This window comes from Gossypium hirsutum, chromosome D02 (genome assembly GCF_007990345.1).
Source record: "Gossypium hirsutum isolate 1008001.06 chromosome D02, Gossypium_hirsutum_v2.1, whole genome shotgun sequence".
Taxonomy (NCBI): domain Eukaryota; kingdom Viridiplantae; phylum Streptophyta; class Magnoliopsida; order Malvales; family Malvaceae; genus Gossypium; species Gossypium hirsutum.
In genome coordinates, this window is record NC_053438.1 from 42,998,020 (window position 1) to 43,142,198 (window position 144,179).

The 144,179-nt window shown below is 34.1% G+C and overlaps 2 protein-coding genes and 5 non-coding genes across 9 annotated transcripts; 5 read left to right on the top strand and 2 right to left on the bottom strand.

Moving 5' to 3' along the window:
• Positions 1–18,909: 18,909 nt before the first annotated feature.
• Positions 18,910–31,842, top strand: LOC107908477 (glutathione reductase, chloroplastic). Of its 3 annotated transcripts, XM_016835655.2 has the most exons (18): positions 18,910–19,183; positions 20,228–20,275; positions 21,826–21,988; positions 22,960–23,024; positions 23,112–23,181; positions 24,728–24,799; positions 24,899–25,102; positions 25,824–25,897; positions 25,981–26,064; positions 26,451–26,538; positions 26,634–26,715; positions 27,496–27,569; positions 28,111–28,218; positions 28,390–28,454; positions 28,779–28,892; positions 29,621–29,720; positions 30,493–30,546; positions 31,470–31,842. In XM_016835655.2, exons 3-18 carry the CDS (start codon positions 21,848–21,850, stop codon positions 31,563–31,565), a joined length of 1,491 nt encoding a protein of 496 aa, XP_016691144.2. In that variant the 5' UTR covers positions 18,910–19,183; positions 20,228–20,275; positions 21,826–21,847; the 3' UTR covers positions 31,566–31,842. The 3 variants fall into 3 exon arrangements, with proteins under 3 accessions (XP_016691144.2, XP_016691145.2, XP_016691146.2); XM_016835656.2 differs by lacking the exon at positions 20,228–20,275; XM_016835657.2 differs by lacking the exons at positions 18,910–19,183; positions 20,228–20,275 and adding an exon at positions 21,572–21,705.
• An 84-nt stretch (positions 31,843–31,926) lies between these two features.
• Positions 31,927–34,533, bottom strand: LOC107908478 (extensin). Its single transcript, XM_016835658.2, has 3 exons — positions 34,355–34,533; positions 32,911–33,807; positions 31,927–32,494 (listed from the first exon to the last, which is right to left on the bottom strand). Exons 1-3 carry the CDS (start codon positions 34,419–34,421, stop codon positions 32,460–32,462), a joined length of 999 nt encoding a protein of 332 aa, XP_016691147.2. The 5' UTR covers positions 34,422–34,533; the 3' UTR covers positions 31,927–32,459.
• Positions 34,534–62,395: 27,862 nt separating this feature from the next.
• LOC121215136 (small nucleolar RNA R71) lies at positions 62,396–62,501 on the bottom strand. Its single transcript, XR_005910865.1, has one exon. It is a non-coding gene; the product is annotated as a small nucleolar RNA R71 (small nucleolar RNA).
• A 13,534-nt stretch (positions 62,502–76,035) lies between these two features.
• Positions 76,036–76,142, top strand: LOC121215045 (small nucleolar RNA R71). Its single transcript, XR_005910781.1, has one exon. It is a non-coding gene; the product is annotated as a small nucleolar RNA R71 (small nucleolar RNA).
• A 20,905-nt stretch (positions 76,143–97,047) lies between these two features.
• Positions 97,048–97,154, top strand: LOC121215037 (small nucleolar RNA R71). Its single transcript, XR_005910773.1, has one exon. It is a non-coding gene; the product is annotated as a small nucleolar RNA R71 (small nucleolar RNA).
• Positions 97,155–102,870: 5,716 nt separating this feature from the next.
• Positions 102,871–102,977, top strand: LOC121215116 (small nucleolar RNA R71). Its single transcript, XR_005910848.1, has one exon. It is a non-coding gene; the product is annotated as a small nucleolar RNA R71 (small nucleolar RNA).
• Positions 102,978–106,738: 3,761 nt separating this feature from the next.
• Positions 106,739–106,845, top strand: LOC121215236 (small nucleolar RNA R71). The gene has a single exon (XR_005910965.1). It is a non-coding gene; the product is annotated as a small nucleolar RNA R71 (small nucleolar RNA).
• The last annotated feature ends 37,334 nt before the right edge of the window (positions 106,846–144,179 follow it).

Below are 144,179 nucleotides of genomic sequence, written 5' to 3' on the forward strand. Positions count from 1 at the left end.
AAATCCATTTCCCACCAAAATTTTACTCTCCCATTTATTTTTTCTCAAAATTTTACTCCCAAAAACCCTCAAAACCTTTTATTTTCCCCCAAAATTTTTACTCCCTCCCACTTTTCCCCTAAAACTTTTATTCCCTTCCCATCTCACCTCTCATCTATCCCAAACCCCCCTCCAATTTTTTTTTAATATTTTCCCTCCAAAATTTTACTCCCCCTATTTACTTTCCCTCAAACTTTTATTCCCAAAACCTTTTTATTTTTCCCCTAAACTTTTACTTCTCACCCTTTACTCTCAAATAAAAAATCAAAATTATCCAAAAAAAATCACTAAACATAAATAGTTATAATTTTATTTATATCTACTATTTATATTATTAAATTAAATTTCACATTTTATATTATTTATATTATTGAATTGTTAGGCATATTGAATATTTATATTAAAATTGAATTATTAATTATGCCATAAAATATTCGTGTTAAAATTTTATATTAGTATCAATTTCACATTTTATTTTTAAAATAACTTTTATTAAAAATCATATTTTTACATTTAATATATTTTTTAATTCTAAAATACATAGTGACAAGAATCTGAAGATAATTGAAACAACTAAGCAAGCAAAGAAGCTAACCAATATATAAAAAATTAATAAATAAATTATGAAGTGATGAAAGTTAAAAAAAAAATTTGATTAAGGTGGACAAATTTTATTACGATGGGTGACAATGGTTACAAGGACCCAAAATTATTTTTTAAAATTTAACTCGAACAAATATATTCGATTCGATTCGATTCGATTCGAATTCCATCTCACTCAACTCGATTCGAGAAAACTTCAAATAAAGTTAGTATGATAAAATGAGATTCGAAAACTCGATTAACTTGAAAATTTTCGATTCGATTCGATCGAATGCTCACCCCTACTCACACGAGCTATGAAATGGGCCTGCTTACACAAGTTGTGGGTCAGAATATAAGCTACACGGTGCTGCCCACACAAGATATGGAGAATCCGCAACAAATGCAGGACCTCAGCCATCGATAGGACATTCAAGACCAGCACCCGAAACATGAAATCCTTAATGACACATCATTTGTATCCTAAGAATTCTTAAGGTTCAACCAGGACTCAATATCCATCAATTCATCATAGCAGGAATACTTTTATATAGAGGTCCATTTATATTAAAACAACATAATAAACATTCAATTTAGCTAACATTAAAATGATCATAGTTCATACAAACTTACCTCGAAAACTAGGGTTAGAAGTAGAATCGAACTAATCCAAAGCTTCAGTTTTTTCTCGATTTAAGTCTGATTGTGGTTTATCTTGATCTAAATAAATAATTTCATTCAATTAGGTACTTCTAGAATTCAATACTTTGACTTTTCTCGATTTATGTAAAATTACAAAATTACCCTTAATACTTTGACTTTTCACAATTTAGTCCTTAAGCTCATAACTTAAAATCTAACCATTATAACCTTAATCCAACTTAACCAAAGTTACAAGGGACCTTGAAACAACCCATTATTACAAAAATTTCATAATAAAACCCATGAATTTATACTTTTAATAATCTAATCCCTAAATGTAATTTCACCAAAAATCACTTAACAAAACATGTTTATTTTACAATAAGGATTCATAATCTATTAACTAACATAAAAAATTCATTCAAAAATATCCATGGCAAGTCCCTTAACCTTTAACAGTTTCGTAAATTAACCCCCAGGCTAGTTAGATTAAGCTAAATCGCACTCAAAAACATAAAAGAAAAATCATTAAAAATGAGTTAAAAACACATACCATGCACTAGAATAAGCTTGGTCAAATAAAAAACTCAACAATGGAGTTCTTCTCCCCTTAAAATTGGTTAAGGATGAAAATAAAAGATGATCCATGCTTTAATTTCCTTTGTTTTAAGTTTAATTTATAAATTACCATTTTAACCTTTTAAAATAATTAAAATTTCATTAAAACCTTGTCCATAACTATCCACTAACTCATTAAATGGTATATTTACCATTCAAGTCCATTAATTTAAAATTCCATAGCCATTTACCCCTTTAACTAATAGAACTCAACTTTTTTGTCTTTTATAATTTAGTCCTTTTCACCTAATTAACCATTTAAACATCAAAATTTCTTAATGAAATTTTAATTCGACCTTAATATAATCCTGTAGACATTAAATAAATATTAAAATAATAACTCACTTGTCGAAATTGTGGTCCTGAAACTATTATTTCTGACATCACTAAAAATGGGCTATTACATTTTACAGGCAATATTATTGTTGAAATGAAAGGAGAATCTTGAATAAATCTATTGAGAAATATAAATATGGAATAAATTGGTCAAAATTGAAAGACGCAACTCAAGTAACAATTAAATTTGTGGAGTTTTTGGACCAGCAGTCCAAATATCTAAAGGTATAAAGCCAGTGAGGTTTATATTAAAATCCTTGAAGGATTTAGAATACCGGAAACATATTGAAATTATAAGAAAATTGTTCATTTATATGAATTTGAAATAATTGAACATATGTAGTAAATTTGACTTAGTCAATAGTGGTTGAAAGAGGATTATAAAATGATCTACTATTTGTATTTTTATAGAGAGATCCTGATTAAAGTTTGTTATGATTATTATTGAAATTCTTGAAGAGATCAAAATATATTTTTCCAAAATTTCCCCTTACTCATGACTTTCAAAAGAATGGTGATATAAATGATTAGCAAACACATTCAAATAGTCATTTGAAAAACTAGTATTCAAGATTGAATACGTAGAATATGAGAAAGTATGTGATATTTTCATGATGGGGAGTAAATACGCGTTGTACTATTTTTCCCTTAACCGAGGTTTTGTCCCATTGGGTTTTCCTGATAAGGTTTTTAATGAGGCAGCATATTATGCGTATTATACATATGTGTACTCTTTTCTATTCACTAGGAATTTTTTTTCTCAGGGTTTTTATCTTAGTAAGGTTTTAATGAGGCACATTATCTACTAATGGACATCTAAGGAGAAGTGTTATAAATATTTTATTAAGTGGATATCCATCAAGATGAAGATAAATTTTGATGTACTTTAAATTCTAATAATCATTAAAAGTAGATCTTACTTCATTTATATTTCTTATGCCTATAAATAGAGACTTTAGAGAAGCTTTGTAAATATTCCCATTGATCAATAAAATACGCTCTCTCTTTTACTATTTTATTCTTTATTCTTTGTCTTTTATTTTATAACAATAAGATTTAATTTTTTTCTTATTTAAAACTAATCCTTAATTTTTGGAATATTAAAAATTCTAACCCCTAATTTGGGATGTTACATGATCGGTTATTATTCAAAAAAAAATTATTTCTAAAATTAAAAAGTATTAGATATATATGATTTTTAATATTAAATATTAAAAAATAAAAATTATTTAAACTTTACTTTTAAAATTAAGAATTATTTTAAAATTTATTATAATCGTTTTATCTTTCAAATTTCCTTCCTCGTAATTAAAACATAGATTATATTAATAATATTACAAGTACATTATCTTCCAAAAATTTAAGTATATGTTTTTATTTGTTTATATCTTTTAAATATTATTTCATCAATAATTTTATTTAATAAGTTATTATTTAAATAATAACTATTTTATAAAACACATGGACAATTCATACATAGTACAGGATAGAAAACTAGTTAATTAATATATTTTATTGTAAAATATTATAAAATAAAAAAATAAGATAGAGAGTGAATAAATATTTATCAATATCGTGCTCTAATTTTTATTTATTTTATTTATTTATTGAATTAAATTTAAATTTTATATTAGTGTAATATAAGGACAATTATTTTAATTATATTTTTATAAAAATTATAACATAAATTTTAATTTTATTTATATTTTGGTAGGTTGCAAAATAAATTGGTAGGTTGGTTATTAAAGGATGGTCGCTCTCAACTTTATTACTTACTTTTTATTTTCCATCAACTATTTCTACAAATGAATATGAACCTCATTTTGCCATCTCATACTACTTAAATTATTATATTTAAAAGTATTTTTTCTATTATTTCTCTTGATTACGTCTTAATTCAATTGGTATGGACATTATTATTAATATAGATGCGTTGAAGAGCATTATCCTCCTATTTATGAGTTGATGAGGGGTTATAGATAATTTTAGGTATTGTGTTAAAAAGAATAGTTATGATCAGAACCTATAATGAGATTGTTAAAAATATATATTACCTTTTTCTTCTAAGTTCTCATAACACATTTTATACGTTTTTTTACTTAATTTGTTAAAAAAAATTAAATATGGACAGTAGCATAAAAAGGGAAAAATACAAAAAAGCCATTTTTTTAAATTTACCGAAATGGGCCCGATATTTTATTATTTACCGAAATGATCTCTTTTCCCCTAAATCGCGTCCAAGTCACCGCGAAGTAAGGGGACGTGTCAGCAAATCGCGGCCACGTCAGCGCGCTTTGCTGATGTGGCAATAAAGCACGTCCACGAAAGCGCAATTTGTGTGCATGACAGGAAATCGCGCTGACATGGCCGCAGTTTGTTGCCACGTAGCGCGCCCCTAGGGACGTGATTTGCCCGTTTTTCCCACATTAGGTTTTTGGATTTTAGGGTTTAAGGTTTAGAGTTTTTAGGATTTTTAGGGTTTTTGAGAAAAAAGTAAATAAATAAGGGATTAGGGTTTAGGGTTTCCTAATTAAATTAATTATAATTTATTCAAAATTGGATTACATTTCGTGTTTATGGGTTTTTAAGATAAAATCAAAGCAGGATGCTTTATCAGAAGGATTTCTGAAGTCGCGCCCACGTGTACGCGCTTTTGCTATAGTAGGTCCTGGAAAAATAATTTCGAGTTGACGTTTTTGAGCAAAGAGTATAAAAAATGCTCCAAGTAGGATACTTTATGAGAAGAATTTGTGAAATCGCGCCCTCGTGGACGTGCTTTTGCTACAGCAGGTCCTGGAAGAAATAGTTTCGAGTTGACGTTTCTGTGCAAATAGTTTAAAAAAATGCTTCAAGCAGGATGCTATTTGAGAAGAATTTGTGAAATTGCGCCCTCGTGGACGCACTTTTGCTACAGTAGGTCCTGGAAAAATAATTTTGAGTTGACGTTTCTGAGCAAATAGTACAAAAACGCTTCTAGCAGGATGCTATTTGAGAAGAATTTGTGAAATCACGCCCTCGTAGACGTGCTTTTGCTACAGTAGCATGTTTGGGCTGAGGCTATAAATGAGGCAGAAAATGTTCTTAGAATGTATAAGTTACAGTAAAAACAATTTAGAGAGGCTAAGAAGGATAGAGTTTCAAATATGAGTAAACGTATTAGTGTTGTTATCTACTATGATGGTGAGGTTTGTCACACCGAGAATGGTGTTGTTTTTTTGTCCGAGAATACGGTGCGACTGGTTTTTAACCAGAACATAGATTTGACAGAACTTCGTAAAAGAATTAGGCATAAAATTTTCGGAACGACGCCAATGAAAGTTCTGTCTGTTATCGATTTTGTTCTTCTGTTAATCCGGTGACATATGACTCGTTCGACATAAAAGGTGCTCGTAGCTTGGAGGCAATAGTGCAGACTCATCTTGCTAGTGGAGCACCTTATATTGAGTTATATGTACAATTGACATCGCCAAATGATGTACTTGCGACCGGTGTTCGAGATGTATACACGACCCCTGGCTGACACTCGGTTAGCGGGTTACAAAACACGGAATAGCCCATGTTTGGTAGCGGTGTAGAATGCACATCCCCTGCAAGACACTCTGTTGGTGGATGGGACATGTACGTCGATGGCTCGATGTTTGATGCTGGAAATACATACTGGGGAACGACATCAAGTTCTAGTGGTTGGCAATCTACATCCAATTGGGGATGTTATGAAATGCCCAGAAGAAAGGATGATGTACTCCCTACGATGTCAACTGGTGAGGGGACCTCGTATGCTGCAGATGATTGTGGGTTAGAAGATGACTCAGATGTGGATCTACCTCGAGAGCCCGGGCCCGATGGTGCAAAAGTTGGCTTATTTTCTGAACCGAAGCCTATTCCAACAGAACCTGAAGATGCTGAAAAGAGTTCAGATTAAGAAGAAAATTCACGATTCAGAACATACTCACCTCCAGCCCACATGCATAATGTCGATCTGTCTGTAGATGATACGTTAGAGTTTCTAGATCTACCACACCGGTTGCGTAATCGTACAAGTTCGGGGTTAGATTCGGGTGAATTTGAAGTTGGTAATCAGTTTACCAACAAGGATAGTTTTATTGGTGCTTTGAAACAATATAGCATCAAAAACGGTGTTAACTACCACGTCGTTAAATCCAAATCTGATAAGTTTGAGGTGAAGTGTGCGGTGCAAGACGACACATGTTCATGGAAAATCTACGCCTCCTTAAGGAAAAGGACAAGGTTGTGGGAGATTAAAAAGTACAAAGGTCCACATACATGTACTGCAAGTATAGTATTGACGGTTTTTTAATAATACTGTTATTATATAATATTGCATTATTTAATGTACTCCGTTTATAGGTGTTTCACAAGATCATCCCAAGATGGATTCAGCTATGTTAGCTAGCTTGATACTGCCCACAGTGAAAGCAGATCCCAGGACTTCAGTGCCGGTGTTAATTGTTAATATCCGTAGCCAAATAGGGTACACGCCCTCTTACCGCAAGGCTTGGATAGCTAAGCAAAAGGCATTGGAGAAGATGCATAGTGGGTGGGACACCTTATATAATGAAATATGGCAGTGGTGTCAGGTGCTAGAGAGATACGTCCCAGGTGCCATCACAGACCTTGAAACAGAACATGCGTACTACAACGACCGACTGCTACGTGGATGCCAAGTGTTCAAATACCTGTTTTGGACCTTTAAGCAATGCCGAGACGCATTTCCATACTGCAAGCCATTGGTACAAATTGACGGTACTTTTATGTTTGGTAGGTATACTCATCGGCTATTGCTTATAGTGACATAGGATGGCGGTGAGAGAATTCTTCTAATTGCATTTGCAATAACACCGGGGGAGTCGTCTGATAATTGGGATTTCTTTCTCTCTAGGTTAAGGAGGTATGTGTGCCCCCAACCTGATATCTGTGTTATTTTAGATCGGGGCACCGGTATACTAGCTGCATTTGATCGACAAGGAAGCTTATGGCAGCGCACACACCATCGATATTGCCTAAGGCACATTGCTTCCAACTACTACAGGCAATATCCATCTAAAAGCGAACGACGACAAGTGACCAACATTGATATTTAGTCTCTATCTGTGTTCTTTCGTTTGTCAATTTGAATTAGTTGTAAATGAAGAAGTGTTATGTAATATTCGCTATGAACTTATATTGGCAGGGTATGAAAAAATAAAGACTGTTTCCACGAGATGTTGGCAAATTTACATTCAATTAACAGAGAAGGCGTGGACTACCTTTGCAACATACGTTTCGAACAGTGGGCACAAGCATACGACGGCGGCCTACGATATGGTCATATGACCTCAAACCTGGCTGAATGCATAAATTTTGTTCTAAAAGGAATGTGCCATCTACCGATAACATCGGTTGTGCGAGAGACATATTTTCGTTTGGCGGCGCTATTTCCAAAGCGAGCAGCAAGTTATGCAGGCCAGATGCAGCGAGGCCATGTATGTTGCAGTAAGGTAGTTCAAGAAATTAACAAGGCCAAGGCGCGGGCGAACACTATGCACACAGTGTGTCACGATCGAGACAACTTATGGTTTCATGTGACAGAGTTTGACAGACCACACCAAGGTGTTGTTGGCAGGCAATATCGTGTACACTTGCAAAATAGGACTTGCGACTGTGGGATGTTTGATGCACTTCGTTATCCATGCGCTCATGTTATTGCAGCTTGTCAGAATCTCCGTCTGGATCCGATGAGCTATGTGGATGAAGTGTACAAACTAGAAAACATGTACAACGTTTGGAGACATGTTTTCCCACTGGTCCCAGATGAACGTAAGTGGCCGCCCGTATCTCTTACTCCTTTTAAGCTGTTATCGGATAGAGAATTGCGTCGCAAACCAAAGGGTCGACCTTGCTCGACTAGAATACGTAACAATATGGATATCCGAGAAATAGCCAGTCAACAGAAGTTGTGCAGATGGTGTAGGAATCCAGGCCATACAAGTCGATCATGCCCTAATCGCAATAGTTGAATGTAATTGTAAACAAATTATATTTTTTTCAATTATTAATTGTTAGTAAAATTATCAAATTATATCAAATTATTAATTATTAGTACCAGTCAAAACATATTTTCAAATCTAACATTATGTGAATGTAAAATTATTAATTGATAATTGTATTAATGGTTAGTAAAATTATCAAATTATATCAAATTATTAATTGTTAGTACCAGTCAAAACATTTTTTCAAATCTAACATTATGTGAATGTAAAATTATTAATTGATAATTGTATTAATGGTTAGTAAAATTATCAAATTATATCAAATTATTAATTGTTAGTGCCAGTCAAAACATTTTTTCAAATCTAACATTATGTGAATGTAAAATTATTAAGTGATAATTGTATTAATGGTTAGTAAAATTATCAAATTATATTTAAGTTAAGGGTTAGAGTTTTTAAGTTAAGGGTTAGTGTTTTAAAGTTAAGGGTTTAGGGTTTTTTATTTAAGGATTAGGGTTTAGGGGTTAGGGTTAGGGTTTTTAAGTTAAGGGTTTAGTGTTTTAAAGTCAATGGTTATGGTTTTTAAGTTAAGGGTTTAGGGTTTTTAGGTTAAGGGTTTAGGGTTTTTAAGTTAAAAGTTTAGGGTTTTTAAGTTAAGGGTTAGAGTTTTTAAGTTAAGGGTTAGGGTTTTTAAGTTAAGGGTTTAGGGTTTGTCAATTAAATTATGCATTTAATTATAATTTATAAATTTATAAATTTTTAATAAATTAGTTTAGGGTTTTTAAGTAATAACTCAAAAAAATTTCTATTTTATTACATCAAATAATATCAAAATATTCAAAATATTTGTACAAATAAATTAAAATACAAATCAATCTCCGTGCTCGTCGGATTCAGTGCCACATGGCGGCCGTCGACGGTTACGCACTGGATTCCTCCTTTGTCCAGCTTCCGGCGGCGGTTGTGGTTCCTCCGGTGGGGATTCTAGTTCTTCCAGTAGGGCATTTGGTTGTCGGAGTTGGGACGATAAGCAACCTTGATAGAATAGTGAATGTGGAGGTGTTTGCATCACCAACGGCGATGGTGTTTGAAACCCATACGGTGGTGGGGATTGGTAAAAAGAAGAGCTCCTCGACGGCCCCTCTTGCGATCCCTCGTGCGCCGCTAGCCTATACATCGGCGGTCCACTCGGCGTAACAGGAAATGGAGCTGAACAGGGCCATTGGCTCCAACCTGCCATAGGACTCGAAAAAGGAAACATATAAGGGTTAGGATACATAAAAGGGCTAGGAAACGCACCTGGCATCATCTGAAAAGGCTGTGCCGTGGGTATCATCGGTTGAACTGTTGGGTCGAGTGACTGTGTCGGTGCTCTCGTTGGGCCTGGTGATTGAATGGCCACTAATGATAGGCCGAGTGAATGTCTGGGCCTCGTTGAGGGGCCAGTGTCGTCTTCCTGTCGTCTTGGATTTAAAGGCCCGCGTATTTCCCTTTGGACACGTAATTGTCGCTGTCTCTCCTCTGCCAACAGTAAATACAGCTTGCCATGGATCCTAAACCATGGCATGTATTCCGACACGCACGCTAACTCCAGAACGATGATCGGTTCCATAGTAGGTATATACTCATACCGATCTTCTCACATTTTGATGTAGTGGGACCAGAATCTTGGCTAATCCGTATGCAGTTGCTGTAGGTCGATTTTGTGGTGATCATCAAACACCTCAGGTGCCACGAGAATCGGTTGTCTACATCCAAATTACCGTAACACTCTGTCTGACTGGTGCATCTCCACGGTCGCATAGCTGATCAACGCGACTTTCGCATGCCAAGCGTTTGGATTTTGTAAGAACTCATCCGGAATTACTGCCCAAATTGCCGGATCCTCGTATGGTGTCCATTGAAACTATATAAACATGATAGAAATATTAGTTATATACATAATACTAAATACTAAATACTAAATACCAATCGACTAGCGAATGATGGAAATATCAATTTTATTTAATGCTTACATGTGCTTCTGACTGTTGGTCTAATAGAAGCCGTATATCTTCAAGAGAGGTAGGTAATCGAGCATGACTTGCCGGATGATTCCACCTAATTAAATAAATTTTTAGCATACTTTTATTTTTAAAAATCTACATAATAATTGTAAAATCTAATATAAAATTTATCTCGTTATGAGTGGGAATGTATATGGGTAGTCCACTCGAAGACGGAGAAATGGAAAGCGAAACAGTGCCCATGACTGCAGTAGTGACAGGCAACCTCCGATTTTTACTTTAGTCGGTCACGTCGCCCCGCACATCTCCCGATATAATGTCGCCAAGACTGCAGACCCCCAACTCAATTCACCAGCTGCTCTAAAATCAACGAGTTTCAGTAGCCATCTTAGATGTACGCGGCTCCGTGACAAGTCCGGCATCAGATAACCTCCAATTATCTAAAGAATGTATGCCCGAGCATATCAGATTCTTTCTACTTAGGTTGAATCATCATCCGGATCCGGGAATGTGTCTCATAACCAGCCCATCTCGATCTTACCTCCGTCTATTTTCTCCGGAATAGCGCCCAAAAGCTCGTAGCACACCGCTCCCCAATCGCTAGATTGGGCAGACCCGGTGACTGGGTACCCGTCCACCGGCAATCCCAATTGTAGACTGACATCTTCCAACGTGATAGTGCACTCCCCACATAGAAAATGGAATGTGTGCGTCTCGGGTCTCCACCTCTCGATCAACGCACTGATAAGTTTCGGGTCCACCTTGCATCCCCGGCCTACCGTCGCCATGTGCCAAAAACTCGTTTCCCGCAGGTAGTTCTCTACCAACGGTGATGGAGGAGCATGCATATTCTGGATATTGCATTCCAATATCCAATCTACAGACTTTTATAACAAATAATAAATTAATAATTATCTAAAAATGCATAAATAAAAAAATCTTAAATAATATTTAATAATTAAATTTAACACTTACCATTTTTATTTGTTCGACGGATATGTGCTGCTTATCAAGACGAGTCAATTCTCCGGCCATTGCTGAAATCGTACAAATTTTTACGATTTAAAAAATAATTTAAAAAAATAATTTTTTTCAAAATTATTTAAAAATAGGGATTTAAGAGAAATTTAAGAGCAAATTGAGAGCAAATTGAGATTAAATATGGATTTCAGAGAAATTTGGAAGGAATTTGAGAGCAAATTGAGAGGAAATTTGAGAAAAGATTAGTTTGTGAAAAAAAAATAAGGGGATTTTTTTTACCGTTGGGGGGCAACGGTCAAAAAAATAACCGTTGCACTGTTCACGCACGGAGCAAATCGCGTCCCCAGGGGCGCGCTACGTGGCAACAAAGCGTGGCCACGTCAACGCGATTTCCTGACGTGCACACAAATCGCGCTTTCGTAGACGCGCTTTGTTGCCACGTCAGCAGAGCGCGCTGACGTGGCCGCAATTTGCTGACATGTCCCCTGACTTCGCGGTGACTTGGATGCGATTTAGGGGAAAAGGGTCCATTCCGGTAAATAATAAAATACCGGATTCATTTCGATAAATTTAAAAAAAAGTGACTTTTTTTGGTATTTTGCCCGCATAAAAATGCTTAATTTGTGAAACCACATTTTATTTTTCTTTTTTCTCCATATCTTGAAAGCACAGTTTCTAGATCTAGCAACTCGTTATTCGAATGAAAGAAAAAATTGTTGTTCATTTCTTTTAACACGAGAGTGATCGTAAAAACTAAAATAATTTTACATATTTTCATCATTATTTATATAATTAATATCTTAAATATTTATATAGATCATACATATTAAATTTATTAGAAAATTTTAAATTATTTGATTATATAAGAAAATTCAATTATTGAATATATATTAATATAAAGAATATTTTAAATTGATATGATCAAGATATTTGATCGGTTCGAAAATTTACAAGTATGACAAATACAATTATATTAATAAATTAACGGTTAAATTGTTAAAATATTAATTCTACAAATAATTACGAAAAGTTTGTGTTATAACTTATTGGGTAAACTACCTATTTAGTCGTCCAAATTTATTTGTATTTTTATTTTAGTCATTCATTTTGAAAATTTATTATTTTAGTCACTCTTGTTAGATAAATTGTCAATTTTAGTCACTCCTGTTAAATAAGTTGTCAATTTTAGTCACTCTATGGTTTAAATGGATTTGATCACCAAATGGAATGCTGACTTGGCCTGGTATAATAACAAAATTAGCCTTCAATATTTGCTTATTTTATTAATTTACTCTTGATTTTGAAAATAAACAAGAAATTTAACCTTTAATATTTACACATTATACCAATTTGGTCATGATTTTAGAAATTAAAAATTTTAAATTTAAATTTAAAAATTATTAAAATTTATAAATATATATAATACTCAGAAATTTAAAAAAAAAAATAGGCAATAACCCCTAAGCAATGCCATGAAATGTTTCCTCTTTCTCTCTCTCTCTCTTTTTCCTTTTTAAATTTTTTTATTGTGTGAATTTTGCTTCTTCATTTTTTACTTGTGGTTTTCCAAATTGTATTCGATGAGCAGAGATGCAAAAGTATTGCAAGAGAAATTGGTGAAGAAGGCAGCACAAGCAACGGCTGGAGGGAACCATCAGAGCAAAAAGTTGGGAAGTAAAAACAATAAATAACAGTGGAAAGATGGTGGGGGATGAGATGATTTTAGAATGCAAGGTAAAGAAAGTAGTGTTATTATGTTAATTGGATTGGGAAAATATCTTTGTCTTACATTTTAACCAAAAACACTTGGTGTGCATTTGTTTTAAGTAATTTGCGATAGAATTCGATTTTCTCTTTAGCAACATTATCTTATTAACTGCCTTTCAAATTCTAAAAATTCAATAATCCTCATTATTATTTTGATTCGAATAAATAATCCAAATTGACAATGAAAACTTAAATGAAAAAATAATCCATTTTTACAATGAACAATTAAAGTCAGACTTATATAAGCTCAAAATGATAAGCATCGAAAATATTTGAGCGAACGAGAAAGAAAAACTAGTGTTAATTGAGAAATATGAGAAGGAAAAGTGTGGACTTTGGGGGAAAGAAGGTGTAAAAATATATTAAATTTTAACAAATTTTAAATATATTTTTATATATTTTTACAAATTTTAATAATTTTTGAACTTTTATGAATTTTAATTTTTGAAATTTTAATTTATATTTTCTTAATTTTTAGAATCATGACCAAATTGGTATAATGTGTAAATGTATTTATTTTTTTCAAAATCAAGATTAAACTAATAAAATGGGTCAACATTGAAGGCTAATTTTGTATTATACCAGGCCACATTAACATTCTATTAGGTGATCAAAACCTATTTTAACGGTAGAGTGGCTAAATTGTCAACTTACCTAACGGGAGTGGCTAAAATTAACAACTTATCTAACAAGAGTGACTAAAATAACAAATTTTGTAAATGGGTGACCAAAATAGGAACATGGGTAAACTCGGGTGACTAAATAAGTAGTTTATCATAAATTTTAACAATTTTTAAATATATATTTTAAAATTTTTTGAGTATCTTATCTATTTTTATAAATTTTAATAATGTTTGAATTTTTATGTATTTTTAATTTTAATTTATACTTTCTTAATTTTTAGAATCGTGACCAAATTGATATATTGTGTAAATATTAAGGGTTAATTTTTTTTTTAAATCAGGATTAAATTTATAAAATGGGTAATTATTGAGGGCTAATTTTTTTATCATACCAGGCCACATCAATATTCCGTTTGATTATCAAATCCATTTTAATGGTAAAATGACTAAAATTGACTACTTATCTAATGGAAGTAACTAAAATTAACAACTTATCTACCATGAGTGACTAAAATAACAATTTTTTAAATAGGTAACCAAAATACCAAAATAGGAACGTGAGTAAACTTGGGTGACTAAATAAGTAATTTACCCTAACTTTTAAAATATATTCAAATAAGAAAACTTGGAAAATTATATTACCACAAAAAAAATAAAAAATATATAATTTTTAATTGGTTTGTTAATGTTATAAAATTTTACTTAATAAAAAATTTTAAAACAAAAACATATTAAATAATATAAGTAGGTTGATAACTATTTATCCCTTAATGCTGGACATTAAGCTATTTTTATATAAATCATCTATTTATTTTAAATTGAATTAACTTTTAATCTTACAATATTAAAATTACTTTATAGTCCATCATTCAACTTAAAATATATTTGTAAACAATGACCCATATTAACAACATTAATCAAATTAAATTTTTATTTATAAATATAATTAGAGTTAATTACATTTGTAGAAACGAGGGTTACTTGTTTGGCAAACCGAAACTGTGGCTAAAATGGTGCTTAAAATTGTGGTCACAGTTTTGACCACGAAACAAAAAGTGCAAAAACAATAAAAAGAATATCGAGATTGTTTACACAGTTCGACCTCAGTTTACGTCCGCAGGACTTTGCCCAGAGCAATGGTTAATTATCTTTCTCACAGTACAACTAATTATTTAAGTCCTAACACTGGTCTAACACTCACCAATTTAGTGACTTCACCATTGTACAAAGACTAGATCACTCTCCCATTAAGCTTCCCCCTCGAAAACTTAACTTTGCAACTTAAGAGACTCTCTTGATTGCTTAAAAAAAATAATGCACACACGTGTTCCTAACTTGAACAATTTTGTGCTCTATAAAACTTTCAAAGTCATGGTTACCCCTTAACCCAGGCAAAAGTTAAGTTTTTATAGTACTTAAATTTTGTTTATATAAGAATTACAATTTAATCACTTTTCTATATAGAAGGCTAAAAATCAGCATAATATAATACTTCCGTAAGAGTTTCGATTTAATCCAATGCCTTCAAAGATAGAAAGTGACTTTACTTGTTCTGCAAGTAACCAATCTTAATCCGTAAGAAACCAATCTTCAAGTCTTCAATTCATCTCAATTTGTCTTCATGCTTTCGACTTTACTCGTCCAATATCATAAAATAAATAGCCCAAAGCTTTTGTTCAAAAATCTGCCAACTCTTGAAATAGGCAAGTAAGATAATGAAATAGTGCCTGAAGATGTGACCATTGTTTGAGCCACAGAAGCAACTACGAAATTAACCTTACCTTTAAATGTGACAACAATCTCCCCCTTTAGCAATTTTTGAACAAAGAATATATAGGGAAAATAAAATCATCATAATTACATATTCTTCTCTTAAGTATCTCTCCCTTAATCAAACACTCTCATCTTTATTATCACAAAGAGAGCTATCCGGTGTTTTATGTATGAATACACTAAAGACAATAACATGATCCAAAACATACAAGGGTAAGAGTACAAGCTTGCTAGACTGAGTGAGCATTGGAGAAAAAGAATCATCATACCAAATTAATCGAGAATTGGAACTCTAAGTTTGTGGTTATTTTTGTACAAAAGATGATGTGGTTATGGTTGCACAAAAATCATCACACCACCATTACTACCTCTTTTTATTTAAGGATTGCAAAGGGATCATCGCATCTGTCTAGCCAAAATATCCAGCTTCATGGCCAATAGCTTGCTATTTTGAGCTTTGAGGTCCTTAATTTGCCTCTCATTGTTAGCAACCTCATTAGAAAGCAACTTGAGGAGCCTCTGATCAACAACAACTTATATGCTTGAGGAACCAAGAACTATGCCTACATTTGTGCCAATAGTTTCAGGCATTATTGTCTCTTAAGTAGGTGTTTCTTCCTCTTGCACATTCCCAGGGTCTAAGGGAGCATGTTTACCTTTTAGCCACTTGTGGGAGAACTTCAGCTCCAGAGGCATATTCTCATACTTTTCAGTAGCCTTGACAATTTTATCACTTTGCAAAAACAATATTTGAAATATGAGAGATGGATAAAGGAGACTGGGCTTACTGTAAACCTTCTCAGCATGTCGACATATTTCACTAAAGATCAAGTCTCCAATATCGAACTGGACCCCAATTCCCACATTCCTTAACAAGGTGGCCATATTCTTTGTCACATTGTGTCTCTGGCTATTGAGAAGCAATCCTCATAGCTATGGCATAAAGGGTAGCATATGTTGGTTCCAAAGTAGATAAGTGTAGTTCAACACCAACAGGATAGTTAAGGTGAACACCATTTGTAATATGTACAACAATTATGTCTTTAGATTCCCCAAACTTCACATCCTTAGTGCAAGGGTGGTGAAGCAAGTGTCTAATGTGTTAAGGTTAAACTATACCATCTTTCTCGTACATAAACTCGGTGATGTAACTTGTTGGTGGGGTTATTTATAGTTTGCAACAAGTTGGCATAGAACTCCAACACAATCTGCTTGACATAAAGCTAAACTAATTGAGCAGATATGAGAAGCTCATTCTTCCCCAGGATAGTGTTGATAGTAGGGTTACCAAAACTTTTCTCATGGATATTTTGCTCCATAATAATATTGTTCTTGGTCAAGGCAACATATCGTTTAGCACTTGCAGTGGTGATGTATAGCCTATCATAGGTTTGCAATAATGTATCTTCATATTGCTTTCTTTCTTTCTCAGAAAGCTTTCAAGGGTCTGCATCCCTTAAACTTTTAGTAGGCTGCTTGGAAGAGATTAGCATCAATACCAAGCTGGGGAGAAAAAAATGTATTATTCAATCAAATAGTGGAGGAATTGGGGTTACCTTGTACGATAAACTCCACTAGAAACTCCAAACATGATGTAAAAGAGTCAGAAGCAAGAGGGTTGATGAAAGCATGTTCAATTTTAGCAAAAACTAGGGTAATAACCTCTATTGGCTCAAAGGATTCTTCAAGGCTTGTTCTTTTCTGTCCTTTTGGTCTTTTGTACCATCAATAGCCTTCTCTTGGGCCACCTTAGATGGTTCATCTACTCCCGGGGCAGTCTATTTTATCTCATGGTAACCATTACATCTTCCTTCATGAAAAGTTAATTACTATCAAATAGTAATCAAATCATTCATCACAAAGACGAACGACCCATGACCATGTTTACTTTTCCTCTACCATGTAATGCCAATGAAAGGATATTATTTATCTATATCTTGAGCTATGAATTCTACTATTGTGAATGACACTACGTAATGCAGAAGTTGCATACCTAACGCACCAACATTTGATTCTTTATCTATTTGAACTCAGGCTTTTACTTACTTTAAAGTATATGAGTCACGTATGCATAGTTTGTCATCCACTTAAGATTAAGGTATGCCACACTATGGATGTCACAAGTGAATAAATCTATAAACGGATTCAAGATATATTCTCCTTGGGCCTCGTCCAATGTACTGTCAGTCCAGTCAATCACATCTATGTCTCTATCTTCTGAGAGTCATCCACTCCGATGCCCAAGACAAGACATCTCCCCAATTGGACTTGATAGATTACATATTAGTCTTTCAATCGATTTACTCATTTCTGATTAAACTAAGGACATGTCTAGGTTCGTCTACTAATATAAGTTGTCTTTTCATATTACGATCTGACCTAATACCCCTTAGTATTAGTTTAAACATTAGACAACCGGTGAGCCAATGTTTGCTTTTGTTTTACTTTGCATACAAAAACTACATGAAGACATTATACAAAGAGTATTAATGTAATTCATGAATTATTTTATTAACTAATTTGTTTGAAAAAATTACATGTTTACAAACGAATATACTATACTTAGGACACCAGATCCAACAATCACCTACTTGCCCTAGTGAAGTAGATGAGTCATGTTTTGCATTCTCATGCTATCTACGTATTTCTCAAACTCCTAGCTATTAGAGTATTGGTAAACGGGTTTGAAAGGTTGTCCTCAGATGCGACCTTAACTACATCTATGATTTCGTCTGCAACTGCCTTCCTTATAATGTGATACTTTCTACCAATCTTTTTGTAAAGCATAAAGCAACAGTCATCCTCATTTCAAACATTTGTTGTTAATCTCAATCTCTCCCTTTTTAGCAAAGATATCAAAAGAGCTCGCTCACACTAAGAGATCTCCATTTATCGAATTAAAATTTTCAACCAAAACTTACTTATTTATTCCATTTTGCTTTATAACATAATTTATAAGAAAAAGAAATACCTTCTCTCTTTGTTTCTATTTAGCATTATTAGTTTAACTATTATTTTACATATGTTTTAGAAATATTTTTATACCAATGAATCATATTATTATACTCGTTGGTGTAGGAGTATTTCAAATTTTAATCTTTTCATTGATTAATCTTTCTTTTCGTGTTTTCAGAGAACTTTGTTTTTGGGCGAAAGTCTCTCATAACTAAGCCCGCAATTTGAGAAAAGTTTAAGTAAAAAAAGTTTAACTACTAGATTGAGAAAAATTGTATAATTAAGGTGTAATTTGTAAATTAAGTCAACATTGTATAAAATAAAATTTTAAAAAATATTTTTATAATTTCATAATTAAGTTAATAGCAACTTAAAAAAGTGAAAATAATAATCCAAACAAATAGCAAAAGTATTTAACAGGCCCGCCCGAAATATGGGAGGGTTCGGGTAAAAATATAGGCCTGAAATATGGACTTAAGTAAAAAACGAGGCCCATTTAGAAAACGGACCGAGCCTCGGGCAAAAATTTTTTGGCCCGGGCCCGGCCCGACCTTGCCGAAAATAATATATATATATATATATTTTAAAACATTTCTTCCCCATTTCCCCCATTTCCCCGTTTCCCCTCTTCCAGAAATTCCTAGTGCCTGACTGCCCTCCTCCATTTTTTTCTCAACCTTCAACTCCGGCACCGATCCACTTCCAGTCCGGCACCGATCCACCTTCGGTCCTCCACGGCTCCACCCATTTCCCCCATTTCCTGTTTCCCTTCTTCCACAAATCCCTAACCCCTTGCCCGACTGCCCTCCTCCCTTTTTTCTCAACCTCCACCTCCGGTCCTCCACGGCTCCACTCATTTCCAGAATTAGAGGTTAGTTTTCTTTATTTCAAAATTCAAAGTTATATTAACAGTGTTAACCCTAGTTTATTCGGTTAAATTCTCATTAGACATTTAGTTAGTTTTCTTTATTTTTTCTTTCTTTGATCTTTACTATAAATATAAGTCTTAGACAATGATGTGAATACAAATGGGTTTACAGATTTGTTTCAAGGTTTATAGGTTATGGTCCTTTGATTTTTTGAAAGACTACAAAATCCATTTGTATTTTTGCACTGAAAGTAGCCTGTAGGCGTGAAAGTACGCAGTATTATCAACTAATGAACAACTAATGCCTTTTTTGCTGGTACTGTTATTAGATTGAAAACAATGCCTTACATAGCGACATATACTATTTTGCAACATAGCATATAGCCACATATTTTATTGGGTTATTGGGTTATATGAAGTTAATTATTTTTATCATATTTCATCCAAAACTATTAAACTGTAGTAATATGATTTGTTTTTGTTTTGCTTAAAGTTTAAACCAAAGGTTTGGAGGCATAATTAATATTTTTCATTCCTGTACTTTATAAACTTCCTCCTACAAAAGCACCTATTCCTATAGACCCTATTTCTTTTTGCATAAGAAAAGCAAAGGCTCCGTTTCCTTTTTATGAGAAATTGAAACAAAAATTGTAAATTATTATGAATTTATCTCTTTATATTTAAAAATACAAATTGTTCAAACTATTTTTAAAAAAATATGTAATGATGTTTGTATTGAAAGGAATAAAAATTGAGTTCAAAATTCAAAGTTCAAAGGCTTTGGAGATTAAGAGGATAATGTGTACACAGTTATATTCCTCCACTGATATTGAAATTTTCATTGTTGCTTATCCAATCATATTGGTAGAACTCATGTTGGTAGAACTCTAAAATAAAAAAAAAAAGAAGAAAAAGAATAAATGAATTAAAGGCACTGGACAGGGAGGTAGATAATAATGGTTTCCCATTCATTCAATAAGCCACGAAATGTCTGGTGTGGACTGTGGAGTCCCGTAATAATAATGTTTTTACTTTGTTTTATTGTAGAGACAAGCTATTGACTATTGAGGCAAAAAAAACAGCAGGCCCAAGCAGGTTGCTATCACACCCTTTCCTTCGAAACAATCAACCTTAGCGACTTTTCCTAAATGATGTGTGTTTTTTTAGTATTACTTAAAGACATGTGACAAGTTTGATCTTGTATCACAAGGCTAGCATAGTTAAATAACTAGTTTATTATATTGTGCAATATATGAGTTCGGTATTATACTATTTATCTTTTTATTCTTAGCGTCGATGGCATTATTAGGATAATTAAAAAATTCAAGTAAAGTTCTTGACATCATGATATGTGCAAGTACTAGGATTTGGACTAGTTCACCTTATGACCTTTTTTGATCACCTTTTGAATTTGAAATTGAGTCTTGGAGCTGGCGACCATGCTTGATTTCTGCAAATCTTGTTTGCAATATTGTTTTCATCCCTTTTATGGCTTTTATTAAATCAATTTGAGTTAATGCAATTTTGGATGAATTTGCTTGCTTCTTCTTCTGCTCAAAAGCTCTAATTTGTCTTGAAGTACTTCCAGGTTAATTTCTTTCTTTCTTTTGCTACTTCCTCTATGCGATTTGCTTTTATTTTCTATAAAGTTGTTAAAAAAACAATAGTAAATGGTGGACAACAGGTTCATTATTTATTAAGAATCAAAACTTAGAATGTAATACTAGATCAATTCTAACATAATTTTTATAGATAACATAATTAGTTTTAAGAAAAAAAAACTGGGTCAGGCCGGGGCGGGCCCGGGTTTCGTATTTTTCTCGGGCCGGGCCTAGACAAAACTCAGGCTCATATTTCGGGCTGGGCCAAGCCCGGGCCTAGGAAGCGGGATGAAAATTTTTTTGGGGCTCGGCCCAAACCCGACCCATGAACACCTCTATTCATAACCCGACCATCTTTATATCACTTCAGCTAAAAAAAAGCCATCTCTTTTTTCCTTTTTTTTTTACATATTTCTCCTTTCTCTTTCTTGAAAAAAAAAATTCTCCTCTCTTTTTCTCTCAAGTTTTTTAAAAAATTTAATTATGCCTCCATCCTTATACTCTTTCAACTTTTAAAATTTAATCTTCTTCATATTATTTTTTAAGAATTTAATTACTCTATTTATCTTAATTTTATTAAATTTGAATGTTTTGTATTTTAATATTTAAAGATCTGATTTAAAAATAAAATTTTAGTTGATAACACATATTTATATTTAGAAGAAGTATATCAAAAGTGTTCTCAATTAAATTTTAATTTTTAAATCAATGAGTAGATGGATTAAAATTTTAAAACTATAAGCAGAAGGATTAAATTTCGAAAATATGAAGAATATAGGGACTGATTGCATAATTAGACTTTAAATATATTTATGAAAAAAAGAAAAGAACTATGATTTAATTTTCTTTTTAAATTATTCTTCACTTCTAAAACCCTAAAGAATCAACTTTTCTTTTCCTCCAATCTCCATCACCACTCCTTAGGTAACCTTTCACTTCGAAAATCAATGTTTTCCTTTTTCATTTCAATGTTATTACATGGCGGCTTTCTGACCACTGGTTGGCACTTATATGACTTTGTTGTTGTTTTATTGGTGGATACAGTGTTTCCATTTCGAAGTGAATCATGGCGAGGAAGATGTTAGTTGATGAGGAAATGAACCAAACGAATCAAGAGGAGGCTTATTATGATTTCGACTTGTTTGTTATCGGTGCCGGGAGCGGTGGCGTTCGTGCTGCCAGATTCTCCGCTAACTATGGAGCTAAGGTTTCTCAAATTTCTAGCTTCTCTTACTTTAATCAAATCGAATTTGTTCAAAGTGATATCAATTTCTCAAAATCTGTTAGCTTGATAAATACTTATTTTAATGTATTAAATATGTTAATCGATTCTAAATGGGATGTTTTTGTGCGAATTGGGTGAACATATTCCTTAAATTAGCAACGGTGAAGAGTATAGCGTTTGAAGGAGGTTGTGTTTTGGGTTAGTGTGATAAATTGAATTGATATGAAGCGTATGCTGAAGTTTGAAGTAAAAAATATATAATAAAATGCGAAGAAAAAAAAGAAAGAAGGAAGTTATCATCATTACCTGTGTTTAATTGCTTCATTCTAAGCAATGGAAATGGAAAAAAAAATGTTAGGGTGTTTTTCTTCTATGTTATTGTATTTTGCTGGTGCTGTAGTAGTTGTTCAGCTTAATGGAAATCTTTTAATGGGATGGGTTAATTAGACCTAAAATTTTTTCTTTGTGTTTGCCAAAATATGGTACTGATATTTAAAAAAAAAAATGATTGCTATCTTCTTTACATTAAGATCTTTACTATTAAATTTGATCGCAAAACCATTTGTGCATTTTCATTTTTGCTGTGGTGAAGTGTTGGTCATTGGCTTCTTGCGCTTTTTCACATTGTTTTCTTGAATTTAGTTTGACTTTTTTATTTGTGTTCGCCAAAATATGGTACTGATATTTAAAAAAAAAAATGATTGCTGTCTTCTGTTACATTAAGATCTTTACTATTAAATTTGATTGCAAAACCATTTGTGCATTTTCATTTTTGCTGTGGTGAAGTGTTGGTCATTGGCTTCTTGCGCTTTTTCACGTTGTTTTCTTGAATATAGTTTGACTTTTTTATTGCTATTGTGTTTATTTTTCTTTTCGAATATATATACTTTTTGGCTTAAGAATTCAAATGTTATCTGTCTATATGTTTATTAATTAAATCAAATTTCATGTAGGTTGGGATTTGTGAGCTCCCATTTCATCCAATCAGTTCAGAAGTCATTGGAGGAGTTGGTGGGACGTAAGTTGATTATTTTGATAATGTAGATAGTTTTGCTTCATCTTTGCTATGCTTGCTTATCATTTTTGTCTCACATTTTGTTCATAGGTGTGTTATTCGTGGTTGTGTTCCCAAAAAGATTTTGGTCTATGGAGCGGCATTTGGAAGTGAACTTGAGGTGAGACTGTGATTTCAATTAGAATCATATTAGATGGAAAATCTCTAACTTAATTTATAGAAAATTTCTTATGTGCTTTGTTACAATCTTGACAAGATGTTGGCTTATAAATTTGTACAAGATTCAAGAATAGGAGGATATTTCTATAGTATCAGTCTATTCAATAATGTGTTTACTACCTTCTTATGCTATGGTTGGACTGTTGGGGCACATATAGCTATTTGCCCATTGCCATTCCAAAGTCATTAGAATTCTCATATACCTTCAGATTTGGCTTTATTTTGAGGGAAATAGGTAGCAAAGTAGGTTTGTTTCAGGCTATAAATAACCTCTCCATTAGGAATGATATCCATGCCCGCTTGAGAATTCTATTCTGGTTTAGCCTTCTATCCTTTGTTACCCAGGCTTGGCAGTTTGGGGTGCCGTACCTGTGTTGACATGATCCAACATGAGATACAGATCAGATCCAGCGAAAATTGGTGGATATGGCGGTGGGTGAGAACTGAGAAGAGAAGAAAATGCAAAAAAGGAAGAAGAAAAACCCAAGAAGGAAAGGAAAAAGAAACAAGAAGGGTACAGGGCGGTGGCACTCATCAGAAAGCTTTGGGGAGAGAAAGAACAAAATAAACCCTTGAAGAAGAGGCTATAATCAATTAAAAAAAAGATGAAGTTTTGATAAAAAAAGAAAATGGAAGTTTTGGAGAGAGAAAGAGAGCACGGCGGCAGCTTAGGAAAAGAAATTGAGAAGGGTCGGCTTAGGGTTAGAAAATGAAAAGGATATTTATCTTTTTTACTTTATTTTCATAAATTTTAAAGGAAAAAGAAAATCCAATGAAACCCTTTTCATGTGCTTTGCTATTCAGCCTCCATATACACACTTTTCAAAGATTTGTGATAATTCAAATTTGGTCCTTGGGAAAAGTTGGATTATAGAAAATACATACTAGAATGTCATTTATCAAATTTGGTCCAATTTTTGAAGGTGTCTGAGTACTTGTGTTTAAAATTTGGATTGTGTTCCTGCGTCTAAAATTTTGAGACTTGACGAGTACTTCACTTGGATCTTTACCCATGTCCGAAGTCCAGGTAATGACAATCTATTTCATATGGACTGTTTGTATTCATCATGCAAACCATATATAATTCAGGCTATAACCTCTCCCATAGGAATGATGTCCACGCGTGCTTAAGAATTCTATTCTGGTTTAGCCTTCTATTTGGAATGTTTGATAGTTCTCCATCCTGTTATTGCTCTAAGTTTTCTTTTTCTTTTTTTCTTTAAATCAATAAAGATGTGGTTGACAGAGATGACTATGCATTTGATATGGACTGTTGTTTATATTCATTATCCAAAAATTGTTATTATTATTTTTCGAATTTTCTAGTTCAGTTATTCCACCCTCCCCCTTTTTTTTTCTTCTCTTCTTTTCTGTTAGATTCTATTTTAAGCATGTATTCTGTTGTCTTTGGCATGAAGCAATCTGACATGTTTAGTTAACCAACTGCTAATGCTTGATAACTGAATTGTTTTTTGTTTTTTTTGTAGGATGCTCGGAATTATGGATGGGATTTGAATGAGAAACTTGATTTTAATTGGAAGAAGCTTCTACATAAAAAGGTTTATTATAGTATCCTTCAGTACCCTTTTATTTTTATTTAGTTATATATTTTAAATTTTCAGAAATTTTATTTTATTTTTTACCTCTTGAACTTGTAGACTGATGAAATAATCCGATTAAATGGAATTTACAAGCGGTTATTATCAAATGCTGGTGTTAAATTGTTTGAAGGGGAGGGAAAGATTGTAGGTCCAAATGAAGTTGAGGTGACACAACTGGATGGCACCAAATTGTCCTATTCAGCAAAGCATATACTAATTGCAACTGGCAGCAGGGCACACCGTCCTCCTATTCCTGGGCAGGTTTATACATTGATTCCCTTCTCGAATGATCAAAAAGTTTATGCATGTGCTGAATTTGGTATTTTATAAATACTATGTAGCTTTATGATGACATTAGCTTCTCATTTGTTGTACCAAATACTTATAACTGCCATACCATTGATTCAGGAATGAAATTTTATTTTAATTGCTTTTAAGCTATACCTTTTACTTGACTCAAATTACCTTGATGTTAATTTGGTTGCTACATATGGTATAGAGGCAATATTCAAACTTATGGAGTGAATTATGTAGCTTTAGAGGTAGCATGATTTAGAATAGTAGTGTGAATGTGACCTAATTATGATCTTTTGCTTCTTCTATCAAAATCACCAATTTTGTTTATATGTAAAATGGATGGCATGTGGTTGCAGGTATGCAGGTTTGGTTCATTACCTATTGACTTTTTCTTTTAAAGTGAGCTAATAAAGAGATTTCATATAATTATTCATGAACTTTAGCTTCTTGTTTTCACAAGCATTCTATTGTTACAGGGATATTGGATAAACTTTGGGCCAACCTTTTACTTTTTCTTGCTGGCTTCGTGTGCTTGATTGTTTTTTGTTTGTAACTAGTATTAGAATATGACCAAACTTAAAATATGGACAAAGTGCAAATGGTTACTAGATTTGATATGTTTCTAAAACATCACTGCTAGCGTTCCCATTTCTTGTTTCTTAATTCTCCCTGATTTATGTTTTAGGAGTTGGGCATAACTTCTGATGAAGCATTGAGTTTGGAGGACTTGCCTAAGCATGCTGTTGTATTTGGAGGAGGGTATGATAGATGTCCTATTTGCATGTTCATTCTTTTCATCTGCTCAGTTTGCTAACATCTGAAGATGATTTGTACTCATCCAGGTACATTGCTGTTGAGTTTGCATCAATATGGAGAGGGTTGGGCGCTAATGTCGACCTCTTTTTCAGAAAGGAGCTTCCTTTGAGGTTCTTATTCAGTCTGATTTTATCCATTACTGTCAGATTTTTGTGGTATTTCATAAGAACTTCCTGATCTTATCTAAGTTAATTTTATTTGATGTTTTTTACAAGTCCTATGGTGATTATAATTGTTTTAGATCTGTCCTCTTAAACTGTTTAGAAATTTCTGCTTCATACTTTATGTGTACCTCTGATGTTTTCACTGGCATTTCATTTGGAAGTTAAAAGTGTTCCAATCTGTTGTGGGCATTTGGTAGTTCTTTAAAATGATTTAAATATATTCATAAGAAAATTACCAAGACTGTTATGAAACGGGAAGAGATGGGCTTTAGGTTTATAACTGAGGGTGGGGACCAAGATTAGAAGTGGTAAGATATATGTCTATCCTGCAGAGGGTTTGATGATGAAATGAGGGCAGTGGTTGCTAGAAATCTGGAAGGAAGGGGAATTAATTTGCATCCACAGACGAATTTGACTGAGGTACTCAGTTTTTAAATTTTATTCAGTTTTTCTTTTATATTCCATCAATATTTGTTAGTTTATACTAATCTATTTTCTTATAACTGTGAATTCAGTTGATTAAAACAGATAATGGCATAAAAGTTACTACAGACCACGGTGAAGAGTTGATAGCAGATGTTGTACTCTTTGCCACAGGTGGTTGCAATCCCTTTCTAGACCCTGATAAAATTTTTTCTTACTTCCATATCCTTGTTTAGTTTATTCCATTTTATTTTTCTCTCAATCTCTTGTAGAATTCTATATTGATGTCTGAAAGACCTGCCTTTTTTATTTCTTGGATGAATGGCAATGACCATTACACCGTTTAGTTCCACAGGTGCCCATTTGTGATAACATTCTGCTTCTCACCCTTTTTGGGTTACTATCAGTTCTAAATGTTCAGAGACTGAATGTCTTCCTGCTTGCTTCATTTATTCAATTTGTCATAAAATTGTCATTAGCTCTTTCTCTCTCGCTCGCTCGTGTATATCCGTGATAAATGTTTATTTTATGGTCATTCAACATTGCCTTTATCTTGATGATTAAACTTGCATGCAATGTTAAATATTCAAAATATAGTAGTTCTCATATTTGTCTTAATCATTACTCTTTGAAAAATTTGAAAAGTAAATGCATTGAAATTGGTACTTTGAACCTTACTTATTTTGTATTTCTTTTAGATTTGTTAGTGAAATTTTGAATTACTCGCTACTAATTGGTGCAGTTCTATATAAGTACTTATTCATGCTTTTGAAGGTCCTGGTAATATTATTCAATGTCTTTTAAGATCTGAATCTTCTGCATTTGAACTTTCATATGTTTCACAAACTTGGTATACTGAGGGCCTGCTATTATCATTGAGAATATACTTCTTTTGGGAGATATTTTGACTTTGTTGTCAGTTGGAGTGTTGATTTTCTCTCCTGTTTATTACAGGCAGGTTACCAAACTCGAAGAGGTTGAATCTGGAAGCTGTAGGTGTGGAACTTGATAACACAGGAGCTGTGAAGGTTTTTTGTTAAGCCGTCTCTTATACATGTTTCTTATCAAATATTAGTAAATTATTTTCTTGAAATAAGTTGGCATCTGAATAATGTCAACTTGCATGCGTATGATTTTAATGCCACAAATCTGATGCTGTGTTTCTTTATTTCCTGTTTCTTTTGGATAATTTATTTTGACTTGTACCATGGAAGTATGGAATTTTACTCCCCGATAGGCTGATAGTGTTTAAGAAGGCATGCCTATAGAAAGAACTATGCATAGCTTCAGAGCTTATAATATGTAAAGCTAAAATGGCCTTCTCTAAGTGACATTGTTTGTGCTGCATTTCGTTTTATTTGTGCACCTTGTTCATTTTGTCCACATCTTTGATCTATATATAAAGATAACTTATTTTCCAATTTTCGTTCTGAATGGTTTGTTGGATATTTAGTTTACATAATTATGTTAATTACATTGTGTATGTTCTCCTATATTGCATGAAAATAACAGTGGCATGACCTAGTTGAATTTTTATTACACTAATGTCAATCTATCTTCATCTTGCAGGTGGATGAGTACTCACGTACTAGCATTCCTAGTATATGGGCTGTTGGTGACGTTACAAATCGGATGAACCTAACTCCTGTAGCCTTAATGGAAGGAACCTGCTTTGCGGCAAGTGTTCTGTCTGAAGCTCTTATATTTTACCTGTATCAAGCATGCTATTTTGCCCCCACTTAAGCAATCACATATGATTACTTGAGCAATCACATATGTTAAACTTTTTTTTAATGCAATGACATGTTTCTTCCCTTCTCTTTTTGTTTTCTGGGGAAATGCTTGCAGAAAACTGTTTTTGGTAAGGAACCTAGCAAACCAGACTACAGCCATGTACCTTGTGCTGTTTTTAGGTAATGAGATCTCTCTTTACATCATGCCTCTGGTGGTGGTTTTGTTGGTGTATGGATAGTTTAATTTAATCTACAGTATATCAATAAAAAATCATGTTTAAGTTTCTTACTTCTGAGGACCGTATGATTTAGAGTTGTTCTAGTTATTGGGTTTTTTATCCTTACTCGGAGCGCTGTTCAAATTTTCTGTTGAGTACCAGTACCACATTTACTGTTGGACCTATGCATTTATTATCTTTTCATATGGCTAGTGTCCATTTATCTTTTTACATTCCATTTTTCCTTTTAGTAAATTAATTGCTGTGCCCATTTGTTATTTTGCAGCATCCCTCCACTTTCTGTTGTTGGTCTCAGTGAAGAGCAGGCAATTGAGCAAGCAAATGGTGATGTTCTGGTTTTCACATCAACCTTCAATCCGATGAAGAACACTGTATCTGGGTATGATGATGACTTTGAGATGTTATTGCACAGAAATAAATAAATAAAAAGAGAAAATGTTAACCAGTACATAGTGGCATTGATTTCATTGTACTTGTAAAAAGAAAAGTGTAATTATTATATTGCTTCTTCTTGAATTCAGTAAGAGTAGCTCATTAAAAGTAATATTTTCCCTAAAATAGTAATTAAAAAATCCTTAACCAATAGCTAAAGGTGCCCGTTAATAAGAACCTATATAAAAATATGCAACCATCTTTGTGTTAGCCCCTCCTGCCTTTTCCTTTTTTCTGACAGTTTCATCTATCAATTAATTTGTATAACATATGGCTTCATTTGCATCTTTTACTAGATTGTGTTCTCAGGAATTGGTTTTACACTTGGAGACCTCATTTTTTAAGCAAGTTTGTTTTGTTGTTTTTTGGTTGCCCCCCCCCCTCTTTAATTTCTAGGATCAAAGTTTCATACTGACAGAAGTTTAAGGTAGTAAATTGAGAAGCTTGTACAATGTGGCTTTGGGATGCAATCTTATATTCTTTGTATAGTCATATTTGGGTTTCAAATCTTCTATTTTTCCTAATATAATGCATCTAATGTTTTTTGACACTAAGGAGGCTAGTGTTTCCTTTTGAAAAATATTAACAATATTTTCAATATTGTTCAATTCTTGTATGTACTATTAGTACTTTTTGTTCTTTGCAATCCATAAATTTCTCCTCTTCTGCTTCTAGACGGCAAGAAAAGACTGTTATGAAGTTAGTCGTTGATGCGGAGACTGATAAAGTACTCGGTGCATCTATGTGTGGTCCAGATGCACCTGAAATTATGCAGGTACTTTGTTTGTTGGTTCTTTTGAAGTACATACGTGTCTCCATTTGTCCGTATAAATTCTAATGCCTTGGTAATTTAAATAAAGATTATGGTAAGCAATATGAATTTAGTTGGTAATGTGGTCTGATTTTGCAAGTGAATAGGGTAAATTCTACATAGCCCTAAGAAAATTTAATTGGATTGAGATAGTACATTGTTTTACGATCAACATTTTCTTACATTGCCTTTTTTCCTTGATCGAAAATTCAAGTACTAGAGAATATTGAAAACTCTGATGCCAAAAGAGGATGATTTCTATGTCATCATGGACTTCCTAGAGAACTTGCGCCTTCTAGTAGAATGTAGATGCACCATCTTATGCTGCAATTATTGCTTGATCATATTAATGAGTATGATTCTTTTTTTATTTAAAAAATTTTCTTCCATTTGGAGGGTCATATCCTCGTATATCTATATTTGTGTTGGATGTGGATATTCAAAAAACAAAAAAAAGAAAGAAAAAAAGAAAAAAAAGGAGAGTCAATGAAATTGCTATTATTTTTCAAAATATTATGCAAATGGCAATGATTAGTTGTGCCCAATTTTGTGTGTGGTTTTGCCTTGCATAGGTTGCATAAGGTAGGTGAACTACACAGCAAAGTTATATGCCTGATGGCCTTGCTCATTGTTTTCTCTTGCAATAGGCTGCATTCAAGAATGAGGTGAACCACATTGCATATTATAGGCCAAATAATCATAGCTCTAATGTTTTCTTTTTGGTTTTTCATTTTAGGGCATTGCTGTTGCACTGAAGTGTGGAGCGACTAAAGCACAATTTGACAGCACAGTAAGTTGAACTCGTCTTCAAAACTAGTTTTCTGGTTTGACTTATGCACTCTAATACTATACTTTAGATTGATTTAACATCAAGCTGCATTTGCTATCTCAAACCAATTAGGTGAAGCTGTTTCTTTAGGCAGAGTAATTTTTTAGCTAGAGGCAATGAATAGCAAATAGTTAACCCGTAGATTGTCAATTATGTGTTTGCATGAGCAAAGATTTGACGTACTTCTCGTTATGATAATTATTTTGTCTGAAAATGCAAAGGTAGATGTTATAATCATTGGCTACACACTGTAGCTTTTCCAATATAATTAGTTTGCTTATTTATGGAGGACAAGATTTTGGAACATCGTTTTTTTTATTTCTTCAAGGATTTATCTGACCCTGGCCATCCGAGCTTATCCCGTTTGTGAAATTTCTTATACAATAAACCCATATAAAATAATACAATTGGGGCTAAGGAAAAAAGATATTAAGTAATTTTAATTTTCAATAAAATGATTAGATTATTCATTACTTTATAAAGAATTTTATGCTTAATTCTTATATTTGTATATTAATATTTTCTTTTAATAAAAAATACGTGGATAACTTATAAATGAGAAACACTAAACAGAGACAACAATTCATATTTACATTGAATTTTTGAAGTTAATGTGTCAAGTGTGTCGTGTTCATCGCCAAATTAAAGATGACGTTCAATTTGTTTATGTAAAAAGAAAGCGCTTATTTTGAGAAAGAGTTTAAATGAAAAGGTAAAAAATTGTTAAGTGAAAATTTGCTTGTATTTGTTAGGCTCTAAAGAAATGTTTAAAAAAAATTATTATGCACTAATAAAATTATTTTAATGCATTGATCCTAGTCAAGAGTGAGTTTATTAATGGGAATTTTCATTTATTGAGCAAGTTTTTGAACTCTTTTCCTCAGGTCGGCATACATCCTTCCGCTGCCGAGGAGTTTGTGACCATGCGATCTGTTTCACGGCGTATTACCTGTAGCGGGAAACCAAAGACAAATCTGTAGACAACATATCAAGGAAACTTGCAGTCCTGGTGATATAGAAGCAACATTTCTTATGATCATAGATATTTCAGAGAAAAGGTAATAGTTAATTGGTAAGGGTTATATTTGGTTTGATCTTTATTCACAATAAAAGGCTCATCTATCTTATTTTATGTTGTATTTGTTAAAAATAGTGGCCACCACCAATGTATTTTTACCTTTGTACCTTATCAGCGTACTGAAAAATTTGGATTAGCATCATTGAGTTCTGTAGTAATGAAAAGTTATTATTGGACTATGTTAACGGTTTAGTTACATTGTCTGTTCAATATTTTAGAATTTGTTTGTGTTTGAATGATCATATGTTTTTGTAGTTTTGTACTGAATATGCGTCGGATAGGCATTTCAAGGAAAAGAAATGAAGATTACGTATATTTTAACTCGAGTGGCTTTTTGCTGCTATACTAGGGGCCAAAATCCAAATGCCAGGATTACAATACAAACAATATATAATGGTTTGTATTTGATATACTGTGATTTAGATAATGTCAAGTTATTGAATTTTTTATTTTTAATGAAATAACATCGTTTGATTCATTTAACAGCATGGTTTTAATGAAGTAAATGAAAACATTTTCATGCTCTCCCATTTTATTGATCTCATGCAAATTTCAGGAGTTAGCAATACAATTTACAGTTCTCATGAAGGGAGAAGTGAGATCCAGTTTACACAGTACAATTTTCAGTTATAAGCCTTAGGAAGGAAAATAGAAAGAACCCTAAATCAACGGCCTCATAGAATCTTAACTATGTAACTTTTATAATTACAAAATTTATGTTGGGGAGTTTTAGTCATGGTAAATTTACATTGTTTATTGGAGAAAAGAAAGGAGATCATTCTTCTATCTTCACCAATCAATATTGGTACTCGAAATGGCAACCGTCGTAACCTGTTTTCACACGAAAGTTTAACACAAATTAATAGCCCATTTTATAACAATAGAAACTTTTCACCGGGTCTTGGCTTGACAAAATTCTGTAAGAGCATAAGATTTGAGTTTTTAGTAGTGTCAGATTGAATTGTAAATTTTTGGAGCCAAAACTTTTCAGTTTTGGGGACCAAAAGAATAAATTTTGCCAAACCAAGGTTGGCTAAGACCCTGCCTTCTCCTGAAAATCTTACTCAAAGGATACTCTGAATCGAGTCAGATAGTTTTTATGGGAAAATCTAATTGAAAGTTTCACTTAGATAAACTGTAATTATATCTTATGACTAGGCCAAGTCCGGAGCTTAATAAACCCTATTTAAAGGCGGCCTAAACCAAACCGGTCAGTTTCCATAGATAGATCTAATGGAGAAACTCACTTGGATCAACTGTGACAAGCATGGCTGTGCCACCAAACTCACACGTGCCACCAGCAATCTTGGTTTTCTGCCAATAGCTATTAAAAGCGTAGGAAGCATGTGCAAAGATGGTGTCAGGCTGAAAACATGGACCACTAGGTTGAATTGAATCACAATCCGCCCCGGATGCACATGCATAGTTCATTGCCTCTTGCATGATTGGGCCAGGCACTGATGGCTTAGCCACACACCATAATTGTGTGGTTGGAGCCCTATTGGGATGTGGTAGAACCGTTGGGGGTGGGTACACAATTGGCGGTAGAAACTCTGGTGGGCTTGGATTAAACCCAAATGGTGATGGAACATTATATGGCGGGCTCACAACAACGGTTGGTGGGCTCAGCTCGTAATAGGGTGGGCTCAATACCGGCCCCGATGGGCTTGGTATGTAACCTGTTGGTGTTGGTATTGCTTGTGGAGGGCTTGGAAAAATACTAGGTGGGTTCGGGACTATTCCAGGTGGGCCTGGAAAATTACTAGGTGGGTTCGGGACTATTCCGGGTGGGCCTGGAAATATAATCGGCGGGTTCGGAACTATTCCGGGTGGGCTTGGTGGTGGGCCAAGAGGAGGAAAGTTGTAAAAGGGAGAGGGTGGGGAAGGTGAGGTTCCAATTGGAGGTTCAGGGGTATTTGGAGGGTTAACACAGTAAGGATGTGAATTTTCAGGGGGCAAAGAATCAAATGGTGGCAAAGAAAATGGTGAGCTTACTCCGTAAGGTTGAGTATTTGATGTATCAGTGGGTTGTTCAATCACTAAACTCATAAGTTTACTCATTAGCTCTAAGTTCTTTGTGTGCTTTATGATTGAATTTCTTTGATGTTTTGGATCTTTGATATGTTCCATTGATTTTCTTGCATCTGCCCAATAAACAACTGTTAGATTTACATTTAATCATCCCAAAACATTTTTGCCCTTCCCCAATAATATATATCACCCTGAATAAATGAAAAGATTGCAAATGTTAGGGTTTAAAACAACTAAGCTTATAATACCAAAACTAGAACATAAACATGGCATGACTACTTAATGACTCACACTTATACAACAAAATAGAAATATTCGTTTACTGAGGAAGACATAAATTACATGATGCGAGTTTGTATATTCATTAGAGGCGAAGCAAACTAAATATACTCCATGCAACATTTGGACTGTCAAAAACTAAAACAATGGAATCCTTTACCACACTTCTAGTTCTAGGGGCAGGGCCTTGTCATAAGGGTAAAATATTAATATTATAAATCTTTTTAAAAATAATAACATTGTAGGTTAATCCAACGATATAATTACATTTAATTCTAAAAAAATTATAATTTTATTTTGACCCCTCTTTGGATTTGCCCTACTGACATGGTAAAAATGAGGAACTTAAATAAAACAATAATGTAGCAGAAATCAGCTTACCGCAATGCATGGAAAGAGTGGCCGCCATTGTTGAAAAGAGAAGGAACATGCAAAGCCTGTTTTCCATGATTCAATTTCAGCAATGCCAAATCACTCAAAGACTATTCAAAGAGCAGAAGACTGATAATTGAGACATATATAAAGGCAACCAAAGGAGACAACTGTGTATGTTGGCCATCAAAGATTTGATTCTTGAGTATCTACTTTTATTGTAACTCGGATGTAAATGACATATTTGTTTCGATTTGAAAAAAATTAACATTTAAATTTAATTTGTTTAATATTTTAAAATTTGACTCCAATGACTAGCGAGCACATTATTGAAAAATTTTAATTTTGAATTTAAGCTTGAAGCATAAATAATCGAATTTAGACCTGAGCATGAGAATTAAATCTTATTTTTTACTAATCGAGTGAATTCGAGTAGTTTGGTTTTTATCTTGAATCAAGTTTGAGTTTTTAAAGTTAAAACTTGAGGGATCTCGAATTTAGAATTAAACTCGAGCTTGGCTCGAGTTGATTATGTAAATGAGTACTCACTTTTGCTTAGAAATGTAAATATGAAGAATAATGTAAAGGGATTAAAAGGTGTAAAGGAAGTTGTTCACTTTGATTTAACTTAAACATTTCATGTTGTTGATGCAAAATTGGCATATATGCTTGCTTTCATATTGGGAAAAATCAAAGTGAAGGTTTTTGGTTGCGCTTTTGTCTTGCTTGCTTTCTACTCAAAGTTCTCACTTTCTCACAATTTTTATGATTTGAATCATCCTGAGAATTGGATTATGATGAGTTTGAAATATGAAAAATGAATAAATGATAATTTAATTGTATATATATATTTATATTTGAATGTAAATCCGAAAAAAATATAAAAAAGAATAAGTGCTTTTAAAAATTAAGAGTCCAAATGATATAACTAGAGAGTGATATTAATCAAAGATGAAGCTGAGATTTTGCCATTGGGAGGATTAAGCTTTGTGCAAAGCCTTTTTTTTTTGGGTATGTTGAACATATCCTGTTGGACCCTCTCTATAAAAGTCTTAACTAATTGGAATATTAGAATGAAAAAGGCAGTTTTACAACTGTTTTTTTTCCTCTTAGAAAGTTTTACGACTGGTGAGATCGTAAAAATGTGCCCTTTTGCTGCATATTTTAGCATCGATGTAACGTGTCATACTGAAGCATCAACATGATTATTTGCCCTTCTATATGGGCCATCACTTTGGGGTAAGTAGGGACCAAGCTAGTAACTTTACGCAAAGGGGCTTAAGATAAAATTTTTAAATTTTGGTTTAATTAATGTATCATTTATATATATTTTTCAGTTTATAAAGATTAAAAGTTCGTGATTGTTCCTCTCAATGATGTCATATTCAAAGTTCAAACTTGAATTTTTTGCTTGAGAGTAATGTATTTTATTATTTCACTCAATATTTTTTGATAAAATTACTTAAAAAAAACTTTAAATTAAAAAATTAATTATAAAAAAGGGTAAAAAATAAAAATTTTCTGATAGGCTAAAGGATTAAATATTAATTTATTGATATTTGAGAGGTGATAAAAATGAAATATATTCTTTTCATTAAGGGAAACTAAAACTCTTATTTCAACTTTTAAGATAAAATATCGAATATGACGAAATTATAATTAATCACTTTGAACATAAAACAATGTAAAATTTCAATGCCTCAAACTTGTTATGATTTGTGTTTGGACATAAAGATTAGAGAAGATATGCTTTTCTAATGTCATCATCTTCCATGAAAAGATAAAATGATAATCTCAGTGCTTCTACGAAAGAAGCAAATAAAAAATTTCAAAAAATATATTCTCTAATCTTGAAAGCCAAAAGAAAATTCAGCATAAACGTGAGGAGCATGGAGATGATATGGTGAGGTAGATAAAATTATCATTATAATAATAAGAAAGAACGACGGCATGAATTAATGCAAGGGTGCCTAAGTTGGAAGAATAAAAGTTTATAAAGCATTTGAGAAAGCAATAAAGTATGTGGAACAATGAGTTAGCTCCAGAATCAAACCACACAAAGAAGTAATAAATAAAGGATGGTGGATTAAGAAAGAATGTACTAAATCAGGGAAGAAGACTTTGCTTCTAGAATATTTGCCTCCCTATTCTTTAGGTCATCTTCACTTCTTTATACTAGATAGTGCTACCCATCAAAATAAATTCCTTGCCCTTGCATCATATAATCCTTGAGGATCATTGACTTGGTTTTCTTTCGTCGCCTCTTTGGTATATTCTTGGTGTCCTTCAGTGCCTTCTCGTGATGTACTATCTTCATTCATCACATTACTTGTCCTCAAGGTTCCAAGTGTTGGGTTATATCCACTTAAGCCTTGTATGATTTTTAGTGTAATAATATGAGGAAAATTTTTTTTATCTATTATATATGTATTGTAATAGTTAGATATTAAATAAAGAATAATTAGTACATTTTTAAACTTGAAATTAGAAATATAAGTAATAACTCTTATAAAAAATAAGACATTTTCAAAATAAGCGAAAAATTTTCCTACTCTTTGCTAAAAACAAGTCATAGGAGTAGCTAAATATTACCAATTGAATTACTTTATTGTTAACCCATATACTTTATTGTTATAAATCACTGTAATATTTTGAATTGATTGATTAAAATTTTCACATGTTTATTCATTATACTTTGTACGGATATTCTCATTGGTTTTGCATGAAATACAAATGGTTTAAGTAAATATTTACTCACTGATTATCTGAGGTTTAACTAACATTGAGTTGCATGATAAAGATTGTTCTGTAATATAGAAGAAAACTTATGTTAGAAGGTAGTCTAAAAAGTCCACGAGCTCATGATGAGAAAATGACTCATGTTAGGACTATTATGTTGTCTATATAAGTCTAATTAGGGAGATAACTTACCTTAGCTATCGGAGTAGGATTGACTCCTAAGATAGAGAGAAATGTGATTGTACAGGTTGACAATACATCGGACTGGATTCTAGATAAATCAATCTTAAATCCGTTTATAAATTAATTTTCTTGTGATGTGCATCATGTAATTTACCTTAATCTTGAGTAAGTCAATGACTATGTATACTTTGATGTATTGATAACAAGTGTATCTCAAAGTATTAAGCAAAAGGTTGGTATGTTGGTGATGCATGCTCTAGTGTCACAGGTCGTGGATCAAAACCTGTGACCATTGCGCCTTGAATGTCCCATGGAGGTCAACTGATTAAATGGGGCTCATTTGACCCACTTGAACTGACTCGATTCGTGGAACCCATGGAGAATCCCATCTACGTGAAGCCTTGGTAGCCTAGTGAAACACTCCAGCAAAACTAGAGTTATCAGGGTAACTAATGTAAATTCTAAGGGATAAAGATGTATAGAGTCTAAATCCTTTAGGAGTCTCATATTGTAGATAGGCACTAATATCATCTATTGATGTAATTCGATCTGTACCGTTGGATCTGGGGGAGCTCAACTGTAAATAAAGGCCTTTCCCCTCATTTGTATCCATTCTGTTGATAGTTAAAGAATATATTTGAGAGTATTTACTCAAACACTGTGTACATTACTTTCTTGTGGCATTTTCAATTATCTTGTTGCTTTTTTTTTTTGAGTTTGCTTCCTTTTTGTTTTTGGTGTTTTAGATAATTTTTATGAGAATTCTCACTTTGCGAGAGTTAGGTTGACTTAGGAAAATTTGAACCAAGAAATCAACTAGGGCTGCATAGATTGCGAGACTAAAGTTATAGCTGCGTGATAGTTGGTTTCAGAGCCAGTGTTCAAAGGTGCCGATTGAGATGTCGAAAGGAGTAGACGAGTAGGTTGAGCTTATGGAGACCTGTGGGAGGGGCAAAAAAGCTAACAACTTGAGGGATATGCTTTTAGCTTTGGATGGCAAGGTTGTCAAACTTGAGGGTTCCATGGATGATGTGAAAGAGACCCTTAAGGAAGTTGATGGGGCATACCATAGAGCTGAAATTGAGGCAAGATCAACTCAAGGAACAAATGAAAGAGTGATGCAAGCATGGACATGGACCCAACTCTTAATGTCAAGCAAATAGCTTGTGATCCAATTGAGCTGCCAATAGGGCCAATTACTCGTGCACGAGCTAAGAAGTTCAAAGAAGCTGTCACAGGTATCACTGATCGAGTTTGGGCAGAAGCTGTCATAGGACTAATTGATCAAGCTTGGATATGCACTCTATGCATCCCATGCAACGTGCTTCAAACAAAGTTTTAATTTCAGCTTGTTTAATTCGGCTGCTGGAAATAATGATTTCAATCCATTTTAGTTATTTTAGTTTGTGTCCTTAATTATGTCTTAGTTTAAACATCATTAATATATGTATTTAATTATGTCTTAGTTTAAACATCATTAATATATGTCTTTAATTATGTCTTATTTTGAACATCATTAATATGTGTTTTAATTAAGTGTCTTACATTCTGACATCATTAATGTTTGTCTAAGTTTATACAAATTAAATTGTGTTTAAACCTTTTTTAATGTTGCCTTTAAACAGTGTTTTAATGTGTACTAGGTTGTTCACATTGGCTGCTGCTAGAAAACTTCTTCTCAAGCTAAATACATGCACTTGGAGTTGCTAAATTTAATGCACCAATTCATGTGCATAGACAGTGGGAGCAAAAGGAGCTTAATGTGACCATTTGGTTCATGTTCATGTATGAGCTATATGTATGAATGTCCAAGGGGAAAGAATTCAGCAGTTAATGCGGCACAATGAATGGTAACATGCATGCACATCATGGAGGATGAATCTGCAAGATGCATGTAACTAGTTCACGAATCTACATGCCATTAAAGCGCCTATTTATGAGAATGCATGTTCCATGCAAGTGCATGAGCGATCTAAGAAGATGAATGATAGAGGGTTGCACGCAGACCAAGATCGAGTTGCCAAGTCACGAGAAAACTCCTACGAGGCTCTAAACGAACAGATCTGAAACGAAACAGAAATTAAAAGATTAGAACTTTGAATTTCCAGATCTAGAATAAAAATTCCCAAATCAACAAAGAATCAAATTGAGAATAGGAATAATTGTTAATAAAGGTTCTTAGGGAATCAAGAACATGTAATTGAACCCCAAGGAATACTCCAATTTGCCGAATTTGAAAAGAAAGACACAAACAGCAAGTTAAATTTCCCCAAAATTCCAGCAATCAAAACAACCCAAATCTGAAAAGAAGAAATCGGCAAGAACAAGGAATTTAGGGATTTTGAACGAATTTTGCTGCCAAGAACAAAAGGGGCAATCCGATCTTTAATAAAGAAGAGGGCGAATTAGATTTGGAATGCTTTGGAATGCCTTAAATGCAACAAGAACAGTAAACAAAGTGATTAAATAAAATTGACACAAGCAGAATTTAAAAGAAAAAATTGACAGCAAGAAATTAAAAGATAAGTCCTAAGAAGCCTTGAAATCCCGAAAGATTTCACAACTCCCTTCAAACGGCTCTAATCTCCCCTCCAAAGAATATCAATGGCAAGAAGAAGGCTGAAGATGGCTCCCACAATCAAAAGATTGTTAAAACAACTTCTAAAGAAAACTCAAGAGAGAATTCTTGGAGAAAAACTCCAGGAGAATTCTGCACTTAAACAAATCTGAAATTTTTAATATATTTGAGAAGTGAATAACAAGGTGGCCGGCCAAGCCTTTATATAGGTCTCTCAAGTGTTTTCCTAATCTAATTAGAAAACTAAAAATAAAAAACTCCTAATTATTTTAATATTTAAATGGAAATTCGGCCAAGGGCTTTTAATTGGGCCTCTTGGACTGAATATCTTAATAAAAATTTAAACTAAGCATTTAAAAAATAAAACTTTACAAATTGGGTCACTTTGACAATTTGGCCTGATTTTCAAGTAAGTATGGTTTGTCTTCTTGTTTGGGCTTGGAATCATCTTATTGGGCCTTGCCTTCAAGAACTTGGGCTTGTATTCCATCTTCTACCGAAATTGGTTCGTTGATGCTCGTAACTGAGATCCAATGCGCTTTGGCTACAAGATTTGGTTTCTTGGACCAAGATTTCCAAGATTTAAAATCTTGATTTTCTTGATTCTTGAAATCGCTCCAAACAGCAAGATTGGGTCAAGATTCAGTTTCTTGATTTTCTTGAAAAGAAGAAAGTAAATCTTGATTTTCTCTTTCTTTCATGTACGCATCTAAGGCCTTGCTAACAAACTCCTGAATGGTCCCATTTAGTTTGAAATGCATTTGTCAGGCCTTTGATCTCGTTATTGGGCCTTGTGGTAATTTGAGCCCATCACGTTCTTGGGCTTGGGTAGGGCCTTTGTGACTCGTATCATGCCCCTTTCCTCAAAAAGATTCGTCCTCGAATCTAAAAATTCAAATGGGGACAAGTCAGCCACATTAAAAGTAGAACTTACATTGTACTCACCAGGTAGATCAATTTTATAGGCATTGTCGTTGATCCGCTCGAGTACTTAGAAAGGCCCATTGCCCCTTGGGTCCAACTTGGTCTTTCTTTTTGTAGGAAATCGTTCTTTCCTCAAATGGACCCAAACCCAATCTCTGGGTTCTAGGACAACCTGCCCCTTGTTTGCTTTGTTGGTGTTGGCATCATTTGTTTTAGCTATTCGTTGCCTAGCCTTCTCATGTAAGGATTTCACCAACTCAGCTTTCTGTTCGCCATCTAAATTAACAGTGTGTTCAAGAGGTAATGGATCAAGTACTATTAGTGGGTTAAAACCATAAATAAGTTCAAATGGAGAATAACCCGTTGTAGAATGAATAGATCTATTATATGCAAATTCAACAAATGGTAGGCATTCTTCCCAATTTCTACTGTTCTTTCCCACAACAGATCGTAATAAAGTCCCTAAGATCCGATTAACTACTTCAGTTTGGCCATCAGTTTAGGGGTGACATGTAGTAGAATAAAGTAATTTAGTACCAAGCTTACCCCACAATACCTTCCAAAAGTGGCTAAGGAATTTGACATCTCTGTTAGAAACAATTGTTTTAGGGATGCCGTGAAGTCTTACCACCTCTTTAAAGAATAAGTCTGCCACATGTGTAGCATCATCTGTTTTGTGACAAGGAATAAAATGTGCCATATTTGAAAACCTATCAACAACAACAAATATACAATCTCTTCCTTTCTTAGTTCGAGGCAAACCTAAAATAAAATCCATGGATAAATCTACCCAAGGTGAAGTAGGAATCGGTAAAGGAGTGTAAAGGCCATGAGGCATTACCTTAGATTTTGCTTGTTTGCATGTAATGCACTTGGAACATACCTTTTTGACATCCTTCTTCATATGTCGCCAATGGAAGTGTTCTTGCAGTATGTCTAGTGTTTTGGCCACTTCAAAATGTCCCATTAAACCCCCACTATGGGCTTCATGAATCAATAAGTCTCTCATGGAACACTTTGGTATGCATAACCTGTTTATACGAAAAAGAAAGCCATCTACAACATAAAACTTTTCAAAAGTAGTATGTCCACAATTCTTATAAATATGGCCGAAATCAGCATCATCATCATATAACTCCTTAATATGTTCAAACCCTAAGACTTTAGCATTCAATGTAGTTATTAAAGCATATCGTTTAGACAAAGCATCGGCAACTACATTATCTTTACTTGTTTTATATTTTATCACATAAGGGAATGTTTCAATGAATTCTACCCATCAGGCATGCCGTTTACTCAACTTACCTTGTCCCTTTAACCATTTAAGGGATTCATGATCTGTGTGTATGACAAACTCATTAGGCAGCAAATAATGTTGCCATACTTGAAGTGCACGAACTAATGCCAATAGTTCTTTGTCATAAGTTGAGTAGTTTAATTGTGCACCATTTAATTTCTCACTAAAATAAGAAATTGGTGGCTTATCTTGCATTAAAACGACGCCAATTCCAATTCCTGAAGCATCACACTCAAGTTCAAAAGTATTTGTAAAATCAGGTAATTTAAGAAGAGGAGCAGAACATAACTTAGCTTTTAGGGTCTGAAAAGCCTTTTCTTGGGTTTCACCCCATTTGAAACCCACTGATTTCTTTATAACTTCTGTTAATGGGGTAGCAAAAGTAGAGGAATCTTTCACAAATCATCTATAAAAACTAGCTAAACCATGGAAAGATCTCACCTCAGTTACCAATTTAGTAGTTGGCCACTCCTTGATTGCCTTGACTTTGTCCTCATCGACATGAATGCCTTGAGCACTAACTATGAAACCTAAGAATATTAGTTTATCACAACAGAATGTGCATTTATCAAGGTTGGCAAATAATTTTTCAGCTCGCAGAATATCCAAAACGGTTCTAACATGGAAAATATGATCATCTAATGTCTTGGAGTAAATTAAAATATCATCAAAATAAACCACTATAAATTTACCCAAGTGAATCCTTAAAACATGATTCATTAATCTCATAAATGTACTAGGTGCATTAGTAAGGCCGAAAGGCATAACTAACCATTCATACAATCCAAATTTTGTTTTAAAGGCTGTTTTCCATTCATCCCCTTCCCTCATTCGAATTTGATGATAACCGCTTTTTAAATCAATTTTTGTAAACATAATTGAACCATGTAATTCATCAAGCATATCATCAAGTCTAGGAATTGGATGTCGATACTTTACCGTTATTTTGTTGATTGGGCAGCAATCAACACACATTCGATACGTACCATCTTTCTTTGGTACCAATAAGACAGGAATAGCACAAGGACTTAGGCTCTCACGAATGTACCCTTTTTCTAGTAATTCCTCAACTTGCCTTTGCAATTCCTTTGTCTCCTCGGGATTACATGTATAGGCTGGTCGATTAGGTATTGAAGCTCCGGGCACTAAGTCAATTTGATGTTCTATCCCTCGTAAAGGTGGTAAACCTTTAGAGGCCTCACTAAAAACATCCTCATAATCCTGCAAAAGAGACTGAAACACACGAGGCAAATTTTCGTTAATGTTAGAAAAAGATAAATAATTTTGCCTAAACCTCACAAGGATACAAGGCTGTTTATTGAGTAGGGCTCTCCTCACATCTTTTGTTGTTGCCAACATATTTTTTTCTCTCATTTTACCACTTGTGGATTCACTCACCTTTGGGCTTTTTAAAATTTGACTTTTTCCACTACTAGCCTCTTTTCTCTCTGTCTTTTGTACTTGTCCTTTCTCCCTTACCCCCTCACAAAATTTCATCATCTTCAATTGATCTTTATATACATCAGTGGGATTTAAAGGAGCAAAAGTGAATTTTCTACCTTTAAACACAAGGGAGTATCGATTAAGCTTACCTTGGTGTGTAACATCGCGATCAAATTGCCAAGGTCGTCCAAGGAGCAAGTGTGCCGCATGCATTGGGACCACATCACACCATACTTCATCCTCATAATTTCCGAGCTTAAAAGTGACCAAGGAATGTTTCGTAACTTTAACTTCGGAGCATTCATTAAGCCACTGAAGGTGATATGGCTTAAGGTGTTTGGTACAAGGAAACTTTAAAGAATCCACCAAATAGCTACTCACTACATTCGAGCAACTCCCACTATCAATAATGAGTGAATATAAGTTACCTTTAATAAAACACCGAGAATGGAAAATATTGGTCCTTTGGTTATCATCATCTTTCATTTGAATGTTAAGGGTTCGGCGAACTACAAGGCATTGAAAATCAGCAAAGTCCCCTTCTTTTGGTGGTTCAACCAACTCTTCGCCATTATCACTGTCATCCACAAGTTCTGGCATATCTGGATCTGTTTTATCAGAGTCGGAAGTGTACTCACCATTATCTTTCAGAAGAAGTAATCTCGTGTTAGGGCATTCCCTACTATAATGACCACGCCCTTTGCACTTAAAGCATTCAATTTCACGAGTCCTCTTCACACTCGAATCACCTAAATTGGGCTGCTTAAAAGGTGTTTGCGTTTTAACAGGAGCCCCTTTTTTCCAATCTGATTGCTTACTTCCATTACTCAAAGAAGACTTATTAGTAACAAAAGGTGATTTTGAACTCTTAAAATCAGAATTGGAATTGTTACCTCGGTAATATTGTGAAGTAGAGAAGGAACCAAACCTTTGTTCCTTTAGTTGTTGCTCGATCTCAATGGCTTTATGAACTGCTTCTTCCAAATCAATGTAAGTTTGTAGCCTCAATGTATTAGCTATTGGCCTGTTCAAACCATCAATAAATCGAACTATAGTTGTTTCCTCATCGTCCTCCACATTAGCTCTCTGAACGAGCATCTCCATCTCCTTAAAATATTCATCCACCGTCCTACTACCTTGAACAAGTCGTCTCAGCTTTGTTTTAATCTCTCTATAGTAGTGAGGTGGAATAAACCTTTTACGCATAATCTGTTTCAACTCCTCCCATGTCGAAATCTCACCTTCATAATTCCGATGACGATTCACCCCAAATTGAGTCCACCAACTTAATGCATAAACTGAAAATTCTAGCATTGCTAACGCTACATTTTCATCATCCGGACATTTATAATATCGAAACATAAGTTCAATCTTAGATTCCCATTCACAATAAGCTTCTGGATCATTCTTACCACGAAATTGGGGAATCGTGAACTTCAGTTTTGCCAAAGAGGGTTGCCCACGATCATGAAAATTAGCATCAGTTCTAGGGACACGTCGAGGACCGCGCCTATGAGCAGGAGGCTGGTTATCCATATCTTCTTTAATTGGCTCTCGATATTGAGGCTCTTGATTTAATCTCACCTCATTGATGGTAGCAGTCAAAGTTCGAAGTGCAGTAGCCTGTTCGTCTAACTGTTGTTGGAATTTTTTAAATGTGTCATAGACATCATTATGGTCATTATCACCTTGACCAACCTTAGACATTTTCAAAAACCTGCAAAATAAACACTCAACACTCAAAAATAAAAGTCAGCAAACCTCACCGTTAATCACTCAAAAAGAAAATTTAAATTCTCAATGAGGTAGAATTCAGTCTTATGAGTTCTTTAGTAGAGTTTATATCAACCAATTAGAGAGTGTATGAACCGAACTACCAAAGAATCCTAATTTGCACTAGGATGCCAAAACTGACGAGACACCAATTGATTCGTGTTACACCGAGGAAGAATTGTGCACACTTTAAAAATCCTACTAACACAAGAAACAATAAGGTGTTAGATAATGTAAAGGGAGAATAAAGGCAAACAAATGAAAAAGCTATAGCTAAGAATCAATAAAAATTGTTGAAACCAGAAATCTCGAAAAACTACGGAGTAACTTGACAACTTCGTTCGAGGTGTTCCTGATCTTCAAAAATCACGAAATTAAATCTGTAATATCCTTAAATATTTAATTTTTGATCTGGAAAGTTTGGGCATCAAAGTCAACCCGCTGAATCTTTTTTTAAAATTTTATTGGATTTCGTATTTTTCAATTTTTTTGACATTTTCGACTGAATTTTTTGCGGGAAATATTTTTTTATATTCAATCACAGTTCCAAAAATATGTATGTAAAATTTTATATCAATCGGACAATGTTTACCTAGTCAAATGAATTTTTTTTTAAAATTTTTTCTGGGTAAAACTGCTGTTTGTAGTTTAAAAAATAGAGATCAGTTTAGAAATCAACCAAGAACACCCAAAACGCCCAAAATTTGAGACCAAATGATAGAGGGTTGCAGGCGGACCAAGATCGAGTTGCCAAGTCACGAGAAAACTCCTACGAGGCTCTAAACAAACAGATTTGAAACGAAAAAGAAATTAAAAGATTAAAACTTTGAATTTCCAGATCTGGAATAAAAATCCCTAAATCAACAAAGAATCAAATTGAGAATAGGAATAATTGTTAATAAAGGTTCTTGGGGAATCAAGAACATGTAATTGAACCCCAGAGAATACTCCAATCTGCCGGATCTGAAAAGAAAGAGACAAACAGCAAGTTAAATTTCCCCAAAATTCCAGCAATCAAAACAACCCAAATCTGAAACGAAGAAATCGGCAGGAAGAAGGAATTTAGGAATTTTGAACGAATTTTGCTGCCAAGAACAAAAGGGGCGATCCGATCTTTAATAAAGAAGAGGGCGAATCAGATTTGGAATGCTTTGGAACGCCTTAAACGCAACAAGAACAGCAAACAAAGTGATTAAATAAAATCGACACAAGCAGAATTTAAAAGAAAAAATTGACAGCAAGAAATTAAAAGATAAGTCCTAAGAAGCCTTGAAATCCCGAAAGATTTCACAACTCCCTTCAAATGGCTCTAATCTCCCCTCCAAAGAATATCAGTGGCAAGAAGAAGGCTGAAGATGGCTCCCACAATCAAAAGATTGTTAAAACAACTTCTAAAGAAAACTCAAGAGAGAATTCTTGGAGAAAAACTCCAGGAGAATTCTGCACTTAAACAAATCTGAAATTTTTAATATATTTGAGAAGTGAATAACAAGGTGGCCGGCCAAGCCTTTATATAGGCCTCTCAAGTGTTTTCCTAATCTAATTAGAAAACTAAAAATAAAAAAACTCCTAATTATTTTAATATTTAAATGGAAATTCGGCCAAGGGCTTTTAATTGGGCCTCTTGGACTGAATATCTTCATAAAAATTTAAACTGAGTATTTAAAAAATAAAACTTTACAAATTGGGCCACTTTGACAATTTGGCCTGATTTTCAAGTAAGTATGGTTTATCTTCTTGTTTGGGCTTGGAATAATCTTATTGGGCCTTGCCTTCAAGAACTTGGGCTTGTATTCCATCTTCTACCGAAATTGGTTCATTAATGCTCGTAACAGAGATCCAATGCGCTTTGGCTGCAAGATTTGGTTTCTTGGACCAAGATTTCCAAGATTTGAAATCTTGATTTTCTTGATTCTTGAAATCGCTCCAAATAGCAAGATTGGGCCAAGATTCGGTTTCTTGATTTTCTTGAAAACAAGAAAGTGAATCTTGATTTTCTCTTTCTTTCATGTACACATCTAAGGCCTTGCTAACAAACTCCTGAATGGTCTAATTTAGTTTGGAACGCATTTGTCGAGCCTTTGATCTCGTTATTGGGCCTTGTGGTAATTTGAGCCCGTCACGATCTTGGGCTTGGGTTGGGCCTTTGTGACTCGTATCAATGAATGAGACTTTTGGTGATCATACAAGGAACTTGAAGCTTTCTTCTATGCTAAGAATTCATGTAAAACAAAGGGAGGAGGAATATGACTCTTCAAGTTAAAGTTCATTCATTAATATCATTCAATGAGGTGCATGAACGTCCAAATACATGCCAATACAAGGGATGAACGTCCATGAACCATCAAAGGGGAGTGAACAACCATTTATATGCATTTAAGGGAGTTCATGAACCAGTCAGTTCATTGTATGGTTTGTGTACATGAACTACATTAATGGCTGAATGTTGGCCATTCATCTTCTTTTATATTTTCCTATAAATAGTTGTTTTGTAAACATTTGTAGAGGAATACTTATGATGAATTTTATATTCTTGACTCAAATTGACTTATCAAGTTCATCTTGTGGCGTCAATCTGATTCCTTTGAACTTATCACTTTTAGGAAGTGTGGCGTTCACCTTTATACCAGTTGATTCCTATCTTATTATAGATAGTGGGTTATGATCTAGCTATCTTTTCCTATCCACCTTAAGTGTTGATATAAGATTTAGGTCAATATTGTCATATAGTATTGGTTCACTCTTCAACCTTAAACCGAACTTATCCTATCCATTTACTTACCAACAAAATATTCCTTTGTTTCAGCCAACTATTTTCGTTTTCAACCTTACCTAGAACTTAATTTGATACTTTTTAATTTTCGATCGAGAACATTCGCAACTCGTAATCAACCACGAATATGAGCTCACATCAAAGTGGCCCTTAGTGACAATATGGATTCGATGCAAGGGGTCTTCAATACCGTTGTGGATGAGCTGATTGAAAAGAACGATGCTCTCGAGGTTATGATGTTGTCCTTGAAGGAACAAATTGAGGAGCTCAAAGGGGAGCTCAATATTTACAAAGTTGCTTTGGGTATGGGGTGTTGGTTACAACACCCAAGCCAAAGGTAGATGTCTTGAAGTCGAAAGAGTTTAATGGGATGAGGTCCACAAAGGATGTGTGAAACTTTTTTTGGGGAATGAAGCAATACTTCCATGCCAAAGGTATCATGGATGGTGCTACTAAGGTAAATATTTCTACTATGTATTTTATTGATATTGCTTTGTTATGGTGGCGTCGTAGGTCCACAGATTAGAGACGAGGTGGTACTACTATTGAGACTTGGGAGGAGTTCCAGGGTGAATTTAAGGGGCAATTTTACCTAGAGTATATTGATGATGAGGCTCAGGCTAAGTTGCGTCAGCTTACGCAACAACACATAGTTAGGGAGTATGTAAATGAGTTAAGTGAGCTGATGCTCCAAATTTTCGATTTGGGTGAGAAGGATAAAATTTTCTCCTTTATAGATGGGCTAAAGTCATGGGCGAAGTAAAAGTTGCAACGTCAAGGAGTCAATGAACTTTCCAAAGCAATAGCCACAACGGAGTCCTTAATTGAGCTTGTTCCAAAGAAAAATGATCTAAATAGTTTGCAAACTTTATGCTTGTTTCTTTTAGCTATATATCCGGTAGGTTGCATCATGTAAATGCTCTATTCAATGATTGTTACATAGCCTGAGACACGGGCATGTGTCTCAGCCGTGTGAGTCACACGGCTTGGCCACATGGCTGTGTGACCCTTGTAGTGTAAATATTATAATTTTTTTATCAATGTTTCTAATGATCTTGATTTAGTTCCGAATTGTTTCTAAAGTGATTCTTAGGCCTTGAAGGCTCGATGAAGGGACGATATGCATGTTTATAAATGGATAATGTTATGTTTAATGAAATGTTTGAAAGTGAATTATTTTAGGTTACATTTATTTGGTAATACTCTATAACCCTATTTTGGGAACAGATACAAGTTAGAGTGTTACATTTAGTGGTATCAGAGCTATAGTTTAGTTAATTATTGGACTAATGTAGTAAAGTAAGGTTTAGTATATACATGCCACATATACCCTGTGATATGTGATGCTTTTGATCCTTTCTAACATTTTATTTCTTATATATCCAAGATGTCAGTTGAATCAAATCAAGCTATAGTTAATGAAGCTGAAAGTAATGTTCAAGCTTTGAATCCTGAAGTAAGCAATAGTGTGCCTATTCTACAACCCGTGTGTGATGAGATGAAAAATGTATTTCTTGGAATGATGAACTAATGGTTCAACAAATTTAAACAAGCCAATCTTGCAACTCCTCTACATCCACCCCCTATTGTGCCTTTTCGGCACCCCTGACTACTCCAAACCCTGTACTTATAACGGTTACTTAGGTATCTATAGACAAAATTAAAAAATATAGAGCAGAAGAGTTTAGAGGTACAATAGATGATGATCCTTCAAAAGTCGAGTATTGGTTATTGAACACAAAGAAAGTTTTTGCGGAGCTATTGTGCTCCCCTAAAGATTACTTGAGGTGTGCGGTATCCTTACTGAAAGATGAGGCATATCTATGGTGGAATACTTTGAGCACTATGTATCAGATGATCTGGTTAATTGGGTTTTCTTTCAGAATGAATTCAAGAAAAAGTATATTAGTCGGTTGTTCATTGACCGAAAAAAGAAAGAGTTTCTCGAGTTAAAATAAGGAATCAGGCTGTAGCTGAGTATGAACGTGAATTTGTGCAGTTAAGCGAGTAAGCTCGTAACATCGTATCAAATGAGGGACAAATGTGTATCAAATTTGAAGATGGGTTGAATGATGAGATTCGTATGGTTGTAGCAACATTAAAGTTACGGGAACTTGTAGAAATTTTAGAGCAGACTCAGAAGGTTGAAGAGATTTGTAAAAGCAAATGACAGTCAGATTTGAGATTTAGAGATTCTAACAAGAGAGGGTTATTTAAGCTTGCTCAAACATCTCTATTGAAGAATTTTAGAAGTGACACCAGTCGATCAGACGCTCTTTCAGAGTTCGTTAATAGAGAGAAGTCGAGATAAATTAATTTCCAGTTAGTCAATTCTGTAGCGGCGATTGTTGGAAGTGTAAAAATGTAGAGAGAGCCGTTCGAGTGTGTAATGAATTCAATAAAAGACATTTTGGGGAGTGTCGATCAAAATTGAGAGCTTATTTCCGTTGTGGGTCTATTGACCAGTTTCTTTGTAACTTTTCCAAGAAGCAAAATTGTTTTGGAATTCAATCAAATAAGCCTGAAGAAACTTCTTAGAGGGGTAGACAATCTGGGAATGTTAGAAATACTATTCTTGATCGAGGAAAAAATAGCGAGATGAACGAACAGTCTGAAGTGAGAACACCGGCCAAAGCCTATGCAATCAAAAATTGTTTTGCATGTACTTTTTCTCTCTTTGATATTAATATATATACATTGATTGATCTTGGATCAACTTATTCGTATATCTGTGCTACTTTAGTAAACAAAAAGAAAATACCTGTTGAATTCACTGAGTATACTATTAAAGTTACAAATCCCCTGGGTCAGTGTGTTCTAGTTTATCAGTTATGTAGATCTTTTCCACTGAAATTAAGGGTTACGAATTCCCCGCTAGTTTGATGTTGTTACCTTTTGATGAGTTTGATGTGATTCTAGGTATAGATTGGTTAACTCTGCATGATGCTATTGTGAACTGTAGACGAAAGAAAATTGTGTTGAAATGTTAGAACAGTGAAAAGTTTCATATTGAGTTGGATAGAATGGATAGTATATCTAATGTTATATCAGTTATGTTAACACAGAAACTTGTTAGAAAAACATGTGAAGTGTATCTCACTTACATAGTTGATTCCTGAGTTTCAAAACTGAAATTAGAATCAGTTCCGGTTGTATATGAGTTGTCAGATGTGTTTCTAGATGAGTTACCAGGGGTACCTCCAACTCAAGAGGTTGATTTTGCTATTTAATTGTTGGCAGGAACATCCCTGATATTGATTGCTCCATACAGAATGACACCTACAAAATTGAAAGAGCTGAAAGCATAGCTACAAGAGCTGACATATAGGAGCTTTACTCTGCCCAGTTTTTCTCCTTGGGGTGCTCCTGTGTTATTTGTTAAGAAAAAAGGATGAATATATGAATTTATGTATCAATTATCGACAGCTCAATAAGGTGACGATCAAGAACAAGTATCCATTGCCACGTATTGATGATCTCTTTGACCAGTTGAAAGGTGCGATAGTGTTTTCAAAGATTGATCTTTGTTCTGGTTATTATCAGTTGCGAGTTAAAGACTCGGATGTGCCAAAAAATGTGTTCAGGACCAGGTACGGACATTATGAATTTCTTGTGATGCCATTTGGTTTGACTAATGCACCTGTAGTGTTTATGGATTTATTAAACAAAATCTTCAGGGCATATTTAGACAGATTCGTTGTGGCATTCATTAACAACATTTTGATTTATTCACGAGATAAGATAGAGCATGTTGAGCATTTGAGAACTGTTTTGCAAACTTTGCGCGAAAAAAAATGTTTGCTAAGTTTAGAAAATATGAGTTTTGGCTTCGGGAAGTCTAATTTCTTGGACATGTTGTATCGGCTGATGGCATTAGGGTTGATCCAAGCAAAATTTTGGCTGTCGTAGATTGGAAGCCTCCGATAAATGTATCTGCAGTTAGAAGTTTTTGGGCTTAGTCGAATATAACAGGAGATTCGTCAAGGGATTCTCGATGATTACTATACCATTGACGAGATTGTTGCAAAAAGATGTTAAGTTTGAGTGGTTTGAGAAATACCAGTAAAGCTTTATTCAATTGAAAGCACTATTAATTGATGCACCAATGCTAGTTCAGCCAGAGTCAGGTAAAGAATTTGTGATTTATAGCGATGCATCGTTGGATGGTTTGGGTTGTGTTCTGATGCAAGAGGGTAAAGTGGTAATGTATGCTTCTAGATAGTTAAAACCGCCTGAAAAAAATTATCTAACACATGATTTAGAGCTTGCAGCTATAGTGTTCGCTTTGAAGATTTGGCGACACCATTTGTATGGAGAAATATATTATATCTTCACGGATCATAAAAGTCTAGAATACTTAATATCGTAGAAAGATTTGAATTTGAGACAGTGCAGATGGCTTGAGTTATTGAAAGACTATAACTTGATCATTGATTATCATCCGAGAAAGGCTAATGTTGTTCCTAATGCTTTAAGTAGAAAGTCTTTGGTTGCTTTGCGAGCTTTGAACACACAGTTGACGTTGATTGGTGATGGTTCAATTTTAGCTGAATTAAAAGCTAAGCCGATGTTTTTGCAACAAATTTACGAAGCTTAGAAATGGAATGATGTGTTGATAGCTAAACGAAAATAGATTGAGATGACTCCTGATTTAGACTTTCAGATTGGGTTTGATGATAGTTTGTACTTCAAAGGCAGAATTTGTATTCCAAAAAATTCTGATCTCGTCCGGAAGATTTTACAGGAAGCTCATAGTAGTAGCTTGTCTATTCATCCTGGTAGCAATGAAATGTACAGTGATTTGAAGCAAATGTACTGGTGGCCAGGTATGAAACAAGAAATTTCTGAGTTTATATCAAAATGTTTAGTTTGTCAACAAGTTCAAGTTAAACATTAGGTACCTTTTGGTTTGTTACAATTAGTGATGATTCTAGAGTGGAAATGAGAGCGTGTTACAATGGATTTTGTATGGGGATTGCCTCTATCTCTAAGAAAGAAAGATGTTCTTTGGGTCATTTTTGATCGTTTGACGAAATCCGTGCATTTCATTCCAGTGCGTATGGATTTTTCACTTGAGAGATTAGGAAAGTTATATGTTTCAGAGATCGTTAGAGAGCGCGGTGTGCCAGTTTCCATTATTTCTGATAGAGATCTGCGATTTACGTCTCAATTCTGGAGCAAGTTACATGAGGCTCTAGGTACTCGTTTGCATTTTAGTACCGCACTTCACCCTTAGAAAGATGGTTAAACTGAGTGAGTAATTTAGATACTCGAGGATATGCTTTGATGTTGTGTTTTAGAATTCGAAGTTAATTGGGAGAGATTTCTACCGTTGGTTGAATTTGCGTACAACAACAATTATCAATCGAGTATAAAGATGGCACCGTACGAAGCTTAGTATGGTCGAAAATGTCGAACTCCATTGTATTGGACTGAGTTCAGTGAGAAAAAGCTTCACAGAGTTGATTTGATACAAGAAACTGAAGAAAAGGTTAAAGTGATACGAGATAGTTTGAAAGCAGCTTCAAATAGACAAAAATCTTATGCAGATTTGAAAAGAAAAGACATTGAATTTCAAGTCGACGAAAAAGTGTTTTTGAAAGTTTCACCGTAGAATAAAGTTCTTCGATTCGGTTGTAAAGAAAAGCTAAGTTCGAGGTTTATTGGGTCGTATAAGATTATTGAAAGAATCAGATTGGTACATTACAGATTAGCATTACTGTCAGAGTTAGAAAAGATTCACAATGTATTATACGTATATATATTACGACGGTATCGATCGGATCCTTCACATGTGATTTTACTTGTTATTTATTGAGATTCAACGTACAATGAAGAACCAATCAAAATTTTGGCTTGAAAGAATAAAAAATTGAGAAATAAAAGTATAGCTTTGGTGAAAGTTCTCCGGAAACGTCACGGTAGAGAAGAAGCTACTTGGGAACCAGAAGAAGTTATGAGAGTGCAATACCCGAACCTCTTTTCTGGTCAGATTTTCGGAGACGAAAATTTCTTTAGGGGAGAGAGTTATAACAACCCGTTTTTAGTGACATCAGAACAGTGGTCTTGGAACCATAAATTCGATGAGTAAATTTTTATTTTATTATTATAATGTCTATGGTATGTTAATAAGGTCGTATAAAAATTTTGTTAAGAAATTTTGATGTTTGCATGCTTAATTATGTAAAAAGGGCTAAATCGTAAAAAAGTATAAAAGTAGAGTTCTATTAGTTAAAGGGGTTAAATAGCTATGGAATTTAATGTGAGTGGACTTAAAGAATAATTAGACCATTCAAAATTTTAGTGGACATATATGGACATGGCTTAAGGGATTTTTAAATGTTAAAAATAAATGTTTAATTAGTAATTAGTAAAATAAACTAAAAACAAATAAAAGAAAATTTGTGCTCATCTTCTACAAGGTGTTATTCCACTGAAATTGAAGAGAAGTAATAAGCCAATTTAGGGGTCTTAATTTTGGCAAGTTCAAAGATCAAGATAAATCTCCATCGGATCTAAACCGAGGAAAGGCAAAAATCACGGATTAGCTTGATCATACTTTTACGCTCTAGTTGTCAAAGTAAGTTAATAGTGTTTCTGTACATAATTAAATTTGTACTTGTATGTTTACAATATAGTTATGTAATTAATTGCTTATACTTAATTATTCCCTAAATTGCACATATGTGCCCCTATTTGTAGTTCGGTACCCCTGAATTGCACATACGTGCCCCTATTTTTACTTCGGTACCCCTAAATTGCATATATGTGCCCCTTTTTGTACTTCAAAACCCTTAAATTGCATATACGTGCCTTTGTTTGTACTTCGGTACCCATGAGTAACACCTATGTGCCCCTTTTTATACTTCGGTACCCTTGAATAGCACTTACGTGCCTTGTTACAATTCAGTAACTTTGAATTGACTAAAATATGAGTTGTATTCAATTGTCATTAAGTTTAATGATAAACTATGCTTTTACTAAGCTCTATAAGCTTATTCATTTTTGTGAATTGTTTTGTAGATAGTTTTTCCTGCCGTTTGGACGGATCGAATCTACGGGTCACACTATCCTTCGATGCTAGTAGTTCTTGTTTCCTTTAGGGTTGTGGCATGTATATATGGCTATATAGGTTGTTTTGGTACAATGTGACAATATCCTAACCAAGTTGATAGGTATCTTTTTGTATAGTTAGAATGGTATGAAATTGCACACTTGTGAATTGTTTTAGTTTTTAAGTGAATTAAGTGTTATGATAGAAATGGATCAAGGTTTATATGTTATAAATGTTCATGTTGAATTTAATTGTGGTGTCTATGAAGGCACATTGGTTGATTGTTTTTAGGTCATTAAAATGGTATATTATGTTAAGTTGATTGTGATCTCAATTGTGGTATGCTTTAAGATGATATTTAATTAGTAGTGTATGTTTTAGTGTAGTAATGCATAAGTTTAGATATGTTTGATGGTTTGTGATTGAGGTGCCTTATTGGCATATTGGTTGTATGGATTAATGGTATAGTGAATTGGTCATTTTATGCATGTTTTGGGCATGTTTTAATGTCTTGGTTATATATGCAAATGGTGTTTAGGTACATGTTTGAATTGGGTGAAATGAATGGCTTGATTTTGGCCAATTGCTTGTCCACATGGGCTAAGACACGGGCGTGTAACTTAGCTGTGTGTGACACATGACCATGCGACACAGTCGTATGTCCCCTGTACGTTTTAAAGGTTGCAAGTCAAGCAGTGACACGGCCTAGCACACGGTCTGGGACATAGGAGTGTGAGCCATTTTGAGTGTTGCACGGTCTAGCACACGGGCGTGTGGCTTGGCCGTGTAACCCAAGTCAGAAAGTTACATGGGCACAGATACTGGCTACGGCACCGTTGTGTGTCCATATTTCGATTGTTACATGACTTGAGACACAGGCATGTGTCTTAGCCGTGTGGGTCACACGGCAATTTAAAAGTTTCTATCTTTTTCATCAATGTTTCTAATGATCTCGATTTAGTCCCGAATCATTTCTAAAGTGATTCTAAAGCCTCAAGGGCTCGATTAAGGGATGATATGCATGTTTATAAATGGATAATGCTATGTTTAATGAAAATTTTGAAAGTGAATAATTTTAGGTTGTGTTTATTTCGTAATGCTCTGTAACGCTATTCAGGCAACGAATACAGGTTAGGGGTGTTACATCTGGCGCTGAAGCTTCCTCTCGAGCACGGATCGCATGATCCTTAGCCAACGCTCGTACCTCAAACCTCATAGCAGAGTCTTTCATCCCACTAGGCTATTACCTACATGTCCTGTGTGTCAAGGTGGTCACCCTCTCCCAGCTGTATTACTCGATCGAGTTGTCTGAGCATTTTCTTTGTCTAAACTTTTCAGGAAATTTCTGAGATAGTGTTCATACGAACCAAATTTAAAACATGACTCATCTTTCAATCTGCATTCACTGAAGTGTCACCTATTACATTTTTGACATTCGGGCTTGTTGTTTGTAACACTGCCCACACTCGCTACAGACGTAGCTTGAGGTTTTGAGCTCAAATGTTGTTTTCCTCGGTCTTTCCCAGAATAACCCACTGAAGCTGATGAATGACCATGATACTCTTTTGACTTCTTCAATGGTGATTGGTATGACTTCCCATAAATCTCTTTCCTGAATCATGAGCCTCAAAATTGGCTTTTCTCTTTGCTTTGCTAAGTTCCTCGGCTTTATGCACTTTGTCAACCAGAACTACAAATTCTTTCAACTCAAGGATCCTGACTAACAACTTGATGTCTTTGTTCAACCCATCTTCAAATTGTGTGCACATAGCAACCTCTGTCGATATACATTCTCGAGTTCAAACAATTTCTCTCTCATATTCAGATGCTATCATTCAGCCTTGTTTCAGCTCAAGAAACTCTTTGCGTTTGTTACCAAGAAATTTTTGACTCACATATTTCTTTCGGAATTCAGTTTGAAAGAATTCCCAGTTCACGATCTGTTGGTACAACTGCAACTAAGGTGTTCCACCACTGATAAGTCGAATATTTCAATAATGTAACTGCACATTTCAAACATTCCACATGAGTACATGACAATTCATCGAAAACCTTAATGGTGTTTTCTAACTAGAATTCAACTTTTTCCGGATCATCTTCGACTGTACCTCGAAACTGTTCAGCCCCATACTTATGGATCTTATCAATTGGAGGCTTGCTCGCTCGTATTGGTTCCAAACCCTGAGGAACTACGGCGACCAGTTGGGGTACAGGTGGGGGTGGAGGTCGTTGAGCCATTGGGTTCGTTTGCACGAACTCGGAGAACCATTCTGACAGCATCTGGAAGAAGGATTCCTTAGCCTCTCTTCCTCGGGCCTCAGATACGGGCCTACTTCCACTAGACACTACTATGTGAATGGAGGCTTTTGCGTTACTTTCAACTTCATCGGAGTCAGCTCAGTTGGATGACATTTTATCTATATGAAAACATATTTCAATTTGGGTCAGGAGTTATCACACTATCACATGTTACGGAGCATCACTATATAAGCAGAGCATTAAAACATTCATTTCATACATCATTGCAAAGATAATCTAAATACGTTCAATCACATATATAATGTCCCTTAATCGAGCCCTCGAGGCCCTAGAAATACCTTAGAAACAATTCAGGACCACATTGGAAACAATTGGACAGTAAAAGAAAGAGTTAGAAAAAATTGGACTGCAGAGGTCACACGGCTGGGTGGCTAGGCTATGTGAGGCACACAATTGAGACACACACTCGTGTCTCAGGCTATGTAACAATCAAAATAGAGTCACACGGCCGTGTCTCAGCCCATGTCCTCACCCGTGTAACTATTGAGTTAGGTCACATGGCCAAGCCACACGCTAGTGTGCCAGGCCGTGTGCTAGACTGTGTAACAGCCTGACTTATATACATTAAAACCTACAGGGGACAGATGGTAGTGTAACCAGACCGTGTGTCACAAACGGCTGAGTCACACGCCCGTGTTTTAGACCGTGTGGACATGAAATTGGCCAAAATCAAGCCATTTCCAACACCAACTCATGCAACCACCTAAAAGCATTTTGTACACATAATTAAGGCATCAAAACATGATCAAAACCTACATGAAATGACCAGTTCAATAGTCCAAAGTCATTTTACCAATATGCCATAGAAGGCACCTCAAATGCAAAGATACGAACTTACAAAATCATGCAAATATTTGATCACATTTCTACTATCAAACATAACTCAGTTTTACCAAGTCATACCTCAAATATGACCATTAACACTTCAACATCACTTACCATTTGAACCATACCATTCATGCATCACAAGCACCAAAGTGACACAATTCAACCATTATCAAAATGGTACCAAAACAACCAACTTATACATACCAAATCAACGTCTAAGCATTCAACTAAATAGCATCATAAGTTCACCTATACATGCCATTATAACCTTGGCCAAAACATCAAAAACTACCAAAATTTATGCTAGATACTGTGATAGATCTGTGACAAGCTTCCAAACTGCTCGAGCTTTCGATTATCTATAAAACATAGGAGAGAAAACTACGTAAGCGCATAATGCTTAGTAAGTTCATAAAACATGAAACATAACTTACCATTTCATCTAAATATCATAAGTATAAACATAATGTAATCCAACCACAAGCTTGGCACAAGCCTAAGCACCATCACCAACATATAAGTTAGTGCATTCAAACATAATTCACTTGAATTAAACATAAGGTAAGCCATTTGTATATGAACATATTTCATTTGAATTCATCATTTCCTTTACATGAATACATAACATAGTTCATTTGAACACTTAGCATTCCTTTCCTTTTCATGCACATTGAACCATTTAGAATATCTTTGGATACTCGGGAAAGCTCACACGAAGTGTGCTTAAACATATAACCGTAACCTTTCCTTTGAGTTGTGAAATGGGCCTGCTCACACAAGCTGTGGGTCAAAATGTAAGCTACATGATGCTGGTCACACGAGCTACAGAGTATCTGCAACAAATGTAGGACCTCAGCCTTCGGTAGGACATTCAAGATCAACACTCGAAACATGAAATCCTTAATGACATGTCATTTGTATCTTACGAATCCCTAAGGTTCTACTGGGACTCGATAACCGTCATAGCTTTGTTTTGGATATACACTGTTGAACAACATTACATATTCATAACAAAACATAATTGAATAACATGAATGTAGAGATTCATACATACGAACTTACCTCAACAACTAGGGCATACAAATGGGACCGACTAATCCGAGACTTTAGCTTTTCCCCGATTTAAACCCGTAAGAGGTCTATCTTGATCTAAATAGATAAAATAAATCCATTTAATAATTCTATTATTCAATTCAGTCCGTATTTCACATTTTTACAAAATAACTATTTTGCCCCTAACATTTTAACTTTTCACAATTTAGTCATTAAGCTCATAAATTGAAATCTAAACATTTTCATCCTTTTCACAAGCTAGCTGGTTTCTCTAGGGACCTATATCAACTCATACAAACCATCATTTCATTAATTTAGCTTAAACTTTTATCATTTATACAAATAAGTCCCTAAATACAATTGTCAGAAAAAAATCACTTTACAAAACTTGTTTATTTATCAACAAGGACTCATAACCTTTCATTAAACATAATGAATCGTGCAAGAACATTCATGGAAAAATCCTAAATCTTTAATAGTTTTGGAAATTGATTCCCGAGCTAGCTAGGTTAAGCTACGACTTCAAAAATATATAAATCATTAAAAACAGGATAAAAAATCACTAACATGCAAGCTATATGAGTGATCGAACTTCAAACCCTAGCTGTGGCTTTTCCTTCCTTTAATTTTTGGTGGAAATATCAACTAAAGAAGATGATGCCTTTGTTTATGTTATTTTACTTTAACTTATTTATTAATTTACTAAATTAACCTTGTTAATTAACTACATAAAACACTTAATTGATGCCCATCTTTGTCCACTAACACTATAAATGTTATAATTACCATATAAGTTCACTCACATTTAAGTTTCATAGCCATTTAACCCTTTTAACAAATAGAACTCTATTTTTGCACCTTTTACGATTTAATCTTTTTTTACGTAATTAAACATGCAAATGTCAAAATTTATTTATAAAATTTTAATACGACCTTAATAAAATCACATAGACATTAAAATAATAATAAAATAATAACTTACTCATCAGATTTGTGATCCCAAAACCACTGTTCAAATTTCACTGAAAATGGGTTGTTACAAATATTGGGCATGAATTTATAAAGTATGTGAAATTATGCTTAATTACATGATTTTTGTACATATTTTATATTATTTCATGTTAATTTATTAATATGTGATTTTTCACTATGTAGGAGGACCACTGAAGATGTGTTTAATGTAAATGAAACATGGACATGCACAAGTCAATTCATGTGGACGACAAAACCATGAAACTTGGGTCATGAGGTTGATAATTTGACCCAGTAAAAGATGTGCTTAAAGATTGACATGTCTGCTAAATTATTGGAGTAAGAAACCATCCAACAAGGAGGAACTAAAGCCCAATTTCGGCATAAGTAGATGGCTGCCCAAAAGTAAGCTTTGGGGTATTTAATTGAAGGTCCTTATAGTTGGAAAATAATAAAAATTAGCCCAAAAACTTTGTTGTTAAAACCATCCACTCTATGGCTATTGATAACATTGGTTTGAATTCAAAATGAAGAGACTAAGTCATCCCTTTCCCCTTGAAATGTGGCCGACCATGTGTGATAGAAAATAAGGAATTTGAAATCTATTTTTAGCAAACTCTACCCTTTACCTTCACCTATAAATTCCATGCATTAATCCCTTAATCCCTCATCCCTCAACACTCATTTCTCTTCTCTCATTAGCATTTTATCTACATTTTATTTCCATTTTCCTCCCCATTGCATAGCCGCCCATTTCCCTTTCCATCCTTTAGGCACAAAAGCTTTGTCAAAAGCATTCTTTGGCCGACCACCTTAAGATCTCCTTAGGAAAAGCAGCATCGAGCAGAATAGAGGAGCACATTAGTGAGAATAGATCTAAAAGGTTGTTGAACTGAATCAGTCAGAATAGATTTGAAAGGCTATTGAACTGAATAGACTGTACTCTTTCCTCTTGTTATTTATTTTAATTATGTTTACTTTAAGTTTTTTATTTTTGACATCAACGGTGATATTTTAAATCCTATTTTCTAGGATGATTATGTTAATTCAATAAGATCTATTTTATTCATGTTTAATATATTTAGGCCTCATTCAATCATGTTTTCAATTAACATCATGATGCATTTAATTCATACGTTATTTGGTGCACTTAGATTAGCTGAGCGATCTTAACTAAATGACGACTAGTAGACACATAACTGAAAAGTGCAATGCTCAATTTAGATCCTTAAACCCGACTAAGTTGGGGTTCGTAATATCTTTAGCTAGCTAATTATATAGTTTTTACATCAAATTGTGAATTTATAATTTTGCAATTAATTGGTTAAGCTTATACAGTCCCTGTGGAAACGATAACTCATTTTTACGTACTTATTACTTGAATGACTATGTACACTTGCACAAACCGCGTTACAAGTTTTTGGCACCATTGCCGGGGATAGTTGCCTTAATTATTTTTTTTGTGAAATTATTTTTACAATCTAGATTTTATTTTTTATTTAATTTTTAACTCTTCTAATTTATTATTTATTATTTACTGGTGATTTATTTATCAAGTGTTTATGTACATAGATCAAATCATTGATCTATTACCATTGGACCCTAAAATCGAGCGAACTTTTAGAAAAAGAAAACGTGAGAGATATGCTCAAATTCAAGCCGAGATGGACCTTGGAAATCAAAATGATGGACAAGGTAATGGAGTCAAACAAGTGCACAACCCAATCCTTATTGCTGATGATAGGGATTGTGCCATCAGATAATACGCTGTGCCACTCTTCAATCAATTAAATTTGGGAATTAGGACACCGGATATCGAGTTACCCCAATTTGAATTGAAACTAGTGATGTTTCAAATGCTCCAAACGGTGGGCCAGTTCAGTGGTATGCCCACGGATGATCCACACTGACACCTTTTATTATTCATAGAGGTGAGTGATTCATTTAAGTTAGCTAGTGTGACTAAAGCCGCACTAAGGTTAAAATTGTTTCCATACTTATTGCAAGATCGAGCACGAGCATGGTTGAATTCATTGCCACCAAGTTCAACATTTTCTTGGCAAGAATTAGCAGAAAGGTTCTTGGTTAAGTATTTTCCATCGAGCAAGAACACAAAGTTGCGAAATGAGATAACTACTTCCAACAATTGGATGACGAGTATTTATACGAGGCATGTAAAAGATTCATGGAATTACTTTGTAAGTGTCCTCATCATGGGATTCCTCATTGTATCCAATTGGAGATGCAGACAGAAATACCCTTGGCCCATTCAATGCCCGCATTATGTCGGTGTCTGGAACGACGAAAATGTGCAAGTGTACACAATCGCAACAAGTAATAAAGTGACAAGTAAATGTCAAGTTATCCTACCCACATGGACTATAAAAGAATTATTTATGAAAGTAAGTTTAAACACTTTGGTGAAAGAAAAATATTTGGATTTGGGAAATGATTAAAAACTAGAAAACAAAGTAAATAAAATAAAATAAAATAAAATAGAGTTCTAATGCACAATTTCAAAAGCTGATTTTAATCAAGATGAGATAATTGTGTTGGATTAATTACATTTCCTTACCTTAGAATCATAAACTTATGCTTATTCTTATTACTAATAAATCACGACAACTCAATAATTCACTAACTTATGAACATATTTACAAATCAAAAATCCATTCATCTATTGTACATATTCCTATGTCAATTCGACCGATAAAATAGATTTATAAAGATAAACATGTTATTGCACATACATACTTATTAGATTAAACAATCTCTTGCATATTCCTATGTCAATTCAAACGATTAATTCAACGTAATAAGCATATAAAAGACTATGTGAGGTAACAAAGTATCCTTACCTTGAAACAGTTTAATCACAATAATCTTGCAAGTTATGCAAGGCATATGTATCGCCAAATACAATGCTAATCTAATCTTCAGCTACCTTAGAAGAATTAAACATGCACTGATTAAGTACTGTGTCCATTAATTATAATTTCAATGCGTTTAAATAATTAATTCTTTAGTTATCTTACAATTGTAATGCAAAAATAACTTAATCATGGTTTTACTTAATCAAACATTTTACCGAGGCCTATAACAACATAAACATAAATTTAACAAATCAAGAGGACGGAATGCAATCAACCCAACACGAATTAAATTCAAGCTAAGTTGATTAAATTAACCATTCCAATAGGAAAAATATTCATAGATATGTTTATCATAAAAACAAAAAAAAATTAAAGAAATAAGGAATAAGAATCAAATCTGGTGGTTTTCCGTGGCTTGACGAGGTTGCTCCGTTCTTCCTTCTTTGTTGTCCTCGCCAGTTAAGGCTGTTATGAACACTCAATTGCTGCTCCAAAATGGCTGAAGAATACCCCTTTCCCAAGAGGAGAAAAAGACACAAGAGCAAGGAGCTTTGAATGGGAAAATGAGGGAAAAAAGTGAGAGAGGAGAGAAGAGTTGTGAGAGAAGAGATGTGAATGAGGGATGATTTGAATGGGCAGCAAAGGGGGGTTTATATATCTGAGGATGGCTGCTAAAAATAGAAAATTTTAGCAGCCAATGAGCCCCCTCATAGCGGCCATCCTACATGGAAAAGTTGAGACTTTCAACTTTGCTAAAATTAGCCTGGGGCAAATTCGTAAAGCCTTAATTTAAGGTGAGGTTTGAATGCAATTTGGAAGTCTTACAAGGGCCTTTTTGCAGCTCATTTAATCAGCTAAAAATTCTGGTTTGGGTCAGCATTTGAATGGTTCTGGGCTACCCAATTGGTGGCTGGTTCGATTCACTCAATTTGGTTCAACTGGTGCGGTTCAACTGGGCCTTTTTTCCATAGTTAATTAAAATTAATTTATTTAACCCAAATTAAATTGGGAATAAATTAAAATTAATTAAATTATTAATTAATACACATATTTGGACCGTCTTAGACTGGAAATTATTTTTCCTTGTTACTTCGAATTGCTTCTGAGTTTTGGTCTTCTAACGGTGTCTGCCGGGTTAATTTTCGCCCTTTGTACGAATCTGTCAAAATAATCAAAATCCACTAAAAATAATTGTAAAATTGAATAAAAATTAACATGTTCAAATTTTTAATACAATTTAATTATTTTATAAAAATTAATTATTTTATGACAAAAATTCTATCGAAAATGCATGATTTTAAGTAAAATTAGTATGAAAATGTATATAAATATTTGTGTTTCCACACCCCAAACTTAAATCATTGCTCGTTTCGAGTAATGCACAAATTTCGGAAAGAATTTCTCAGAAACACTTTTGAAGAATTCCTTCAGAACAACTTTCTTCTCAAAATTATGAATTTAATATACTTAGGCTCAAAAATAAGAAATTTGATAATTATGCTACTTAAGTATGCATATCGTTCAAATTACATCCAACAACTATTATAATAGCAAAATTAGACTAAATGCCTCTTTAACAAAGTCATATTAACCCTTACCAATTTGATTTTTTTTATTCCCTTATTCAAGACTAAGCTGTAATCATTAAGTTTAACTTATGTCTTCATATGTTGATCTTAGAAATTTCTCTCCACTAATGTAGGTAGCATAGAAACTTGAATTAATAGGTCTTTATTAAGGTTGTAATGTGGCTAGGCTATGGGTAGGTAAAAGATAGATAAATTTTGGCTTAAAAACCCTAGACTCAGCGTAAACTCGAACCTTCAGAATTTTTACCTTCGATACACCAACTTATTTTACTTTCACATGCTCTTTTGTACATCTATTTTCTTTCGAGTACATTTTTTTTAAATTCAAAATTCAAGTGCTTGCTTCATGTACTACAATTTTCGGGCAATTGATACTTCTTTTCAATTCCCCCGAACTTATTTTCAAACGATATTCTAAATAGTACTAAGTCTAGTGTTTAGGACAATTTTAAAGATAATGAAGAGAAAAGTGATGGCTAAATATTGCAACGGTCTAAATAAAACTAGGCCATATAGTCTCAAAGTTGGGTTTCAAAGGAAAATTTTATCATGGTTGGCTTGAAAGGCTCAAACGGTTCAAACAATAATTTGCCTAAGTCATTTTCAATATTCCATGCTTCCTAGGATTTCGCCTCAAGAAATTACTAAGTCAATTCTAAAGACTTAAAGTTTCAAGCATGCCTAATTTTTTCGTAGGGAACGAAAAAAAAAAATTCTATGGTATGAATTTGCATGCTTTATTAAAAATATATTCATATCATTATTAAGCTAACATAACAACTTATTGAAATAATAGAACTTTATTAATACTGAAGTTTAGCATACTTAACAAAATTTCATATTATTGAACAAAATATATCCTAATCATAATTAAAAGAAAATTTTATTCAGAGTGGAATTAATTCAAATTTTCGGTCCCCCCAACTTAAAATGAACAATGTCCTAATTGTTTAAAGTGAATTGACACTATACACCAAGTAGGATTTTAGAAAAGAGGAGGTGAGTCAAATTGACTGCTTAAGTACTAAGCTCTCTTGAAATCCAATCCTAGACATGTATATACCTATTGCCACACTTTAGCGTTTGTGACTTGTTTAGATTTTATTCATGATTCCTATATTTTGTTTTATTGTGCAAAAATAAAAATTCCTAATTAACCTAATCCTAAAATAACTTAAGAATAAAAATAAAATAAAGTTGAGGTCCTCCCTTTTTTATTTGTTTGCCGATCCTTCTGAATTCGACTCATCTTTTGCTTCATCATTATTGCCTTTGCATGAGTTTCTTTGCTCCCTCTTCGGCAATGAACTCCATGGTTCAAATAAGAAATCTGGAAACTCAGGCACAAAAATAAATAGGTCATTATAAATTTTCCTAAGGGCACTCCTCATCGAGTCATCCCTTATTTTTGAGTATCTCCAGTAGGCTTGTTGCTGCCATTGCATGGGTTGCATTAAGTCCATCAGCTTTGACAGCTCATCACGAAGATTTGGGCTAGGCCGTGGAGCTCCAAACATTAAGGTTTCGAAATCAGGTTCAGCTTCTGGTTCCATTGGTTTTGCCTCATTAGGGACTTCAGTTGATTGCTCTAGCGGGATCTCTGTGGGTTCATCTTCTGCTTCTTCGGGATCCTCACTTTCTTCAACTCGTTACTGTAGAACAGAATCTCCAGCTACTCGGTAGAGGTCCCAATCGGTGATTGTGCCCTGAATATACCCTGTCTTCTTTACGTTTGCAAGAATTTTTGCTTTTAAGCACAAAAATGTTATCGTAAAGGGGAAATAGGCTGGGCCAGAACGTCTAACGGCATAATTTCGCATTTCTCTTGGGATGATTTTTCCCACATCAATGGTCTTTCCAGTTAGAATTGAGTATAATAGGACCATTCGCTCTAATGAGATTGTAGTCCCATGCAAACTAGGCATAAGGCTGAAACGGATGAAATAGAACCATACCTTCGCAAGTGGTGTCAAATATTCTTTTCGACATGTGTGGATTCCTTGCTTTGACGCAGTCCACTTAGAACCTAAAACTGTGAGTTCCTCAAGAATTTCTTGCAAATTTTTAGGCTTAATGTTGCTCAACAAAGAAGAATATTCATCGTTTTCAAAATTAGGTAATTCAAAGAACTCATTAATAGCATTTGAATTTATTGGTACCTTGATTCCGCGAACTGGAACGTCGATCAATTCGCTTGAGGTTAAATTCACATAGAATTCACGAACTAGTTCCTCATCCATACTTGGTCTCTTTTCACAAAATAATTCACAATTGAGGGCTTCAGCACTTGGCGAATACATGCCATAAAGTCTCTGTAGTTGCTTTCCTTCAATGTGAAGCCTTTCTTTGGATGGATCTGTTGATTTTTGAAGATAGTTTCGTATCTTACTTTGGCTTCTTCATAGTGGAACTTATGTTGTGTTTCATCGATTTGGGCAGAGGCACGAGTTCTCTTGCGTGGCATGATTAACCTGAACATAAAATTGGAAAAATTAATTTCTCAAAAATTTAATTAATAAAATTATTAATAATTCAATGATTTGAAAAATTAAATAATTGAATAAAATTAAAATTCAAGAGAAAATTTGGTCTTACCACCATTTTTTTAAAAAAAATAATTAAAAGAAAAGGAGGTCGAATTAAGGTAGGTTGGAGGATTTGGCTAAGGATGGGTGAAGGTGTGTGCCGCAGAAGTGTTTGAAGACTGCTAAGTGTGTGGGCGGATGGGTGTGGAAGCAGGCAGCAACACGCAGCAGGGGTTGCACGCAAGCAGCAGCGTGCGGGACCTTTGACAAGCAGACCTAATGCACTGGGACGTGCGCAAATGTGGTGCACAGGAGCAAGACACAGCCTGGGTGATTGCTGGGGCTGGGGCGTGTGGCTTGTTGAGGCTGCTAGCCAAGCAATGTGCGATTGAGGCTTGCGGCACTTAAGGGATTTGGTGCTTTGGGGTTTTGAGTGATGAATGAATGGGGGGAAATAAGGGTGGAATTTATAGTGGGAGAAGTATGAATTAGAGTAGAATTCTTAGAGAAATTTAATAATTTAAATATTCTAAGTCTAGTCCTGTAACAGCCTGATTTAGGGCTTAGTCGGAACAGTTGTTTCGGGACCACAAATTTGAAGAGGAAAAATTTATTTTTACTATATTTTTATGGTCTACAATTTTGCGGACAGATTTTGTGAAAATTTCGTTCGAAAATTTTGACGTTTGGGCACTCAATTTAGTCAAAAGGACTAAATTGTAAAAAGTGCAAAAGTTGAGTTTTATTTGTTAAATGTATTTAATTGTTATGGAATTATAAATTAGGGATCCTTGTGTGGAATTAGACCATTATTTAGTGATGGACAAAAATGGACAAGAAATAAGTGAAATAGGATTTTTTTAAGTAAGGGCATTTTGGTCATTTAGTAAATAAATAGAATTAAAATGGGAAAAAGATGTAAAAAAATGGTGTTATCATATTTGCTTGCTGCTGAAACTTGAAGGACTCCATAGCTAGGGTTTTGGCCACTTTCAAGCTTGATTGTAAGTGCATTTTAGCCCCGTTTTTAATGTTCTTTGCATTTTTGAGATTCTCGTAGCTCGGTTTATCTATTTCTACTGTTATTTTGAGCTAGGGTTGAAATTTAAAAAATTAACCATGTGTGAAATGTATGTATTTTGATGTTTTATGGAATAATATGAAGCTATAATTTATGTTAAACAACTTTTGCTAGTCGATTTTAAGTGAAACCGAGCAAAATAACATAATCGGTAAAAATATTTAATGTTCATAAGTAAGAGTTAGAGTGAGAATTTGATGTTGCCATAGAAGAGAAAAGTGTTTAGCGTGTTATAAAACATAAGAATGAGAAATAAAATTTAATTTCCGAACTTTGGGGCAAAAATGTAAATATGCAAAAGTTTAGAGACAAAATTGTAATTTTTTCAAAAATTGAGTCGACGATTATTTTGATAAATGTGAATATTAAACAAGCTAAATTTGCTATTATAGATCAAGAAAGACGTGGAATCAACCTCGATAAGGGAAAGGAAAAGATTGTGGATTGAATTGAAAAATTTCTATATTTTGCACCGAGGTAAATAATGTGTAATTAATACATTGTTTATAACTATTTCTGATATTTTGTTATAATATATGAGAAATGGTTGAATATGAAATAGTTATATAACAATTAGAAATTTAGAATTTATAGTTGAATCGATTAAAATCTGCTTGAATTGTGGATATGTCATTGACAAGTAGTAAGTGAAGTAGTTGAATTGAATTATTAAATTTGTTATGGGATTGGACTGAAATATTGAAATTGTGATTTGTGTACGGATAAATTGTAAATCTTTGAAAAGTAAGAATCTCTGTGGGACTGTCGGATTAAGAAAGGCTTGAATAAAGTGCCTATAAACACGTGTGTAGTACTAAGTGCAGGCTACTACGTGTATCGATAGATAATGGTCACATGTGTAGTACAATGTGCAGGCTACTATGTGTACTGGAAGGCTTTGGTCATGTGTGTAGTACTATGTGCAGGCTACTACGTGAACTAGAAAGTTTGATCACGTGTGTAGTACTATGTGAAGGCTACTACGTGTATCAAAAGATGTGGTACTATGTGCAAACCACCGAATATTCGCTATTATACCGACGTGTTCAACGGGATATGAGTATTGATAAACAAATATGAGTATGTGATTGAAGTGTGAAAATTTGCTAAAGAGTAACTGGAGTGATGAAGTTTCGTACTGTGCTTACAAAATAAATTGTTGTAATGTTATGTAAATGAGTGAAATTGAAACAGAACAGATTCAAACAGTGGAAGTGATGTTAGTTTGAAAAATCACCAAAAATTGTAGAAATTGAGTTATTGGTTGAATGAGATATGAAATTAAATCTTAATGAGTCTAATTTCATATAAAAGAAGCAAATCAAGCAAAAGAGGTTTATATTTTGAGATATATGAATTTTAGTGAGGCAGGATTGAATTGACTTTGGAATCCTTTGTTCTGACTTGGAAAAATCATTAAAAATTGTAAAAAATAATTATGAGATATAATTTATATTATTAGAATCCTTAATGACTCTACTTAAAAAAAACAAACAAAAATATCATCTGAATTTTGTACAATGAGATAATTCATTTTTAGTGAAGAGAGGTCAGAGATGTTGAGTAGTGAAATAGGGGTGACTTTCAAGAATAAAATGTACTAATTGGCCAAGTAAAAAATTCTGAAAATTTTATGATAAGACGGTATATGAGTCTAGTTTGAGGTAAAATTTACAGAACTTAATTTGGAGTTACGTAGTTCTAGATAAAAATAATTTAGTGACTGAAATGTAGAAAAATAGTTTGCTGGAATTTGAATAAATATCAAATTTATGGTTGATTAAAATTATGTTATATATGGAAACATGTTTTAAATTTGTTTATCAATTACATACGTACTTACTAAGCTATATGCTTACTTCTCTTTTTTTTTCTTGTTTTATAGTGTTATAAATCATCTCGGAATTCGGACAGAGTCGGGGATCATCCACACTATCTACATTTTTTGATATTTTGAAACCAATATTTTTGAATTATGGCATGTAGAGAAGACTTAATGTTAATGTGATGTATGTATATACTAATTACTACTTAGCTTAAGATGTTAATGTATATTAATTGATAGGTTGTTTTTTTTTAAATGCTAGCGAGGTAACTTTGAATGTCGTGAATGATTTAATTATGTTTAAGTATATAGCTGTATTAGTTGAAATATTGAATTGGATTGAAATTATGTTTTGAAAGTTTGCAGGGGGGATTAGACATTTGTAAAAAGGATTATGTCAAAAATTTTATAAAAAAAAAATCCGATTGTATGAAAATATGTATTTTATGTTTGATAATATTTTTTACCCTGTTTCGGCAATGAACACGGGTAAGAGGTGTTAGAAGTCCTACTCAAAGTTAAAAACAATTAATAATGAAATTATCAATTGCTATTAAATTATTAAAACAAGAATAAAATATGATTAAAATTAAACTAATCCTAATTCTATGCTAAGTAGATAAAAATTAATATATAAATTATAAGAGATATAATTATATATTAAATTTTATCATATTTATATAAATATATATATTAAAAGAATATTTATTTTAGATGCCTTTTGGAAATATTTACAAAAAGAGGCACCTAGTTTATATTATTTACGAAATTAGCAACCAAATTTTAAAAACAATTCAATTAAGTCCCTAGACTTAATGAGAATTTGAAATTGAGTTGTAATTTAAAACTTGGATCACAATTTGACCCTTTTATTTGAAAAATTAAAAACTTATTTTGTCATTCAAGGAATAATTTCTCGGAAAATTATTTAAAAATCAATTCCCAAGAAGATTGGAGGGGTCACAAGCGGTCCCGCTTAAGTTCCAATCTCCTAGACAGAATTTATTTAAACATAATAAACCCGAAAATATACCCTAAATAATTTATTAAAAATAAAAAAAATTAAATATCTGATGAACTGAACAAGAGTTGATCCCGTTCAGGTTTTTCTCCGCAGTAATGTTTCAAACGCTGAGCATTGACTTGGAAATTACCTCTCTTACCTTAGAGTTCAACAACTCCATATGGATAGACGTGTTGAAACTTAAATGGACCAAACCAACGTGATTGTAGCTTACCTGGAAAGAACTTCAATCTGGAATTGAACAATAAGACTTGCTGACCTGCTTCAAATTCTCGAACTCGAATGTGGTTGTCATGCCATTTTTTAAGTCTTTCTTTAAGTAATTTGACATTTTCATATGAGAACATTCGGAACTCTTCTGACTCATTGAGTTGGAACATCTGTTTCTCTTTTGCGAGCTTAGGATCCAAATTAAGCTGTTAAAGAGCCCAGTAAGCTTTGTGCTCTAACTCCAATGGTAGATGGCAGGCTTTCCCAAAGACCAACCTATAGGGTGACATCCGTAACGGTGTCTTGTATGCTGTTCTGTAAGTCCATAAAGCATCATCTAATTTTGTGGACCAATCTCATCGGTTCGGGCAGACTACCTTCTCAAGTATGCCTTTGATTTCCTTATTTGCCAGTTCAGCTTGCCCATTTATCTGCAGATGGTAAGCTGTTGGAACCTTTTGTTTCACTCCGTGCTTGTCTAATAACCATTTTAACCACTTGTTCACAAAGTGGGATCCTTTATCACTGATGATAGCTCTTGGGGTTCCAAACCTTGTGAACACATGATTCTGCAGAAACTTCATCACAACCTTAGCATTGTTTGTCAGATATGCCTCAGCTTCGACCCACTTAGACATATAGTCTACTGCTACTAGTATGTACTTGTCACTGCAAGACGGAGGAAAAGGACCAAGAAAGTCAATACCCCATACATCGAACAAATCTACCTCAATGATGTTTGTTCGAGGCAGCTCATTTCTGTTGGTGACATTTCCAACCCTTTGACATCGATCATAGCTCTTCACGTAAGCATATGCATCATTGAATAATGTTGGCCAAAAGAATCCGGCTTGCAATGCTTTGGCCGCTGTACGAGTACCTCCGAAGTATCCCTGACCTGGAGCTGAGTGACAGTGGTATAAAATCTTCGGTATTTCATCTTTTGCCACGCATCTCTTGATCATCTGATCTGCACACTTTTTAAACACATATGGCTTTCCCTAGAAATAATACTTCACATCGTTAATAAACTTTTTCCTTTGTTGATACGTCTTATCAATTGGCATCAAACCACAAGCTAAATAGTTAGCAATATCAGCAAACCAAGGGGTATTATGGACATGATTTACCTTCAGGATATGTTCGTTTGGAAACGTCTCCTGAATTGGTATAAGAGGAGAATTCCCTTCTTGTGGCTCCAATCTGGACAAGTGATCTGCTACCTGATTTTCGACTTCCTTTTGATCTTGAATTACTAGATTGAACAATTGAAGTAGAAGTACCCATCGGATCAGCCTTGGCTTACCGTCTTTCTTCGCAAGTAAATACTTAATTGCCAAGTGGTCCGTATAGATAGTCACTTTGGTACCTACCAGATAAGATCGAACTTGTCGAAAGCAAACACAATAGCAAGTAACTCTTTTTATGTTATCGTATAATTCAGTTGAGCTCCTGTTAGGGTTCGACTTGCGTAGTAGATGTGATGAAAGCCTTTGTTCCTTCGCTGGCCCATGACAACTCCAATTGTGAAGTCACTTGCGTCACACATCAATTCGAATGGCAAATCCCAATCTGGTGTGACGATTATGGGTGCCGTGACTAATCGACTCTTCAAATCGTTGAAGGCTTTTAAGCATTCCTCATCAAACTTGAATATAGAGTCCTTCTCCAATAATTTGCATAAGGTTTTAGCAACTTTGGAGAAGTCCTTGATAAATCTTCGATAAAAACTGGCGTGGCCCAAAAAGCTCCTAACACCCTTTACAGATGTTGAAGGTGGGAGTTTCTCAATAATGTCTACCTTTGCTTTGTCTACCTCGATCCCATGTCTCGTTATCCGATGCCCTAGAACAACTACTTCTCGTACCATAAAATGACACTTTTCCCAGTTGAGTACAAGATTCGTTTCTTCGCATCTCCTTAGTACCTTGGTTAGATTGGCTAAGCAATCATCGTAAGTATCTCAGAATACTGAAAAATCGTTCATAAAAACTTCCAAATATTTCTCAACCATGTCAGTAAAAATAGACATCATACATCTTCGAAATGTAGCAGGTGCATTACATAAACCAAATGGCATTCGTCTAAATGCAAATGTACTGTACGGGCAGGTGAATCTCATTTTGTGTTGATTTTTCGGTGCTACTGTAATCTGATTATACCCTGAGTATCCATCAAGAAAATGGTAGTAATCTCGTCCTGCGAGTCTATCCAGCATCTGGTCCAAGAACGACAAAGGAAAGTGATCTTTCCTAGTCGCCGTGTTCAACTTCTGGTAATCGATGCAGATTCTCCATCCCGTAACCGTTCTAGTTGGTATCAACTCATTGTTCTCGTTCTCTACGACCGTGATACCTCTATTTTTGGTACGCACTAAATTGGGCTTACCCATGAACTGTCTGAGATGGGATAGATGATACCCGCATCTAACCACTTGATGATCTCTTTTTTTACTACGTCCTTCATGATGGGGTTCAATCTTTGTTGTCCATCGATCGTCCCTTTTTTGCCATCTTCCAGGATAATCTTGTGCATGCATACAGATGGACTAATACCGCGAATATCAGTTATGGTCCATCCGATGGCCTTCTTGAATTGTTTCAGAACTAAGATAAGTTTCTCTTATTGCTTAGTGGTCAATTCTGCTGAAACAATCACAGACAGAGTAGAAGAGTTACCTAAATAAACGTATTTTAAATGAGAAGGTAATACCTTGAGTTCTAATTTAGGTGGCTCCTCGATCGACGCTTTTGGTTGGGAATAGTTCTTTTTTTCTAACTCCAAAGATTCAAAATGGGATTGCGGATTAAATCCCCTTTGATTAGCTTCTAGCAAAGCTAAGTATTCATCCTTCTCTTCATCATTTAGAGGATCCAATGTCAAAATTCTTTCCAGTGGGTCCTCAGCACAGTTGAGTTCCTTCTCCACTATTAAATCCTTTAAATCAGACACTGCAGATCAATCATCCATTATGTCAGGAAATTGCATAGACTTAAAGACGTCAAATGTTACCTGATCATCTTGAACACGCATAGTGAGCTCGCCCTTCTGCACATCAATAAGGGTCCTTCTAGTTGCTAGGAACGGCCTTCCTAGGATGATTGGTACTTCTTTGCCAGCTTCAAAATCTAGAATTACAAAGTCAGTAAGAAAAATAAACTTATCTACACGTACCAATACGTCCTCGATTTTTCCTTCTGGATGTGCTAAGGATCGATCTGCTAGTTGAAGGGTAATTGTAGTTGGTCTAAATTCTCCTATCCCTAACTTCCTAAATATTGACATAGGCATCAAGTTGATACTTGCACCTAAGTCAAATAATGCCTTACCACAATATGTTGCTCCAATGTTGCACGGTATGGTAAAACATCCAGGATCCTTCAATTTTGGGGGTAGTTTGTCTTGAAGATATGCACTGCATTCCTTCGTCAGAGCTACCGTATCAAATTCTCCAAGTCTTCGTTTCTTAGACAAGATATCTTTTATGAACTTGACGTAGTTCGACATTTGCTCAACTGCTTCAACCAACGGGATGTTGATGTGAAGTCGCTTGAGTACGTCAAGGAACTTCTTGAATTGAATCTCCTGCTTCTGTTTCTAAAGTCTTTGAAGGTAGGGTGGTGGTGGTTTCATTACTGGGACTTATTCTGGTTGATTCATCTTTGGCAACAATTCTGCATCAAACGACGTTGTTAGTTGATCAGAATTAGCTGGTCTTGAGGTTACTTCGTTGGGTTTTACAGATTCTGGTTCTGGTGAAACTGAAATTTCAACACTTGGTTGAACTTCTTCTGAATCTTGAGCATCAGTTGGCTCCTTTTCAACTTCGACAGTGTTGGGCTCTACTGTCTTTTCGCTCCTCAATGTCAATGCTTTACATTGTTCCTTCCCCAGATTTCTTGGATTCTTCGTGTCACTAGGTAGAGCACCTTGTGGTCAATTCTTGAGTTCAGTAGCAAGCTGGCCCACTTGATTCTCCAAATTCCTTAGAGTGGCGTCGTTTTTTTCCATATATGCCTTCAATAGATTCTCTAAGTTATTGGATGGTTCCGCTTTGGTTGGTTTTTGAACTTGTTGGGGGAAACTAAGAGGTTGAGTTGGTCTAGGTTGGGGCTAAGTGTTACTGGTTCCAGCCCCTTGTTTACTCCAGGAAAAATTCGGGTGATTTCGCCACAATGAGTTATAAAAGTTGGATTGCAGTCCTTGCCTCCCTCGGATTTGGTTTTGGTTACCCATGTAATATACGGATTCGAGGTCCAACGGATATTCTTCAAACAAATGTCTTTCCCCACAATACACATAGGCTATATTCTCAAATTGGTTAGGAGGTTGGGCTGTAAAACTGTTAGACCCATTAGTGGTAAGATTCTTAAGCATTGAGGATATTAAAGATACCTGATATGCGAGTGAAGTGAGAGCGTCCACTTCATGTATTCCAGTGACTCGTCTTCCTAACACTGCTCGATTGGTTGGCCATTGATAATTGTTGTTGGCAATCCTCTCAATAATTTCGTAAGCCTCATTATAAGACTTAGAAAGGAGAGCACCATTAGCAGAGGCGTCCACTACCATCCTCGTGTGAGCGTTGAGACCATTATAGAATGTCTCAAGTTGAATGCAATGTGGGATTCCATGATGAGGGCACTTTCGTAATAACTCTTTGTACCTTTCCCATGCCTCGTACAGGGACTCATCATCCATTTGTTGGAAGGAAGTGATCTCATTCCCTAACTTGGCATTCTTGCTCGGCGGGAAATACTTCATGAGGAATCTCTCGGCTAACTCTTGCCATGTAGAAGTGGAGTTCAGTGGCAATGAGTTCAACCAGGCACGAGCTCTGTCCCTTAGCGAATATGGGAACAGCTTCAGTCGTAATGCATCTCCGGGTACTCCGGTTAACTTGAAAGAATCGCTCAGTTCCATAAATAGTCTTAAGTGAAGATGAGGATCTTCAGTAGGTATTCCACTGAATTGGCCCTTAATCTGAAGCATCTAGAACATGACTGGCTTTAGCTTGAATTGTTGTGCCTCGATTTCAGGTCTCCTAATACTCGGATTAAGATCGTTAAATACTGGAACGACATACTATCGTAAAGCTCTATCCCTATCATCAACAATAAGGATAGGATTCTAAGCAAGGTTTGCTCCGTTTCCTTAATTCATAGTCTCAAAGTTTATCTCTTCAGTCCTTCTCTGGTTCACTTGTCTTCTTCGTTGTCGAAAGGTTCGTTCTATTTCAGGGTCCACAGGGAGTAAGTCGATAATTTGGTCAATACTTATAAACACCTGAAATAATCACAGAAAGATTAAGTGAGTAAAGATTTAAACAGGAAAATAAATAAACCAAAATGTAAAAATAGATTCACAAATAATGGCTTTTTTTTAAAACAGTCCCTGGCAACGACGCCAAAAACATGGAATGACGAAAATGTGCAAGTGTACACAATCGCAACAAGTAATAAAGTGACAAATAAATTTCAAGTTGTCGTACCCACAGGGACTTTAAAAGAATTATTTATGAAAGTAAGTATAAACACTTCGGTGAAAGAAAATTATTTGGATTTGGGAAATGAATAAAAACTAGAAAACAAAGTAAATAAAATAAAATAAAATAAAATAAAATAAAATAAAATAAAATAAAGTTTTAATGCACGATTTCAAAAGCTGATTTTAATCAAGATGATATTATTGTGTTGGATTAATTACATTTCCTTACCTTAGAATCATTAAACTTATGCTTATACTCATTACTAATAAATCATGGCAAATCAGTAATTCGCTAACTTATGAATATATTTACAAATCAAAAATCCATTCATCTCTTGTACATATTCCTATTTCAATTCGACCGATAAAATAGATTTATAAAGATAAACATGTTATTGCACATACATACTTATTAGATTAAACAATCTCTCGCATATTCCTATGTCGATTCAAACGATTAATTCAACCTAATAAGCATATAAAAGACTATGTAAGGTAACAAAGTATCCTTACCTTGAAGTAGTTTAATCACAATAATCTTGCAAGTTATGCAAGGCATATGTATCGCCAAATACAATGCTAATCTAATCTTCAGCTACCTTTGAAGAATTAAACATGCACTGATTAAGTACTGTGTCCATTAATTACAATTTCAATGCATTTAAATAATTAATTCTTTATTTATCTCATAATTGTAATGAAAAAATAACTTAATCATGGTTTTACTTAATCAAACATTTTACCGAGGCCTATAACAGCATAAACATAAATTTAACAAATCAAGAGGATGGAATGCAATCAACCCAACACAAATTAAATTCAAGCTAAACTGATTAAATTAACCATTCCAATAGCATAAATATTCATAGATATGTTCATCATAAAAACATCAAAAATTAAAGAGATAAGAAACAATAATCAAATCCGGTGGTTTTCCGTGGCTTGACTAGGTTGCTCCGTTCTTCCTTCTTTGTTGTCCTCGCCGGTCAAGGCTGCTATGAACACTCAATTGCTGCTCCAAAATGGCTGAAGAATAATCCTTTTCCAAGAGGAGAAATTGGCACAAGAGCAAGGAACTTTGAATGGGAAAATGAGAGAAAAAAGTGAGAGAGGAGAGAAGAGATGTGAATGAGGGATGATTTGAATGGGCAGCAAAGGGGGGTTTATATATTTTAGGATGGCTGCTAAAAATAGAAAATTTCAGCAGCCAACGAGCCCCCTCATGGCCGGCCATCCTACATGGAAAAGTTGAGACTTTCAACTTTGCTAAAATTAGCCTGAGGTAAATTTGTAAAGCATTAATTTAAGGTGAGGTTTGAATGCAATTTGGAAGTCTTCCAAGGGCCTTTTTGAAGCTCATTTAATCAGCTAAAAATGCTGATTTGGGTCAGCATTTGAACGATTCTGGGCTGCCCAATTGGTGGCTGGTTCGGTTCGCTCAATTTGGTTCAACTGGTGCGGTTCAACTGGGCCCTTTTCCCATAATTAATTAAAATTAATTTATTTAGCCCAAATTAAATTGGGAATAAATTAAAATTAATTATATTATGAATTAATACACATATTTGGACCGTCTTAGGCTAGAAATTATTTTGCCTTGTTACTTTGAATTGCTTTTTGGTTTTGTTCTTTTAACAGTGTCTGCTAGGTCAATTTTCGCCCTTTGTACGAATCTATAAAAAATAATCAAAATTCACTAAAAATAAATGTAAATTTGACTAAAAATTAACATGTTCAAATTTTTAATACAATTTAATTATTTTATAAAAATTAATTATTTTATAAAAAAATCTTATCGAAAATGCATGATTTTAAGTAAAATTAGGTATGAAAGAGTACATAAATCTTTGTGTTTCCAGTGTCCCACAGCCTCTATCTTGTGTCACGATATTAATGGCAGTTTACTAGCTAGGGCGTGTCTTCAGGGCTGTGTCGCAACATCTTATGGCTATGTCGCGATATTGATGGCAAACTACTCCTTTTGGTACTTTGTTCAATGTGTTGCGACTTCCAAGCTTCGTGTTGCAATATCGTGGGTGACTGCTGCTAGCTATGCGAATGTTTGGACTAGAAATATGGCAAGAAAAATATATAAAATTAAGCAGCGCTATCTACAAGTATACGAGTCAAATTGTAATATGGGTTACTATTACAACGAAACACTTCGAGAAGCATTTCGAGGATTGTATCGAAAGGAGGTTGAATTAAACCTAAATTAATTCTTTGCACTAATAAGTCTAAATAGTATCGATTTAAAAATATATTACGAAAAATAAAATTAACATAAATTAAATGTATTAGCCTAAAAATTATTATAAGGCCCTAAAAATAGTTCTAGTAGTTTCGGGTAAGTTTATTGGGTTCCGATTGAAAAAATAGGAGTTAATCGAGGTTATTAGTAATTTTTCTCTTAGTTTAGTTAGCTTAATTTCATTTTTAAAAAATCAGGAAATAATATTTTGGAAAATAAAAATATTTTTAGAAAAATTAATTTTATAGTTTTAAAATTTTTTTTGGGTAAAATAAATATTTTTGGGTCAAATTAGAATTGAAAAATAAATTAAAATGGGGGTTTAATTGAAAGAATTTAAAATATTAATTACATAGGACCATTTTGCAAAACAAGAAAAATGTTTGAGTGGTTTTATGGAAAATTGCCCATATTTTCAAAATTTTTGATGGAAAGGATTACTTTGTAAAACAAGGGAATTGTGGGAGTGGCCTAGTGACAATTTCCCCAATTTTTGAAAATCAGGTGAAGGTTCTTTAGCTGAAAAACACTGCAACCCCCTCACTTCACACACAATTTTCACCCGATTTCTAAGCGTTTTATCTCATTTTTCTTTTTCATTTTCGAAGTCCACATGTCAAAGATTAGATCTCATCTTTTATTTTATCCAAATTCCCTCAAAATTTTCCAGAAAAAGATTTTCAAATTTGGGAAAAAACTCATCTGAGTTCTTCAAAAATCTTGATCTAATCTTCAATATTGATGATTCTAGATCGATTGAAGCTAATTTCTCAACTCTAAATTCATTTTAAATTTATTTTTAATCATTATTTTTTATTTAAATAAATTAAAATGGTTTTTCAAATCTTGATCTCTTATCTCTTGAACATGAAATTCATCAACGGTGAATTCATGGTTTTGAGTTGGAATCTAAGTTTAAATGGATATCTAAGCTTAAATCATGTTTATTAAGAGGCTTTGGATAAAGAAAACAAAAGATTAAACTCGTTTGATTGATCAATTTTGACAAATCTGTTTTAACTAAAAACATGAGTTGATTTTCTGGAAAATTATGAAACGGTTTGTTTGATGAAATTGATGCTTAGGTTTTGTGTTTATAGATTAGAAATGTAGTTTAGAAATGGTTTTTGGTGCAGAGAAAGTCATTTAAGGGTTGAAATTTGTATTTCGGCTTTACTGTGAGTTTTCGGTAAGGTAGATTGGAGAGGCGTTTTAGATCAGTGTGCTTCAAGATTTTTTGATTTTCTTATTGTTAATGATAGCTTGTAACATGTATTTTATCCCTGTTTAAGCTCCACAATGAGGAGAGTCCATTATTAATCAAAATCGAGGTCCGAACACAACTACTTGATACACTTTGGCTTGAGAAGCAAAGTGTTAAGGTGGGAGGTTTTTAAAGGAATTTGGTAAACATGCCTATTTACATTCTAAATTGAGGTTTTTAATTGTGTTTGTAATGATTAAATTGTATCTCAAATGGTTTAGATTATTAAAATTGATTTTAATTTTATATAAGCATATTTGTAAATGATTTATGGAAATTGTAATTTGTGTGTTTGGTATGATTGATTTGAATTGTATTGAATAATAATTGGAGAATGAATTACTTTATATTAGAGCACTTGATGATGGCTTAATGATTGGTTTTAGATCCATGGACAAAGAAACTTATTGTGCTTATCTATGTTGGTACTAAAATTCCTAAGCGACATGATTTAAATTGAATTTTTATATCATGAACTAAGTGTTTAAATATCAGTTTTTATGCCCTGTATGGTTGGTTATATTGGAAACATTGCATGGTGGATCCATTGGATATAAATGGTATGCCATAGGATTAGTGAGTACTCACCACTATATGTGTTATTTGTGAGCATATGGCTTTATGAGTATTGATTTTGTTAGAGTGGATAAGGGAGTGTTGAGCCTTTTTCTCCACTCAATTGTTGGCAATTTCGAGGTGATGTAAGGGAGTGTGTGGCTACGCCCCACTCAACTAGAGTATTGTATTCGGTATTTAGGAGATCGGAGACCCGTTTAGCCAATGCATGATAACATGTTTATATTTTTCCATGGATGTCATTTGCCAATATAAGTGTTTGTTTGTTAATTAAATTATGTTTCCATATGCCATAATAAATGTGATTTTTACTCGTAGAATAGCATATGAAATTATGATGTTATGATGTTGCATTGTTGCGGGAAATTTTAGCCAACTAAATGCTATAATTGAGCATGAAAATATAATTGAAACTATGATTCATATACTCGAAATTTGATACATGATTTTCCTTGGTTTAAGTATGTTTTTGGTGTGATTTGCTTATTGAATTTATGGCTACTCACTGAGCTTTTTTAGCTCACACCCTCATAGCTTTGTGCAAAGTTTTTTTTTTCGGCTTTGGGGAGTTGAAGAGCAAGGGCAAGGCTGGTCAAATTTTAAGGCTATTTGGTATTATAGAATAAGGGCTCTTCTTTAGAAAAATTAGAGGGTATTGTGGCTTTCAATTGGGATAATTTGATATACTTGTAATGGACGTTTGAGACTTTTAATTGGATTTTAATTTTGAGATGTTATACTTGTTTTTTTTAATGATTGATTTTATGGTTAAATATTGTGTGGATTATGGTATGTTGCTAAGTGATATCATGGTGATTGAAGCATGAATTTTTCACTAATACATTTTAATTGTAGCTTGTCAAGGAGTGGATAGCTTTGTGGCTAAGGTAAGTCCATTGTATGATTTAATTGTTGTTTGTTAAGCATGATTTTGAATTTTTAAATTATGAATACATGTTGTTTATTAGTTGTAATTAGATTAATTAAAATTGTATATATATGATTAAAGTAATAAAACTTAGCTAATATAGCCTTAATTAGTAAATGAATTAAGGAAAAATGGTTAATTAAAATGAATTTTAGGCGTTTCCCAAAATTGATTAAAAGTTGGTAATCATTTAGAATTAAAATCGAGATCATTTAGTTTTAAGTGGCAAAATATACTCTTAGGGTTAAATCCTTAAATATAGTTTTAAAATGGTTCACATATCGCTTCCGCAATAAGATTAGACAATTATTAGTTAGAATTGAGGTGTGTAAACTCGAAATTATATAGGGTTTTTCTATATATTTTTACCACCTTTTTACTTAATAAATATGTTTATCTTGAGTAATTCTTATTAAAATAAGTGAATTTTACTTAATTAGTAATATTGGGCATGAATTCATAAAGTATGTGAAATTGTGCTTAATTACCATGTTAGGCCATAATTTCAGGCTAATCTTATCCCCCACGTCACAATTATATTCTCTCTCATTTTTACCCTAGTTGATTCATTTTCTTTCTCCAAGTTTTTTTCAGTTTTTTCTTTTTCACCATTTTCAATATTTCCTCCATAACTGTAAAGGTCTCAACTTCTTTTTTTGCGGTTACTATTTCTTCTCACATGGCTTGACGTATACTATCTTTATCAACCTCTATGCCTCCAAGAACATTTTTCAACAACGCTGCTGAAGAAAAGTACAACAAGAACACATCAAAGCGACCCTTTTGTGTGGAAAACGACTTTCTTTTTCAAGACGCGGCCTTTATGGGATACACTGAAGCAATTTCTTCTGTGGTGGAGAAACCTGGATGGCAATTCTTTTTCCTTCATCATGTTTAACCTCTCCAAATAATGATTTCATCTATGTACTCGGTGCTTCGGTGTTATTTGATGAATACTCCATCAGTACACAATATGGGTTACTTGACGTCCCTAATGAACATTCTCAATTCGTGAAGACAATAATAGCAGAAGGACTCAATCAAGTTCTTGCGGATTTATGCGTGGATGGGACCAAATGGACAGTTTCTTGGAATGACTACTACAACATCGATCGTATTTTCTTGAAGCCTTATTGTAGAGTATGGTACCATTTTCTTAAATCTCGCCTTAGTCCTTCAACTTATAATTCTACTATTGTGAAGGAACGCATGTTGTTACTGCACTCTATTATGACTGGCAGAAAGATAAATGTTGGAAAAATTATTTTTAGAGAAGTTCATTGTTGCGCATAAAAGAATGTAGGCACCCTAAATTTTCCATCTCTAATTACTGCAGTTTGTAAATGGGTCAATGTCCCTATCCAAGCAAATGGGGACAAAATACCTAACAAAGGAGCCATCACCAAACAAATTACCATGATAATTTTAAGGGAAGAAGTGCCACAGAATCCTGGTTCTGTATCAATCTCTTCTCCACCTATTGATACCCTTTCCAGCCCATCCACATCTCATGGTGGTTTCAAGCAATGAGTGCTTGGTGCTCACGAGATGTTGAAACAACAATTTTGTTTGATGGAGAAGCAACAATTGAGGACAGCTACTAATCTAAGCAAAGCTTAAGAAGAAATGGATTTATTTTGGGGTATGTCAGACAAAGGGATAATGCCGTCAAGAAATCTCTTTAGAAAAACTTTACCAGGCCCATGCTTACATTCCCTATTTTTCCTAAAGATTTGTTATCGGACCTAGAGGATGAAGATCAGGATGAAGTTAAATTCGCTGTGATGGACACTATAGCAGAACCAACCACTGCAGAAGAGAAGAACAAAGAAATAGAGGGGGGAAGATAAAACATAATTGGTGAAAATTGAGTCAGATATGGAAGGAGATAACATGAATTAAACTTACGCACCATAAGAACCTGCTATTGCACCTCAAACCACTGCACCCATGTCGAATCAAGATCATGCAATTAATCAACTGATTGATGATCTCACAAAATCAGATGATGATGAGGAAGAGGAAGAGGTGCCAATAAATTAGCTCAAACGGAAGTAGCGCTACAAGCACACTGCTAGGAAATCCACCCGATCCAACTAAAGTAACACAATTCCTTTCCAAGCTTTTGTTTTTACTTTTCATTTGCATATTTTTTTTCATTTGTTTTACATCCATTCATAATTTTTTTCATTGCATTTTCTAGTTGTTTATTTGTTTTTTCATAAGTAAAATTTTGTGTCTGATCATGCACTGAGGATAATGCATCCCTTAGGTTTGGGGGTGTGTTGCAATATTGCATGTATGAGATATTTTATTTAAACATCAGATCATTTTTTCATTCATTTTTCCATGACATACAAATGTTAAATGACTGTTAAACCATGAAAAGTATATTGTCATCTATGATGTTCAATGAGGATAATAACTCTTCAAACTATGAAAATTGTGATAGTTGATTAGATATGTTTAGCTTAGGATAGTCGTGTGAAAATTGATGCCTAAAAGTAGAATGACCTAAGTATAATCACAATTAGTCTATAATAGGTTTCTTTTAATACACTTAGAAGTCTTGAAACTAAGATCAGTAAGTTAGCATTGTGTAATAATAAATACCATGACAAAGTTATGGATAAATGAACAAATAAAGTAAAATTTAAAAAGACACTATAAATCACTCCAATGTTTGAAACTGTTGAGTAGGCCAGTAATAATTTGTTTGCTCCATTGTATTATTGATCAAAAAAATAATATCAAATAAGGGTGACTAAAGAATATATATAAAAAATAGTTTAGGGGCATTCCATGAAGATGTAGGCTGAGTAGCTAAGGGGGTAGTTATTTTCTCCATCCATCTTTTTAGTCAAAAGCCTTAGCTTCATTAGTTAATTACATTCAAATTGTGGTGTGATGTACTTGACTATCTACTGTATGCTCCATTCAAATTTTCAAGTAAAGAAATCATGTGAGAAAATGAATGCCTTAGAGAAAATTTTATATTATGTAATGACAGAATAAGTATGAGAAGAAAAACTGAGTTTACTGGAAAGATAAACTAAGTACATTAAGAGGTGCTTGTTATAGTCATAATTGTATAAATATTTAGGAACTTTATTTTTAGGTAACATTTTCTGCACTTTTTATGCTAAACAAACCTATAAAATTTGAACCAATTTTTTTTATAGAAGATTGCTGAGAATGGATATATAAAATATGTTTTGTTTGGTTTACCAGTACAAGAGGCAATTGTGTAGTTATGGCAAATTCATGCATTCATATATATTCTGCTTGTGGACAAGCAAAAACTCAGGTTTGGGGGGTGTGATAACTCTTAAAAAGAATTATCTTTTGAACCTCTAAGCTTGATTAAATGCCTATACTTAAGTAGATATATTTGCATTTTTAGGTTATTTTTAAAACATTACATAATAAAGCTTGGATTGTGTCTTAAACGTTATTTCATGTTACTTTTACTATTAGGAAGAAGGGAATTGGTTGTTATATGCAGCAAGTGCAGGAAGGATGGAAAATAAGGAAGAGAATGAAGTGAAATATTGCCATGGCAAAAGGTTGGATGGATTGCCAACATAAATGCCATGGTAATTCCAGGAAAGTCCTGACATAGCACTCAGTCCTCGTCAATCTCAGATATGTACCAGACAAATCCACCTAAAAAAGAGGGAGAAAAGTATGTGCTGAGATAGGGGACCTATCCTATAAAAGAGGAAAGAGAAAAGAATCTTAGGGGGACTTTTACACGAGGATTTTGGAGGAGGATTTGGGAGAGCAGTTTTCACTCTGAAGAAACTCGTGTGAAAAATTCCATAGAAGAGGGAGAGGGTAGCAGCTTAAGAGAAAAAGCAGAAATGCAAGGAAAGGGACTAGCAATCAACCTTGGCCTCTGCATGATTCAGCAATGTCAAAGTGAAAGCTGGAGTGGCGAAAGCTTCTTGCAATTCTACGTTCATTTTGTTAATTGATTTATGTGATTTCTAAACTATTAATGATAATTTTGAATGTTATTCAGATTTTGGATTTTAAATCCCAACTCATGAGCTAATTTCATTTGGGTTGGAATTATTGGATCTATCTTGATACTTTTAATGATCATGGTGATATTTTGAGTAGATCTACTATTTTATTCGGTTTGGATTATTTTAAATATATGCTTGGTATATCCTTAGACGTGATTTAATTCTGAAAAGGTTAAATAAGTTGGATCATAATCTAATGATATGGGTGAATACTCATAGCACACTAGACATAGAGTTGTGATTTGTACAAAGTCAGGAAGAACATTGTTAGGTATTTTTCTTAAGACTTGTAGACATACAAAGACTTAGAATGAAAGCTCAAATTCTAGCTATTGAAAGAAGCAAAATGTAATAGTTATACTCTGAGCAGTAATTTGGTCAAGATTTTGCCATGAAATTTTTATGTTATTAAGATATAATCCAAGTAATTCCAACCTTCCCATTTAACAACATTAATCTTCTCAACTTTGACTCGAAGAATTTCCACAACATTTTATTCATTTTTTGATTTTTTAAAAAATTTCATACAATAATACTTCACTTCAAATCACTATTCTGTTTACTTTGTCATAAGCCTAATTAGTATAGTTTATAGTAACAACTCTACCATATTTTGACCTATTTTGATCCCTATGGAGACGATCTCACTTCTCATTTTATTACTTGATTCGACGTGTATACTTTCATATTTACATTACATATTCACACGCGACAGTCTCTGGGTATGGCGTGTAGCTTCAAGTGGCATCATTCATTGATGGCTTGATAGTGGCCTCTAGACGATGTAATTTTTCCAAGATTTGTTGATACTTATCGTCTTCCTTAACCACTTGAGCCATTGACAGCTTCTTGCTATATGAAAAGTGCTCTTTCAGCCACATGTATGAGTTCATTTCCATGTCTTCGATCAATTAACAGGCTCACTCATAGGTGTTATTCATGAAAGCTTTGTGTAACACCCCAATCCCGTATCCGTCGCCGGAATAGATAAAGGGGCGTTACCAGTCTTGAAACTCATATCAGAATAGTAAGTTTTTTTTTTGAATATTCCTTTAGATAAGTACTAAAGACAGTCAGGGATACAATTTAAACTTCTCTAAGTAAACATTCAAAAGATGCCATTTTCGCATGGCTTATATACATTAACCAAAAATATTCTTCCGCCACTAGTCTATTCTATACATGCCATAAGATAATCCAAAACGTAGCAGTACCAAACAGTGGATAGTGATAGTGTGACGAGTTGCTGACGATCCCCGAGCCTGTAGCTTCGCAATGAGATCTATAAAACAGAGGAAACAGAGTAAACGGAGTAAGCATTACAATGCTTAGTAAGTTTTAAGCAGTGTCAACAGATAACAATAAAATTATAACATAGTTGTTCGTATTTTTATTTCACTATTCCTTCGGGCATACCATCCCTTTACCGAATGTGCACCTCTCATCATATACAATAGGCAGATAAACTTTCACATAAAAGTGAGCTCATGTGACATAGATATATCGTATGATTTCACATAACCTCTCACACTGATCCGATGTCACATAATCATAGGAATAGTCTCATAGATTGCTCTCGTATGCATCACATAACTACCTTATGATTTAGTGCAAATCAAGCTCACATATAAACTTGGAGTACATACCTGTTTAACCTTTCGCATTGAATATATTTATAAGCAATTCTTATTACGAAGTCTTATAGCTTTAACCTCTACTTGGATTATCGGCGAGACCTTTAGCTCAGACGTAATCTCCACACGAAGTTATCGGGTCTTTAGAGCTTGGATATAGTACGAGCACGAAGCCTACGGACATTAATCAGTGATAATATTCTCGCATAAAGCCTGCGGGGTTTTAACCCGGATATAGTACTGACACAAATGCCCTTCGGGACTTATCACATTTATACACTTTCACATCCATCACGTTGGCCACTCGGCCCTATCACATATATACACTTTCACATTCATCACATTGGCCATTCGGCCTTATCACATATATACACTTTCACATTCATCACATCGGCCATTAGGCCTTATCACATATATACACTTTCACATTCACCACATCGGCCATTAGGCCTTATCACATATATACACTTTCACATTCATCACATCGGTTATTAGGCCTTATCACATATATATACACTTTCACATTCATCACATCGGCCATTAGGCCTTATCACATATATACACTTTCACATTCACCACATCGGCCATTAGGCCTTATCACATATATACACTTTCACATTCATCACATCGGCTATTAGGCCTTATCACATATATACACTTTCACATTCATCACATCGGCTATTAGGCCTTATCACATATATACACTTTCACATTCATCACATCGGCCATTAGGCCTTATCACATATATACACTTTCACATTCACCACATCGGCCATTAGGCCTTATCACATATATACACTTTCACATTCATCACATCGGCGATTAGGCCTTATCACATATATACACTTTCACATTCATCACATCGGCCATTAGGCCTTATCACATATATATACACTTTCACATTCACCACATCGGCCATTAGGCCTTATCACATATATACACTTTCACATTCATCACATCGGCCATTAGGCCTTATCACATATATATACACTTTCACATTCACCACATCGGCCATTAGGCCTTATCACATATACTATCATGTACAGACTTGGTCTTGGCCGAATCTACATCCATCACTTTCCAATGAATAATTCAATTTTACGCCATACTATCATTTCATAGTCGAATACTCATAAACTTACAATATCACGATTTAGAATTCAAGTATGGGTTTAATCAATAGCTTATGAGCAACTAAAACAAGTTTATCAAGGTTTACAACATAATCTCAAATTCAGCACAAGCTGTTTTTCCTGAGCAATAGTCACTAAATTATTTATAACTGGAGCTACAAAACTCCAAATCACTTTCCGTTAATTTTTCCTGAATATAGACTCGTATATCTTCCATCCATAAAATTTCCAGAATTTTAGGTTTGGCCAATCAATACCAGATTTTTCTTAAAGTTTCCCCTGTTTCACTGTTTGACTAATCTGACCACTCTTCACTACGAATCAAATTTCTCATTTTACAGAATTCAAAATGTGTTGTATTTGATTTCATTTGAAACTAGACTCATTAAGATTTAATTTCATGTCTCATTCAGCCTCTAATTCAAGTCCATAAATTTATGGTGATTTTCTAAAGTCACGTTACTGCTGCTGTCCTAAGCAGACTATTTCAAATTACCCTTAAATTCCCAAACTCAAACACTTAAGAACTTACCATTTGAGCTTAGAACATATCATGGCCACATCATATCTTATGAAATCAACTCATCATGTCCTATTATAATAGAATTTACTCAACGTTTAAACACTTAAAACTTACCTCGGATGTGGTCGAACAATTTCGGCTGCTATTCGATCACTTTTTCCTTTCCCTTATCCAACTGTGGTCCTCTAAGCTCTTGAGCTAATTCAAACAAATTTAACTTATTAAAGTCTCATTATGCTAGCTTATGGCCGAATATGACAAGGAGTTTGATTGGTCATATGGCCACCTTCTAGCTCAACTACACAATGGTCATATGCATTTTTAATCACATCAAGCAATTTAATACAATTCATTCGAACATCAAAAGAAAACCTCAAGGTACTTAGCTCATATATACTTTAGGCATTAGAGTCACATATATATATGGAATCATGAATCAAACTCAACATTTTAGCTAATATTCCCCCTTGGCCGAATTTTCTAAGCCAAGACAAAAGCATCAATATGCTTGCCTCTAACCGAATACATGCAACACCAATCTTCTTCCTATGGCCGAATATGCATGTCTATGTTGAGGCCGATTATATACTTAATACCACACATAAATGGCATACATTTTACTAACTAATGCATTACATATTATTTAACCATGTATATCACCAATCAATTTCATCACAATTTCACTTAAGCATAATCTCAATACAATACATCGTGCTCAAATCATTATTCAAGTTCAAATTCGGCCAGCACACATATACATACTAGCAACTATGTATTAACATTGCATTTCATACTATAACCGAATGTATAGCTCATCGAAATATATTTATTCATGTTCCCTTAACACATATTGGTCAACTAGATCATGCATTATTCTTTGGCACATTTGGTCATTAAAGCAATCACCTATTTAACTTTCAAGCATTTTTATACTAACATTTCTCCCAAGGCCGAATTTATATACAACCTTTAGTACTCATTTAAAGTTTATATTTTAAGTAATTAATATACACAATATTAACCAAATATCCATTTACTAAGCATTTTAACTAATTTTCCTTCAACTATCCACACATTCGGCAATCACATAATCAAACACTAAACCTTAACTTCCAAGCCAAAACAACTAGCAAATTCAACACATCCAACATAAATTTCCATGCTAATGACATCAAAACAACTACTAAGAATTTCAAGCTCCTTGGTCGAATTTCAATCTTCCAAAATAACAAAAATTTGAGCCATGAAATAGGTAGAATTCAAACTAACCATTCAATTTATGCATGAATTTCCAAGAGTAGCATTGTACATACCTTGATCTAGCAATCTCCTTAGCCGAAAATTTTAACAACAAAAGGAAATTTCTTCTCCACCCTTTCCTAGCTACGGCAATGGAGGAATAAACCAACTTTGGTTTCTCCTCCTACTAACACATTATTTTTATTACCCATACTCTTTTATTCATCTTTAATTCATTTAATACATTTTTTATTACATATTTCTCACCACTAATAAATATAATAATATTAAACCATGCATATAATGCCCATACTTATGAGCTTGGCCGGCCACTAGCATTAAAAGTGGCAAATTGGCATGCAAACCCACTTATTTGCATCATTCAATAATTAATCACTTAAAATAAGCCACACATATATTCAAAGCTTCTCACATAAGTCCTTTTTATTTAGAAACACATTCAAATTGACAAAAATCAAAGCATTCAAATTTCACACATGCATGATCACATATTTTAGACATAAAATATTATATTCAATTATTTTTGCAACTCGGTTTAGCGGTCCCGAAACCACTTCCTGATTAGGGTCAGAATAGGGCTGTCACACTTTGCCCAATGTGCTATCTAAGGCGGCTCTTAAACTCCCATCCAATTCATTATAATTTACGCTTGCACTGTGAGGTGAAACATGATTTACAATATATGGTCCTGTCCATTGTGATTTCAATTTTCTGTGGAACAATTTTAACCTTGAGTTGGATAAAAGCACCTTCTGTCCTGGCAAGAAGTCTCTTTTCTTTATTCTTGCACCATCCTGAATTTTTCTCCTTTCCTTATACAGTTTTGTGTTTTCATAGGCCATAAATTCGAACTCTTCTAATTCTTGTAGTTGGAATATTCTTTCTTTTTTGGCTAAATCAAGATATAAGTTTAATTCTTTTATTGCCCAATATACTTTCTTTTCTAATTCAATGGGCAAATGATAGTTTTCACCACACACAAGTTTATATGGAGACATACCAAATGGGGTTTTATACGCTATTCTGTATGCCCATAGTGCGTCGTCAAATCTAAATGGCCAGTCTTTCGTGTTCAGATGTACCGTTTATTCTAAAATTTGTTTAACTTCTTAATTAAACACCTCTGTTTATCCATTGGCTTGAGGATGTAATGTTGTCATTATTTGATGCCTTACACTATATTTAGCCAAAGTTGATTCAAACTGTTTACTTTAAAAATGATATCTTTCATCTCTCATGAAAGCTTGGGCAGTTTCGAATATTGAATATATATTTTTCCTAAAAAAAATTACTACTAACCTTGTATCATTTGTGGGTAGAGTAAATGCTTCAACCTATTTGGAGACATAATTTACAGCCTAAAGGATATAATTATTTTTGAATGAGCTTGGGAAGGTGTCGCGTGTGAATATAATATGCAAATGTGCAAGTGTACATGTCAAATCAATTAATAAAGTAGTAAGTAAGATCGGCTCCTTAGGGATTGAATAGGATTAATTTGGTTAAGCTATTACTATAAACTATATGAATCGGGCTTTGGAAAAATCGAATAACAATTTTTAAAGGAATAATCATGTATGCAATATTCAAATCAAATAACTAACTTAAATTGCAATGGCAAAGTTACGAAGACCAAGTTGAGAGGATCTACGCTATTGAATGGGATGGTTGGGATTACTAAGATTCTTTCCTCATAACACAATAATGCCATGGAAAAATCTTAACCGATCTATTATTCAGATTAAATCTAAGATAGTCTGGTTCTTTCAAAAGTTAAACTTCAAGCTACCCTACCTAAGGTTTTGCATGTCTACAAGCCTTAAAAAGGATACCCAACACTATTTCTTCCTCTCTATATAGAGCGCAACTCTATGTCTAGAGTGCTACGAGTATTGTATTGAATACTCGCTTGTATGATTCAATCATAATCAAACTCATCTAACATTTTTCAGAATTAAATCAAGTTTATAGACATACCAGGCATTCATCTATGTCTAGAGACTGCATTCATACATTTTAAAATAGCATAAATCGAATGAAATAGTAAATCTAATCAGAATAATGCCTTGGTCTTTAAAGGAACTAAAGATCCATCCAGTAATCCCAACCCGATTAGATTAGCTCATGAGTTGGAAATTAAAATCCAAAATGAAAGTATCATTCAACAACATATTTCCATAGTTAAAATTCACATAAATCAATTAAAATAATGAAGGAAAAACTTCAAGAAGCTTTCACCAATCCAGCTCTCAACTCTTGTGCTGCAATATCTTACGAACCCAGGGTTGAATTCTTTCCCTTTTTCCTTGTGTTGCTGCTTTGTTCCTACCCTACTACCCTCCTTCCTTACGTCTCTAGATCTCTAACGAGAAATTGTGTGAGAGGAAAAATCATCTCCTTCCTCTATTTTCTTTCTTTCTTTTTATAGGTTAGGTCCCTTTCTCAGCACACACTCTTTTCTCCCTCTTTTTCAGGTGGATATTTCTGGTATTCCAGCTGGCTGAGAGTGGCACGGATTGATAGGTGAGTCAACATCTTCCAGGAATTGTCATGGCTTTTGTGCTGGCAATCTATCCAACCTTTCTTCATGATAAAAATTCACTCATTCACATCTTTTCCTCCTTTTTGCACCTGCTATAAACAACACGCAATTCATTTCCTCCCACAAGTAAAAGTAACATATAGTGACATTGAAAACATAATCCAAGCTTTATGATGCAATGTTATAAAAATACTAATATAATTTCCTAAAATGCAACTAAATTTACTCAAGTACGAATACTTAACCAAGTCTAGAGGCCTAAAATATAACTCTTTTTAAGAGTTATCACACCCCCAAACCTGAGTTATTGCTTGTCCTCAAGCAAAATAAGCATGAATGCATAAACGTAATAATTGTCATAGCAACATAATCACCTTTGTATTGTTAGACCATTAAGAGAGGATTTTTTACTTCAGTTCTCAACAATCTTCTATGTCTAAAAAATTGATCAAGTTTCATAAGCTTATTTAGTGAAGGCGGGGTGAAAAATATTCCTCTAAAAGAAATAAAAATCCTAAGTACTCATCCAACTTTCACTATAGCAAGTATCTGTTAATTTACTTAGTTCATCTTTTAACTAACTCAATTTTCCCTTCTTATTTTTTCATTACTTATTCATTTATTATACCTATTTTTTTACTAGAGGATTCAGCTTGTCACATGATTCTTTGACTCGACAATTACAATGGAGTATACACTAAAGTGTCGAATACTCAATCATGTCACGATTTGAATACTTACTCATGAATCTAAGGCTTTTGACTAGAATGATATATAGAGTAAACAACTACCTCTTTAGCTACTCAACCTGTTACTACAGTAGAGTGCCTCTAATTTTCTTTTCTTTATTACACGCTCTTACTTGGACTCCCCTTTCTAGTCAACAGCACGATGGAGCAAACAAAGTGATGCTGACTTACTTGGCAATTCTAAGCATTGGAGTATTTGATGGCATTATTTTTCTTGAATTTTCTTAAACAATGTCACTTTATTCATTATCGAGTCTTGCCTTTGTACTGAATTTAGCTTCTCTAAGTTTATTAAAAGAAACTTACTATAGATCAATTATAATTGGAATTAAGACATCCTAATTTTAGGGATCAATTTACAAGCAAAGTATCCTAAGCTAAAATCACCTAATTTATTGTCAGAACTTTCTAATTTTATTTAAGAATTAAGCTCCTCATCGAACATTACAGACAAAAACACACTCATCACAGTCTAACCAATTTTTGGAAGTCATGTGTGCCATGGCAAAATGAATGACAAATTAACAAAAAAATACTAAAACAACATGCTCAACTAAATATCTAATGCAGTCTAGATGCACAATTCACCCCCAAACCTAAGGGATGCATTGTCCTTAATGCATGTACATATATGAATCATGAATGTAAGAACATATATATGTACATAATGAGATGTAATAGAGGGAGAAAAACTTTTCGAGCTTGGAACTGAATGGTGGTACTTTCATTACGATGAGTGGTCTTTCGTGCACTCATATTATAACGTATCGAACTTTTAACTAAATTGAGTGGCACAACCTCTTCTTCAATATAAAATATGGTGAGTTCATCAATAATCTGATCAATCTCATGATCATGTTCAATCATGGATTTAGTTGAAGGAGGTGGAATAGCTGCAGTGTAGTCGATTGGTGGTACAACTAAGGGATTTCATTCCTCTTCGTCCTCACGGTCAGTCTCAATACTGACAAAATCTGTTTTCTCTCACTCTTTCTCTGGTGCTTTGGGTGCATTCTCTTCATTGGAAGGATTCGTTTCAATAGGCTTTACATCACCGACCCCTTCCCCTTCTACTGTTTATTAAATAAAGGAAATGAAATAAATAAAAGAAATTTAAATCGAAAAAATGAAATAAAAATAAAAATAATTTTCAAGATGTTGAAGTTAAACATCTCGAAGATCTGACGATTGTTTGTCTCGCTCTACATTAACACCTTAGTAGTGCTTCAAACATTGTCCATTAACTTTAAATGTGTCCCCTATTTTCATGTCATTGACGTCAACAGCTTCATGCGAATATACATGAGCTACCAAACATTGTTCATCAAAATTGAAAGGTCTATTTTCCTCTAGCAAAGTGCACAAGGGTCTCCGCTCAAATGAATCTTCATCACTATCAAAATTGTTGTGGAAAAATCTCGTGAACTCTTCCTCCACTGCTACTCCTATCAAGTCAATGGTACGACATTCTTCATTATCATTAGCGCATTAAAAACATTGAATGTGACATGCTGATCATTCATCCTCATAGTCAGTTCACCTTTCTGCACATCAATTAAACTCCTATCTGTAGCAAGAAAAGGTCTTCCTCCACTGCTACTCCTCTCAAGTCAATGGCACAACATTCGTCATTATCATTAGCGCATTAAAAACATTGAATGTGACATGCTGATCATTCATCCTCATGGTCAGTTCACCTTTCTGCACATCAATTAAAGTCCTGTCTGTAGCAAGAAAAGGTCTTCCAAGAATAATTGGCACATCTTTGTTAGCTCCACAATCTAAAATAATAAAATCTACTGGAAAATTAAACTTATCTACTCTTTAATAGCACATATTCAATTTTACCTTTTGGATGTGCGTAGGATCGATCAGCCAGTTTCAATGTAATCGTAGTAGGTCTTGCCTTCCCAATTCCTAGCTTTTTGAAAATAAACAGAGGCATTATATTTATAGTCCTTCCTAAATCACATAATGCCTTACCAATATAATGATTTCAAATTAAACATGGGATAATGAAACTCCCTGGGACCTTCAACCTTGGAGGTAGTTTGTTCATCAACATTGTTGTGCATCCTTCAATGAGAGCAACAGTTTCAAATTCTCCTAATCTGCACTTCTTTGAAAATATATCTTTCATAAATTTCACATAATTGGGCATCACCTCCAAAGCTTCGACTAGCGGTATATTGATGTGGAGTTTCTTCAAGACCTCCAAAAATCTTTTGAACTGAACATCTTGTTTAGAATTATGGAATCTGAGGAAAAGGTGGCGCTGGCCTTCCTTCAGGTTGTTAATATTATTTTGTTGTGGCATTTTTATTGGTAGCACAATCCAATTCTATTACAACATTCTTTTGATTGGTCTGTTTTGTTGTAAACTTCTCCATAGATGGGTCTAAGTTATTTTTTTGTGTGAGATCTGAGCTGTCCTTGTTTGTAATGGCATCATTAACAACTCCAGGTAACTGAGTACCACTTTTGAGTGTATTGGCCTTGCAATGCTCCTTCCCTTGAGATCTTGAATTTTCAATGTCACTTGGCAAAGCTCGTTGAGGTTTTGAGTTTAACACATTGGCAATCTGCCCTACTTGATTTTCCAAAACTCTTAAGGATGCAGTTTGAATCTACATCACGATATCATTTTTTGTAATATATTCCTTCAATAGAGTTTCAATAGATGAAGAAGATGATGCTAAACTTTGTTGAACATTTTGTCATGGCATGGTTTTATTATAACCAAGAGGTGCATTTGTGGCATTCTGCCGAACAACATTGTTGGAGTTCACTATTCATTAATGATTCCAATTGAACATTGGATGATGCTTCAACCCTGGATTGTAGGTGTTGGAATATGGGTTATTTTTCTGGTTGAAATCACCCATGTAATACATAGAGGCTAGGTTTAATAGGCATTCATCAAAAACATGATCTTTCCCAAAATAAACACATGATAACTCGACTGTTTTCATTTCCTGAACTGTAGTAGGTTTCATTAGTGTTTTGATCACATTAGCTAAAGGTGATACATGATACATTAATGAAGTGATTGCATCAAGATCCAATGTTCCAGCAACTCTTATGCAAGTCCCCACTCTTGTAGTAGGGTATTGATAATCATTGTTGGCAATCTTTTCCAAAATCTCATATGTTTCGTTATGTGATTTATCCAGCAAAGTACCATTGGCGGACGCATCAACTACCATACTTGAATGCTTGTTTCATCCATTGTAAAAAATTTCCATGTGTGTCCAGTGTTGGAAACCATGCATTGGACATTTTATAAGTAATTCCTTGAATCGCTCCCAAGCTACATATAGTGGTTCATCCTCCAATTTCTAAAAATATGTGATGTCATTCCTAAACTTGGCATTCATATTTGGAGAATTATACCATAGCAAAAACCTTTGAAAAAGATCATTTCAAGATGCCATCATCCTTGATGGCAAAGTGTTCAATTATGCTCTAGCATGATCTCTTCATGAATATGGAAACAATTTAAGTTGTAGGGCGTCTTTAGGAATACCATATTGCCTAAATGAGTCACAGACTTCCAAGAAAAGTCTTAAGGGCAGTCGTGGATCTTTAGTAGGCAATCCACTGAACTGTCCTACCGTTTGCAGCATCTGAAAAATTACCGATTTCTACTCGAAATGTTGAGCTTGAATATGTGGCCTGACTATTCTTGGATTCAAATCATCTAAAATTGGCACAACATGCTCTCGAATGAGTCTATCTCAATCATCCATCATATGAGGAATAGGCAAACCAACATCTCGAGCATTCGTATGTAATGGATCTTCCCTGCCTGGATCATTTCCAATTCTAGCCATATCTTGCAATTCTTGTCTCTTTCTTCTCAAAGTTCACTCGATCTTTGAGTTAAAAGGATACTCTTCATTAGCAGTAATGTCTCTACTCATGGACTAACATCAAACCTATAGAAATTAAAAACTATAAAGTCAAATAAAACTAATGGAATTATATAAGAAAATAACAAAACTAAATTTCACCAAATTACTGATCCCAGGCAACGGTGCCAAAAACTTGTCGCATGTGAATATAATATGCGAATGTGCAAGTGTACACATCGAATCAAGTAATAAAGTAGTAAGTAAGATCGTCTCCTCAAGGATCGAGTAGGATTAATTTGGTTAAGCTATTACTATAAACTATATGAATCAGGCTTGGCAAAACAGAATAACAATTTGTAGATGAATAATCACATATGCAATATTAAAATCAAATAGCTAACGTAAAATGTTGTGGCAAAGATACGGTGACTAAGTTGAGAGGATCTACGTTGTTGAATTGAAAGGTTGGCGTACGAATATTCTTTCCTCGTAACACAATAATGTCATGGCAAAGTCTTAACAAATCTACTATTCAAATTAAATCTAAGATAGTCTGCTTCTTTCAAAAGTCAGGTTTCAAGCTACCCTCCCTAAGGCTTTGCATGTCTACAAGCCTTAAAAAGGATACCCAACAATATTTCTTCCTTTCTCTATACAAATTGTAGCTCTATGATTAGAGTGCTACGAGTATTCTATCGAATACTCGCTTGTATGATTTGCTCATAATCCAACTTATCTAACCATTTTCAGATTTAAATGAAGTTTAAGGACATACCATACATTCATCTATGTCTAGAGACTGCATGCATACATTTTAAAATAGCGTAAATCGAATGAAACTATAAACCTAAACAGGATAATGTCTTGGTCGTTAAAGGAACTAAAGATCCATCCAGTAATCCCAACCTGATGAGATTAGCTCATGATTTGGAAATTAATATCCAAAATGAAAGTATCATTCAACAACATATTTCCACAGTTAAAATTCACATAAATAAATTAAGATAATGAAGGAAGAACTTCAGGAAGATTTCACCAATCTAGCCTTCAACTCTTGTCCTGCAATATCTTACGAAGCCCAGGGTTGCATGCTTCTCTTTCTTCCTTGTGTTGCTACTCTGTTCCTTAGCTACTACCCTCTTTCCTTACGTCTTTGGACCTCCCACAAGAAATTGTGTGAGAGGAAAAACTGCCTCCTTCCTTTCTTTCTCTTCCTTCATTTTATAAGGTAGGTCCCCTCTCAGCAGACACTCTTTTCTCCCTCTTTTTCAGGTGGATAATTCTGGTACAAGTATAGCTGGCTAAGAGTGGCATAAATACACAGATGAGTCAACATTTTCCTAGAATTACCATGGCATTTGTGCTGGCAATCTACCCATCCTTTCATCATGATAAAACTTCACCCCTTCACTTATTTTTCTCCTTTCTACACCTGCTATAAACAACACGCAATTCATTTCCTCCCACAAGTAAAAGTAACTTATAGTGACATTGAAAGCATAATCAAAGCTTCATGATGCAATGTTATAAGAATACTAATATAATTTCCTAAATTGCAACTAAATTTACACAATTACGAACACTTAACCAAGTCTAGAGGCTTGAAATATAACTCTTTTCAAAAGTTATCACACCCCCAAACCTGAGTTATTGCTTGTCCTCAAGAAAAATATGCATGAATGCATGAACGTAATAATTGTCATAGCAACATAATCACCTTTGTATTGTTAGACCATTAAGAGAGGATTTTGTACTTCAGTTCTCAACAATCTTCTATGTCTAAAAAATTGATCAAGTTTCATAAGCTTATTTAGCAAAGGCAAGGTGAAAAATATTCCCCTAAAAGAAAGAAAAATCCTAAGTACTCATCCAACTTTCACTATAGCAAGTATCTCCTAATTTACTTAGTTCATCTTTTAACTAACTCAATTTTCCCTTCTTCCTTTTTTCTTCTAGCCTTATACATACTCAATTACATACATATTCATTTACTATGCCTATTTTTTTACTAAGGGATTTAGCTCGTCACATGATTCTCTGACTCGAAAATTACAATAGAGCATACACAAAATTTTCGAATACTCAATCATGTCACGATTTGAATACTTACTCATGAAGCTAAGGCTTTTGACTAGAACGATAGATGGAGTAAACAACTACCTCTTTAGCTACCCAGCATGTTACTATAGTGGAGGGCCCCTATTTTTTTTCTTTGTTACACACTCCTACTTGGACTCACCTTTCTAGTCAACAACACAATGGAGCAAACAAAGTGATGCTGACTTACTTGGTAATTCTAAGCATTGGATTATTTGATGGCATTTTTTTCTTGAATTTTCTTAAACCTTAACACTTTATTCATTATTGAGTATTACATTTATACTGAATTTAGCTTCAAGAATATCTAAGTTTATTAAAAGAAACTTACTATAGATCAATTATGATTGGAATTAGGACATCCTAATTTTAAGGATCAATATACAAGCAAAGTATCCTACGCTAAAATCACCTAATCCACTGTCACAACTTTCTAAGTTTATTAAAGAATTAAGCTCCTCATCAAACATCACAGACAAAAACACACTTATCACAATCTAAACAATTCTTGGTAGTTATGTGTGCCATGGCAAAATTAATGACAAATGAACAAAAAAAATACTAAAACAACATGCTCAACTAAATATCTAATGCAATCTAGATGCATAGTACACCCCCAAACCTAAGGGATGCGTTGTCCTCAATGCATGTACAGATATGAATCATGAATGCAAGAACATATATATATGTATGTAATGAGATGTAATAAAAGGAGAAAAACTTTCTGAGCTTGGAACTGAATGGCGGTACTTTCATTACGGTGAGTGGTATTTCGTGCACTCATTATATAAAACATCGGCCTTTTAACTAAATTAAGTGGTACATCCTCCTCTTCATTATCAAATTTGGTGAGATCATCAATAATCTGATGGACCTCACAATCCTATTCAATCATCGGTTCAGTAGAAGGAGGTGGAAAGGCCACAGTGCTGTCCACTGGTGGTGCAACTAAGGGATTGCTTCCTCTTCCTCCTCACGGTCAGTCTCAATGGTGATAGACTCTATTTTCTCTCATTCTTCCTCCGGTTCTTTGGGTGCATTCTCTTCATTGGAAGGATTTGTATCAATGGGCTCTGCGTCACCAACCCTTTCCCCTCCTACTATTTATTAAAAAAAGGAAATGAAATAACTAAGAGAATTTTAAATTGACAAAATGAAATAAAAATAAAAAAAACTTTCAACATGCTGAAGTTACACATCTCGAAGATCAACGGATTTTTTGTCTCGCTCTACATTAGCACCCTAGTAATCCTGCAAGTGTTGTCTATTAACTTTAAATGTGTCCCCTGTTTTCATGTCCTTGACATCAACAGCTCCATGCGGATATACATGAGCTACCAAGCATTGTTCATCAAAATTGAAAGGTCTATCTTCCTCCAGCAAAGTGCATAAGGGTCTCCGCTTAAATGAATCTTTATCACTATGAAAATTGTTGTGGCAAAATCTCGTGAGCTCTTCCTCCACTGCTGCTCCTATCATGTCAATGGCACGACATTCTTTATTCTCATTAGTGCATTAAATACATTGAATGTGACATGCTGATCATTCATCCTCATGGTCAGTTCACCTTTATGCACATTAATTAAAGTCTTGCCTGTAGCAAGAAAATGTCTTCCGAGAATAATTGGCACATTTTTGTCAACTTCACAATATAAAATAATAAAATCTACTGGAAAAATTAAATTTATCTGCTCTTTACCAACACATCTTCAATTTTACCTTTCGAATATGCGTAGGATTGATCAGCCAGTTGCAACGTAATCATAGTAGGTCTTGCCTTCCAAATTCCTAGCTTCTTGAAAATAGACAAAGGCATTAGATTTTTACTCGTTCCTAAATCACATAATGCCTTACCAATATAATAATTTCCAATTAAACATAGAATAATGAAACTCCTTGGGTCCTTCAACTTTTGAGATAGTTTGTTCATCAATATTCTTGTGCATCCTTCAATAAGAGCAACAGTTTCAAATTCTCCTAATCTACGCTTCTTTGACAATATATCTTTCATAATTTCACATAATTGGGCATCTGCTCCAAAGCTTCTACTAGTGGTATGTTGATGCGGAGTTGCTTCAAGACCTCCAAATATCTTTTGAATTGAACATCTTGTTTAAAATTATGGAATCATTGAGGAAAAGGTGGCGGTGGCCTTCCTTCAGATTGTTAATATTATTTTGCTGTGGCATTTTTATTAGCAGCTCAATCTGATTCTGTTACAACTCTATTTTGATTGGTCTAATTAGTTGTAAACTACTCCATAAATGGGCCTGAATTATTTTTATGTGTGAGATCTAAGTTGTCCTCGTCTGTAATGGCATCATTAACAATTCCAGGTAACTGAGTATCACTTTTGAGCGTACTTGCCTTGTAATGCCCATTCCCTTGAGATCTTGAATTTTCAATGTCACTTGGCAATGCTCCTTGAGGTCTCAAGTTTAACGCATTGGAAACCTGCCCTACTTGATTTTTCAAAGATCTTAACGGTGCATCTTGACTCTAAATCACGACATCATTTTTGGCCATATATTCCTTCAACAGAGCATCCATAGATGAAGAAGATGATGCTAAACGTTTTTGAACATTTTGTCATGGCATGAGTTGATTATAACCAAGTGGTGCATTTGTAGCATTCTTTCAAACAACATTGTTGGAGTTCATCATTCATTGATTATTCCGACTGAAGTTTGGATGTTGCTTCCACCCTGGATTGTAAGTGTTGGAATATGGGTTATTTTTCCGGTTGAAATTACCCATGTAATACATAGAGGTTAGGTTTGATGGGCATTCATCAAAAACATGATATTCCTCACAATAAACACATGATAACTCGACTGTTTTCATCTCCTGAACTGTAGCTAGCCTCTTTAGTGTTTTGATCATATTAGCTAAAAATGATACCTGAGCTGTTAATAATGTGATTGCATCAAGCTGCAATGTGCCAGCAACTCTTCTGCAAGTCCCCACTCTCGTAGTAGGGTATTGATAATCATTATTGGCAATCTATTCCAATATCTCATATGTTTTGTTATATGATTCATTCAGCAAAGTACCATTGGCAGACGCATCAACTACCATACGTGTATGCATGTTTAATCCATTGTAAAACATTTCCATCTATGTCTAGTATTGGAAACCATGCATCAGACATTTCTTAAGTAATTCCTTGAATCGATTCCAAGCTTCATATAGTGTTTCATCCTCCAATTTCTGAAAATATGTGATGTCATTCCTAAACTTGGCATTCATATTTAGAGGATTATACCGTAGCAAAAACCTCTGAAAAAGATCATTTCAGGATGCCATCATCCTTGATGGAAAAGCGTTCAATCATGCTCTGGCACGATCTCTTAATGAATATGGAAACAGTTTAAGTTACAGGACGTCTTCAGGAATACCCTGTTGCCTGAATGAGTCACAGACTTCCAAGAAAAGTCTTAAGGGAAATCGTGGAACTTTAGTAGGCAATCCACTAAACTGTCCTACTGTTTACAACATCTGAAAAATTACCAATTTCAATTTGCAATGTTGAACTTGAATGTGTAGCCTGATTATTCTTGGATTCAAATCATCCAAAATTGGCACAACATGCTCTCGAATGAGTCTGTCTCAATCATCCATCACATGAGGGATAGGCAAATTAACATCCCGAGCATTCGGATGTAATGGATGTACCCTACCTGGATCATTTCCAATCCATGCCATAGCTTGCAATTCTCGTTTCCTTCTTCTCAAAATTCTCTCGATTTCTAGGGTAAAAGGATACTCTTCATTAGCAGGAATGCCTCTACTCATACACGAACACCAAACCTGTAGAAATTAAAAGAAACAAAGTCAAATAAAACTAATTGAATTATATAAGAAAATAACAAAACCAAATTTCACGAAATTGACGATCCCTGGAAACGGTGCCAAAAACTTGTCGCATGTGAATATAATATGCGAATGTACAAGTGTACACGTTGAATCAAGTAATAAAATAGTAAGTAAGATCGTCTCCTCAGGGATTGAGTAGGATTAATTCGGTTAAGCTATTACTATAAACTATATGAATCAAGCTATGGCGAAATAGAATAACAATTTGTAGATGAATAATCACGCATGCAATATTAAAATCAAATAACTAACGTAAAATATTGTGGCAAAGATACGAAGGCCAGCTTAAGAGGATCTATGCTATTAAATTAGAAGGTTGGGTTACTAAGATTCTTTCCTCGTAACACAATAATGTCATGGCAAAATCTTAACAAATCTACTGTTCAGATTAAATCTAAGATAGTATCCTTCTTTTGAAAGTCATACTTCATGCTACCCTACCTAAGGCTTTGTATATCTAAAAGCCTTAAATAGGATACCCAACACTATTTCTTCCTTTCTTTATACAAAGCACAACTCTATGTCTAGAGTGCTATGAGTATTCTGTCGAATACTAGCTTGTATCATTCAATCACAATCCAAATCATCTAACCTTTTTAGAATTAAATCAAGTTTATGGACATACCATACATTCATCTATGTCTAGAGACTGCATGCATACATTTTAAAATAGCACAAATCAAATGAAATAGTAAATCTAATTAGTATAATGCCTTGGTCATTAAAGGAACTAAAGATTCATCCAATAATCCCAACCCGATGAGATTAGCTCTTGAGTTGGAAATTAAAATCCAAAATGAAAGTATCATTCAACAACTTATTTCCATAGTTAAAATTCACAGAAATAAATTAAGATAATGGAGGAAGAACTTCAGGAAGCTTTCGCCAATCCTGCCCTCAACTCCAGTTCTGCAATATCTTGCAAAGCCTAGGGTTGAACGCTTTTCCTTCTTCCTTGTGTTGTTGATCTGTTGCTTAGCTGCTACGCTCCTTCCTTGTGTCTCTGGATCTCCCACGAGAAATTGTGTGAAAGGAAAAACCACCTCCTTCCTCTCTTTCTCTTGCTTCTTTTTATAGGGTAGTTCCTCCTCTCAGCATACACTCTTTTTCTCCCTATTTTTTAGGTGGATATTCTAGTACAAGTACAACTGGCTAAGAGTGGCACAGGTTGACAGCTGAGTTAGCATCTTCCTAGAATTACCATTAAATTTGTGCTGGCAACCTATCCAACCTTTTGTCATGAAAAAGCGTCACTCCTTCACTTCTTTTCTTGCTTTCTGCACCTGCTATAAACAACACGCAATTCCTTTCCTCCCACAAGTAAAAGTAACATATAGTGACATTTAAAGCACAACCCATGATGCAATGTTATAAAAATACTTATATAATTTCCTAAAATGCAACTAAATTTACTCAAGTACAAATACTTAACCAAGTTTAAAGGCCTGAAATATAACTATTTTTAGGAGTTCTTAGAAGGGACCCATGAAATCAATTCCCCACACATCAAATACTTCCACCTCTAAAATTCTGTTCCATAGCATTTCAACCTTATTTGATGTAGTTCCAGTTCTTTGGCATCTGCCACACTTCTATACAAAATCTTAGGTTTCTTTGTTTATGATGGGCTAGTAGAATCACGATTGCAATATCTTTTTAGTGGTAATTTTTCCTCTGAAATATCCACCACACGGTGAGGTGTGACATCCTTATAAAATATCATTTATCTCTTCTTTGGCTATGCCTCTTTAAATCAATTGATCTGCACACTGCTGAAAAACATATGGTTCTTCCCAAATGTATTTTTTTGACTCGTGTATAATCATTTTCTTTTTTTTGCCAAGAAGATTTATTGGAAAGACCCCTCGAGCTATATAGTTAACACAATCGGCATACCATGACATTTTATCATCCCTGTGCCTATCTTGATACCACTCCACCTTAAATAATTGTTCATCATTGAAAGTTTCTTTTACTTCTTCATCATTTTCTATTTTTGTTTTGTTTTCCAACGTTGTTAAGTGATCAGCTATTTGATTTTTTGTTCCTTTCTGATCTATTATCCAAAGGTCAAATTCTTGAAGCAATAAAACCTACCTCATCAATCGAGTCTTCATCTCTTTCTTTTTCATAACGTATACTCTGTTTGCCAGTAGGTAAATCTGCATCCAAAGAAGATATTAAAATATCTGAATTCACTAAGTCAGGGTTTACCTTATCAGACTTTGCAGATTCTGATTCCTTTGGTGTAGGAACTTCAACATCTGGTTGACTTCCCTCATTTTCAACATGCTCATCTTCAACATCAATCAATCGGGGTTCTAGAGTCTTACCACTTCGCAATGCCACTACCTTGATATGTTCTTTACCCAAATTCTTTGGATTCTTAGTATTGCTCAGCAAGGTTCCTTGCGGTCTATTACGAAGCTCCGTAGCCAACTGACCCATTTGGTTTTCCAAATTTTTTAGTGTTTCTGCTTGGCTTTGGATCAAAGCATCATTCTTTGCCATGTACACTTTCAACAAGTTCTCCAAAGTATTTGATGCCTCAGCTTAAGTTGGTTTTGGAGCTTGTCGATTAAACCCTTGAGATTGTTGGGTCTTTGCTGCAATAAGTTGTTGTTTGGTCCATTTCCTTGGTTGCTCCAAGAGAAGTTAGGATGATTACGCCATGAAAGATTGTAGAAGTTGGACTGGGGTCCTTGTCCACTCCTATTTTGATATTGGTTCCCCACATAGTAAACTAACTTGGGATTTGATGGACAATTCTCAAAAGAATGACCTTCCCCACAGTACACACAGAAAACTACTTCAAACGGACTTGGTGGTTGAGCTGCAAAATTATTAGTACTATTAGTGGTTAACTGTTTTAACATAGAGAAAATAGACGATACCTGAGCTGATAACAAAGTGAGAGAGTCAACTTCATGAACTCCGGCTACACATCTTCCTGAAGCTATTTGATTTGTTGGCCATTGATAGTTATTACTCCAATCGCCTTGATGGTCTCATACGCCTCATTATAAGACTTAGACAAAATTGCACCATTCGCGGAAGCATCTACCATCAATCTTGTATGTACATTGAGACCATTATAGAATGTCTCCAACTAGATACAATGAGGAATTCCATGATGAGGACACTTACGAAGTAACTCCTTGAATCGCTCCCAAGCCTCATACAAAGACTCGTCATCCAATTGTTGGAAAGTTGTGATCTCGTTCCTCAACTTAGCATTTTTGCTAAGTGGGAAATACTTAACCAAAAATCTCTCTGCTAATCCTTTCCATGTAGATATGGAACTTGGTGACAATGAATTAAGCCATGCTTGTGCTCGATCTTGCAACGAGTACGGAAACAACTTCAACCTTAGTGCATCTTCAGTCACACCGGCTATCTTGAATGAATCACTCACCTCCATAAACAATCGAAGGTGGAGATGTGGATCTTCCTTTGGCATACCACTGAATTGACCCACTGTTTGTAGCATTTGAAACATCACTGGTTTCAATTCAAACAGGGTTTCCTCAATAGCTGGCCTTCTAATTCCTGAGTTTAACTCACTGAAAAGTGGCACAGCATATTGTCTAATGCATCGATCCCTATCATCGGCAATAAGGATAGGATTTTGTACACGATCGGCTTCATTACCTTGGTCTTGATTCTGATTTCCAAGGTCCATCTCGACTTGTCTTTGAGCTATTCATTCACGTCTTCTTTGTCTGAAAGTTCGCTCAATTTTAGGGTCTATAGGGAGTAAATCTATAATTTGATCTATGCCTATAAACACCTGAAAATAAAATCACAAAAATTATAAAGAATAAGTTAGTAATTTTAGAAATAAATCAAATTGAAAATAAATAATTTCACTAGAAAAATGACCATGGCAACAGTTGACAATCCCCGGCAACGGCGCCAAAAACTTGTAACACTCGGGTTTGTGCAAGTGTACACAGCCGTTACCAAGTAATAAGTAAGTATCAAGTTATCGTCTCCATAGGGATTGTATTTGTGCTAAGTCACTTAATTTGTAAAATTATATCAACAATTTGGTAAATAAAAAAACACAATATAGTTGAGAAGTGGTGATTAAAATATATTAAACTAAATGCAATGATCCCTAATGTAAATTATCCTAAGTATGCAAACTATATGAATGAAATAGATTTTAGTAAAATTAAACACAATTTGCAACAATTATAACACAAATAAACTAGGATAATTACTTTAATTAAACTCAATTTATTATCAACATGTTTAATAACATTCGAAAAAATATTCCATGGCAACTCGATCTTTCATTAGTTTGGAAACCTCATTAGGTCCTTTCGGAATCCTTTATTTAGTAAAATATGTATTTTACTGATCCTTATTTACAAAGGGTTTCTTAGCATTCGTGTGAGGTAACAGGGACGTGTTAGGTTTGAAACAATTTAATCACACAAATCTAAAAACTATGCAGATAATAGAGCTTGGTTAGAGTTGTTATGCAACCTACAATTTAATCGAGTTAGGATCTAAATTGAGCTTGGTTAGCTGTAGTCTGGTTAGGATCGCTCAGCTAATTCAGGTGCATTTCAATCATGTATGAACGAAATACAGACTTGATTTTAATTAAAAACACGATTGATTGGGGCACAAACATTATAAGCATGAATCAAATAAATATTATTTAATCAAAATAATCATCCTAGCTTAAATAAAATTAAGCTATCATTTTTGTAACCAAGAACAAAGAACACATAGCAAACATATTTATATTAAATTAAAGAAAAGAAAGATTAAACCCAATTCAGAGTGGCTGTCACCCAAGACTCTGATTGACGACGCTCATTCGCTTCTTTGCTTTACTCCTTTGCTAATGGCTCTCCAAGGTGGCCGACCAAGGGTTCTTTAAGAGGCTTAATTGCTAAAATCCTTATGCAAGGATGATGAAGGGGAAATATAGCTAAAAGAGTTGAGAGAATGATGAATGAGTGAGAGATGATGTGATGAGGGATGATTGAAAAAGTGAGAAATGAATTCTTATTTATAGGTGAGACAAGGGAGCTATTTTGCTAAAAATAGGAGTGTCCATCCTTTGAAACTTCCTCCAAGTGTGGCCGGCCATGAATTGAGGAGAAGTGGTTGATTTTTCCTTGATTTTTGGTCAATTTGAGTGCCATAACAACTCAGGACTAAGACTCAGTCATCAGCAAATCTTCGGGAAAATCTCTAATTTCTTTAACTCTTCAAGGACTTCGTATAATTAAACCAAAAAATGGTTGATGACATCCAAGTGTATCTGAAAATTGGTTTGACATGGTCCCCAATTTGGACGGTTTTGCAATTAGAAGAAAACTCTTAGACCTGTCCAAAAATAGTAGATAGTTTAGAGGACCAAATAAAATAATTTAACCACTTTAATTAATCAATTACTTAATTAATTAAAACCCAATTTATTAATGAAATATTAAAAATGAATTATTAAATATAAATTTATATTTTATTATTTAATTTAATCATGCATGGCCCACTTTATAGTTTAAAAATATAAAATAAGCCATTTTATGCATGAAAGCTATATAATAAAGTATAAATCACATTTTAATAATTTTATGTCCTAATTTCATATTTTCTCATATTTCATTAATTTATTAAACAATTAATTGGTTTTAACAACAAATTTAAGTAAAAAGGTGATGAATTATATAGGAAAAATCCTATATATATTTTAGTTTACAAGATGTCTTCAATGCGTTCGAATATCTATCTCTCAGCTTCGAAACACACTTTGAATCACTCGATTTTGAGTTTATGAGCTCAAGTTATGACTGTTTTAGTGAAGACTGCGCAAGTAGAATTTTTGTACGGGATTATGACGGGAATTCTGAGTTTCGGCTTTTTAATTCGAGTTTAAATCATATTGGGTTCAGTTTTTGGGATTAATCTTTATTATATATGAGACCAATATTGTATTTATCAGCTCTTATTATTTTATTATTCTGAATTTTTATTAATTATTAAGACGTTTAAGTTATTTAGGATTTTTATGTCAACAAGAAAGTTTAATTTAAAATTACTTCTTGTTTAGATTAATTAGAGTTCTAGTATACTTAAGAGTTTTGTTTAGATTTATTTAGCTAGCCTATATATAGGCTTTTGCATTGTACACAAATGATTCAATTCATTATTATTCAACTTTTCCTTGGAGTTTATAAATTCTTGTTCAGTTTTCTTTTTCTATATAAGAATTTCTCTTGCCCAGTTTTCTTTCAAGGAGGGGAAGTTAGAGTCGCTTAAAGGGGGTTGTATATTCTTTGTGTTTCCAAGGCTTCTTAGGACTTCTGCATACCACGTTCTATCTTTCCATCTATCTTCTTTATTTTCTTCCTTATTGTTCTAATCGTAGATTTATTATTTTATTTTATTTATCTTGGTTATTTATTTTAATTGTTTTATCTAATTTGGATTTGATTGCGTTTCAGGTTGTGTAAAAAATCTAAGTTTTTTTTCGAACATCTAGAGCCCTAAGTCAAATTCGTGACTTTTAAAAACTTTACAATTCGCTTCTGCATTCATCCTTCTCACTCTTTATCATAAATTGTCTACAAATACCAGTGTGTCCCAAGACATTTCTTACCCCACGAACCGTAGTGGGAATAGGTAGATTTTTTAAGACTTCAATTTTTTCTTTATTTACTTCCAGACCTTTCTTAGAGATATGATGTCTTAAAACCATTCCTTCTTTCACCATAAAATGACACTTTTTCCAATTAAGTACTAGGTCTCCTCACGTCTTCTTAATACTATCTCGAGATTATCTAGCCATTCCCGAAAGAAATCTCCATAGACCGAGAAATCATCCATAAACACATATATGTCATCCTCCAACATATTTGCAAAAATAGTAGTCACACATCTCATAAAAGTTGTTAGTGCATTGCATAACCCAAATGACATGCGCTTAAAAGCATATGTACCAAAGGGACATGTGAATGTGGCTTTTTCTTGATCGTTCGGGTGTATGTGGATGTGATGGTATCCAAATTATCCATCAAGAAAGTAATTGTAACATCCCAAATTTTTAGTTTATAGTTCGTAAAATTATTTCAATAATGAGCTATTGGCTTAATGGTTAAGGGACAATTAGGAGATAGTGTAATTGCCTTAGAGACTCGAGTTTGAATCCCTAGGTTTAAATATAACTTTTTAACAGAGAAATTAGCTTTTCACTCTCATTTTTGGTTCCTAGTCGTTCCTCTCCTCTCCCTCTCCCATTTTCTATCAAATTTTCCCCTTTCTTCTTTCTTGTGTCGTCCCAAATAGTGTAATTCTCACCATTGTTATGCTATCGTTTAGCCTATTATTTTTGCTTTCATTTTTCTAGCAATATTACTTATATTTAAAATATTTAAATTAGTCCTTTTCTGCTCTAAAATTTCTCAAACTCAGCCTCTCCTTCCTACCATTAAATCATCGTTGTTGCCCATCTTCTCCACTCGTAGTGGTGTCGGTTTGTTCCCTTTTCCCTCTCCTTTATTTTCCTTCTATTTTCAATTATTTCTGCTACTTTTATAGCCATTTTATTACTGTTTCCAGCCTCTAAAATTCATCCCCATTTCTGCCAAAAATCATTTCTTGTGCCGATCCTAAACCGATCCTTTTGTTGCCTCCATTGGAGGTGTTGCCGCCCTTGGAGCACCATTGTCTTGGCCGCTATTTTTCCTTCTTTTGCTGCCCCTTACATCATTTTTTTATTCAATATTTCTCTATTTAAAATGACCCTTAACATTCCAAATTAAGGTTGTATTCAATCTCTCTCATTTGACATCTCAAATCTAATGAACGGGAAGCGTTAGTGTAGTTTTTACAAGTAATTGTGTCGTAATGTTTCTCTTAAAAGATATTTATTTGGTCGATTGATCTAAGGCCTTTAATTTTTTATTGGTTACTAATTTTTAGTAATTTTTTAATTGAGGTGTTGATCGAAACGTCTCGGGTTAGTGGTGAAGTCAGATCACATTCGCACTCTCATTTCGCATCGGATCAGTGTAAGTTCTCTCGATATTTTGAATATGAAAATTCATGCTTGTAACACTGCTTAGGCCAAACCCTTAATGGTGTTCTAAGGTTGATAATTAATCATATTTTAATGTATTAATTTTTGATTTTGGGTTTAGGCTCATCTAAGGATTAGGAGCGGAAGTGCAGATTTAACGGTTTAGTGCTGCAATTTTCAAAACTAAGGTGTGGGTCTTTCCTTTGTGTAATTAGCCTAAAGTTAATATTTTATGATTAAAATTGGTAAAATATCCTTGCTATTTATCGCTTGGAAGAATGCCCTAAAAGCAAATAAATGGTGTGTCGAACAAGGTACGTACTTAATTGGTAGAGTCGTTTGTTACAGGCCCTATTTGGGATTGTATGATTGTGTATGGCATGTATGCATTGTTTGAGTATGCACCATTATTCCGGTTGACTGTATGTATGTTGTGACATAGTACATATTGATTAAAGTATGATAAGTAATAATCATTGGACGGAAGGAAAAGCATGCTAAAAATTGTGACACTATTCAATATGCCTATGAAGTTGCCATGACTGATATTGTGTTAAGCATGTGTTGTGTTACATTTTATGCATGGCACTAATAGTACTAAAAGCGTGTTCACATGCCATTAATTCTATTATTTGTAAGTAAACAACACATACCTCGTTATTGTTTATCAAAAAGCATGATAAACATGCCATTGTACCGAACTGTTATTGATAAGCATGATTTGCTCCACTAATAATATAACATTATGCATTAGCTTTGGGTTGGGTTTTGTGGATGATGAAGGAGTTCCGTAGAGTACCGTCAACATTTAAAGTCCGCAATATTGAGTCAGTATACTACACCTAGAGTATCGAGGAGATTGGGCGATTTAATCGTATTATTGGCAATTTTAACTACATTACTAATATTAGTGGCAAGCCCACATTACCGACAACTTGTCTGTGTTTTACCAGCAATTTAACTACATTATTAATTGGTAGTTTATCAACATCTTCGGCAATGACACGACCACGCCCCAAGCCTCTCTAAGTCCTAACTTAGAATGCATCAAGCTCCCAAAAGGACCAATGACCCGAGCTCGATCTAAGCACCTTCAAGAAGCTGTTTCAGCTTTGTTTCTTAAACTTTGGAAGGAGAATCAGCTCCTTGATGATGTTAAAACTCGATTCAATATCTTGAAGATTCCATGCACCTTAGTGCAAGCTGACTTTAGCTCAATTTCAGCTCCCTGAACTACACTTAGCTCAAATCAGCTCATTTCAGCTTGTTTGAGCTCAATTTAGCTTACTTTCATCTCGTTTCTTTTATCATTTAAATAAATTAAGTATTGACTTTAATTTATTCAATTTTATACAGCTCATGACCAAATTTCCTAACTCAAATTAGTTCATTAATTATTTCACATCTATTTGAGCTAGCCGAATTTAATTACTAGCTAGACATTTATTTAAGTGTTTTTAATTTGTCCTAGCATATTATTTAATTTGTCTACATGCTGTTTTGTCCAAGATCAGCTGAATCTATAACCATTTAAATTGTTTAAATTCCTTGTAGGTTCAGCGAATGTGAAAGGGAGCAATTAAGGTTGATTCATGCACTGTTCGGTTCAATAGATGGCATTTAAAGGAGCACATGTATTTGGGACGTTCATGCAAGAGGGAGCTGCTAAATGTTCATGTATTTGAAGATTCATTGATCGCATTTATCTAGCTAGCTAGTGGCGTCAACCCGACTATTTGAACTTATCACCATTCTGGTGTGGCATTCAACCATCTTTTTATACCTTTGGTTCCTACCTCTTTATAGGTAACGGGTCAAGGTCCATATTCTACCTTTCGTATTTTCCACCTTAAGTGATATAAGTCCCGGGGCAATACTCTCTATAGTATTGAATCGTTCTTGATACTTAAGTTCACTTTTCCATTTCCATCCTATTTATTAAATATAAACTTTATTTCTTTTCTTATTACACCGAACCTACAAAATATCCAAATTTAGCCTATCTTTTGAACCATTTTTAAAAGCCTTCCGCTTAAACTGAAAACAATCTTCATCTTAAAACAATTTCGAACAAACTTATCGTTGACGATCGGGCATCTTAAGTGAACTCGACTCAATCAACCGAGCCGAATCACGTCATTTGGTATCAGAGCTTGCAAAACGAGGAGCATCGACGTTCGTATCAAGCTCGAAGTAGGTTCGTAACGTGAAAAAAAAATCAAAAAAATTCAAGTTGTAATTTTTCTTTCTTTCTTTGTATTTCATCTATTGTAATTGAAAAAAAAAGAAAAGGGGAAATTACGAAAAAAAGAACAAAAAATTTAGAATAAAAAAACGAGAACGAAGTAAAAAAAATTCGAAAAAAAGTAAAGTGTTGGAATTTTTGTTTATTCATTCTTTGTGTTTTTCGATCAAGTGAGTTTCCCTATTCTTCTTATTCTACCTTCTTAAATGCCACATCTTAAACCGAATTTGTTTTTGTTTTAGCCTACCTTACACCATTTCATTATTCCCTTTGTTATCCATTTTGAAACCGACTCTCAAGCAGCAAATTAAATCTAACGAGACGAATTACGAAATTGAGAGACGAGGTCGAGAGGTAAAAGGCACGAGTGAATTACATCGAAAGAAAAGGCCAAAAATTGAGTGTAAACACGAGTGCGAGTGAAAATCACTATTTCCTTTTCGAGAGAATTGGTGAGGATTTTGTGGTGAGGTATTTATTTTTTGTTTCTGAATCAACACTTTCGTTTTTCATCAAAATTAATCATGTCTCTAGAAAAGTTTCCAGCTTTTGAATTTCAATATTTGTTGAAAGAGATGGAGTGCATGCTCGATCGAAAAATTAAGCCAATCCAAGAAAAGCTAGATCATCGAGCAATAGCTCTACGTCGAGAAATGGAGTTAAGATCATCACGACGACACTACTCGACAAGAGAGTCTTATCAAGACTCCTATTCAACAAGGCGTTCGAGACCAAGAGAAGCAAACTCCGAGTTTGAGTCCTTCCAAGATGATAAACGAAAAGGTAGACATGCATCTACAAGTGCATCAATTTATTCATCTATGAAGGTTGGCTTACGAAGAGGCGAACGTGCTTCAAAGTAATTAGCCTCGGAAGATCTATCACAAAGAGATGATCGTCTTTTGTATGAAGAACCCTTTTCTTATTCTAACGAAAGGCTTCTCATTTTGATGATTTCTCCTTTTGTAATGAAATAAAAAAAAAGTGAAAAAGAAAAAGAACTCAAAAAAGTGATTGAAAAAGAAGAAAAAGAGAAAGAAATTGAAAAAGAGAAAAAATTGAAAAAGAAAAGAAATCGAAAAAGAATTTGAGAAGGAAGAGAGTGAGCAAGAACAAGTGAGGAATGTTTCCACTAACCAACATATGAGTTTTCCTCGTGTTGCTTCTTCTCAGGTTTTTGAAGAATTCAGTGACGATGATTTTCAACTTCAATATTTTTCCAAGGAGAGAAGGTTCACTTTGGTTGAAAAAGGTAACGTTCTCAACGATCCTAGTTCGCTTATGCCAAAAGGTAAGCAAGGTATGAGTTCTAAAAATTTTAAAGCACCTCTGCCTTATTCGATTGTTGATGGACACCTTGTTGATGATTTGGCCTTTAGAAAGGATCTGAACTCTTATGTGGTTACTTGCCATCCTTTGATTAATGATAATATATTTGTGTTGAATGATGGCAAGAAGAGTAACACTTTTGGAAATTATGATGTTGATGAGTTAACAAATGAAATAATAATTATTCGACATTTGCAAGATAAGAAAACATATAAACCTTTCCATTTGCTTGATCTTGGTAAACATGTGCACTCATTGATTTGTTGTGAGAAACTACCTTGTCTAAACAAGGATATGAATGTTTGAAAACATGCATGTCTTTGATTTGTTTGTTTGTTAAAACGATGACATGTAAAATGGTTAGTGCATTTGATTTTGAAGCTGGTGTATCTAATTTGCCTTGTTATACAAATTCTGCATGTTTGAGTATGATTGATCGAGTGACACTTGGATTACATGATCGTTTGGATTAATTCTTGATGAATTTTGATTATAATTTCGATTTGATTCTTATGCATTCTCTATTGCCCAGTATGGAGATCCATTTTGAAAAGGTAAGAACCACTTTTACTTTTGATCCCGGTATTGAATTAAGTGCTCAATTTCTAAATCATTTTGAAAAGGTTAATTCAACCGCAAAGCTTCGGCTACACTATAGTTCCGAGGAGAGAAGATTTGTGTTAATGGAAAAAGGTAAAATCGACCCTTATCTTTTTGCTCCTAAAGGTAAGGTGCTTGAAACGTGTTTGTTCTCTTTAGATAGTGAGAAAGATCGTGTTGATGATTTGGTTCATGTAAATCACTTAGACCGCGACTTGCTTGACTGTCCTATCTTGTTTATTGATGATCTATCAATTTTTTTTGTTGATAAAAAGATTCTTGTTTTTGATTATTGTGATTTTGTTGGTGACCATATGATTAAATGGAAATTACAAAGGCCAACTATGCAAGACCATGAATCTTCTAACACTTTTCATTTGCCTATTTGTGATGCCTACTTACATCTTTTGACTCATTATTCGCATTTAGGCTATGATTTGTGGAAACCAATTGGGATTTTTGAATGTCCCACAACATATCTGCTTTTGTCTATATTGTTTGAAGAGACATTGAAAAGTAAGATATTTTGTTGGCATGATTGCAAATGTGGTATTTTGCATCAGTCCATTCGAATGCATTGCACTTGTTTTGTTTTAATTATGCTTGGACTCCAAGTTTGTTTGCGTTGCTATTTGTTAACTCATGTCTATTCTTTTCAGTTGACTCAACTGCCATTCGCCCCTTTCGATCGAGGAAAGTCAAGTAAGAGGAGCTATGTTCGAGTGAATGCACCGCTCGACTTGAGGGCAAGTCATTTTGAAGAAGGGGGGAATGACGTGACCACGCCCCAAGCCTCTCTAAGTCCAAACTTAGAATGCATCAAGCTCCCAAAAGGACCAATGACCTGAGCTCGATCTAAGCACCTTCAAGAAGCTATTTCAGCTTTGTTTCTTAAACTTTGGAAGGAGAATCAGCTCCTTGATGATGTTAAAACTCGATTCAATATCTTGAAGATTCCATGCACCTTAGTGCAAGCTGACTTTAGCTCAATTTCAGCTCCCTGAACTACACTCAGCTCAAATCAGCTCGTTTGAGCTCAATTTAGCTTACTTTCATCTCGTTTATTTTATCATTTAAATAAATTAAGTATTGACTTTAATTTATTCAATTTCATACAGCTCATGACCGAATTTCCTAGCTTAAATTAGTTCATTAATTATTTCATATCTTTTTGAGCTAGCCGAATTTAATTACTAGCTAAACATTTATTTAAGTGTTTTTAATTTGTCCTAGCATATTATTTAATTTGTCTACATGCTGTTTTATCCAAGATCAGCTGAATCTATAACCATTTAAATTGTTTAAATTCCTTGCAAGTTCAGCGAATGTGAAAGGGAGCAATTAAGGTTGATTCATGCACTGTTCGGTTCAATGGATGGCATTTAAAGGAGTACATGTATTTGGGACGTTCATGCAAGAGGGAGCTACTGAATGTTCATGTATTTGAAGATTCATGGATCTTATTTATGGAGGAAAATACATTGGGACGTTTCATGCCTGATTCATGTATTTTCAAAATGACCATTCAAGTATTTCAGGCACATTAAGGCCTCATTCGGCCAAGGGAGATGTATGAGCATTGAAGGGGCTGCACATTCATGGAATTATGGAAATTCTTCAAGGTTAAGGATGCATGAATCCATCAAGTGAAGCATCATGATGGTTCGGCCAAATTCATGTATCCTCTTCAAGCATGATCAGAATTTTAATGCTTTTTGTGTGAACACGTTAAATAACTATATGAACATAATTTAAGTTAGTGTGAACAACATAGATGCTGAATATGAATAGGCATTTTAGGTCTACAAATAGTTTACTCATCTTTGTAAAAAAGGTTAGACATTTTTTATTATTAAAACTTGATTGTGAGGTTACCTCCTTTCTTATTTCGTTTGAGTCTCATTTTGACTTATCTAGCTATCTAGTGGCATCAACCCGGCTCCTTGAACTTATCACCACTCTGGTGTGGCGTTCATCCATATTTTTATACCTTTGGTTCCTACCTCTTTTTAGGTAACGGGTCAAGGTCCATCTTCTACCTTTCGTATTTTCCACCTTAAGTGATATAAGTCCCGGGGCAATACTCTCTATAGTATTGAATCGTTCTTGATACTTAAGTTCACTTTTCCATTTCCATCCTATTTATTAAATATAAACTTTATTTCTTTTCTTATTAAACCGAACCTACAAAATATCCAAATTTAGCCTATCTTTTGAACCCTTTTTGAAAGTCTTCCGCTTAAACTGAAAACAATCTTCATCTTAAAACAATTTCAAACGAACTTCTCGTCGACGATCGGGCATCTTAAGTGAACTTGGCTCAATCAACCGAGTCGGATCATGTCACTTTGGCTTGCACTATTTGGACTTTGATAAATGTGTTATCGGGGATTTGTGGTGTGCAACAGATGGTTGGGTTGGAACCTTTTTGCATTACATCATACGCATGACTTGCTCATACACTGATTGGTTTGCCTTGTACTGTTTTAAAGTTATATTGATGATTGTTATCCATTTTAATTGTCTGTATGATTGTACATTATGTTGACTCATGTTAAGCTTTCATAAGCTTTATGCTTTTTACTTTTTAGGTAACCCTCTTAACTAGGATCAGACCCAGCATGGGGAGCATCAACTCAGACATCAGACTATTTATTTATTTTATTAAATATTGAGTCTGAATTTTTCTTTGGTTTGGATTGTGACTTGGTAAACTTTAATTTAGGGATTTTTAGGCATGCATGGGTTATTGAACTTAATAATTGGCAATTGCATGTTATTTAGCCTAAAGTAAAATACATCATACTTACAGAATTCCACTGCATTAGAAGAAAACAGGTTTTTCATAGAAAAAGAACAACAAATCCATTATTTTTTAAAATGTCACGACCCAATAATAAGATGGACTCTAAGTAAAGTTTGCCTAATTAATGAATGTTTTGACATTTTCCTAAAAAGAGATAAATTAGGGGTTTTTGTAAGTTAAATGAACTACTTGGTCATTTCGATGGCTAATGTAGCAGTCATGACTCCGCTATAACATCTAGTTTGGGTTAGGGAGTTTACATTTTGTGTTATTAGAGTCAAGTTCATAAACTCGGCCTGAGGTTTTCTACGTGTCTGTATGCATTCATTGCAAATAAGGGATATTTTGGGGAAGAAAAACCAGCCACGGGAATTTTTGGAAATTTTTTAGAAGGAAAAAAGTAGGGAAAAAAAGATTCGAGACTCCAACGTCGGTTGCCAAAGAAACACTATTGCTAAAGTGTAGAGAAACACTAGGATATATTGTAGAAAATTTCAAGAAAATTTTAATGAAGGTTAAAAGTATTAGTTAGTGTTTCCTACTTTGAAACTATAGATACAACATAAAATACCGTAATGAATACACAAAGTATGAGAAACTGTGAGGCTCAGCATCGTGCTATTCAGGTTGAGTCATCAATGTCTCAGAAACCAGAAATGAATCTTGAACTGAATAAGATTGTTAATGCACCAACTGCTAAGGGTGAAAATATTGATAATCTAAATAATGAGGTTAATGGAGAGGATGCAGTATCCCAACCTATGTTAAAGGTATTGTAGAGGGTCACTGGGGCCTAACCTAGTAATGGTAGTCATGGGACAGTTACTGAGAGGTTCAGTTCGAATAGGGCAGAGTTTTTTAGGGGTGTTGCAAGAAAAACCTTTATTGAGACCACTGAGCATATCCTAGAGGATTTGGACTACACACCAGAATAGAAACTTAAGGGCGTTGTTTACTCATTGAGGGACGAGGCATATAGATGGTGGCAGTCAATGGTCAGGGGTACGCTACCTAAGCGTATTAATTTGGTATATTTTCGAGATGCCTTCCAAAAAAAGTTTGTGGGCACCCGTTATGTTGAAGCTCGTTAGTTGGAGTTTATAGAACTTAAGCAGGGTGATATGTCAGTATTTGAGTATGAGGCTTAGTTCTTAAGATTGATCCTCTCTACACCTGGCATGGTGGGGACAGAGTAGGATAAGAGTATGTGCTTTGAGAAAGGCCTAAGGTATGATTTGAAAGTCCAAGTAAACCCACATTAGGAGTGTCTTTGAGGCTTTGGTCGAGAAGACTAAAATTTTTAAGAAGGTTAAGCACTTGGAGCACGAAAGGAGGGGCAACTAAAGAGTTCAAGGTAAGAGAGAGCTTAGTTCCACCAGTCCAAACCCACAACTTGTGAAGTAGGCTATGCAGACTAGACCACAACAAGACTTAGTAGTAGTTGGTCTGGGTGATGGTCATGTTCAAATCTATCAGTATTATCAAATTAGTATAATAACTATAAAACATTAAATAACAGTGTCATTTTCCTTCTTTTTTTTTTGTTTCTTCATCACTGAAACCATGAAAAGAAAAATAGAAAGCCATTTTTGAAGCTTTGGAAGGTTCAGCTAAGCTGTACCTCCTTGCATGGTAAGATTAAATCAACATGTTTTTCGTAATTTTTCTGTTTTTGATATCATTTGCAAGTAAGTCCAGTTAAATCGTATCTCCATTTTCAAAATTTTTATAGATTTCTAAAGTTTACATTGATGTTAACTGAAGTTTTTGAATGTTGCTGGTAGATTTTGAAGCTTAGAAATGATATCAGATTAATTTGTTAAGTAAATTTTGTTAGTTTTGAGTTTAGGGACTAAATTGTGAATATATTGAAATTGGTATGAATTTTTTGTAAATTTTGATAATAGGAGGTTGTATATGGATGTAATTAAAGTGGGTTTAAAATTTGGAGTTCAAATTCGAAAGATACAATAAGTTCGATTTTAGGGACTAAACTGAATAAAATGTAAATTTTTAGGAGGCATTCAAATAATAAAATTTAAAAAAGATATATACTTATAATCGGATGACATAAAATTTTTGGAATTAATAAATTGAATTGAATTATTGAATCTATTGGAAATTGGACCAAATTGAAAAAAAATTAGAGAAATGAAAAAAAATATTGATTAGTCCTTATAGAGTCATTTGTTTGTGGTCTTGAATAGGTAATTTCATATGTTATGTTTGTGTTAAATTTTTATGCATTTAGAATTATAATTGTACTTATGTTTAATTAAAATTTTAATTGTTTATGATTCGGTACAAAAAGGTTAGATAGAATTAAATTGAATACGATGAATTGCAAATTAGAATAATTATGGAATTGACCTTAAATTGGATTGAAATAGGATATGTTATGTGATAAACTAATGATTTGATGAAATGAGCTGACTTGATTCGATTTAGACTGGTTGATAGTGATAAGGACTAAACTGACATTATGTGAAAGTATAATAGAATTCATGCAATCATAAACCAACTAAAAATCTGACTAATGCAAGTGCACCTATCAAGTAATAGTATAGCTACGGTGAGCAAAGATATCGTTCCCACAAAGATAAAAGTACTAGTAATTACCATCTTTCTATTATTTAACTAATAAATTCGAGTGATTGATTAAAAACTAAAATTAACTAATTAAATTAACTAAGAACACGATAAGAACAAAACTGGAAAATAACCGACTAACAACAAAGAATCAAAACAATACCCAGGAAAAAAATCACCTAGATTTCATTTATCATTTTCAATCTAAATTACGCAATTTCTTCACTTAGTATCTAGATCCGTAAAAATCCCTCAATTATGCTAATATCTCTTTAGAGAGTAAGAGCAACTGACTCTAGGTTGATTAATTGAAATTTATTTCTAATTAAAACCCCATATTATCCAATTAACTTGATTTATGGATTCCCATATTAGATTTGACTCTAATCTGGTAGATTTATATCGTCCTATTTCTAGGATTGCATGCAACTTCACTCAATTACGCTAGATCTACTCATAAACAAGGTCTATTCCTCCTCTGATTTAAACACAGCAAACATGGATCAATAATCTAGAAATATTAAAACAAGAATTAAGCACACATAATTGAGAATAAGATCTAAGTCCATATTGCATAAAATAAAAATCAAAAGACAGAATTCATCATAGGGTTCATCTCCCTTAGGTATTTAGAAAATTAGTTCATGTTAACAAATAAACACATCCAAAATACAATATAACCACAAGAAACAAAGAAACTCATAATAATCTCCAAAGAAATCAAAAGGGAATCTCCAATCTTGATGGAAATCTTCTTCCACATGAATGGTGTTTTTGACTTATTTTCTTAAGTATTCTATGGCAACTCTCTCCATTCTTCTTATTTTTTTCATATATATGTCTTAAAATGCCGAAAAAAACTAAAAATCACGTTTTCCCGTAGTTTAGTGTCCAAATTCACAAAATTGACACGGCTTGCCACATGGTTGTGTAACAGTCCGTGTGGCTCACACGACAATGTGGCCAGGCTGTGTGAAAGGGGTCAGCCCGTATGGCCTCTGTACCGTGCTCCAATTTGCTGATTTTCACTCGTTTTGCTTCCAAATGCTCTCTTTAGTATAAAAACATGGATTTAAAGGATCAGGAGCATAAAGTTCACCATTAACATCAAATAATCACCCAAAAACACATTAAGAATCAGATTAATACATGTTACTTTTAGCACTTATCAATAATGTTATTGTGACACCCCTAAAGTGACCCTAGTCGGAAAGTGGTTTCGGGACCACTAAACCGAGTCATAAAGATAATTAACCGTCATAGTTGATGCTCATTATATGTACATATGCATGTGTGAAAATTTCATGTTTGAATTTTGTTAATAGTAAGTGAATTTTATCAAATAGGACTTATGTGAGAAAATTTGGAAATGTGCTAGGCAAATGTAAAGTGGCCTAATAATGCATGTTGTGAAATGATGGGTTTGCATGTCAAATTACCCAAAATTAAAGCATAGTGGCCGGCCATGCTATGGGTGGAAACATGTTGCAAACATGTTGTGTTAGTGAGTTATGTTAGAAAGAATAAAAAAAAGGGGTTAGGATTAAAGTAATGCAAAAAGGTGGAGTGATGAAAAAAAAATGGTCTCATCCATGCCCCCCCCTTTGCCGTGAATGGAAGAAAGGAAACAAAGAAAAAAAAAGTGTTCATCCTTGAACATCTTTGGCCGAATAGAAGAAAGAAAGGAAGGGAATGAGCTTGGAGAAAAATCGGCTATGAAGGCTCACTAGATTAAGGTATGTTTAGCGTTGCTTTGAAAGTTCATACATCCCTTGGATGATTAGTCTAAATTCTAACTATCTCATGGATGGATTTGGGATTATTAGAGAGTTAGTATTTGACTAAGAGGCTTCAAAAGTTTTAGTTGAAGCCTTGAGACTATTAGCATGTTAGCTATATAGATGTGTTATGAGGCTTGAGGTGTTAGGTAAATTTGAACTCATCACCAAGTTCTTTAAGCAATCCAAGCTAAAAGTTTCGATATTGAGGTATCTTGAGCATCCGGCCATGGTAGGAAGTAGAAGGGAAAATATGGTTGTTGTTAGATGAAGTCGAGTCTAACAAATGAGCACATATGTGCATTAGTTGCTAGATGGAGAAGAATCGGCTAGCAAGTTGTGTGCTAAGGCCGAATATAATTTTGTATATTAATGAGTAATGCATGTGTTGAATTGATGGAAAGGGAGAGGATGCTTTACTAGTGTATATATGTGTATTGGCCAAGTTTTGAACTTGAAACAAAATGGTGTTTAGTCAATACAAGTGACCATACTTGTAGAATGTATTAAGTGTTGCAATCGGCCTCAACATAGACATGTATGTTCGGCCACATGAATGAGTACATAAGTTGATGTGTATGTTCGGCCATAAGTAAGCATATTGGTGGCTTAATCTTGGCTTAGACAATCGGCTAAAAGAGAGTGTGGGTTAATATGTTGAGTTGATTCATGATTTCATATGTATGTGACTTTAATGTCTAATGTATATATATATGGGTTAAGTACCTTGATTTTCTCTTTTCGATGTTCAAATGATTAAATCAATTTATTTGTTAAATTAAGCTCAAGAGCAAAGGGGAACTAAATCCGATAAAGGGAAGGAAAAAAGTGATCGAATAGCCGCCGAAATCGTTCGACCACATCCGAGGTAAGTTTTAAGTGATTAAACGTTGAGTAAATTCAGTCATAATAGGACATAATGAGTTGATTTAATAAGATATGATGTGGCCATGATATGTCTTAAACTCAAATGGTAAGTTCATAAGTGTTTGGACTTGGAAATTTAAGAGCAAATTGTAATAATTTGCTTTGGACAGCAGCAGTAACGTGATTTTAGAAAATCACTATAAATTGTTGGTGTGGAATTATAGGCTGAATAAAATATGTAATCAAAGCTTATTTAGTCTAGTTTCTTATAAAAGAGACCGTGGAAGCAAAGAAATTTCCTATAAAGAGATATTTAAAGTTGTGTGGGACAGTGTCAGAATGACTCCGAAATCCCCTGTTCTGTTTTTAGAAAAATCATTATAATTTGTAAAAAAATGGTTATAAGATAAAATTTATATGCCTAGACTCCTTAATGAGTCTAGTTTCAAATGAAATCAAATAGAACACATTTTTAATTCCGTACAATGAGAAATTTGATTCGTAGTGAAGAGTGGTCAGATTAGTCAAACAGTGAAACAGGGGAAACTTTAAGAAAAATCTGGTATTGATTGGCCAAACCAAAAATTCTGAAAATTTTCTGGATAAGATATGTATGAGTCTATTTCCAGGGAAAATTAACGGCACTCCATTTGGAGTTTCGTAGCTCCATTTACGAATAATTTAATGACTGTTGCTCAGAAAAAAAACAGCTTGTGCTGAATTTGGAATTTTGTTGTAAACCTTAATAAAACCATTTGAGTTGCTTATAAGCTATCGATTAAACATTGGTAATCAAAGTACCAAATTCGTATTAAAGTGAAGCTATAAGCCACAAATGACTAGTATACCTAGTCAATTTTGTTATGATGAAATTGATGTACAAGTATATATATGTGATAGGGCCGAGTGGCCAATGTGATGAATGTGAAAGTATATATATGCGTGATAAGGCCGAATGGCCAATGTGATGAATGTGAACATGTGTATGTGTGATAAGGCCGAATGGCCAATGTGATGAATGTGAACATGTGTATGTGTGATAAGGCTGAATGACCAATGTGATGAATGTGAACATGCATATATGAGATAAGGCCGAATGGCCAATGTGATGAATGTGAAAGTGTATATATGTGATAAGGCCAAATGGCCAATGTGATGGATGTGGAAGTGTATAAATGTGATAAGTCCCGAAGGGCAATTGTGTCAGTACTATATCCGGGTTAAAACCCCGCAGGCTTTATGCGAGAATATTATCCTGATTAATGTCCGTAGGCTTCGTGCTCGTACTATATCCGAGCTTTAAAGACCCGACGGCTAAATGCTAGGATTCAAGTAAGACTTTGATATTGAGTATCTGCATTAAGTTACCATCAAATAAGTATTATGTATTCAAGATGTTCAGGTACGTATTACTTACTCATCGGTGGAGTGATTTCGAGGTGAATTATCAGTATCAAAGAGGTAGGTAAATGTGATTAATATTATAACTCCAAATGTGAGAATGATCTAATTGGTAATGGTGTGACACCCCTAATTTGACCCTAGTCGAAAGTGGTTTTGGAACCCCAAAACCGAGTCACAAAAATAATCAGATGTTATATTCTGTGCTTATTGAATGTGGAATTTGTATGTGCGAATATTTCGTGCCTTGATTTTATCAAGGCGGTGTTAATTTATAAGAAAGGACCCATGTGATAAGACTTGAAAATGTGATAGGTGAAATTTAAAGTGGCCAAATAATGCATGAGTTATTGACATGAGGGACTTGCATGTCAAATGGACCACTTTTAATTAGTGGCCGGCCATAATGATAGTTGATAGATATTATATGCATTTTATTTTAGCATGATAATAGTTAATGGCTTTATATTATGGAAGAAAGAATAATTAAAAGAAGGAAAGAGTGATAGAAACAAGGTATGTCCATCTTTCTTTTCCCCATTGCCGTAACTAGTGAAAGAAAAAAAAGGAGAAGAAGAAGCCAAGGCATTCGGCCATGGTTAGTTCATAAATCAAAGGTATGTTAATGTGATTTTTATGTAATTGTTCATGAATTTAAACCATAGTGCATGTGTGAAAATTTGATGTTTTAATTTAGACTTATGAAGGTGAATTTCATGTGATTGACTTAGTTGAGAACCTAAGAAAATATGATAGGGGAATATGTAAGGATCAAATGATAACAAAGTGAGAAAACTTGGGTTTGCATGTCAAATCACCCAAACCTCAAGTAGTGGCCGGCCAAGCAAGGATGGTTCTTCCATTAAGTTGAATTTTTAATGATGCTTTTATTAGTAAATGATTAAAATAGATCCAAAAAAAAAAGAAAGGGGGAATAAAATAAGAAAGCAAGAGAAAGTCTTCATCTTCTTTCTTTTCTTGAAGTGCCGTGAGCTAGGGAAGGAGGGGAGACTTCATTGTTTTTGGGTTCTAGCCGAAACTAAAGAAAGAAAAAGGGGAAAGTGTTTTTGGAATGTTCGGTCTTTTGGAGGCCAATTTCTAAGGTAATTTCATTGTAATTTTGTTAAATTTTGATGAATACGAGCTTCACTTCTTTATCTAGCCAAAACCCATTTGCTAATTTTGGTCTAAGTGGCGTATTAAGTTCGGTTCATGTGTTTTTGAGCTAGGGATTTGTTTTAAAAGTTAAAAGTTGCTGGATAAGTGTTGGATGGACTTGATAATGTTAAAATTATTGAGTGTGTAAAGTTATAAGTTTAGTTTATGATTGGGAGCTTAAATTTAGCTCAAATTTAACTCAATTTCTTATATTAAGCATTTCGGCTATGGTGTGGATTGCATAAAATTTGAAGTATTTGATGTTTGAGAGTTCTAAATAGTTAATTATTAAGTGAGGCTTAGTAATTTTGTGTTAAAGATGAATTTCATTACTAAAAGTGGTATTCGGCTATGTGGCATTGTGTTAAATTTTGGATGTTGTTTTTTTTTTAATTTTAAATTGACTATTAAGTAAGCTTTAAGGTTGTTAAATGGTAAAAAGAGACTTGAGAGTGATGTTTAGGTAGCTTTCGGCCTTATAGTGAATTATGATTGTTAAAGGATGGACTTAAGTTGTGTATATGGGATTTAACCTTGCCGATTATGTGTTAACAAGGTGAAAATGGTTATGTTGCGTTAATAGAGTGCCGAATGTGAATTTGGTGTTAAGCTATATTTGAATACTTGGTTGAATGATTTTTGATATACCCGAAATAAGGTGCATGAATTATGGATTAGTAATGATTTGAATTTGTTTAAATCTAGCTCAAGAACAAAGGACACCAACTTCGGATAGGGGAAAAGAGAAAGTAGTTGAATAGCCGATTTGTACTAAGTCGATCAAATTCAAGGTAAGTTCTTAAGTATTTGAGTTTGATTCCTTTGTAAGTTTTAAGTGTTTAAACGTTGAGTAAATTCAATTATAATAGGACATGATGAGTTGATTTAATAAGATATGATGTGGCCATGATATGTTCTAAGCTCAAATGGTAAGTTCTTAAGTGTTTGAGCTTGGGAATTTAAGGGTAATTTGAAATAGTCTGCTTCGGACAGCAGCAGTAACGTGACTTTAGAAAATCACCATAAATTTATGGACTTGAATTAGAGGCTGAATGAGACATGAAATTAAAGCTTAATGAGTCTAGTTTCTTATAAAAGAAACCGTGTAAGCAAAGGAATTTCCGATAATGAGATATTTAAAGTTGTGTGAGACGGTGTCAGAATGACTCCGAAATCCCCTGTTCTGTTTTTAGAAAATCATTATAAATTGTACAAAAATGTTTATAAGATAAAATTTATATGCTTAGACTCCTTAATGAGTCTAGTTTCAAATGAAATCAAATACAACACATTTTGAATTCTATAAAATGAGAAATTTGATTCGTAGTGAAGAGTGGTCAGATTAGTCAAATAGTGAAACAGGGGAAACTTTAAGAAAAATCTGGTATTGATTGGCCAAACCTAAAATTCTGGAAATTTTATGGGTGGAAGATATACGAGTCTATATTCAGGAAAAAGTAACGGAAAGTGATTTGGAGTTTTGTACCTCCAGTTATAAATAATTTAGTGACTATTGCTCAGGAAAAATAGCTTGTGCTGAATTTGAGATTATGTTGTGAACCTTGATAAACTTGTTTTAGTTGCTCACAAGCTATTGATTAAACCCATACTTGAATTCTAAATCGTGATATTGTAAGTTCTTGAGTAATAGAGCTTAAATTATGATTTGATTAGATCATGTTTTAAGCAAATCAAAATCATGCTCTTTGTGTGTGGCTATTGAGCCGAAATTTCAAGAATGATGAGTGTCTTGTGTTTGAGTTTGGTTAACAAAAATGAAATACGAATGTGCCATGATTTATTGTTAAATGTGCATGGTTATTTGAATGATGTCTGGGCTAAGTCCCGAAGGCTTTGTGCTAAGTGACCATATCCGGACTAAGATCCGAAGGCATTTGTGCGAGATACTAATTCCGGGCTAAGCCCGAAGGCATTTGTGCGAGTTACTATAACCGGGCTATGTCCCGAAGGCATTTGAACGAGTAGCTATATCCGGTTAAATTCCGAAGGTATGTGATTTGGGAATGAATGATCTTGCTGTAAAAATTTCAGTTAATACGCTTGAAACATCCCAACATTGAGGTATGTTTCGTATGTGCTTTGAATTAGTTGAGCCCTTACAAATAAGTATTCGCTCAGTTGATAAATGAGCTACCGGCCTTTGGCTAAGTTGATCTTTGTGTATGAATAAAAGGGTTGGTAATGTGAAAGTGTATATATGTGATAAGGCCTAATGGCCGATGTGATGAATGTGAAAGTGTATATATGTGATAAGGCCTAATGGCCGATGTGATGAATGTGAAAGTGTATATATGTGATAAGGCCTAATGGCCGATGTGATGAATGTGAAAGTGTATATATGTGATAAGTCCCGAAGGGCATTTGTGTCAGCACTATATCCGGGTTAAAACCCCGCAGGCTTTATGCGAGAATATTATCACTGATTAAGGTCCGTAAGCTTCGTGCTCGTACTATATCCGAGCTCTAAAGACTCGATGACTACGTGTGGAGATTATGTCCGGGTAAGACTTCGTAATAAGAATTGCTTATAAATATATTCAATGCGAAAGGTTCAACAGGTATGTACTCCAAGTTTATATGTGAGCTTGATTTGCACTAAATCATAAGGTAGTTATGTGATGCATACGAGAGCAATCTATGAGACTATTCCTATGATTATGTGACATCGGATCAGTGTGAGAGGTGATGTGAAATCATACGATATATCTATGTCACATGAGCTCACTTTTATGTGAAAGTTTATCTGCCTATTGTATATGATGAGACGTGCATATTCGGTAAAAGGGATGGTATGCCCGAAGGAAGAGTGAAATAAAAATACGAACAACTATGTTATAATTTGATTGTTATCTGTTGACACTGCTTAAAACTTACTAAGCATTGTAATGCTTACTCCGTTTACTCTGTTTCCTCTGTTTTATAGATCTCATTGCGGAGCTACAGGCTCGGGGATCGTCAGCAACTAGTCACACTATCACTATCCACTGTTTGGTACTGCTATGTTTTGGATTATCTTATGGCATGTATAAAATAGACTAGTGGCGGAAGAATATTTTGGTTAATGTATATAGCCATGCGAAAATGGCTTATATATGTTTGAGCATAATGTTATAATCATTTGGTATGGAATGGTTAATCACTATTATAATTTGTGCTATTTATGCTAAAAGGGCTAGTTGAATCATGGAAACTATGAAATAGGTAAAGTCTACCTTAAAGGCAGATGCTGGCAGCAGCAGTGATGTAGATTTGGAAAATCACTAAAAATAGTAGGATTGGAATTAAATAATTAATAAATTATGTAAACGAACCTTGATGAATCTATTTTCATAGGAAAGTAACGAAACAATCATATGGACAGTATGTTAAGAGATATTCAGGTTCTCGTGAGACAGGGCCAGAACCGTTTCTGGATTCCCTGTTCCGACTTTGGAAATTCATTATAAATTAACCAGAGATAATTAGGAGTCATGCCATATATGTATAGATTCCTATCTGAGTCTAGTTTCTATAGAAACAAACGGCATCAGTATTGAAGCTCTGTGCAGGGAGATATCCAAGTCGTAATGCGCAAAGGTCAGTGTAGTCGATCCCTGTAACATGGGAGACTTTGACTAATAAACTGTACTAATTGGCCCGACCAAAAATTCTAGAAAAAATATGTAGATGGGCATATGAGTCTAGTTTCAGAAAAAAATTACGAAACTGATTTTCGAGTTGTGAAACTCAAGATATGATTTTTAAGGTGACAGTGTCGCAGTTAGCCAACTGCCTGGAAAATTTTAAAATGGACTGCGATAGTAAGCGAATTTAGTCTGTGAACCCCTCGTGTCCGACTCCGGCAACGGTCTCGGGTCCGGGGTGTTACAAATGGTATGTTTGTATAATAAAGTATGCGATGAAATATTCTTATGTATTAGTGCATATTCTGCCCAAAAGCCTTATGATCTGAGTATGGGTTGGGTTGAGCTAGATGTGCCAGTACAAGGTAAGGATTATGATTTGTAAGCTTACATATATGTGATAAGGAATATGTTGGTTCTTTATGTGCCTATGGTAATTTAGTACTTGTCATGTTGAAATACTTAAAAGTATGGATGTGATTATGAACAAGTGGAAAGGATTATTGAAAGTTGAAAATCGATGAAGAATGTGCTTTGGAAATATTTGACCATCTAGGTCATTATTATTCGAAAGTATATATGTGGCAGCCAAGTGTTGCGTTTAATGATATTATAGATCGAGATGAAGCTCTAGATTAACTTCATCGAACAGTTGAAATGAATGACCAATAATAGTGATTGAGAACACTTTGTCTTGCTTAAAACTTACTAAGCATTAAATGCTTACTCCGTTCTTTGAATCTCTGTTTTATAGATTTTGGTTCGTCAGCTATCGGACTCGGGATTATTGAAGTCGAAGTCGCCCACACTATCAAAGCCCTTTTAGTACACTTTTGGTTGAACTCTGAAAATGGCATGTATAGGACTACCCTTTTTGTAGTGGGTCATGGACCCTTTGGATTTGTATAATTTTGGATAGCCATGCGAAAATGGCTTATATATGTTTGAGCATAATGTTATAATCATTTGGTATGGATATGGTTATTGAGAGGTGTGGATATGCTTAACAAGGATTGGCCATGGGAATGGTTAATCACTATCATAATTTGTGCTATTTATGCTAAAAGGGCTAGTTGAATCATGGAAACTATGAAATAGGTAAAGTCTACCTTAAAGGCAGATGCTGACAGCAGCAGTGATGTAGATTTGGAAAATCACTAAAAATAGTAGGAATAGAATTAAATAGTGAATCAATTATTTAAATGAACCTTGATGAATCCACTTTCATATGGAAGAAACGAAACGGTCATATGAGTGGTATGTTAAGAGATAATTAGGTTTTCGTGAGACAGGGCCAGAACAGTTTCTGGATTCCCTGTTCCGACTTTGGAAATTCATTATAAATTAACCAGAGATAATTATGAGTCATGCCATATATTTATAGATTCCTCTCTGAGTCTAGTTTCTATAGAAACGGCATCAGTATTGAAGCCCTGTACAGGGAGATATCCAAATTGTAATGCATGAAGGTCAGTGTAGTCGCACCCTGTAACAGGGGAGACTTTAACTAATAAACTGTACTAATTGGCCGGACCAAAAATTCTAGCAAAAAATATGTAGATGGAAATAGGAGTCTATTTTCAGGGAAAAATCACGAAACTGATTTTCAAGTTGTGAAACTCAAGATATGATTTTTAAGGTGACAGCGACACAGTTAGCCAGCTGTCTGGAAAAATTTAAAATGGACTGCAATAGTAAGCGAATTTAGTCTGTGAACCCCTCGTGTCCGACTCCGGCAACGGTCTCGGGTACGGGGTGTTACAGTTATAATGTGAAATTGAATTCGTATTGTTATGTGATATTCTATCAATTTGAGAATTAATGATTGGTTGATAAATTTATAAAATGAAACTAAGAAACTCTCACCCTATTAATTATTCAGGTAGAGTCGAATATAGTTGGCATGCCACAAGACAGGAAGAGTTTAGGGTTATACGACTACGTGTCAGGGAGTGCTGGGCACCCCGTTTTTCGGTTATACCAACCAATATTTGGCACATCTATTTTTCGATTTTACCGACCAGTGCAACTTATCATTTTCCAGATTTATTCGACAGGCACTGGGTGCCAAATTGGTGTGTTGGTTGGATCCGCGTATCCATCTGAGTCTGAGTCAGGTTAATATGGACATGTTTATTTAAATGGAATAAATGATATTCAAATTGATTTGATACAATTATCTAATGATACATATAATTGAAGATTAGCTATACAAGCCCAAGAAGCCAATATGGAAACATGACAAATCAATGAATGTGAATCGGAATCCGTATTATGAAACGAAGTAGTAATTGACATTAAATTAAAAATTGATATACATATATTTTGTATAAAGATAAATAGATATGAAATGGGAATGAAGTTCACATGATTTAATATGAATTTGATTAAGAATGCAAACTATGAAACAAAAAATAATGCTTGGCATTAATTTGAAATGGGATGTATTGCGGGTAAATAGATTGTATGATATGATTAATATAGTGAATTTATTAAATGATTATTTTTTTTTATGAATGACAATGAAATGTTGAATTAATTGAATGGAAATGATATATGATTGAGTTACTATATGGTATGATAAATGTTGAACACACCTTTTTTACATTTGACTTTCCATGATAGGCAAACTTTACCAAGCTAAGTAGCATGTAGTGTATAATTATTACCTGAGGTAAGTAATTTGTTTCCTTTTTCCCTGTAGTGTCAACTTGCGGAATGTGTCAGGCGAATCGTTGAGAAGCTCACACTATCTCGGTATTGATTCAGTAGTCTTTCTACCGTTTAAAAATTGATTTTGTGACATGTATATAAGTGATTCATTTTTTGTCAATCTTTAATTTTGGTACTTTGGTTATTGATTGTGATTTGTGTTTAGAATGGTTATATGTTATGTATATAGGTTGTGTTTTTAAATCATGAGTTTTGAAGTTAATTTTTGAAAGTAGTAAAGTTTGGACTTGGCCATTATGTAATGTTGTTTCTAAAGACTAATTGGCATGTTTGATGGAATGAATGGTATAAATATGAGTAGTTGAAGTGTGCTATCCTTGAATCATGGTAGATTATGAATTGGTAATGAAGAATGGTTGATTATTAAATATATGATATAAGATTAGTTTTTGGCTTGAGACTTACATGGTCAACATTAATAAGTGTAGCATGTACCTAGGAGGGTCAATTGTTTATATAATGTTATGCTTTGGATGAAATTTGCATTTTGAATGTTATGTGTATATGTATATATATATAAGTGTTGGTAGTGATCTCTGTAGTTGATGGTCTTGATGAATTGTTTAGGTATGTATGTTATAATACTTAAATGGTGATAAGGTAATATGTTTGAAATATGCTTACTAAATGAATGGTATGTAAAGGCTAGGTTTGAATGAACTTGGTATGGCTTTGTGCATGTTTGTATGTTTGATATTGAATCATTTTTTTAAGGTTTTATAAATGGTTTGACAAGCCTTGGAAAGCATTTTGGAATGGTTTGAATGTGGTGTTTTGTTTGAATATGAATTGTTGAATTGAGGTGTCAATTGTGGCATATTGGTTTGGCACTTAGGTTGGATGTTATAAGTGATGTTTTTGGTATGATATTGATGCTTTTGAATTGGTTGAAAATTGGTAAAATGTGTTGCTTGTGGCATAAGTGAATTAGGGTTAAAAATTTTGTTATGAAAGCTTTCTATAGGTAAACACGGTCTAACACACGGTTGTGTGTCATACACAGTTATATGGCACGATCATGTGAACTGCATGTTTAGGGTAATTTTGGTGCACACAACCACAATCTATTACATGGCCCAGTGACTTGGCTATGTGACATATTTTGAATATTTGCACTTTTGTCCCATACGGCCTCAGCCTTTCACACGAGCAGGGGACACGGTCATGTGACCCTATTTGAAGAATTTTCCCATCTTTATGTATTTATTTCAAATTGATCCATGTTTGTTACCGGGTTAATTTTCAGCTTTTGTAAGCTCAATATAAACTCGAAATTGATTGAATTGCATGTTATACATGATTAAATGTGGCTTTTTGATATTGAATTAAATTTTGAACAATTATTTGGTATGTAAATATTTCATATTTGTCTGTAACATTCTATTACTCGAGTTCGACAACTGGATCGGGTAAGGGGTGTTACATCTTACCTTGAATTATGCTATTTATGTTCTTAATTATATTATTTATATGTATATTTTATTTTTTATTGATTTAGGGAATAATTGGAGAAAATTGGCTTAAAGTTTATTTTTTGGCAAGTTTTTACGGTTTGGACTTTCAACACAATGCAGTTTCAGTATTTTTGTCATAACTTGAGCTACAAAACTCTGTTTTGGGCCATAATTTATATATTTGAAGGGAATATAAAGATCCACCTAAACTTATTTCATATCTAAAGCCCAAAAACATTAGGAAGATATTTAAAAACATCTTGAAAGTTTGCCCAAAAATAGCTTTAAAAAAACCAAGAAAAGTTCTATTTAATTTAATTAAGGACACTTTTTTATTTTCTCCATTATATTATTTTCCCCTATAAATAGACACTATTAGGTTAAGACATGGAGAGACTTAGACCTAGTTGTTCTTAGTTTTTTTTCTTTATTTTATAGGTTTTTATTGATAATTTTTTATGGATTTCTAGCTAAGGAAGCTTGGTGTAGTCAACCCATTAGTTAGTTTTTTTTTTAATTTTGAATGTTAGTTTGAATTTCCATTGTTAAACACATAGATAAGTTGAGTTTGATATTAATAAAATGCCTAGTTGATTAAGCTTAATTTATGTAAGAATTATGTGGAAATGAAGTGTGTTAACTTGAGTAAGGTTAGATTAACTTAAAGCTTTATGGTCATTATTAAATTTTTAGGGTCCTTTGTGAAAAAGATGAGAACCTTGGGATTTATTTATGTTTATTGATAGTGTATAAATACAAATTCAGATTTAGATTCGATCAGGTAGATTTTGAATTATGGGAATTTAGTTTTCTGAGTTCTAAGGGATCTAATTGTAAAATTTGCGTTCATGTTTGAATATGGTAATGTTCTTGTTGAATGTGAAACTAATACTATTTTTTCAATCAAATTATCCTATGTAGCTAAAACCAATGTCGGAACCTTGAAGCTGAAAGGAAAAAAGAAGGCAACGAATGATTAGTGATATCGATTTTTGCTTTCATAATTTACTTTCAACTCATAGCTTATTAAGTAGTTAACTTGAATGAAGTAATGTAAGTGTTTGATCTCATTAAAGTAAACTAATGACTTGATGATTTGTTGAGCTAATGTGTATATATGTGTGTGTGTGTGTGTGTGTGTGTGTGTGTGTGTGTGCATTTGTGGCTTGGTAAAAATTATAAAATTATAATAAAGGAAATTAATGATATATGATTCATGTATAATGACATTATGAATGCCCTATTAAATGGTATTGGATAGAGTTATGGGTGTATAGTTGGCATGCCATAGGATTCGTTATATCAGAGTTATCTTTAGCACTAGGTGTATATCATTCGGTAGTTCTCTAGAGCCTTAGGGTCTGTGGTAACATATCGCTAACTTCAAAACCCTAGGGGTCCATGAACGTATATCGATATAATAATCTGTGTTCCATCATTGAGTTCATATCCGATTAATAAGGGATAAAACATCAATTTTTTATGATTAAGATATGAAAATGACTTACAAATGAAATTGAAATATGAAAATGTTATGAAAGAAATCAAGTTTGATATTTGAGATTAAGAAGCAAATTCTTGGGGGTGAATCGATATGCAATATTCAGAACAATATTTGAGCCATGATAACCTTATGAAAATACAAAGAAACTGATTTCATGAGATAGAATTTTTATTATAGACTTAATTATATATAATAAGCCATAAAAGTAACATGTTTTTAATCTCATTCTTGATGCGTTTTTGGATGATTTATTATGTAAATTAGTGAATTTGATGCTCCTAATCCTTTAAATTCATGTTTCTATACTTAGGTGGGCGTAGGGAAGAAAAAGGAGTGAAAAACAAGCCAAAATCGAGCAAAAAGAGCTATTTTCAGCATCCATATGGCCTGAGCATTTCCACACAGGTATGGACACACGAGCGTGTCCGAGGCCGTGTGAAGACTGGGTTGGTATTTTTAAATGCACGCGGGCATGTGACATGGCCGTGTGGCCAAACACAGGCCCTTACACAACCATGTCCCCCTTTTTAACCCTCAAACCCTAATTTCTTTTCACTTTCATCTTCTCCAAGTTTCCAACCTTTAACCCTAGCCGCCGTTAGCATTACCTTTGCAAATTCGCCCACCATTGTTCCCCACCACCCTTACGCCCTCTCCGGCTTCTCTCATTTCCCTTTTTCTTTCTCTTTCCCCCATCGACAACCCTTACCTCGTCATTTCCTTCCCTCGACCTCTCTCATTCCCTATCCCTTACCCCTTCATTTTTTCACGACCACAACGCCCTCTCCCTTCCCTTCTCTTTTCCTGATCTCCTCAACCCCGACCCTCACAAACGACCTTCGTGTCCCATTCCTCTCTCCCTTCGATGCTTCCACCTCTTTTTCCCTCCCTCGTTCACGCACCCACATGTACGACCCTCCCCGCTCCACCGCCGCGCAACCTTCCGTCCACTGCCCTACCGTCGTCGGTTATTTTTTCCCCTTTTGCCCTTCCCTTTTATTTATTTATTTATTTATTTCTTATCTATTATTTTTATTATTAGTTAGATTATTTTATTTCTTTATTGTTTGTTATTATTAGTATTATTATTTGTCATTTTTCTTTTCTAGTTTTATTTGTTACTATTTTAGATTAGTATGATAGTTATTGTTATTCCTTAGTTGAATTAATTGCTCACTGTTTCTATTACTATTTGTTATGTGTTCTTAGTATTAGAATTGTTTATTTATTTATGTATTTCTTCTTTTTATTATTCTTGCTTTAAGTATGTCATGATTTGTTTTTTATTCTTTATTGTTTCATCATGTTGCTTCATGATTGTTTTATGATATGGTTTTTGCATGCTTAGGTATACGTACATACTATTTTAGGAATAATTTGCTATTTGGACTACTTGGATTTTACCTTCTCGGTCTTTGGTAATGCTTTATTTATTGATGAACTCTTTTATTTTCAAGCACACCATGACAAACACACACGACAAGGCTAAGGTCGTCGTCCCCAATTCGAAAAAGCGAAAGACCCCTGGTGCGACCTCCTCCTCAAGTGCCTCCACTGAGGTCTGCCACCCTTATCTCTGATTTTCGGTGGGTCCCCAAGAGGATTTATTTCAGCTCCTTCGACAACGCCCACTCAGCCTAGGCCGATGTATTGATTGGGCCACGTTGGAGCAGGTCCACCTAGCTAGTCACGTGCGCTCCTTTATTACTACAACCCGATGGGACCAATTTTTCTCCATCATCAAGCCCACATACATGGAGCTTACTTTGGAGTTTTGTTCTACATTTATTCTACAGCAGGTGATGACGACTCATGATACGCCAAGCACCATCACTTTCAGACTCGATGGCTTGGTGCGCCATATGAGTGTCCCCAAGTTCACCGCTGCTATGGGACTATACACTGAGGAGTTTATGAGTGTCGAGAACTTCCTTTGCCTACATTGACATATCCATTACTGGCCATCTCATTGTTGGGCAGAGCTTACAGCGAGTAGGACACTTTATGACGCGAGTTGCTCGAAGGCGACTTCTCTCTCTCTCCGGCCTTCCGGTATCTTTATGCCCTTTTAGCTCACACTTTGACTGGTAGGAGAGAGAGCACCAGAGTCATCAGTACTACTAATGCTTATTTTCTATGGAGCATGGCCATTGGGCATATCTTTGATTTGGCATACTTGATCGCCTTAGCCTTCCGTCATCAGACTAACCGCCACAAGAAAGGTCCCATCTGTTTAGGCCCTTATGTAACTTAACTTGCTTGACACTTCGGTCTCATTGACACACCAGAGTAGTCCTCTACACTTGCACTCCTCGGCCAGATGTCCTCATAGGGAATCTCGAGCATGATCCATATGAGGATGATCGAGCAGCGTTGTGGAGTAGATCATCCTTAGTACAGATTAGTTCATTCTGACTCTTAAAATGAACCTGGGGACTTCACTGATGATGTCCCCTTCCATCACAAGGATCCACCTTAGCCTCAACCTTTGAGTCACCATCTTGTTTCTTCTGCTGCTACTTTAGTAGACCTCTCCGAGTGGTTCACTCGTTTCGAGAAGCATTGCTTTCAGAGGTTCGACAGTATTGATGCAACATTGCAGCAGATCTGTCAACATCCCCATATCTCCTCCTCAGTGCCGATGACTCACGACACTGACGCGTCTGATGATGAGGACCATTGAGTCCATTTGTTTTATTTTATTTTATTTTTATTTTTATGTTTATTGTTATTTTCTTAGACTTATTTCGTTTTTATATTTTGAACTATATTTTTATTTTTATGGTTGTTTCTAATCGAGTTTTAATTCCTTATTCTTCTTTACTATTTGTGTTTATTTTCTCATTAGTGTGCTTGGAATCATGCTCTACATTTAGATTTCACTACAATTCCACTTTTCACTATTCTGGGGATTTCATCCAAAATTTAAGGCAGTTTCAATTTTCTCCCTCTCTTATAATATTCTGTTTATATTGTGATTATATTTGTTTGTACATTGAGGACAATGTACATCTTAAGTGTGGGGAGGTTATTTATATAATTATTAGAAAATCCCTGAATTATGTCTTGTGTTTAAGTAATTGTCTCATACTTCTATTAGAATAAATTTTTATTGATTTGTGATATTTGTTGATGTGTTTTAGACAATTTGCTAATAATTGTGTATTGGTTGATTTATACTTTAATGCATGAGAGAATCAAGCATGACAAGTCTATTTTCAAAATTAAAATTTTTTAGGTAGTTTCCCTGAATTGAGGTATTACCTTGAAGTTTGAGATTTGCAAGATTGACATCAAAAACCATAATTTTTTGTGAGATTTTGAGCCTTTAGAGCATTCATTTTTCTTGCTCATTTTTATTGGTTATGAGTGTGTCAATATTGATTTGTTATTCTAGAACTTGTTTCGATTATGCATGTCAAGACCACACCTTTGATTTGATATACTGAGATGATAAAGACACTTAGATTTTAACCCACTTATCCCATAAAAAGCCTACCTACATAATTAACCCTTAGTGAACCCCTCTGAGCCTAACGCACCATTTCTTGATTTACGTATTAATGTTAAACCATAACTCATTTTTTGCTCATTGAGAATTTTTCCCATTTTATTAACTCCCTTTTTATCGACATTTGATTTGGTTAATTGTCTGATTAAGCCTTTTGTTTAATTTAATGAATTATTTCTTATTATTCTCAATTAAAAAGACAAAAAAATCAAAAAAATATATGTATATATTGATTATTATTTAGCTCTATGTTAATTGAGCTTGAACAGTTAAATTCATATTTTGAGAAGAAGCTCGTGTTTTTCTTGAGTAGTTTTCAATTGATGTAATTGTTTTTAATTCAGCATTTGTTTATTTTTCTAGTTTGGTAATTTATCAATTCAATCTTGATTTTAACCAACTTTTTCAGCCTTTCTCCACACCCTTTAACCTAAGCCCTATTACAACCTCTTAAAGACCTTTTGCTTTGTGTATCATCTCATTTTATAGTGGTGGAGATTTGATTTTCATGCAAGCCTATGGTAATGACTTTTCATATTTGACTATTGAGTGCTTATTTTTGAACCTTAAACACTTTGAGTAATTTGAGTGAATCTTTAGTGAGGATGTTGATTCTTGTCGATTTTGAATTAAAGGTAATTACTTAGATAAGGGGAAATACCTATGTTTTCATGCTTTAAAAATGTTTGACTTGGATTGTTTGAATCTTTAGTGCTCTTTTAGCTGAATTATCAATGTATGATTATTTTTCAATTATGACAAAACATCATCGATGAGAATTATGAGTTAAGAAAGATTAATTTTAATTATGAGTTGAGGATTTTGCTTGAGGAAAAGCAAACGTTTAAGTGTTGGATATTTGATAAGCCATAAAAGTAACATGTTTTTAATCCCATGCTTGAGGATTTCGCACCCTATTTCCCAAACACACGGAAAAACCCATTTTTTAGGCTTTCTAAGCATTCTAAAGTCTATAAATACATATTAGAAGAGGACCAAGGGAGCACGCGGAGAAGAACGAAGAAAGAACTTGAAGAACACTACCGGATTCAACTCAGAAGTGGATCTCCTCCAAGATTGAAGATCTCCATTCAATTTCCTTAGGAGTTTTATTGAGTTTCTTTATGTCTTGTTGTTATCCTAACTTTGAGATGATTTTATTCCAGATTATGAACTAAATTCCCTATATACCTAGGGAAGATGAAACCTAAGATGAATCTTATTATTTGATTTTTGCATTACATGATAAATACTTGATTCTTGTTCTCATTTATGTATGTTTATTTCGTGTTTTAATATTTTTAAGATATTAATTCATGTTTAATGTGCTTATTTTAGTGGAGCAAAAGTCCCTATTTAAGAGTAGAACTAACATAATTGAGTGGAGTTGCATGCAATCCTAGAAATCGGAATACATAAATCTACCGGATTAGAGTCAAATCTAATAGAGGAACCATAGATCGAATTAATACGATAATAGGGGTTTTAATTAGAAAGAGATTTCAATTAATCAACCTAGATCAGTTGTTTTTACTCTCGAAAGAGATATTAACATAAATTTAGGGATTTCTATGGAGCAAGACACAAGTGAATAAATCGTTTAATTCAGATTCAGAATAATAGGTGAAGTCTAGGTGGATTCTTTCCTGGGTATTGTCTATCTCATTGGTTTTATTCGACTATTTTCTTAATTCCTTCTCTGTTGCATTCTTAGTAATTAGTTTAGTTAACTTTAGATTAAAAACAATCATCCCAATTTATCGGCTAAATAATAGAAAAGCAGTAATTACTAGTACTTTTAGTCCTCGTGGATACGATATTCCCTACTCACCATAGCTATACTATTGTTCAATAGGTGCGCTTGCCTTTATTGTAACTATAGTTAGTTTAGTGACCATCAATAGAATGCATGATAATGAACTTATTAGCATGTTTTATTACTTAATATGTATATGCATTGTTATCAAATTATGTTAGCACCACTGAGCTTATTTTCTCAGTGTACGGATTTGTTTATTTCTGTATGAAGTGGCGATTTAGTTCGATGGAGTTTGTATTTGATCGAAAAAAATCCAAGACTCTCTTCTCAGCTCAATCAATGTTTGTATTGTCCTTTTTGTATTAGTCTTGTGATGGCATGTACCTAGATTTATATGTAATAGTTCGAGTCCATTTTGGTGATTTTGAATAAATGGTATTGATGAAATTGTTTTTGAAAAAATCATGGTTTGAAAACGGTTTTCTTGCATAACGAAAAATAAAAATTTTGAAAATTGACCTGGATATTTATAGCAATAAACCCTAAACGAATTCATAACTATATTTTTAGCTTAGCAAACGTTTGTTGTTCTTGGCTTTCAACCAAACGATCTCCTCTGCTATTCTTGTACCATGAACTACTTCGAGTGTGGGCTCAAACCAATTGAATTGAAATACAAAACTAGAAAAGTTTTCTCTCTTTTATTTGGGGTGAAAATGAAAATTCTCTCTTCTTAATAGAAACTAGTAGAATTTTTATTCTAGAAAAATATATTAAATAGTTGAGAATAATTTCTCTCTATTTTTTGGCAGAGCAACAATCTCTCAAAATTGTGTAAATAGCTCAACTAGTGTCATCTATTTATATGGAGAGAAGGTAGAACCTTTGTTGAAATGTAGAGATTTATTTCAAATAGAAAAACAACTTCCTAGTCCAACTAGGAGAGGGAGAGGGGCTAATAGGGTGTGTTTCACCTCATATGTATTATGATGGGGATTCGAGTCTCTCTCACATCGGGTCTAATTACAAACACTTCTGGGGCCTTTTGACCCAATACTCTATAATGTGATTCAATCTGATTCAGTTTTTCTATTTTCCAAAATAAACTTTAATATTCTATATTAAATAATTTTCTCATCCTTATTTTACCCCTGGTAAATTTTCGAGAACATATGTTCAATATTTCATAACTCGGCATGTTCACTGCCACTGAATGGTTTATTTTCATTTTGGGGCTTCAAAACAGTTTAAAAATATAAACTCATTCTTCCGATCATTTTTAAGTAATCTATAAAAAATTGAAAATTGATCATTTCCATTTCTGGAAACCAATATTCATTTCCAAATTATTCCATTTTAACATTCTGAAAAAAAACCATAATCAGTCTTTAATGTTTCTTGCTTCTCTTTTCCTATTCATTCCGTTTATTTCTATTCAAACACGCAATTCATTTATAGTTTCAATGAGCTAGCAAAGGGACTGATTGGACATATGTAATTAAGGGTCAAATGGTTTATAATTAAGTTTTGTCTTTTCTCCTATTGAGTTTAGTCATGAAGTCATTCCATTATAGTATCATGACTGAGCTCTCCCTAACGACATACCATTACAAAAGCAACTACTCAGTGCTCGTCTAATGACATTGTCATAAGTGTGTTACCATCATAGGATATCCTTGAGAGGATATCATTTACCCATGTCTCAGGCTATGAATTCCACTGTTGTGAATGACGCTACATGCTACAGAAGTCGTACACCCAATGCATCAGCTTTCAGTTTCTTATCTATTCGAACTCATGCTTTTATCAAAGTGTGTCATCCACTTGGGTTTTAGGTATGCCACACTATGAACGTCACAAGTGAATAAATTCACAAATGGATTCAAGATCTATTCTGCTTGGGTGTTGTCCGATGTATTGTTAGTCCAATCAGTCACATTTATGTCTCTATTCTCTAGGAGTTATCCGCTCTGATACTCAAGATAAGACATCTCCCTAATTGGACTTGATAGACAGCATATTAGTCTTTCAATCAATTTGCTCATTTCTGATTAGACTAAGGACATGTTTAAGTTTGTCTACTAATACAAGTTGTCTTTTAGTATTACGATCCGACCACGTAATACCGCTGAGTAATTAGTTAAACATTAGACAACCAATGAGCAACATTTTCTTCCATTTTGCTTTGCATGCAAAAATCATGTAAGGACAATATACAAAGTATTAATGTAATTCATGAATAATTTTATTAACCAATCTGTTCAAAAAATTACAAGTGTACTTAGACGAAAATATACACTTAGGGCACCAGCTCCAACAATTGTAACCTAAGTTAAGTGTGTGTTAATGATATTTAGTTATGTTTGTATGTTTAGCATGCCATGGTTGATGTATGAAATACATATGTGAAGATTATGCATATGAATGGGTTGTTTGCTTGCTAAGTAAGCTAACTAGATGGTTAAGCATGATAACTTTTTAGCATGATTATGTTCATGGTGTTTGAATGTGTTATTGTAAGTGTGAATGGTGTTTTGAACTTGATTTTTTTAGTACAAGTCATGATTTTGATATGGTAATGTTAAGGGTCAAATTAAGTAAGTTTTGAGGTGAATTTTTGGTCATGACATAGTTGTATTGGTACATGTACTTAGTTTTATCACAATAAGTAAGCCAGTGAGCAAAAATGTACAGTATTAGGGACTTGTATCAGTACAAGTGGGAACTTGCACCAATACTACTACGGCCAACAAGGGTCCCTAACCTATTTTGAGTTGTTTTGACTCTTAGAGACTCGTATTCATTCTTAATCACCTTCGAACTCCTAGGAAATGTTTTAAAATGCTTCTAAATTGATTTTAAAGTCATAACAATGAAATTAATTACTTGAAATGGTTGGGTTTAAATTATCTCATGTTTAAATTCTTAATGGATTCAAAGTGCAAAGTTAGTTGAAAGTTGTTCTAGCTATAAATGTGATATCTCTCATTTGGATCTAACAACTGGATTGAGTGTAAGGTGTCACTTTTTTACTTGTCACAAGTTGATTACAGGTGACACGAGATAAACTATCTTTATGTTTTTTTATATATAAAAATATTTAATTTACCGATTTGGTAAACATTGATATTTTGGAGTTTCCTTGTA

Coding starts and splice junctions, on each gene's coding strand:
- LOC107908477 (XM_016835655.2), top strand. CDS start 21,848: ATGGCGAGGAAGATGTTAGTTGATGAGGAAATGAACCAAACGAATCAA. Junction 25,103..25,823: donor GTCCTCCTATTCCTGGGCAG/GTTTATACATTG, acceptor TTTATGTTTTAG/GAGTTGGGCATAACTTCTGA. Junction 25,898..25,980: donor GCTGTTGTATTTGGAGGAGG/GTATGATAGATG, acceptor GTACTCATCCAG/GTACATTGCTGTTGAGTTTG.
- LOC107908478 (XM_016835658.2), bottom strand. CDS start 34,421: ATGGAAAACAGGCTTTGCATGTTCCTTCTCTTTTCAACAATGGCGGCC. Junction 33,808..34,354: donor CACTCTTTCCATGCATTGCG/GTAAGCTGATTT, acceptor TTTATTGGGCAG/ATGCAAGAAAATCAATGGAA. Junction 32,495..32,910: donor GCTTGTCACAGTTGATCCAA/GTGAGTTTCTCC, acceptor GTGTGAAAACAG/GTTACGACGGTTGCCATTTC.